The 118,655-nt window shown below is 34.1% G+C and overlaps 19 protein-coding genes across 19 annotated transcripts; 12 read left to right on the forward strand and 7 right to left on the reverse strand.

Annotated features, from left to right (window-relative positions):
* Nucleotides 1-1,854: 1,854 nt before the first annotated feature.
* Nucleotides 1,855-6,042, forward strand: TRIADDRAFT_57380 (uncharacterized protein; the record flags this gene model as incomplete). The annotated part of the gene is made up of 7 exons (XM_002113296.1): nt 1,855-1,940; nt 4,095-4,192; nt 4,648-4,755; nt 5,258-5,339; nt 5,508-5,613; nt 5,738-5,783; nt 5,858-6,042. The coding sequence occupies 7 exons, from the start codon at nt 1,855-1,857 to the stop codon at nt 6,040-6,042; spliced, it is 711 nt and encodes a 236-aa protein (XP_002113332.1).
* Nucleotides 6,043-7,734: 1,692 nt separating this feature from the next.
* TRIADDRAFT_26575 (uncharacterized protein) lies at nt 7,735-11,169 on the forward strand (the record flags this gene model as incomplete). The annotated part of the gene is made up of 11 exons (XM_002113297.1): nt 7,735-7,870; nt 8,470-8,627; nt 8,929-9,035; nt 9,207-9,280; nt 9,930-10,066; nt 10,170-10,234; nt 10,346-10,494; nt 10,559-10,653; nt 10,729-10,855; nt 10,944-11,013; nt 11,085-11,169. 11 exons carry the CDS (start codon nt 7,735-7,737, stop codon nt 11,167-11,169), a joined length of 1,203 nt encoding a protein of 400 aa, XP_002113333.1.
* Nucleotides 11,170-18,308: 7,139 nt separating this feature from the next.
* On the forward strand, nt 18,309-19,088 carry TRIADDRAFT_16057 (uncharacterized protein; the record flags this gene model as incomplete). The annotated part of the gene is made up of 1 exon (XM_002113298.1): nt 18,309-19,088. A coding segment is annotated over one exon (780 nt), but the record flags the coding sequence as incomplete, so codon positions are not given.
* A 7,664-nt stretch (nt 19,089-26,752) lies between these two features.
* On the reverse strand, nt 26,753-29,925 carry TRIADDRAFT_26233 (uncharacterized protein; the record flags this gene model as incomplete). Its single annotated transcript, XM_002113660.1, has 10 exons — nt 26,753-26,876; nt 26,953-27,063; nt 27,153-27,383; nt 27,495-27,621; nt 27,735-27,832; nt 27,910-28,061; nt 28,241-28,336; nt 28,447-28,551; nt 29,095-29,163; nt 29,743-29,925. The coding sequence occupies 10 exons, from the start codon at nt 29,923-29,925 to the stop codon at nt 26,753-26,755; spliced, it is 1,296 nt and encodes a 431-aa protein (XP_002113696.1).
* Nucleotides 29,926-31,691: 1,766 nt separating this feature from the next.
* On the forward strand, nt 31,692-34,643 carry TRIADDRAFT_57384 (uncharacterized protein; the record flags this gene model as incomplete). Its single annotated transcript, XM_002113299.1, has 10 exons — nt 31,692-31,784; nt 32,385-32,511; nt 32,749-32,869; nt 33,037-33,123; nt 33,200-33,347; nt 33,491-33,573; nt 33,689-33,773; nt 33,867-34,175; nt 34,267-34,368; nt 34,488-34,643. 10 exons carry the CDS (start codon nt 31,692-31,694, stop codon nt 34,641-34,643), a joined length of 1,311 nt encoding a protein of 436 aa, XP_002113335.1.
* Nucleotides 34,644-34,771: 128 nt separating this feature from the next.
* Nucleotides 34,772-35,825, forward strand: TRIADDRAFT_57385 (uncharacterized protein; the record flags this gene model as incomplete). The annotated part of the gene is made up of 5 exons (XM_002113300.1): nt 34,772-34,874; nt 34,962-35,041; nt 35,234-35,362; nt 35,481-35,510; nt 35,652-35,825. The coding sequence occupies 5 exons, from the start codon at nt 34,772-34,774 to the stop codon at nt 35,823-35,825; spliced, it is 516 nt and encodes a 171-aa protein (XP_002113336.1).
* A 1,237-nt stretch (nt 35,826-37,062) lies between these two features.
* Nucleotides 37,063-41,002, reverse strand: TRIADDRAFT_26472 (uncharacterized protein; the record flags this gene model as incomplete). Its single annotated transcript, XM_002113661.1, has 19 exons — nt 37,063-37,124; nt 37,190-37,336; nt 37,453-37,558; nt 37,638-37,706; nt 37,796-37,909; nt 38,037-38,114; nt 38,200-38,334; nt 38,412-38,556; nt 38,650-38,776; nt 38,861-38,975; nt 39,067-39,187; nt 39,291-39,389; nt 39,461-39,591; nt 39,683-39,918; nt 40,021-40,120; nt 40,206-40,295; nt 40,359-40,472; nt 40,565-40,660; nt 40,727-41,002. 19 exons carry the CDS (start codon nt 41,000-41,002, stop codon nt 37,063-37,065), a joined length of 2,361 nt encoding a protein of 786 aa, XP_002113697.1.
* A 9,396-nt stretch (nt 41,003-50,398) lies between these two features.
* TRIADDRAFT_57387 (uncharacterized protein) lies at nt 50,399-54,053 on the forward strand (the record flags this gene model as incomplete). Its single annotated transcript, XM_002113301.1, has 14 exons — nt 50,399-50,661; nt 50,747-50,826; nt 50,993-51,072; nt 51,151-51,225; nt 51,301-51,415; nt 51,491-51,545; nt 52,262-52,312; nt 52,441-52,482; nt 52,606-52,630; nt 52,710-52,795; nt 52,865-53,069; nt 53,211-53,400; nt 53,490-53,697; nt 53,894-54,053. The coding sequence occupies 14 exons, from the start codon at nt 50,399-50,401 to the stop codon at nt 54,051-54,053; spliced, it is 1,635 nt and encodes a 544-aa protein (XP_002113337.1).
* A 743-nt stretch (nt 54,054-54,796) lies between these two features.
* On the reverse strand, nt 54,797-56,752 carry TRIADDRAFT_57388 (uncharacterized protein; the record flags this gene model as incomplete). The annotated part of the gene is made up of 3 exons (XM_002113662.1): nt 54,797-54,886; nt 55,662-55,838; nt 56,075-56,752. The coding sequence occupies 3 exons, from the start codon at nt 56,750-56,752 to the stop codon at nt 54,797-54,799; spliced, it is 945 nt and encodes a 314-aa protein (XP_002113698.1).
* Nucleotides 56,753-62,466: 5,714 nt separating this feature from the next.
* Nucleotides 62,467-66,388, forward strand: TRIADDRAFT_57389 (uncharacterized protein; the record flags this gene model as incomplete). Its single annotated transcript, XM_002113302.1, has 13 exons — nt 62,467-62,578; nt 62,861-63,030; nt 63,270-63,375; nt 63,602-63,693; nt 63,824-64,079; nt 64,213-64,282; nt 64,479-64,662; nt 64,876-65,103; nt 65,196-65,279; nt 65,393-65,450; nt 65,558-65,772; nt 65,857-66,065; nt 66,163-66,388. 13 exons carry the CDS (start codon nt 62,467-62,469, stop codon nt 66,386-66,388), a joined length of 2,010 nt encoding a protein of 669 aa, XP_002113338.1.
* Nucleotides 66,389-67,557: 1,169 nt separating this feature from the next.
* On the reverse strand, nt 67,558-69,198 carry TRIADDRAFT_57390 (uncharacterized protein; the record flags this gene model as incomplete). The annotated part of the gene is made up of 3 exons (XM_002113663.1): nt 67,558-67,962; nt 68,147-68,307; nt 69,180-69,198. 3 exons carry the CDS (start codon nt 69,196-69,198, stop codon nt 67,558-67,560), a joined length of 585 nt encoding a protein of 194 aa, XP_002113699.1.
* Nucleotides 69,199-73,916: 4,718 nt separating this feature from the next.
* Nucleotides 73,917-78,629, forward strand: TRIADDRAFT_57391 (uncharacterized protein; the record flags this gene model as incomplete). Its single annotated transcript, XM_002113303.1, has 14 exons — nt 73,917-74,132; nt 75,479-75,580; nt 76,082-76,117; nt 76,349-76,464; nt 76,569-76,617; nt 76,757-76,832; nt 76,924-77,045; nt 77,125-77,272; nt 77,368-77,462; nt 77,711-77,841; nt 77,933-78,028; nt 78,119-78,156; nt 78,268-78,359; nt 78,468-78,629. The coding sequence occupies 14 exons, from the start codon at nt 73,917-73,919 to the stop codon at nt 78,627-78,629; spliced, it is 1,479 nt and encodes a 492-aa protein (XP_002113339.1).
* A 4,601-nt stretch (nt 78,630-83,230) lies between these two features.
* Nucleotides 83,231-85,477, reverse strand: TRIADDRAFT_57392 (uncharacterized protein; the record flags this gene model as incomplete). Its single annotated transcript, XM_002113664.1, has 3 exons — nt 83,231-83,450; nt 84,137-84,227; nt 85,396-85,477. 3 exons carry the CDS (start codon nt 85,475-85,477, stop codon nt 83,231-83,233), a joined length of 393 nt encoding a protein of 130 aa, XP_002113700.1.
* A 653-nt stretch (nt 85,478-86,130) lies between these two features.
* TRIADDRAFT_57393 (uncharacterized protein) lies at nt 86,131-88,734 on the forward strand (the record flags this gene model as incomplete). The annotated part of the gene is made up of 6 exons (XM_002113304.1): nt 86,131-86,484; nt 86,613-86,672; nt 86,843-87,241; nt 88,155-88,211; nt 88,322-88,549; nt 88,639-88,734. 6 exons carry the CDS (start codon nt 86,131-86,133, stop codon nt 88,732-88,734), a joined length of 1,194 nt encoding a protein of 397 aa, XP_002113340.1.
* A 1,676-nt stretch (nt 88,735-90,410) lies between these two features.
* TRIADDRAFT_26362 (uncharacterized protein) lies at nt 90,411-94,918 on the reverse strand (the record flags this gene model as incomplete). Its single annotated transcript, XM_002113665.1, has 22 exons — nt 90,411-90,666; nt 90,743-90,835; nt 90,954-91,168; nt 91,247-91,565; nt 91,640-91,697; nt 91,782-91,854; nt 91,920-92,063; nt 92,190-92,296; nt 92,372-92,460; nt 92,538-92,648; nt 92,716-92,815; nt 92,892-92,991; nt 93,074-93,216; nt 93,300-93,424; nt 93,546-93,613; nt 93,714-93,767; nt 93,849-93,997; nt 94,093-94,174; nt 94,278-94,322; nt 94,426-94,475; nt 94,563-94,716; nt 94,898-94,918. Coding segments are annotated over 22 exons (2,556 nt in total), but the record flags the coding sequence as incomplete, so codon positions are not given.
* A 4,319-nt stretch (nt 94,919-99,237) lies between these two features.
* On the forward strand, nt 99,238-106,179 carry TRIADDRAFT_57395 (uncharacterized protein; the record flags this gene model as incomplete). The annotated part of the gene is made up of 21 exons (XM_002113305.1): nt 99,238-99,311; nt 100,456-100,570; nt 101,104-101,139; nt 101,312-101,434; nt 101,757-101,840; nt 101,993-102,184; nt 102,274-102,345; nt 102,783-102,959; nt 103,113-103,249; nt 103,335-103,422; nt 103,538-103,627; nt 103,704-103,769; nt 103,981-104,118; nt 104,205-104,325; nt 104,462-104,587; nt 104,715-104,915; nt 105,007-105,108; nt 105,216-105,272; nt 105,356-105,410; nt 105,769-105,872; nt 106,061-106,179. 21 exons carry the CDS (start codon nt 99,238-99,240, stop codon nt 106,177-106,179), a joined length of 2,277 nt encoding a protein of 758 aa, XP_002113341.1.
* Nucleotides 106,180-109,071: 2,892 nt separating this feature from the next.
* Nucleotides 109,072-111,286, forward strand: TRIADDRAFT_50396 (uncharacterized protein; the record flags this gene model as incomplete). Its single annotated transcript, XM_002113306.1, has 2 exons — nt 109,072-109,371; nt 109,889-111,286. 2 exons carry the CDS (start codon nt 109,072-109,074, stop codon nt 111,284-111,286), a joined length of 1,698 nt encoding a protein of 565 aa, XP_002113342.1.
* A 1,264-nt stretch (nt 111,287-112,550) lies between these two features.
* Nucleotides 112,551-114,403, reverse strand: TRIADDRAFT_26843 (uncharacterized protein; the record flags this gene model as incomplete). Its single annotated transcript, XM_002113666.1, has 8 exons — nt 112,551-112,634; nt 112,722-112,781; nt 112,869-113,141; nt 113,279-113,338; nt 113,440-113,564; nt 113,656-113,735; nt 113,873-113,954; nt 114,277-114,403. The coding sequence occupies 8 exons, from the start codon at nt 114,401-114,403 to the stop codon at nt 112,551-112,553; spliced, it is 891 nt and encodes a 296-aa protein (XP_002113702.1).
* A 1,734-nt stretch (nt 114,404-116,137) lies between these two features.
* On the forward strand, nt 116,138-117,778 carry TRIADDRAFT_57398 (uncharacterized protein; the record flags this gene model as incomplete). Its single annotated transcript, XM_002113307.1, has 6 exons — nt 116,138-116,182; nt 116,303-116,354; nt 116,695-116,766; nt 117,036-117,069; nt 117,367-117,433; nt 117,662-117,778. The coding sequence occupies 6 exons, from the start codon at nt 116,138-116,140 to the stop codon at nt 117,776-117,778; spliced, it is 387 nt and encodes a 128-aa protein (XP_002113343.1).
* Nucleotides 117,779-118,655: the final 877 nt, after the last annotated feature.

Here is a 118,655-nt window from a genome sequence, read left to right on the forward strand (position 1 = left end):
CAGTCAAGAATTTCAGTACTGCATTGTGTTGTACAGTATAGTACTGTTGTGTAATACTGTACTGAACAGTGTACAGTATAATTTCGAAAGTACAGTACAGTACTGTACTGTACTGCAGAGATTTTGATTCTTGTGTAATACTGTACTGAACACTGTTGTGTAATACTGTACTGAACAGTGTACAGTATAATTTCGAAAGTACAGTACAGTACTGTACTGTACTGCAGAGATTTTGATTCTTTCCAGACCCCGTAATGGCTGCACTCGATTTAAACGTTATCCAAGTTTTATAATTTTAGCTTTGAAGCGATTATGTACAATTTTATTTCAATGACTATAAGCACGTTAAAAGGTAGTAAAATAATTGGAAAAGGTTGAAAAAGGTCTTTTAAAGACAAGGCTCATGATACTGTACTGTATTACGAGAGGACCCGTGAATGAAGGATTGACTGACTCAGTGTGGAACATTGGGTCAGTTTCATATAATTTTTTTTGTCAACACACATAGCCACAGACGTGCAAAATTGCGACAGTCCAATTTGAATATACAGTATAGTATAGATACGCGTTTCATCATGACTGGAGTACACTGTAGGTTATGCAATGAACATGAGTGGTGTTCAGAGTAACTAACCATCAGTTACCATCACTGCCAACGATTCATTAATTTACAATCGCAATAATACGATCAAAAAATTGAGACGATACCCACTGGACTTTATTATTACAGAGCAGAATCTGTACTGTGCTGCATTCTACTGTACAGCACTGTGTAGAATTTGCACGCTACAAGTGTGAACCAGTTTGAATTGTGTGAAATTCTTTTCCACAACGGTCCAGCAGTACACATTTGTTGACAATAATCACAAGATGAAATTAATATCACTGTATGTCTGTATTACTACACGATCTGCGAATGAATGATTGATTCACTGACTCAGTGCGCAACATTCGTCAGTTTCCTGCCATTTCTTTTTGCCAACACACATACCCACCGACGAGACGAGATTGGGACAATTGAATTTGAATGTACAGTACTATAGAAAGGAGTATCGACATGACTGGACAGTATGCAATACGCATGTGTGATGTTGAAATACTCTGTCCCTTTTGGCCCACCGTAGTATAATACTGTACTGTACACAGTAGTGACTTACTTCCGCATAAGACACTGATTGCGTCACAATACAATACAGTACAATACAATACAGTACAATACAGTACTGTACAGTACTGTACTGTACAGTACTGTACTGTACAGTATAGCATGCGCTCATCACTGAGAAGCTTACCGTAGGGTACAGTGTATTTCATTGACAGTACAGTACAGTACTGTACTGTACACTGTACGCCAGTGGATGGTCACATTTTGACGGCACAGTCCGTCCTATAAAACTTGTGTCTGTCCGCGGGACGCAAGCATATCGTCATGACTGGACAGTATGTAATACGCATGTGTGATGTTGAAATACTCTGTCCCTTTTGGCCCACCGTAGCACAGTACAGTACTGTACAGTGTACAGTACTGTACTGTACATAGTAGTGACTTACCGTACTGTACTTCAGCATAAGACACTGATTGCGTCACAATACAGTACAGTACAGTACAGTACAGTACAGTACAGTACAGTACTGTACAGTACAGTACATCATCGTACTGTACTGTACTGTACTGTACAGTATAGCATGCGCTCATCACTGAGAAGCTTACCGTAGAGTACAGTGTATTTCATTGACAGTACTGTACTGTACACTGTACGCCAGTGGATGGTCACATTTGGACGGCACTATCCGTCCTATAAAACTCGTGTCTGTCCGTGGGGCACAAGCATACTTGACGGAAGATCAGACATCATGGCTGACTACGAATCTATCTTAGCTGTCAAGCCGGAGGTATTTGTTTTCCAGCTTCCCCCTAGACAATCCAATAGGGGATACAGGTAAATCTGATTCTGACTACTACTATAGAAAACTCATCTCTTTCTCCAAGAATCACTGGATAGAACGATATGCAATGTCACATTGTTATTGGCCAATAACTTTCTGCTAGTACCTTGTTGACAAATGGAGACAACGCAGCAATAACATGAATAGACTGATTATTGCATGCACCAGCAGTCCATGGCTATTTGGACAAATCGGCTGCCAAGTTCAGTTTTATCCACTTATAAGTCTAGTACTCTATAGTGCTGAAAGAAGAGAAATCGATTGAACTTTTTCAGTGTATACTTGCTTCTTTTCGATCATTGCAATGTATGATGTTCATGCTATAGACAGTACAGTCAAGACTTGATGTCGACAGCATAGACAGCACTTGCTTCTTTTTGATCTATTAGTCATGGGTATCATGTTTAGGCTATATACAGTCAAAGATGTTATATCTATAGTATTAACCCTTTCAATGTACAGTTACTTCTTGCTAGAGATTGATCATTTATTAGCACAAAGTTGAAGCTCCAGTGCTTCGATTACAGTCGAGGACAGCCTTTCCTACATATTCAATTTGTATCGTTATTAGACTAGCAATGGCGCATAATACAATCAATCGTCTGAATTCTGAATGATTTTATTTACCAGTCAAATAATCCAAAACCGTATAAAATCGCATTATGTAGCTGTATCGTATGAGAGTTCAATGAATCCATTATTTGCAAAGTGCAGCTATTGCTAAAGAGCCTGAGATTACTGCCATATTTATTATGTCGTTCTACGCTCAAAGTTAGGTAGCCTCATACCGTAGTGTACAGTACAAAACACAATGAATTTTTGCCTCCAAAGATCCGCAATCAATTCTTGATTTGAATTGAAAGCTTTCAGTTAAATTACTCACTCTTATGTTAAGCTGTATTCATGTAGCTAACAAAATCTGCTGTGTAAAAGATTTTTTGCAGCTTAAGCTTTACCGGTATATTCTCTTAATGTATAGGATATCATCATTCATTTGTATAGTCATCGATAAAACTGGTATCTTTCGATATTACTTGTAAAGCAATATGATTGCTACATTTTCGAAAGACAATATAGCAAGTATGGCCTTCTACTCCAGCGCTTTATAATTAATCGGTATATATAAAGAAGTGAAATGAAGTAAAGATTTCAAATCGAAATTAGGATCCGGGAAAGCTAATATTACAGTATTCGTAATTGAAGTAAATTGAAAAGGAATTTATTTCGGCTACGCCTAGATATCATGCTATTGCTAATGCCATGCAACTCATTCTTATCGAACATAGAGCAAAACTAGATTTAACCAGATTTTACGTTCCTATTGAAATTTGAGCAAGTGTGTGATATATAGATAAAATTTGGATAAATCAGCAGAACACTTCTTCACTGTGAGAACAAGTTAAATATATATTAATATACGTATAATTATAAGTATCAATACGATACTATGGTAAAATAAATATTTTAACAGCACAGTACAGTAGTGTCCACTTATCGTCTAGCGCAAACGTGAACTTCTGCAATACTTTGATCTTCTTACAAGAGTCCCTTTTGCTACTACTGTACTATACTCGTATATCTCAAAAATTTCCCTTACTGTGGTTCTATAATCTGACAAGTTATAATCTTTTAATCATGCAAAATCTCGATGAAGTTGAAGAGGGGTTTCATTTCACATGCTTATCGTATAAATAAACGCTACAACAGTTATCACTTAACGCATCGGATAAAGTGATAATTATTAATACAAGTTTATCGACGCTTTCTTTAAAACGTACTTTATTGTGGAATAATTAGCTAATCAACAGAAACTGTGTTTTCATAAGTATAATCCGTACAAGGACTTAAATTAGACCCATTTTCTTCTACAAAATAGTAGTGCTTTAAAATTTACTGCATTCCATATGATGTGTTCAAGTTAGACTAACAGTTACGGAACTAATTCTATCATTAATACGTAGAGCCATAAAATTTAACCAATCGTAATCTCGCTGCGTTTAGTTTATGCTTTTTACAAATAAAAAGTTGAAAACTGTATTATCATAATTGTAACTATAATCCATTATTTGCTATACAGAGAAACTTTAAAAACCAATTATTTTAGATCTAATCGCCTTATATATATTTATTATCATAAACGTAATTAGAGCCGCAGACTGGAGCTTGACAAAGCCTGATTGGACTGGAAGAATGAGAATTATAGCGAAAGGGAAACAGTGTATCGTAAAGTTGGAAGATAAGTCAGGTGTGTTGATATATAAATTAGATACATTGCCCGCAACATATGCAAATTTTCCTAGATTTCTGATATGAAAAGGCATGTATTGTGAACCTCTGAATCTAGCACTAACTGACTAGTCGTTCGGCAGTATTCTATTGTCCTCGACCTATAATTTATAAATCATATAGCGCCTGACATAGAAGTGATCATAGTATGATTGTTAATCACAATGTACTATACAACAAAATATTCAATTTTTATAATCTAAGGCTTTATTACAATCAATTTATGGAGCTGCACGATCATAATTCTTCTTTATTTGAAGGACGTTACGTAGTCTAAAAAGTGTCTTGCAAGATTGTGATGAGCGATAGAAAGTTCTGCATCAATTTTACTACTCTCTGATTAATAAGCAGTGTGTCACCTTCAGCGAAATTTAAGTAATTGTCTGGCTTATTCATATATTTTCTGTTTTAAAGGAGAACTTTTTGCTGCGTGTCCAATAGACAAGTATCCTGGAGGATTATCAGTAGAATCAGTAACTGATAGTAGTCGATACTTTGTACTGAAAATAGTAAATGAAAATGGTGAGAATAAATAAGAACATATGCTTAATATTTACGTACTTAGTAGCTATTGATATGTTAATTATTTCAAAATCGGCTATTAGAATATAATGTCATGGACGCAACCGCATTGTACGACATCGTTTGATATCATGTTTCAGTCTGTAACCTTATATTATATTATACAATGCTGTATACTGTACATGATAGAAAAAATTTTCTGTACAGCTTTTTAATTAAAGGACGTATCGAAAGTGAACGCAAATAATTGTTCAATTTTCATTTCTACAATGAGTACGTACGGTGCAACTATAAAAGTAGTTATTACTTTGACTTTATTAATTAAAATCTGATTATATAATGCAACAGAAGAATTTACAATAATTTTTTAATTCGTACGACTCATTAAGCACTTAGCCCACTCGTATTTACTGTATAAATAGAATTACTCTTTACTATGGATGAAAGCAATTGATAGATACATCTATATTCATATATAAGTATTCAATTTGAATCCGTATAGGCCAACATGCGTTTATTGGTATCGGCTTTGCGGATCGCAGCGATTCTTTCGATTTTAATGTGACATTACAGGAGCATTTTAGGTAAGCAGAATTTTTTATATTCCTCCTAGCTTAACTAACTTCATGTAAATTAATCTTAGCGCGAATGATGATAGTTTTGTCTATGAATAAATCATAGTGTGAAGATAATTCTGTTACCATCATATATTTTCTTCCATTCAATAAATGCTACCAAACTTTTATTTTTAGATGGCTTAAAACTAGCGAAAGCATTGCTCAACAAAGTAATGAACCTGAGAAGCCAAAGTTGGATTTAAGCTTAAAGGAAGGGCAGACAATCCATATAAACCTGAAAGTAATACAGATAATTTAATGTATTGTGATGATGTATATTACATGAATTAACTTCTAGTAATTTAATAACTGGAAATGTACCGAAAAATTGATTAATTGGAGACTAATTTATAATAACATCATAGTCAAAAAAAGATGGAGAATCTTCTAATGCTCGTAAACCTGCAGCAGGTAAAAAACTTGATTCTTTCTCATATTATATATGATATAATAGCATTGCATTTAAACAACTTTTTATAACGAAGGTGCTGGAATGGGATTCCTTCCTCCTCCTCCAACTTCCAAGAACCAAAACCCCCAACCGGTTTCAGCCCCTGCTGCCGACTTTCAACCTGCGTCACAGCAAAGTAATCAAGGTTTAACAGATTTTAATGTTTTTTCTAATCCCTCAGGTTCAACGGGATGGAATTCTTTTCAATCGGCTGGGTAATTTTATTTCCACCTTAAATTCTATTCTCTTTAAATAAATCAGATAGTCTTATCTGTTGCAGTGATTTGAAGATCAAATAACATTGTTAAAATATTTTATTTTTGTATTTAACTCACCTGCTAGACAACAGACATCTGATCCTTCTGCAGCGAGACAGAATTGGGAAACATTCTAGAAGTAAAACACATTTGGACATTGTTGGCGTTTTGTTCCCGACATTTTTGACTGACCTTTTATGGCTATCGTATAGAGATAAACTTTAGGTTACCAGTTTCATTGCAATAGCCCATAGAACGCATTATGTATGTTTATATTGTAGTGACATATTGCAATTGTCATTCCATTTCTTGCTGATTTTAATTGTTATATATCTACTTGTATATGTTACTAGGAAATGAAAATAAATTGTCGTGTTTGATATATATTACAAGTACCTTTGAGATACTAGCGATATATTGTATGGCTCATCTGACAAGACTTTGATATTCGTGTTTAATATAATCTATCTGATGAGTTTTGTAAAATCTAATAAAGATGTAATCCATGTAAACTTATGGTGACAAATCCTATCTTTCTCGAAAATTTGTTATCGGATGATTTATTCCATCAAGATTCAAAATAGATCGCGGTGATGTTGCAAAAGACAGATCAGGTACATTAACGTTTCAGGCTAAATCGATCTTTGACTTTCTGATATTGAGCAGTAACATTAAGTTCGAGTGCGAGTACTGAGTACACTATATAGCCCAGGCTATGTACTCGTATTTCCCGTGACCGTCTTAACGTAATTATAATTATTGATAATGTTGGTATACAGTATATTGCAAGCGTATGCAGTTGTTTTGGAAGGCAGTGCGTTTCGCGAAATGCTGCTTTCTACCACCGCGTCTTCGCTAAGCGTAAATTAAAAGGAACATAATAATTTAAGGACTATCATCGATGGTCCTATCATGTCATACTTTGATTTAATTTAATTCCATTGTCTATATACTAATTCTATATTGTTTATTCTAATTCGACCTTTATTGATTTAAAAAGATTTGATTCGGACATGAAATAGAACGATTTACATGTCAGTGTTGACAGCCCAGCCCGATAGCATACATTTTGTCTTCACTTACATTTGCAAAATACGACGGATTTTACAAATGGGAATTTCCATTTACTGTACAATACTGTTAGTACGCAAACCCAATCACAGCAGCTCACAGTTAAAGTAAAGTAAGCTGAACATAGTTCTAGCCCTAATCATTTTGCATCGAAATCGAGTTGGATACAAAATGATTGGGGCGATTCAAGGACGACTAGGTCTTCTTGTAGTACTGTTACTGTAATCCATTAGTGCATGACCTTAGTCAATCGCATAGAACTGACTCAGCGGCGGCGATCATAAAGGAAGCTTACCAGAATCGGTAGCCAGAATGAGACGCATGATAGTAAAGCATATTTTATTGGACGTTTAGAGTCTAGTGACTCTAGTTTCGTCCGATCGTCCAGGCGTCCAAAGTAATATTGAATTAATTAATTATTTACTCACTGGCATACAGTACTCTACAAAAAGCTGTACCGTACTAGTCTGTACGGTAAGTGATATAGTGTACTGTATGACGGGACATGCCTATACGATCTTAAACATTTTGCTGTATTCATATGCGGTAGTTTCCATTTTTTGGCGGGAATTTTACCAGCAACATGGAAGGAAATAAAGAAAATACTTCTACGCTCTCGGTTAAATATGATCTGACGGACTTGCCGCAGCTTATGGCTGTATATTATAAACGATTATTCCCATATCAATTGTATTATAAATGGCTAAGCTACGGAAATGGTTTGTATCGCTCTCTAGCTTTTTGGATTGCTTCTAGTAGTATGTTTACTGTACTGTAGCCTCGCTATACCTGTAAGGTTTGAATGAAAGATAGAATTAAAAAAAGGAAGAATTGTTAAAACACTTTCTATCAAAATAGGCCAACCTACAGTACAATATTTAGTCGGGAACATGAACAGTTCTACTATAATATATTATTATTGCTTAGATTGGTTAAAATGACAAATACACGTATTTGCATTCAATTGATTGAAATAGAATCTATCACGATAATCTCCAATCTGTATAAAAAGATTGATTGCCATAGGTTTAGATAAATACTTAGTGGTTTTACACGCGTTGTCGTTAGTTTATAATTTAGTAAAATGTTGATCAAGTCTCCTTAAGGTAAAGATACAGGGATAAAATTGTAAGAAAAAAGTACGAGTATATACAAGAATTAAAAGAATCCCTTTTATGGATATAGATTCCTTTGATGTTAAGCCTTTTGCAAAACTGATGATGTTCAATGTTAAATCTAGTACCAGTAATGATGTACTGAAATTGTGGCTAGAATTAATAGCTAAATGTAATCATAACATTTTCTTTTATCTATACAGTTTCAAAGAACTATTTTGCAAATCGAGAATTTTCCTTTACTCTAAAGGATGATATATATGTTCGTTACTTATCATTTTCCGATAAGAACGAAATGCAAAAGGAAATTCAGAAGCGTTCGCCTTATAAAATCGACTTGGGAGCTGTTTACTCTTTTAGGGTATACTTTTAGTGATAGATTGTACATAGTTATTGCTATTAACATGACAGATATTCAGTAAAAACGTTATTTTCTGCTGCATACGCTTAACTATATCACCTGCTATTTGACATATCTACGTAGATTTAATAAATATAAGATACATAATTTGCCTAACAAACTGCTAAGTGTTCCTTCATTTAGTTTCAGTACTGTAGTTATTGTAATCCATTGTTTTAGTTAGATATCAAATTATGTTAGCAATGGTAAACATTATCCTTAGATATTCACATGGTTACTAATGAGCGATACATTTTTATAGCCTAAAGATCGAAATATGATTAAAAATAGTAGTTTTCAACCGGAAGAGAAAGAGTTAGTATTCGATATCGATATGACAGACTACGATGAAATAAGATCTTGTTGCAGGTATGTGCCTTCTGATACATAAATTCAATATATGATGCTCTGGGCGATTTTATCGTTAGTGTAGTACTGGCTAAATACAGTACATTGAATCGCTATAAATTATTTTGATTTTGACACTGAATGTAGCACTATATGTAATATTAAATGAATCCCTTTCTCTGTGCCCCTTAGTGGTGCCGAAATTTGCTCGAAGTGTTGGCCATTTATGACAGTGGCTATGAAGATCCTTGATGCTGCGCTTAGAGGTTGTATTATTGTATTCCATAACCACTTCCTTATACTATACTACCTTGTTATCTTTATTCTCCATTTTATAACTATATTGAAGTTTAATATACAGTACATATGTAGCTACGTTCATAGTAAGCGTAAGTTACAAAGCTAAATCACTTTTCGTTGTAAAATTATGTATATTACGAGATACGAATTCAGTTTATGATGACTTAGCTAATTCCTAGATATGATTTCATAGTTAATTGAACTTTCAGATCTGTAATGCTAAATTTCCGATATCGTATAGCTGACGTAGTTTAACATGACATTAAGAATCACCTATGTTAGTTGATTCTGTGGAGTCTTGATACAATTTCGAAATTTATGATGTTCTTACGTATTAGGTATACTGCGATAACATAGCATAAATCAACCGTTGGAATAAATTCTGAATTATAATGTAATAATATAAGTCTATAGGAAGTATATTTATTAATTACTACGAGAAGGGAATAATGCCTTGTTGCCCATTCCGTGGGTGTAGTAACTAAATTAAATTTTATTGCATCTAACAAAGCAAATTAGAATTCTAGATGTATTCATTACGTTATTTTTTTAGGCTATACTGCTAATTGATGTATCTAGCATTATCTAGATTTAAAACTATGATATTATTTACAGAGGATTTTGGCTTTCACCATCTTTTATGGGTATACAGTGGGAGAAGAGGAATTCATTGTTGGGTTTGCGATGCTGCAGCTAGAAAACTATCGCAGAGTGCGCGATCTGCTATTGCAGAGTACTTGACGATAATAAAGGTAGTCGACATTAGCTATTAGGATTTTATGTTGTAGTTTCTCCTTTAAGATTTTAATAGGTAAATACGCGTATTCTACTTTAACTGTCCATTATTTGTCAAAGGGTGGTGAAGGCCATGTCAAGAGAGTTCATTTCAAAAATCAGGCTTATCTGCATCCCTCTATACAGTTAGCTATGTTTTACATTCTGGGCTAGGCATCATAACTATAGTATATCTTGTGCTAACTAATGTTTGATATAGATTAATTTTTAAATTGAAATCTGCTTATCAAATTTAGGCGTGCATTGAAAACAATAGAGAGCTATTTTGAAGATTTGCTCCTTAAGAAACAAAATATCTTAGAGTCAGAAGAGAGCTCGAACAAAGTGCTTGCTTTAATTCCAGATAAAAATATCTTAAAAGATCAAATTCGATTTTACTTTTTTTGTTATTCCGCTTGTCTCGAATTATATCTGCCAAAATCCCTTAACTTCAATACATATTAGATCAGCATTAAGTGAGGAATGGAATAACTCGGGACTATCATCATTGCAAAAGTGGAGCTTATTAAAACAAAAAATTGAAAAAGATATTGTTAGTACGAAGGTAACTGAAAACCAGCACATTGTATGCCGACGTCTTTGCTTACTACTGATTAACATTCTCTCGTTAATCATATAGAATTCAGTATTAACACACTGCGTCGCAGAAATTCAATTGCAATATACTTACCCGAGGCTTGATATAAATGTCAGTAAAGGAATTAATCACTTGCTAAAGAGTCCATTTTGTATCCATCCGAAAACTGGTTAGATTTTATTATTAGCATCATTATTGTAACAATGCTGACTATGTCTTGAAAGTAATACGATTACTGTATTTGTGAATATATTTAGGTCGAGTATGTGTCCCTATTCCTGCTACCGATATTGATAACTTTGATCCTTTTTCTGTCCCTAACATTTGGTAAGCATATTTTTTATTTTCCGACTTTTAAAAAATTTTTCTAAGAATGTTTCATTTATGCTATGATGTAGCCACTTATGTAGCGAACTTGACGACAGCGATAGTAACATTGAGAAAAATAGCGAAGAAGGTGATACTAATTCTGCTAGCTGTTGAATGCGTATCGGCTCTAATACAATATTGACTGTATTAGAATTGCAATAGTGCCACTTTCCATAAATTTATAATCAAGTGCTTTTTAGAAAGTCGTAGAATTTTATGTATTTATTAATATGGAGAGCGATTAATCAGTAATTTCAATGATTCATCTAGGTTACATGCGAACCTCACTTTACAGATGTATCAAAGTGTTTAAAACTTTTGTTGAGCAAATGCAAAGCGAAAACATGAACATTAAAAATTCTCAGAAAATGCAATCAACCGGTATTTCTATCCCATATATATATGCTTTAAACTGTTATCGTTGCTGCTAAACTTGTAGCGATATTGCGATAGATTTTGAATGCAATGTGCACGCAATTGTAACCTCGTTCAATTATTACTACTTCCTACAATATCGTTATATCGCAGCTTATTTATGGGACAGCCTTATTTGAACTGTATTAATGATTAGGATCCTGATTTATGTATTTTATATTTCTAGATTGGTAAAATTCGGATCACTTCCGTACTCGTTCATGGATTTCTTTCTTGTCCTTTCCGATTTTCATATTTTATGTGGCAGGCCTAAAATATTCTTTTAAATTATGCTACTTAGTGAGATGAAACTAAAATGAAGCATATGTATTTGGGACATTCTATCATATTCCGTAAGGACATTGAAGTCTTGGTATTAGTATGACATGGCTGCTATCATCCTGTACACAATTGTTTGCGAATATTAATTGGCAGGACAAACGCTGATAAAAAATAGGGCTTAAATCGCCTTGTTACTTATTTTGGAAAATTTAATAGTACATGTTTATATACACATTCCTATAATGCCTAGACCTGTTCCTAACTTAATAAATTTTTAATTAATTCTGTCTGTAAGATATGGTTATAATTTCTAATGTTACAAATGTATAAAGTTGTTACATTATAAAAGTAAAAGTTAAATGTGCTGCATTTTTGAATTTATGTTTGTGCACCTGAAACATCAGTTTATAGGTATTCATTTGTAGACAAGATCGTACAGTGTTAACATTATAGAAATAAAATTGCAAATATCGCATAACGTCTGAGGATATACCTATTGAAGAGACGATACACATTTTCGTGAAAATCGTTAACCTTTTTTTAAACGTTTAGATGAAAGTGATTGAAAAGTCTGAAATGTCAGGAGTAAGGCGTTGACATATTAAGTTGATACTGAAGACGATATCGAAGGCATTAGTATCTATCTTTTGTTTATTTATTTTAAATACCGTCGTGCCTTATTAGACCAGTTGTAGGTTAATTGATATCTCTTGAAGCCTACAGTCTGACAAGTATCGTATTTACGTAAACCTGGCTAGCGTCTTCAGTATTATATAATATAAACGCGGTATCTACTGAAGCAATTCAAGCGCAGGAAGGAAGTACAGTATTTCATATTTATATTTAGTAAATACGCATATCATTTCGAATTAATTCATTCCAGATATTGTAGTGATAAGTTCGATAAATGTAAAGTAAAAGTGCGAATATCTACAGACTGTATAGTGTATACAGTACGCTAAGTGTTACGAGCGTGGGTTCTACTAGTGATCTAATAGTTCCTCCTATCTCGTCCATCTACTGTACAAGTGTACATATGCTATGCATACCTTAAATAGACAGCATCACTCTGTGCAGTACAGTAGTACTGTACTGTACTGCATATTGTGCTAAAAGGTGACTAATCTACAGTACATACTGTACAGTGCCATCTAAACAAATATTATTATTATTATTTTTATTTACGCTGGTACAGTACTGTATATCCGCTTTAAGTTCATGAAGACCATGACGCGATGATTAACTATTCGCTGAACAGCTTTACAACCTAATTTTTACTACAGTCCGCTTGCGAGATTTTGTGCGGTATCTATTTTTAGTCTTAATTAATTACAATATGGTGGCATTGACTTTATGGGGTATATTGCAGGAATGTAACCCTATATGCTGTACTCCTGTTTACATTTGCATAGAGTAGCTTAGCTTACTACTAGAAAGAGTTTCTTACAAGAGTCTCTACGTCCAATTAATTAGCACAAGTATACAGTACAGTACAGTAAAGCACAATTTTCATCAGGAACTGCCCCAATTTTAATGTTTTATGGTTCCTTGTGTTACGATTTTATCATATTATCATTACAATAAGATATACTATTACAATGATAGTTTTAATTTTGGGCAGCATCCTTTTTGTATCCTACACTATATTGAACAAGTATGCAAATGTCCTCGACCGTTCTTTTGTTTGTTATTTTGTTTACAGTTGACCTTCAGCATACCGAAAACAAAAATACGGTGAACAAGAGCCGTACGGTACAAGTCTTTTATAGCGAATAAAGTATGTGTAGCCATGTGGCACTGGATAGAATACCATGTATAGTAGCGTACAAATAACTTCCATGAACATAATAAGGCTAGTAGAGGAAAGACTTGACAGTAAAGACGTTGATCCGAATTTTCAAATAGACAAATAAGGGTCATTAGACAATGCGGAATAGCGAGAATGGAACATTGTACAATAAATGCCATAGAAATTGGTTTACCTATTTTTTATTACACGCCGCACTACTGTAGTCTACATTACTGACTTCAATAGGGCAATCAGTCAGTCATCGTTTCCCAAAAAAAGTTCTGTGCTACACTGTACGCTGCCCCCCACTTGCCCCGCTGTGTGTATTGTACTGTACAGTATTATACACAGTAAATTCATTGTGTCTTTAAAAAGCCTGTAATCCACGCCAGTTGTACATAACAATTTGCGGCATGTCAATTTTCCCTCCATTCGTGTTTGTTTTATTTTCGCGAGAAATCACTGAAATCGTTTCACTGCGGTACTGAGTTGCCTCTTTCCTCACATCAGCAATTATCCTTGTTGATTTTTACACACATCAATACCCATTTTATGGTCGTTTGGAATTAAATACTAAAGAACTATTCCTTTTTCAACAGTTTCCAACCGGTAAGAATTGAAACTTATACTCAGCCCCGTCATTTTGTCAAACTGTACGCATACAGTACACTAATACCGATTACTGAGAAGCATAAATACAAATACTACTGTACTAGAGAAAACTTGTTTACGATTTTCCAAGTTAAAATAATAGTCCTTTAATTAATTGCACCGAAATAGAATTGCGACTTAGCATCTTACTCCTATATTGTTTATTTCAGAAAGCATAAGGCGATCTGCCAATATCTCGTCACGAAAATTGAAAATTAGTCTTCGTTTCGATACGAAACACAGCAAGAGCAAGAACAAGAGCGTGACAAATGTAAGATACACGATACTGTTTTCGTAATTAAGATGTAAATAGATATACGTACAGTAGATTATGTGGCATAGACTTAGTTACTATGATGGGTATCGTTATGTAGGTAATATTTTCGTATGTAGCAGATCGATGTACAAAATGATGGATTAAGTTTAATTTAAAGTGGAGCACTTTCCTTTTGATATCTGCATAGTTAATAGAGTATTTAGTATAGTAGTTTAGTAGTGAATAGAAAAATCTGGGTTGCGTGCCATCATAGTAATGTCAACTACTATACACGATTGCACTGTACCGTAGGCAGTTGTACAGTGTTGTACTGTACTTCACTTTACTACAGCACTTGCACATCTACCTGCACAGTACAGTCGACTAATTTACTAGAAGTAAAAAACACCGAATGGAACCAAATATTGAACCTTAGGTACTACTCTACCGACAATATAGTTTGAACTCGTAGGGAAATTTGTTATTGTTGTTGCTGTACACTACCATGCCCGGCGACGCCAAGTGTTTATATGCAGTGGCTAGTACTATACGTAGTATTGTTTTGTAATCGTCTAGTATTTTACTACATAACAAATTTCTATTTGCACAGTGTGTTGCATTGAAAGCATAATTACAAAAGAATTAATTATAATTTACGGTAATTTTAAATTGAACAAATAGCCTGGGTTGTCTATACGAAGTAGAGTCCAGTATTAACTGACCTTTCCCAAACATTGTATTTCGCCATAATTATATCCAATCTGATCTAGTGTGTGTATTTGTACGATTATTCCTATGCTTTGAACTGTGAGTTTACAGTAAAATGTGGGCTTGGCTGGGCGTGAGATTTGCAAAAGTACATTAATTAAAGCGGTTAGGTTACGATTTGCAAATGGACCATTTTGATAAAGTATTTTACCCGTATTTACAGATCGAGCAGAGGTAGCGGTTGATTATTTCTACGCGATATCTGAATCTAAATTATTTCCTATTAAGGAAGAAGGTCTAAATTGACATACGCGTACTTGTTTTAAATGCATCAACGAGGTTAATAATAAAGAAAGTTTTACGATACTGATTATTAATTGAATGAGTACACACAACGGCGCATTCCAGGAAATGTGTACTCTATGACTTCAGTTTTCCAGTTTATGCATACAGTACACAGTGCCGGTGTCATGATAGTATGTACTGTATTGTATCGGCTGTGAACTTGCTTTGTCATTGAGGTCATACTGTACAGTACAGTAGAATCGTATAGGACAGTACTGTAGTTCCGTACTGTACTGTACTGTGTATTTGGACAAAGCACAGTAATTTATGCACAATGTACAGTACAGTACAGTGTACAGTACAAACTGTAGTACCGTACTGGATCTGTAACTAGAACACTACAGTTCTACGGTTATGATAAGCACCTTGGTAACCGCCATGGACTTTGATCCCTCTGATGGATGATGACTGGCTGTAAATCAACTTTGATCTCATATTGATTAACCTCTAATTGGCAGGAAGTTGACCTGTATTCTATTCGTATATCTTACATAGCATGTAGTAGGATAGTAACAACTGTAGATTAGACGATTGAACTATATAGGAATACTAGGCATACAGTACATTCGACATTAATTTGCATTGCAGGCTCTTTAATTCTATCAACAATAAGCAGTAATATAATAGTAATAGTTGAAACGAAATTCTGTAATTAATTAATGTAAAGATGGCTGAAATGAAAAGTTGAGAGTACATGCAGTGATTATGCAGTACTTTTGCCATGGACTAAAGACGATTACATTTAATTGTCTGCAGTACTATAGTGATATGACTGTAAGATTTCAAAGTTGTCGGCTGTTACAACTCTACACAGTACCGTAGTAAATGGCATATGAAATCAACGGTTACCTATGAACTATGGAATGAGGGCCATGAACTATGAACTGCAAAAACATATAAAAATGCAAAAGTACCAAAGGCATTTGGTTGTCTCTTAAGGCATTTTTGACTATCGTCAATGTACGCTTATTAGTAGCCCATCCAGTACATATGAAAAGGAGCTGAAACTACTTATTTCTGCACGCATTTATGCCTATCATCAATGTATGCTAATTAGTTACTCATCTAATTTATGTGAAAAGGAGCTGAAACTACTTACTGTATTTCTGTGGTTTAGAGGCTAGCAGTTATGTACGTGGTCAGTGTTATAGTAAGGTCACGTAAACTCTGTTTTTTTGTCTTCGGCTTTTCTACTATTTCGTCTCATGTACAGTACATACAATAGGCTTTACAAGGCACAATATTGTGATGGCTACCCATTGATGAATATACTATTTCCGCTAGGCACCCGCTAGTTTTCTTCCCTTATAGACACTTTGGACCCGTAAATCAAAGATTTGTTCCATATAGTTCTATGGTATAGTTTATGACGGACTTATAGCGAGACTGACACCGTCAATCTAACAGTTCTAACTGGTGTTGTAACTAACTAGAAAGACGTGAAGGCGTGATTCTTAAAATGGGGGGTGCGGCGTGAAATACATTATAAATTTAAGAATTTTCTACAGTAGTTATTTTGAAAGAAATATTGATAATATCAACCCGATTATGGTACGGCGCTGTGCAGTTACATCATACTAATTCCTTTACGACACTTACAATTGTGCAGGAAGGAAGAATGGACGAGTAAATAGATTTTTTCGAGACAACGCTCGAGTCTAGATTAGTGAACTCGTACAGTATATGTACATTGGTGCGTTATGACTGTCACGTTACTACACAATTCTCAGATATTATGCCGTAGGTCACAACAATGCAGGCATTTTTGTAGTGTATGGTTGAACTTAGTGTTTATTTATATTTTCGATCTCTGGTATGCGATGTTTAATTCTTCAATTCCGCTATTATTTACTTTAAGATACACTCCTCCGTTCATAGTTTACAGGAAATGTCATCCAAACCCACAAAACCCATATTCACAATAGTTAACGCTGTATAGTATTACAATACAGAATATATTGTCAACATTACCATAGGTTGTACTAGGTGAGACCATACAGGTAGAGGTAAGGTTCTTACCTGTATGCGTACAGTATGGTACTAGAGGTAGTGAGGTAACCATGATTGCTACTTTGAACCATTACCGCTCCAAGCTTTTACACGATAATATTTGTAAAATGATTGCGCAATATTTTTCCCCTCCCACAATGTTGCAACTCTAGTGATGAAATAGTATGTAATGCTATATAGTACTGTAATGGCATAGAAGATGCTTTTTAAGAATTGTAAACATTATGCGTTAATACAATACCGTTTGTATGTTTAACCCACGGTTTTACCCCAGCATTGGGGTATTTATGCATTGGTGCTTGCCAATTAGCTCATTTTCAAACCAAATTCAGAACCGTGTGGCCAATGCTGTCGTGCGATCTGTTACAACGTATATTTTTGTCGAAGCCCTAACAAGTGTCTAAATTTCACAATAGACTTCCCCGGTATGAACTAGAGAATGATACAGTATTTAATTAAATATACGTGGTATACTACTGTAGACTCTTATTGTAAAGCGCTGGATAAGATGTGCTAGTTTCGAGATTATCCTCAAAATTGTCGGTCTTGAGTATTAGCGATAATGTGTGATAAAACTATATTCGTATTGCGCTTACTACGATATAATTAGTGTCTACTTGATATAACACGTGTAATGATGTGCACTGCTCTCTTGATTGTAGAACTATACTTTTCTTATGCTTTTTTAAATCTGTCTCGCAAGCTGTGTTAATAATTTTATGAATTATTATCTTTGTAGAAATGACCGTCATGAATGGTTTAGATCATAATAAATCTGAAACCAGAATGGTGAATACTGATATTAGAGACGATTACATTCTTGGTGATATAATTGGTCATGGTGGATTCTCGAAAGTATATGAAGCATATAAAATGCCACGTAATGAGCGATTCGCTATTAAATGCTATGCTAAAGCTATACTTAAAGATAAAAGGCACATTGTAGAAGAGGAAATTAACATTATGAAAAAATTACAACATCCTAACATTGTGCAGTACTTTGATTATTACGAGAGTCAAAGGCATTATTACTTAGTACTGGAATATATTGATGGCGGAGAACTATTTGACCGAATCCTTTATAATGGACACTACTCGGAGAAAGATTCCAATCGTTTAACCTTACAAATTTTGAGTGCTATCGATTATTTACATTCATTGAATATTGTTCATCGTGACTTGAAACCGGAGAATTTGCTTTGCTACGGGACTGAAGATGATTCAAAAATTATGATAAGCGATTTTGGTTTGGCGGCAATTGATAGTGACTCAAATTTAACTGGCTTTTATGGATCTCCTAACTACTTGGCTCCAGAGATAGTAAAAAATGAGAAATATGGTAGGGCAGTGGACTTATGGTCTTTGGGAGTTATCGTGTTTACCCTCTTTAGTGGTGTCCTACCATTTGATGCTTCCAACAAAGATGACTTGTACAATAAGATCAAAAGAGGAGATTTCGATTTTAATTCTCCACGATGGAATACGACATCGAAAGATGCTAAAGACTTTATCCGACAGCTATTACAGGTCGACCCAAAACAAAGGATATCATGTAAGCAGGCCCTTGTACATCGATGGCATTATAAAGCTGAATCAGTAGATATTCTACCGAACCAAGAATCGATTAAAAACTCAAAATGGAAATCGGCTGTTATCGCTACTACTGCTATTTATCGAATGAGAACCTGGGGTCTTGGCAAAAAACAAACGCCTGATACTGATAAGGTGTACAACGATAGCACAAATGATGATTCTGATAGTGAGATACTTAGTCATAGTCCTTTTTCAGCTGAAACTAGCGAAGGCATTCGGAAAGTATTAAATAGGATATCAAGGCGTGATAATGACAATGGTAACAATTGCAATTCGTCAGATAAATCAAGTACCATTGATCCGGATTCACTTTCAGATTGTACTCTCAGTGATACAGAGCTGTCTACACCCGAATCAAGTGTTAGTGATGAAGAAGACGTCGATATTGCCGATGATGTCGATTTAATACGAAATCCTACTAATCTAGAAGGGGTTTACGGGCCGAGGTTACTTGCTGTCTAATTTCCTAATTTGTTAAATTTACGTTACTACGGCCTATGTATAGATGCTTACCTTGACTGATTTCGTTTTCGCGATCACTTTAGCAAATTTTATTACCAAAGAGGATTTTATAAGTTTGATTTAAGTGTTGATATACAGTACGTATGAACTCTTGACGCTACAATATGTAGAAGTAATGAAATTTATTACGCAATGACAGCAATAGCAATACCTTTATAATTTGCTATCGATACTTTGTTTATCTATTGACGATGTATATTACAAATTACTTTGCTTTCAATTGAATGTGATCTCTTTACGATTCATATTAGTAGAGATTGCTATTATCGATTTTTTAATTATTAAGTTATAATTTGCTTATAATCACTAACAATATAATTTTCGAATTAACTTATCAAATACGATTCTAAATCAATTTTATCAAGCATCTTGATTTTATACTATGATCTGTTGGGCCAATAGTCAGATAGTAACTTTGCTGGCTTCACGATTTTACTTAAGCTAGAGAATTGAATAGCGTCTCTTTAATTCTACAAGATGAGTATGTACGAATAATATCTTGATCATCCGAAGTTACGGATACGTATAGAAGAATTTGCATACTACATGACCTGTTGATACAAATGAGCAATTTTAATTTGTTTGAAATTTAATCAAACTTTTTTATCCTCCATATTAAGATATGGCAATACTTAAAGGATAACAATAAGCGATTGAGATGCATCAATTTTAAACTATTTACATCTATTTGATTCTGTATTGATATAATATTGCAATAATGCCTGATACCTTCTATGCTACAATATAATTGTATAATAATAATACTATACCGTACTTACTATACATAGACATATATACTTCATGTATCATATATATATATATGTAAAATATACGTATACATATTTTCCAAATACCTACTCTATGTAAGATTTACTACTGAAAATGATATGAAAGCTATGGGCATAATGCATATATATTTAATGATACAGCTATGATTTTGATGTTTAAAAATATGTAATATACGAGAGTTGCTAAGTACTCTTTTCTTTAAGTATACATAGTTAAGCTTAAAGTTGATTGCTAATTCTGTACCATACGTACTGTACATGATGTATGATAAATCTCAAGTTAACATAATAAAAGAAAATGCAATACACATCTAACTTTTGGTTGTATTGACTTTAGCTTACGGTTAGTAACTGGCTAGTAACATCTGCACGATAATTTCTATAATTATAATTTAAGAATATATAAGCGTAGTGAGACGCTACTGAATGAAATTTCGTTTACATGTTGGCCGAGCCTCAGACTTAATGTTGAGTAAGAAAGTATTTATTTTTTTTGTCTGTCGTTAGAAACAATGTTTTGAGGATGCAATATATACCCGGTCTAGAAGAGAATGAAGGGAAAACAAACTTGTTTATCACAACTAATAGAATATGATGGTCCAACAACTACAGTAAAAGTGGATTTCAGCTAATAATAATAATAATATTATAACAATAACAATAACATGTTATGAATCTGGTTATCGAAAATAATTCTATAACAGGCAATCTATACCAGTACAGTTTAGTATATAATAGTACTAGTACTATACTGTAAAAATGTGCGAGCATCGTTTACTTGATTACTGTACTTTCTTACTTACTTACTGTCACACACCACTAGTGACAAAGTAGTCTACACACGCCAATCCTTGCGGAGAACGCCACTTACTAACTTAAAGAGGCTAGATTAGTTATATCACCAAATAATTCAGTTCCAACGACTGAATACTATGGTATAATTATAGCGTCACAGATGATGTAGACGAGATAGTCAGAGATTTACTATCATTTATTACTGAAGGAATCTTGGCACCCAAGATTATAGTCTTTACAATTAAATATCAATTGATAAACTAGTTGACTATCCAACCGACTAACTAACTAAAAAGGAATCTTCACAGTACACTTCATCAGAGACAACAAAAAGCAAAGAAATTTAACCCACAACACCGGCATCATGGTGTGTACAGTACTGTGTACAGTACAGTACTGTACTGTATACAGTACACGTAATGCTCTCAGCGGCTCAGTCCGAAAATATCGGATCGGATTTTTACGTATTATTTCGGATATCGGATATTTTCGCAGAACCCTGCTGACTGTGAGTACTCGTACTACAAAAAGACCTGGACCGATCACACCTTGGACGGACAGACATTTTTGACCTCAACTGGTCAAAATATTGTGCCAAACACCTCGTTATGACAGTACTTTCGTATGGAGACAATCGATTTTAAATCGACTTATTTTTTCTAAACTAAGTAATATTACATTGAATCTTATTATCTGTTACTAAGTTCTTCTTGGAAACAGTGCTATAAGATCGTCGATGTTATTTAAATCAGTACCAATGATTTAGAAAACAGACACGGAAGATCCATACTAAGTAAACCATTTTTCGATATTTTGAAGGCTTCATTGAGTAACAAACGTCCGTCTGTCTGAGAGAGAGTGATCAGTCCAGGTCTGCTTGTAGGTCCATGGTTTTACGGTACAGTACAGACCATAAAGACCTCGACTGGGTTACACTACTGTACTACTAGGTACGCGTGTATGTGGTAGTGTACACTACTGTACATGTTGTTTAAGCAGAGCTTGGAAAACTAACTTCTGTCTTGTACTAGAGATACTGGAGAAACGATCAAGGGAAGCCATATTTTAATCAACAGCTAGACATTGCCAGAAGAGAATGAAGTGATGCTGGATAAATTATTAAATAAGTTATTACAAGTTCATCTCTCAGATGGACGCGTTGTTGTCGGTAATTTCATGTGTACCGATCGTGAACTGAACATTATCTTAGGACAATGCCAAGAATATTCTTCCGCACCAGGTATTGCTTGACGGTAGGATGTTGAGGTTGTCTTGATTTATTATTACTATATTACTGGACTCATTGCCAGTCAGAAGTTGCTACAGTAGTTATTCTTATTTTGAGGGTACAGTCATGGCGCTGTAAATTGCTATTAGGATGACCATGAGATAATGACCTATGAACTATATTACCCATAGCTTACGGCATATCAGAGTAAAAAATAGAATCTGATAGTCTTTATAAAATCACCTATAGTAAATGTAATACGCAATAGAGCATAACGCAAAGGACTTTTCGATAAAAAATGATTCCTCCAAAAATGGAAGAAAGAGAGAGATAGAAAATGGGCTTACAGTACAAACAATGATAGTGCATAGTACCGTATAGCATATGAAGATAATTGTTATCAATATTATTCTGTAGAATTAATATTGCATTGCCGTAATGAGTTGATGATTCTCTTTTCTTGATCATTGCCTGATGGCCGATAGATCCGGAATCAACGGAGCAACCACGAACGCTTGGGCTAGCTATGATCCCGGGAAAGCACGTTATCAAAATTCAAGTTGGTATCGATGTTGACTGAATGGAGATCGACTGTGTAAATTTGGCATTATTTCTGGCAGGATTTGATTGAGATTGAAAGGATCATGCGCGTATATGTATATTAATCATGTCCTGATTTTACAAGTGCAATATAAAGATAAGGATTGAAAATTTGCAGTGTAGAGATTATAAATTAATGATGGTAGTTGTTGTTATTCCTAAAATTTTCATTAAGAACGTTATGTCCCAGTGACTTTAAGGAAAACTTAAACGACCACTGAATTGATAATAATCATGCACTAGATTATACGCTTTTGTGGCCTTTTTATATATGTATATTCGACTGTAAAATCAGAAGCGACTGTGTACTGGTTATTATTGGAGAATCCTGCTTTTTATGCTGAAGTACTAATGAATTTTACAAATATACTGTAAATACGGATATGCTTCTACTATTGGATATCATTTTCAACAGTTAATCAATCAAAAATTATATTCAATTTGTGAATTATATATTTACAACTAATAAATGACCATTGCAATTCTTCTTATATTCATCATTCGATGAGAAGCAATTAGACCAGTTTTGTAGTAATATTTACAGTGATTATATATTATTGTAAACCTTCTTGCTAACTAGATTTAAGTGACTCAAGCGTAGTGTAAAATTAATTAGCTACTAAGATCGTCATCAATAATTTATCATAGTGCATAGCGTAGTTCAGCATGCACACCCTAAATTGTACGACAGCATAATAATGTATGCGTATATGGTATAAATGTGTGAAGCCAAGTCTACCAAGATACGATAATAGTCATAGTAGTCGGAAATTGTTGCAAACTGATTTACATTGGGTTATCGAAAAATGTTAATACTCCCCTTGTGAACCAGTCCTACAGCTTACTATCCTTTTAGCCATAAATTCGCCTGATCATATAGACATTTGTTATTGACTCGTATAGGGCACTAATTTATGGTTTCAATGGCAATCACCTTGAGATCGGGTTGTATTTATTTGATAGTTAGCACTTAAAGTGTGAACTTTACAGTTTTTATATAAATTGGCTCTAGTTGATTACCAGTTTTTGACTCAAAGTTTAACTAATCACTTAAGTATAGTACTACATTAATTTCCATATCTTTCGCTTTATATCTTTTATGCTTTCATGGAAACATTTATTTTTAATTTAATTCATAGCTATATTGATCATGAATACACTACAACTAACGTTCGATATCAATCATATACATTTTTCTTTAAACATTGTAATATATAGTAAAAAATTTACCTCCTTTGAATTTAATTCATGACTAAAATAGTACAAAAACTACCCTACCAACTGTAAATAGCGGTCTTTGTTATCGGTATTACAAGCTAAGTTGATCATTTTTCTCGTTCAAGTAATAACCATCCGTTGGCATAAACTTTAGATAAGTTGTAGATATACTAGTACATAGCAAATTTGAGTAGCACTAGCACTACCTTACTAGCGCAATCTACCTTCCCTTTTATGGAGATTAGCCTTGGATGAATAGGCTGTAATTATGGTATACACATAATCATTAATCGCATATTATATAGGTTTATTGGGACAAAGAAATTGTCACAGAATCGTATTACAGCTTATACATTGTAACAAACTTAGTGAAGACAGCGACCAATATCACAACTTCGCCTACTTTATAATACATAAATTACAGTATAAGGTTGTAAAAGGCTATTAACAATCGAAAATGTTGCCATTCTATCCTTAATTTTAAATATGTAGTCCAAGTACAAATAAGACAATTTGTTTTAAACTAACAATAAAGCATAATAAATGTGAAATTATGGCCACACATCTCTGTACACCAACAGTGCGGTTTGATGATTTTCCAAAATTTATAGACCTTTCAGATTTTTAACACTGTTATGAACGTTTAAATCATGATACATTACATTAGCTACAAGAGAGCAACACAATTGCTACCTTCTTGGATGTCCTCTACCTCGGTACGGACGATGCCTGAAATGAGGCCTTGGACCCATTCCACCTCTCATATTATCCATTTCGTCAAACCATTCTTCTTCAGGAGGTACCGGTGGTCTTTGCCAATGAGGAGGGTCATTAGGCATTTCGTTGCGACCTCCTCCTCTTCGTCTGCCCCTACCTCGACGGCGGGGTTCGTGTTCATTCCAGTTCCCGTGCTCGTTTCGAGGGTTATGCATTTTATTTGGTGCTCCTCTAAAACGACCATGTTGCCGTCGGTTTGGTATATCCTGGCGAATACTGTCCTCGTCAGGATTCATAGCACCGAATTCGTTACTATCCATAGTTTCCATATCTTGATTTTGATCTCTATTTTCACCACCATAGTTATGTAGGTCTCTCGACTCTTTAATCTCGTTCCTGAGGCGTGGATCCCTAATTTCCTGCATCGATCCTCTCAGATCTCCTCGATTCTTTCTTGAATCTCTCCTCCTGGGGGCTCGAGGTTCTGGAAAGCCTCTAGGCTCCTGGCCTTCTTCAAAACCATGCTCTCGGTCAACATCAAAAGGCATTCGTTCGCGATCTTCCTCAAATCCTGGATAGTTTGCTACATCTGGCCGCATTCTGAAATCTCTAGCTTCTTCGTGCCTTCCTTGAGCTATCATCGTTGGATCAACTTGATCATCAAACATTCTTTGATCCATCATTGCTGGTGGCATACCATATTCGCCGGGCTCGCCGTACATTTCAGGTGGCATTCTATGTTCGAAAGGCATCCTAAACATTTCATGACTTCTTGGATCTCCGGGCATCGGCTCGCCAGGCATCAGTTCGCCAGGTATTGGTTCACCAAACATCATTGGGCGGTCAATTGGAGGACCAAAAGGAAATCTTTCCTCATATGGTTCAAAATTACCAGCGATTCGCGGATCAAAGTGCATCTCGGGATCCATATCTACCATCCTGGGGTGATGAGGTTCAAAAAATTGACGATCATCTCGATATTTTTGTGGATCAGGACGAAATCTTGAATCCATTGCATTATCAAACTGATTTCCGTGATCTTCATGTTTCATCAATTGGCTATCCGGGGGTTCTTCATCGTCACCGTATTTTGAAATAGCAACACGGGGTCGATCTTTTTCTCTACGATTTCCATTCTCAGCATTTCCAAATCCGGATGGCCCGTCCGGAGCACTACCGCGCTTCCGGAATCTACTTTCACCTCTGGTGTTATGATCACGATTTCTATTTTCGTTTCTACCATCCACATCTTCAAAATTTGCTAATCTACCTCTTCCATTGTCATGGTGATCTTTTTCATCGTCAAATCTTGAAGAAGGGTTGTAATCACTAGATTTGCTAGATTTCTTGTTAGTAGATTTCTTATCATTATTTAGATCATCTCCGGCTTTATCCGTTTTCCAATCGTGCTTGGCATAATTTCGCATGAATTCTTCAGCTGCTGCCGAGTTTGATCTTAAAGTTCCGTTTTCTGTCTTCTATTGGGTTTATTGCCATTAGTAACGCGTACAGACTTAAAGACATAGTAGTATATCTACTTACAATTGATTGGCTATCGTTTTGTATGCTTGGGAATAACGGTCCATCATTGTAGTCTTTAGGAATAAATTTGTCACTGTTAATATTTTCATCTAAACCAGGTATATCTATATCTTCAGTAGTATTTGAGAGCCCGATCAGCGACTTTGATGAAAATTCATTGCCAAGATAATCCGTATCTCCTGTCAGGCAATTACGTTAATTTTTATTCTCAAGCTTTGCTTTATGTTAAATGAGTATTATCAACAAGGACATAACAGCTTACCAGCTTGATCGTTTTCATCTAAAATGTTACTACTACCTAGTGCACCCATGTTGTATTTATCTCTCATTTTATCCCCAGGTCTATTTCTAGTCCAGAATTTACTACAAGCAGGGACATATTTAAATTAGTAATATTAACTTAGATCAAAACTTAAACCAATCATTTCTTTGGTTCAACCTGGAATGATCGTTAGAACCAGAACAAAGAATATGACCCAAAGGATGCCAAGCGAGACTCCAAATCATGCCTTCATGCGCTTGTTCAATTCCACCAACTTCTTTATCGCAACTATATTGATTAGTAATTGTTACTTGTTGTAAAGTATCGCTTTAATTAAATACAACTAATTTTGTTCTATAAAAATAACGCGAATTTACCCAGCTATCCAAAAATACATAGCACCATCTGAACCACCGCTTGCAAATAGTCCTTCATGAACAGGATGCCATGCAACGGCTGTGGCTTCTTTTTTATGACCTCTAAAAGTTTGCAACTCTTTCATTGCTCTAATATCAAATATTTTTAGCAAATGATCTCTTGAAGCAGTTAACAACCAGTTTCCGTTTTTATTCCATTTGACTTCCATGACCGTGCTTTTATGTAGATGTCTATAGTTAAATATTCAGTATCAAAATTGACCCGCGTTAACTACAAGCATTAGAAAACAACTGTTGCTACTACTCTAGCAACAGCTAGAGATGAGAAAAAGTTCAACGTACAACGTCGAGATACTACTTCCAATTCTAGGATCCCATAGTTTGATAGGTTGCTGGCTATCTTTACTACCGGAAGCAATCATAGCCTTTTGTGGATGCCAGTCAACACATTTGACATCGGCTCCGTGCCCTATAAATAATTAATCGGTCAAGTTCGATTAATTGTAGAGCATAGTTTATGTATCATGATTATCTATATATTGCACCTTTTTAAGTGACGTAAATTTTTGATTGTTAACTTACCTCGAAGAGTAACTTCCTCTTCACATCGAAGAAAATCCCAAATTTTGACAGTACCGTCATCTGAACACGTGGTAAACTTAATATCGGTTGGACAAAACCTTTATTTATAAAGGAATAGTCAGTTAGAAGATAATTATCTGATGATGTCAAGCAATAATAGATAATTTGCACTTACGAAGCCTCTCTAATTGCTTCCTTATGACCTTCAAACATTTGTACATTATTCATATTAGATTGCCAATACTTTATGTAGCCTCCGGTATCAGTTGTTAACAACCAAGTGTCATTATGACTCCAGATCATAGAGCGAACAGATGTATCGTGTGCCTATATGCGATGAAGATAGATCAGGTATAATAGTGTTGATCGGTCAAGAGTAATACATGAGTACAGTTATGGTGAAACTACGAGGGTGAAAGGGGAGCCGGTTCATTCTGATATCGCTATTGCAGAGAAATACCAATTTGGATTATAATGGAAACATATGAAAATAAGATTACGCTTACTTGTAGAATAGTCTCGAAATTGAATGTTAGTCCATTCCATAATGTGAATTCGCCACTGGATGCGCCAGTTATTAATCGTCGTCCTTCCGGCGTCCACTACGTTTAATAATAGATCAATATATTTGTTCCATAAATAAAGATGTACAACACTATCATGTTTAAGGAATAATGATAATCAGATATTTTAGAAATAAAATAGGCTTTACCACTACACAAAAGATGGGGCATCTTTGCTTATTTGTCGAGGTTCTAACAAATTTTGTAGTTACAGCGTTCATAGGATTCTGCTTCATACTAGACGGTGGCAAAAGCTACAGTCGAATATCAATAGATAACAATATCAGAAGTTGTTGCATATATTTTTATGAAAACGTCAACAAACACTTATTAACGTCGAGAATCTGCACAGATACAGTCTTTAGGCCCTTATTATACTGTACTGTCTTTCTTAATATTTGATCATCAATTACTTTACTACAAGCTGCATCTTCAAAGTATTTTACTCTCATCATTACGGTATAAAAAGTTCTATAGTATTATTACAAGTTTTATTTGAAATTGATGTGAATCCTATATTGAGCTGCATAGGATTGGTATCCAGAATCGCTACGCATTATCTATAAAAAAGGTACTATCTTGAGGGTGTATATTTCATCGATCGCCTTCATATAATCGAAATGAGTGAAGACTTTGATCATCAATATCGAAGTTATAATATGCTGTTATAAAAGTATTATCATTAGTGAATCGCAGCAGAATGTTTGTAAAATGGATTTTATTCGTATAGAGCCATATCACGAATAAAAAGTTATCTCATCTAAAATTGATGTATAAAAGATACATAAATTACTAACACTATTAAAATATAAAGGATCCGGCTGTATAACAGGCTGATCACGGTAATCACTTTGCCATACGCGACTCTGCAAGGAAAGGATAAAAGAATAGATTAATGAATTTCTTGGCTAAAAGCAGTTTTTTTATTTAATATTACATCCAATAACAATGTCTAAATGTGAGCAACCCATTCTTTCTACTTCATCGATTTAAGCTACTACAGTGTATGATGACGTATTTTTATCCATTTTAGGAGGAAATCTGCCTAACTTATGATCTGGTCGGTATTGTGCACCTGATTGAATGTTTGCATAACTTTTCTGTATCCTATTTTGTGTTAATACTCGTCTTGATACTAACGATCGGTGTACCCGTTCTACGAACAATTTCAACTAGGTATTATTTGTAACACAGCCGTTAGGACTGTATACGAAAGGATGAACGCCATTGGTAGTGTAGTATTGCTTAGTACCATTTTACTTCTACTTATTCATACGGTGTAGTTATCATAAAGTTTGTGTAGCTATCTAGACTATCGATGATCGTCAGTATAGTTATTGCAGTATGGTCATGGATTTTATTCCATTTATGTTACAAGTCATCCATGAACAGTAATAGTGAACTTGAGGAAATGCTAGTAAAAGATACAATTTAAAAAGATCAACCTCTAATTGTCGAATAACTGATGCATTGTAATCAATGGTTCTTCTTTGGACGGCTTTTCGCATTCTTTTACCATCAAAGACCAAAGCACTTTGAGCCATTGGCCTGGTATAAAAACGTTGTCGATATAATGTTGGTTGTTGAGCATTTTGACCTTGTACTGGGCCTTGGTTGCTATTGGCCATGCTGTTCCCCAACTACGATTTCCCTAATCAATTCTCAAGTGATGTCCTGTAGACTGATAGCTGCGTCTACCAACAACAGCACTGCTACAATAGATAGTAGATTGCTTGACTTGAAAGCAATACCAATTAGTGATAAGAATCCCTTTAACAGCTGTAATTATAAATCAAAATCAATGGAGAAATTGCAGTCAACGCTGGACGATTTATTAGTCTTGATGAGCTCCAAACGAACGCCACCATTGCACTGTCCGCTTGCAGTCTGCGTGGTCACTGCAATCCACTCCAGTCTAGTTCAGTAGGCTGCAGTACCGTGCTGAACTGATAGGATACAGTATGTGCAGTACTACATACCGCATACACTACCCCAACTCCTCTACACTCGTCTACAGTCCAGTAGTAGAGTGTACAGTCTACAGACTACAGTACAGACGTCTCTTCTGCCCACTTTATACTGTACTATACGACAGCAAACTGGTTGAGAATGTACAAAGGGATTGAAAAGTTGATCCTCAACAATTCCAAATCATGCCAATGGACGCCGTGGAAAGCTCGACTTTTTTGCAACCTTGTGCATGCTAAATTAGCCTAGTGTACACTGTAGTGGCTCTATAGAGGTTTCTTCTTCCCTCTATGAGTGGCTCAAACAAAACGGTACTTTAACTACTACAGTAAAAGTCATCGATCGCTAGACAAGTCATGAGATTACAGTCGAGGATCCACGGGAAATACCACCTCATCCAAGTGGGATCCAAACCCAAAAAATAAGAATTCTATTGCTTTTCACGTGAGAACTCCAGCAAGAAGGCATGTAGAAAGCCAACTGGAATAGTAGTAGTGGTAGTAGTAGTCAATCAAGGCGCTACTATAGTGTCGTGATATACTGTAGATAGTAATATTCACAGTATGCTGTTTCACAACTTGAAATATACTTGAAACTACTCCAACGATGTTGTAAATGAACGCGCATAGGGTTGCTAACCATCATGAATGAATCCATTAATTCATTCTTAATCAACGTATCATGCATGAATCATGATAGACTGTAGCATTCGAACAAATACCGGTACAGGTGCTACCGGCGACTACTTAACCCTATTTACAATGCTAATTATACTGGCAATTTGTCCACTACAAGTTGTCTCCAGCATGGACTACTCGAATCCTAGTAATTCATGCAGAAATCACTACAGTAATTCTCATTCCTTTGCAACGCTGATCTACTGTCTCGTGCAGTGTAGAATATATTGAAATTACTCTGTATGCAACACAGTATAGTATGTTGTGGACTTTTTGAAATTCATACAGTACCGTGTTGGCCATTTCTACGACTACTATACCACGCAAACTACTAATCAAACCTAATACTGCACTATATATCTGCATTCCACGCCATTTTCGATCATCGTGTCGAGATTGAGGATTGAACTTTTACTGATTGTAGGCTATATAATCATCGCGCTTAAGTAGTACTTTAAAAGGAAAATCCATTTCAATTTGGTTGCAATCCTTTCCAATTTGGTTGCAATCCCTTCCAATTTGGCTGCAATCCCTTCCAATTTGGCTGCAATCCCTTCCAATTTGGTTGTAATCCTTTCCAATTTGGTTGCAATCTTTTCCAATTTGGCTGCAATCCCTTCCAATTTGGTTGCAATCCCCTCCAATTTGGTTGCTATCCCTTCTAATTAGGTTACAATCCCTTCCAATTTGGCTGCCATCCTTTTCGATTTGGTTGTAAACTATTTTAACAATCGTATTAACGATTTGAAATGGGTAAAAAGAATAGAAACAACTTGGGTAGGAGCATACAAAAGGATCGATTCGCCAAGAAGAACCAAATGATCGGTCCAGGAGACGAATGGGTGGGTAATAATCATTTTGGATGATGTTATTAATTGCACTGGATGTATCGTTACGGTAACCAGCATTCCGAGATTTTGATCATCAGGCTAATGCTACCTATCCCCAATGGACATTAAATTAGCAGTATGTAGATGTGACCCTGCTTGCATGCAGTTGTGAATTAGAGAATTAAATAGATGTAACATGAATCGATGATACAGCAGTCCTAAAATGATAAACTTAGTTAGATAGGCAGATACTGTCATTACCAATACGTACAGTATATGTTCATATACGCGTATATTCAGTACGTATATTTAATTCAATATGCTCAAGATTGCAATATCTACCCTTGATCCTGTCTTGAAAATGATGTAGATATAATAATATTCGTATACAGAAGGTCAATAGCTGAATATTTTTAGGCAGAGACTGTAATTAAGAATACGTATATATTAATAATTGAATATACGCGTATATACAGTACGTATATTTAATCCAATATGCTCAAGATTGCAATATTTACTCTTGATCTTGTCTTAAAAATGATTTAGATACAATAATATTCGTGTACAGTAGGTCAATAGCTAAATATTTTCCATCATATCATGCTTTTTTAGCTGCATTCTAGTCAAATCGACGATGATTCTGATTGGGCAAGGCTAAATTTACATTCCGTAACGGAGCAAAGCTCTTTAGATGATTTCTTAGCCACGGCACAATTAGCCGGTACAGAATTTGCTGCAGGTAAGCTACCATGCAACACCGATAGCCTACAAGCTAGTAACTTCCATACGCGTACCAGTAAATTTAAATTTGCTTCAACCGTTCATTAATCATTGTCTATAGTATTACCAATATAACATCTAATAATTCAATTTTTGAAATAATCTATAACGCCGGTCATTGATTCTACCCTTGATATCTGAAATGTCTATCTCAGGAGTGTAATACTAATCTAGTTTGGGTTATTTAATTGTGTAGAAAAATTAAATATTAAGGTCATAGACTCAGAATATGGCGAGACAACAGCTGGAGAAGATGAAAATCAAGCTAGAATTGCTGCCGAGGAAGAAAATAAAAAATTTCTGAGAATTCCTAGGAGGTCAAAACAAAATTCTTCATTACATTGAATTGATAGTACTGCGTCTGTATTGCAGACGATATATTGCCTACGAGTATACGATATACATATAGCAAGCGTGAGATTACGAAATAGTGAATGAAAATTATTTGCAATACAGTCTTGAATTGCCTTCTTGACATACGTAGGCCCGCTTGGACCACTGATATGTCCGCGGACGAGTTACAATCAAAAGAACGAGATTACTTTTTAACGTGGCGGAAACAATTATCTGAGTAAGTGAATATACAAAATCAACATGTAGCTATAGTATTGATTAATTGATATATTACACTACATTTACTTTTGCAGAGTGCAAGAAAATAATCAACTAATCATGACGCCATTTGAGAAAAATCTAGAATTGTGGAGACAACTATGGCGTGTCATCGAAAGAAGCCATATTATCGTACAAATTGTTGACGCAAGAAATCCTTTATTATTCCGTTGTGAAGATTTGGTATGTACGAGCGTATTACTACAATGTAGCATGCAGCATATACTGCAAATATATAATGTAAATGCAATAAGATGATACCGCTGTAATATATCATCAAGCAACTTGTATCTAACTATATTGTAACACTCATTAATCTATTACAGGAAGCATATGTTAAGGAAGTTGATAATAGAAAAATTAATCTACTATTATTAAGCAAAGCTGATTTATTAACATCTGCACAACGGTAATTGACCTACTTGCTAGACGCCTAGGACTACCATGCACAATTTCCATTTCTATTACTTAATTGTTGCCCTTATGCTTCATTATGACAACTGTAAATGATTCTTGATGTATAGATTATCTTGGGCAAAATATCTAAAAAGTATTCAGGTCAACTTCGCTTTTTGGTCTGCTAACATGGAGCTAGAAGCCGATATCAAGGTTTACTACCTAGAATAGCGTATAGCGTGTATTCTTTTATTAATCTATAGCGTTGCCAAATAAATACTATTTTAATTTTAATATCCTGTATAGAATGATGCCGATAGTACCAGTGATGATAATGAAGATGAAATTAATTCACGGGAAGAGGATAACTCTTCTTCGGCGAGTGATGAAGAAGCCGCAAATGAATCACGAAATCAAAATATTGCTTTAGAAAACGATATAAAGAATGAATCATGGATCCCTTCAGAAGACGGTGAACCTAGTCAACATCAGGAATCTGAAGACATCAAAATACTAAATGGAGAAGAAATAATAACACTTTTTAAAACACTGCATGGCACTATAAATAACACAGAAGATGAAGATACTGAAGCTAAAGCAGTTACTATTGGATTAGTATGTTGAGTGTATTTCATTTATCGTCATAATACATCACCTGTTGATAAATCAAAAAAATTTGTTGACCTTGTTACGATAACACTATTAGGTTGGCTATCCTAATGTCGGTAAAAGCTCAACTATTAATGCATTATTTCACAGCAAGAAAGTATCTGTATCTGCTACACCTGGTAAAACGAAACATTTTCAGGTACTTATTTGTTACCAATCATTTGTTATAGAGGAATACTAATCGTATTTTGTAAAAATTCGTGTAAGCTTTTATCAAGTAGTTAAAAAAGTTGTTATATACTCTTTTAAAAATATTAGACGCTACATCTTGATAAGGATCTATGCTTATGTGACTGTCCTGGGCTAGTTTTCCCATCCTTTGTCTCAACGAAGGCTGAAATGATAACTTGCGGTATACTTCCCATAGATCAAATGAGAGACTGGCTATCACCTGTTGCATTAATATCCTTTTAATTCATCTTGCTAATAAACTGTGGCTTTATAAATCTAAGTAAGACATTTCAATCAGTACCATCTACAGTATTTATTTTATCATAGTCTACCTTGACAACTGATTGTACGTATGCGAAAGGATACCGCGTATGATATTGGAATCGGTGTACGGAATCAGCTTACCAGCACCAGGTGAAGGAGAAAATGCGATGCGGCCTCCTACACCCCACGAGTTATTAACTGCTTATGGATGTATGATATCAAAAATGTCTTTATAATTAATTTTACGCTCTCATTATTGATAATTTTTTGTAATATTATTTTCATGTTGATCAAAAGTTATTAGAGGTTTTATGACAGTTCACGGTGAAGCTGATGTAGCCAGATCTTCTCGCTATATTCTAAAAGATTTCGTTAACGTAAGTAGATACTATTTTGTTGTCGCTCCATAGCTAAATTCAGGGTCTATTAAAACAACTTTATTAGCCCTGGCTGAATCTATTTCCCAATTGTATGAGAGCTAAATTCTACAATTATTTGGCCAACTTTTACACCCATCACATCGTAAAGGCGTTATCTGAGCTCATGTAACTACTGTATTATCACCTTAGGGTAAATTGCGATATTGTTGTCCTCCCCCCGAAGTTAATCCGGTACTATTTCAAGATCAGTTCAACGAGTACAAAATTAGAAAAATAAAATTTGAACAAAAATTAATGGAAAAAATGCACGGTAAAAAGGTTTGTATATTACTGCTTTATATCAACATTATCATGTTGCAAATAAGGGTATGCGTACCTTTTCACGTGCAATTTAAGAATAGTTAACAATAGCAGCCTCTTGACTTCTTTCTTATAGGATAATATCGATGAAGACTTTTTTGCTGAGGTATTGAATAAAATAAGATTCAAAATATGAAATTCATACCCTACGAACGATACGATTTTATATTTAATATGGCATATTCATGTATATAGCTTAAAACAACTTTTTTATCCATTAATTGGGCTTCTTTTCGGCGAATTATAGAAATTAAGTAAAGTTCACCTGAAAGGAAGAGTAGTTCCAGCCTCCGGTATGAAATTATCAAATATTGCTGATAGTGAAATTGAAGGTCAGATGAATAAAACTAGCAAGAAGCCTTGGAAACGCCATTTTAATAAACACAAGAAAGAGAAACTGCGACGTATTTACGATAAATAAGTAAATTTTCTGATTGAACTGTAAATTCTCAGATTAAAATGTAAAATGTCTTTCTATCACGAATAATAAATGTTATCATAAGTTTCACATACGTGAAGTACGCAGTCCAATTTATGTCTAAACATTACCATAAGTCAGGTAAGATCCAAATGGTATCAACTATTATAGCCCAAATTAACTGAAGTAATAAACCTCTTAAAATATGTGCATAACGCTATTCTGATCATATGCTTAATTTATATTACTATATCAATCTCAACAACTTGTACGCATCAATACATGCAATCTTCCGCCATGATTTCCATCAATTAGCTGATGATTGCGCCATAACGGCGAAAAGTCAAAGAATAAAATCTTAGATTGATAAAAAATCCTCCATTAAATGCAAGTAGGAGTATTTGCAGATTGTATCCATATACGAGTATACGTATTGCTGTACTATGTACTGTACAGTAGTACATACATTTTAGTTTAGGTTTTTATTCCATTTTCTTAAATTCAAAAATGTATACTCAGATTACTTTATTAAAAAGATCAAAATTTTTGAAGGCTTAATTGTTAGGAAGCAATGTTAACATGATCAATGCAAAAGACACCTTATCAAAATTTCGTATTAATATCAATCGCAGTGCTAACAAACAGTGTGCAAATAATTCGAAACTGACTAATACCTATACCGTCGCATTTCTTGGAAATGATACTCAAAAAGTTTTGTAAATAAAAATTAGGTTGCATTATATAATAATTTGACTAAATATGAAAAAGTTATGCAATACAGTATCACTAGATTAATTTAATACTTGATATTTCATACGACAATATTATGATATGTATAAGGACCGTTACTATAGATTAATTGTATGTTAACGAATATTTCATCGCAACTTGGGTCTAGTCATTCAATTCTATAAAAAGATATGATGAAAATATGACCAATTCTATAAACAAGAGCTTAAAGCGCGAAAGAAAGAACGTAATTTTGCATATTTTCACCTTAGTGAATATTGCCATGTATACATACATTTTCAAGCATATGCGTGTATGTATTTTATATATATTCTAAATTCACTTCAGCTTTTACATTAAAATAGTTTCATCATTCTCGAATCGAGTGTCGTACCAAGGTTAGATTTACAATGAGTTATTACAGCACATTTTGCATATCAAAATGATTGCCAAAACAAACTTTTATCATACAAGTAACATCTTCAACGATAATCGGATCTCTGAAAGAAGGCTATGTTTGTCTAAAGCGTTTGCTATGAATATACTTTTGAATGCGTTGCTTCAATTCTGGAACTAAGAAATGATCGAAAAGTTAAAAATAGGATACAAATAATAGCTATATTACAGTTAAACCGTACCAGGCTTTAACATTTCTACAGTCAGTGACTGTCGATTAAATGGATCCGTTGACGAGTTCAGTAAATGTCTATAAATTATGGAGCGGTCCATAATAACCCCACTAGGAAGTTCAACAGGTTCGGTCATTATGGTATCCATTAATGGATCTAATAACAGAAAACTAGCTTTATAGGGTGATAACGAGTCTGCACAACACAAGCTATGACTTACTATAACTTATCGTGAAGACAAACATCAAAAGCTTCAACATTACGAATATTACCTTTAAATTCATCGGGAGCATCATCTAAATCAAGTTCCATGACGGCATAGCTAGCATGCTCTTCTGCAACCCTCTCCGCAAAGCATTCAAACAATTCTATCGAGGTCTGTTAATGTTATGCGTATAATAAGCAATCAATCTTACGCAGAGTAGACTGTTTAGCTTTCCTAAAAATTTTTACTCACAGGAGGTTTTATGTTATTTTTTCTTAAGCAGCGACTGACGTCGTTAAATAATTCCCTACTATAGGATCTCTGGAAACATAAATGATAATAATTATTGTTTACATAACGACAGTTTATAATACGTCGCCTTTAGTAAATGAGAAAACCTTAGATTTTACCTGATCTGAAGCAACTGATTTTATAAAGATATCGTCATCCAAATGCAAATAGATATCAGTCAACTGATCTAGCAGGGCTTTCGGCTGAAAGTTATACTTTTCAGGACTACGCACCTGCATTAAAAAAAATAACTCTAACTATCTATATTCAACATCGAACTAAGCTGTAATCATTCCATCCATGATTAAAAATCCAATAATTCAAGTTATTAGCAACAGAACTAAAATACAGTAACTATACCTTCAAGTGACGACACTTAGGTCCACAAAGTTGCCGTAAATTAAAATTTAACATAACGGCTAGTCTGTCACGAATTTCCTAAAAAGTTAATTATAAGTTAGCATAACATACTAGCATTAATAATTTTAAACTTTTAACTAGCTATTTATGTCATAAAATTTACCTCTCGTATGAAAACTGCTTTGACTTGACCTGTTAGGTAATGAAATAACGATACTGTTTCGTTAGCAAGCATTAGATATGAGCGGCATTGACGCTCATTCATCGCTAAATTTTGCTGTCGCTGTTGCTGACTCTCCTACATAGAAAAAATAGTTCTATCTAACGTTGTTTCTTATATTACAGAATGTAACAATGCTAATATGCCTACTGTACCGATGATAGCTTTCCCCACGCAACTGTATCTTCCATTTGTTCTTGTGCATTGTGTATACTTTTCAACGTGTCCAAGGATTCATCAAGTAGAAAGGTAGTATCATTAATTAGCATATTAATAAATTGGATAAAATAGCCCTGAGATCTGTAATAGTAAAATACAATGCAACCAATATTTAAGATTATGTATATTCGCGATAAAGTAACATTCAATAATATATAACACCGATAAACATACATCCTATCTGAAAAAGAAGATTCTTGGTGTTTTATGTCCGACCACAGACATTTCAGAATTACAGAAATATGATATCTAATACTAAATTTATCATAGAATTCATTGGAACCACCGGTAGATTCCACATCTATATAAGTAAAATAAATCGGATTCATCAGGAATCAGATTATTTGCATAAGAATAGTAAAAGAAATACCACTTAATATCTTACCTATATAAAATTTCATTAAAGCCGAAGGTAAATAGGTAGAAAAAGGATTACTCCTGATCTCATCAAATATTCTGCGGGTAGAACCCTGAACAGCTGGACTAGCAGCAAATATCACCTAACAATCAGAGCTATAATTAGTTAAAACTATCACTAAATTCTACAAAGAAATGCTCATTTAATATTTTTAATCGAAGCGAACGCAATACCTCTACAAGCTTTGCGACCAAATAAGGATTAATAATATAATGAGAAGTACAAATAAAAACCACTAGTAATTCAGCAATATCCGGAAGGCTAGGATCGGACGAAATCCCACATGGGCAGTGTCTAAGTAAAAGAAATAAATTAGAGACGCGAACGTTATTTGATTTTGTAACTTATCAAAAATAATGAAATGGTACAGAAAGATGACATAAAGTAGAATACATACTGCAAATAGAACAATAGAAAATCAACAGTATCTTCAATAAAATATTCAGGTAATGCTCCAAAAACAATCGGGCAATTATTCGGTAAAGGAAGAATCACCCTATAGTAAAACAATAAATTTCGGTAAGCTAGATAGAATCGTTTTAAAAGGCTGCGTTAAAAATTACATACCCCTTTGTTTTATCAACTGCTACTAAGGACGTAAGCCATCGCGCAACCATACCACACAGCTGCATACTCTTGCTTAACACGCTGTCATCATTCAAGGCTATAGTGCTACAAACCTTCATTTGCTTCAAGTGCTATTATACATTACAATGCTTCCGTTATTAAAATAAAATCAAAGCATGACAGTAATTATTATGGTAAATGTAGCATTAGTTATCTTTCAACCTTGATTTGATCCTTCCATTTTTTTATAGCCGCTTTATTCCTCGCGGCTATAGGTAAATTCTTCCATGTACTTTCTTGTGTCTGTAATTCATCAAGCATACGGCTCATATCACGAAGAATTCTCCCTCTGCGCAGGCACTTTCTACAGCATGGTAGCAATGAAATATGAAAAGCATGTATCGCCATGAAGAAACATTCTGTATTAAAGTTAGGTTCCCTCCTTAATGATTCTTCAGCTGTAACAAGAACGTAAATAAAAACGAAAATTATATTTTTTACAAATAGCTTTAACACAGGGTGGTAATCTTGAATTGTCAAGATATAATCATGTAGCTTACGTATAACGAGATGTTCTAACTGTTCTTTAGAACAGTTTAATCTAGTTGTTTCTGTAATATCGATACGACACCGTGAAGAATGTAGATAGTAAGGGTCCACCTGTTAAATTTGTTGTAAAAAGTTAATATAGCTACCCAAATAAATAACAATTAAGCATTCAAATGTAGCATTTGAATTTACAAACCTTTTCTAGCTTAATTTTTGCACACAAAGTTTGCAAAACACTTAAAAAATTTAACATAAATCCATCACTTGAAACAAGGCTATCCTCTACCTATAAAATGAACTAGCATCAGCATCTGCTAATATAGGTAGAAAGAGTAATTTAAATGCTTACTTGCATCTGCGCACGTTTCTTATTTCTGGTTAGTACAGTCGCAATATAGCTAAGGATAAATTCTTTGCAGTCATTTGTTATCAACATTGAGTGTACAACATTGAACATACTCGTCTACGCACCAAATACAAACAAAAAAATATACGGTGGACCAATAAATATTTCTATAAATAATCTAACCATATGAAACTCTGTATTGATCATACCCTAACAAACTGAATTGCGCGTTGCAAATTTTTCTTAATCATTTTCAAATCGTACTGATTAGGAGTTTCCGCAAAGTACTTCTCGGCTAGTCTCGGCTAGAAAGAAATTATAAGTTTTTTCAATTGCGTCCTCCATTTTAGATAAAGAAAGTCAGTACTTACGCAATCATCAGCAAACAGCGACATGCCGAAAAACGGGCCTAAAACAGACAATCTCTCTAATTCACGCGCAGAACATTTAGTGATAGCAGCAGGCAGCCAAGTTGGAAGCGTTGTCAGTAAGCGACAAATAGGTCTTCGGTTCTCGAACTTTATATCACAAAGTTCAGTCATTACTTTGTATACAGCTTGATATTCGTTGTAATCAGCTAGAGTAATACTTTTGACAGCCTGCATCAAACCCATTACAACCGGTACAAATATCTGTGGTATAATCATATATTACGTTAACGTTATTATCACTGATGTAATGAATCTTCGGTTAATTACCGGGAAATTGAACATACACCGTATTACCTACACACATACTGATAAGCTACTATAATTGATATTACCTTCGATAAAGATTTCTCATCTTTGCTGGCTGCATATACCAAGTCGCATAAAAATCCATGGGGTAACTTACAATTAGGTATTAAAAATTTAAGTAGTGTCGACGACTCGACTATCGTTCTATAATGAAAAAATTCGTATATATGGTTGTTAGCAAAGTTTAATGTTGCTAAAGCTACTTACTACCGCCACATATCGCAAATATACAATTCGTGCTAATACAGCAAAGTAAAAGAGTAAATTACCTTGGTCTTGTGAATACACCTTCTAAAACAAGTCCAGCAAACGATGCGCATTGTTGACAGCTAGATAATAGTAGGTCTAACCAAATTTGAGGCGCGGGATACTAAATTAAGTAGCGATATTACAAAATGAGCAATTTCTCCTATAAAAAATATTTCAAGAGATATCTTTGCAATGATAAGTAATTACAGAAATGCGACAAACCTTTATATCACTGCGCTCCAACGACAGCCGTTCGTAACAAGAACACAAATACGACATCATTTCGTATTCTACAGTATCAATGTCTTCAAGGTCTGGCTTATTACTATATAACAAATGTCGGTAACTTTATTATTTCATATGCACATTGATACATAGTTTTTAACTACTGTATACAATAATTTCATGACGAAATACCTAGCGCCTGCAGCGCACCCAGCATTACGTTCTAGTGATGACAATCTTTCCACCAGAATTCGACCAACAAGTTCACAGTAATCTTTTAAAACAGTGATACATAACGTATTATTTATTTACAAATAGAGTATCAGATAGATTACATATAATATAGTAATACTGTAAATCAATATTGCAACTAACCGAAGTTATTTTCAGCCTGACTATCAATGGATGGCATGTAGTAGTAATCTCCTTCCATGGCATCCTTTTAACAGTCAAAGATTTAGATAAACAAAACTAAAATCAGAAAATAGTCACAAAATATATGGGTAGTAAAATTCTTCCAAAGTACCTGATTTGCTGTAACCCGAAATATTCTACATAATGCCGTCTTTATGTCAGCCTCACCAGCTGGCCGAAAATCGAACTATGTTAAATTTAATAACAGTGTGAAGATTAGAGGATAGGTACTTTGGTGTTTTAAAAGTATGTCACAAAATAATTATCTGCGAATTTGGGTGACGTTGCGTGTAGCTCTTATACAATGTTAAAATAAAGTCTTGAATACTACAATCCAAGGAAAAGTCTCACTGTATAGATGCTATCAGTATTATTGAAAGTATGATTACTTTTGAGTTGGTTTGGCTAGGCTTGGCTGGACATGCTTGATTTTGTTCTAAGCATTTACTTTTTTTTCCCGTAAATATTTCGACTGAAGGAGATTGACTAAGACATGGCGATGCTCTTTTACTACAGCAGGGTACCTGTTTGTCATCTCTATTAAACAAATTACAGAATTTATGAAATAATAATTAATAATTGCAATCAACAACACTAATACTCTTTGTAAAATCTATGTCATAGCATATTATAACAATGGTATTATGGGAAAAGTGAACACTCAATTTATGATCTTACGAATTCTAACATGATAAAAGAAATTCTGCGCACGACTTACTCAAAAGAAGAGTTAAGCGATATCTTTGGAGAAGTATTATCAGAACGATGTTGCCTGATGGCGTCTGTAGCTTTAACACCGGGGCATTCGTCAATTTCCATATTCTCCACAGTATCTTGGCTAGAGCAGATTTCCATTGGCTGATCTTGCTGAGATCTTAAAAATGTTACGTTAATATCTGCATTTAGTATTTTTAGGGTAAAACAACGCATTAAAGCACGATGATCATGCAAACATAGCTTACAGACAGTAATCACTATTGTAAACAAAAAAATTTTGATGGAGATCTGCAAGTACAGTATCTTCTGTACGCACGCTATCTACATACGCGTATAACGTCATGCACGACAATCAATGAAGACAAAATTAAAACGTACGTATATTTGAATTTATGTACGCAGTATCAGTAATAAAAGATCATGAACGGTTATCTGATATATACGTACACAACAGATGAGTTCGTAATCACTATGTCAAATCTAGTGTGAAGAATAGAATAATACCTGGTTTTGTTATCATCTAAGCCATTGATATCCATGGGTGAAGGGCTATTAGCTGATTTATTAGAACTATTGTCAACGACAGATCCGCCAGATAGTCGTGCTAATCTTCGCCGACGTATCTATAAAACAACTCTAGTTAAAATCTCTTTAAAAACGGAAAAGTACTTTATAATTAATAAGCGCATCTGTAAATGAAATTATTTTACCCTATGCAATCAAAGTCGGTGTACTAGATTACTATACTAATCTGTTAAAATAATTACCTACTACAGGAGATTATCTCTCTGTTACATCTATTCAGTAATATAACAATATTTTAAGATTTATGTAGTCAGCTTACTTGAAGTTAATTATATATAATTTATTATTAATAATATGCAGCATTATGAATAGCTCCGAGCAACTTTCGAGAAGCAACCTGTAACAGACTCGCGTCCTGATACTGAACTGGGTTCGACACTCAAATTCGAGAGACTACACCCACTAAAAATGGTACGTACTGTACCGATTCCCAGGTACCGTACCGTATTGTACTGTACAGTATATTCATTGAGCGTACGGACCGGATCCTCGGGCTAGCTTCAAGTGTCAAAAGTCGATGCTGCTTTTCCAGTGATTCAGCACTATTTACAAGCTGGCGATGATCAGCAGCCGACATGAATATAATCGACATTAACGTCGATCTGTAGATGGCATACTCTACCCTAGCGTCAAAGTAGTTCAAGAATACGAGAATCTAGCCTGCTAGCTTAATAAAACTTAAATTAAAAAGACTGAATCATTAGATGAAGCGTGTTGAATAAGCAATATAATCGTTGGCAACATCTAGTAAAGAGAGTAAAAGTCAAGTTCAATGGCGATTCTTCTATAAACTATCCAATTTTGAAAAGATTCAATACGACAAATCGTCCTGCGTTTAAGATCAGCTCAGTCATTAAAATTACTTTACAATCACCATTTCAATATATTTGAAATGAAGGCGATGCTTCAATTAAATCATTCATTGATTAACTAATGTAGCGTATATTTGGTTACGAGTTAACCAAAATAAAAGTGCGAAGATGGATGGTAATGACATCAAAGTGTTTGAAACCTCGATGTTTAATTATACTGTACAGTATGTATAGAATGACAGTACAATGACGACGAGGGTGTACAGACAGTAGAGTACGGACGGGAAACCGCTACTGGTTTACATGATTCACAGCGTCGCATACGCGCATTGCAGTAGTGGAGTTGTCCACGGTACAGTAGAGTATGTATAGTAACCAATAGCGTACAGTCCAGTACAAGTGTACAGTATATACTGAATAGTATAATAGAGCAGAGACTTTACTGTCAATGAAAAATTTTTTTCAATCTAGTCAGTGATAAGTAAGCAATGAAAATATTCCTCAAGTACTTCGCTGTTGCTGCTCAACTACACTGTACATCCATATTAGTGGGGTAAAAAAAGTTGTAGATCATTAAGCAATGCATAAAATAGATTGCGCACTACAAGCACTAAAAATGATACAGCATTTTAATCAAGACATCGTTGTCTTTCTGCCCAATCTTAACAGTCATACTGTTGCTTGTACTGGACTGTAGAATAGCGAAGATTCAACACAGGCACTCACTCGAGCGATTTTATCCGTGAAATAAAGGTTTTATAAATTAAAGTATACGCCAATCATGGTCAAAGATAACTAATGAGTTACTGTAAGCTTATACAACCAAGAATGATCAATGAATAACAGAAGAGGAAGAATCATTGCCGAAATCCGATATTATAACGCAGAGTCATCATCGACAATCACAATCGAAGCAGACTATTCAAAGTATCATCATTGGCATACTGTACAGTTTACCGCTGATAGGAGTCAATTTTACCTCTTCCGCTGTTAGTTGTTCACTCATCCTTGCAGAATTCTGTTAGTCATATGGAAGGAGCAATCAAATCAATATTTTGTTCAGGTCAGGTCGACCTTTACTCCAAAATATACGTAGTAGTAATGACCAATTTTAATTCAAGAAATGAAATAAAAGCTTCGACTTTATTGTCATTCAACTTCAGTGCACCATATGAACTGGTATGAAATACCAGTCAAGATAGCAAATTGCTGGAAGTTATATACTACAGTACTGTAGGCATAGTGAGTCTGCTGTACAGTACTGTAGGTTGTACTATACGGTACTGTACTGTACGTTTTTCTTTTTTTCCAGTACAGTACTGTACTGTACAGTACAGTATTGTACCGTAATACTGTATTCAGTGTACTGTACTGTATACAGACGTCCAGACTTTTATGTCTGGACGACTTGATCGGATTCGGTACTACTGTCCGATGCGGACAACATTTTGTTGACTCATTCTGCCTTTGCGTTTTTTATTTTATTTTATTTTATTCTAAAATAACGTCCGCTCGAGCATACTGTTTTAGTTAGTATATAATATACAAGTGTACCGTCAGATTATGCTTGTCTGATAGTTCATTAGCCTACAGCGTGTAGTACCTTCTTACAATGACCTCGTCAAGACAGACAATCAGGCCATTGAAAAAAAGCGTAAAAACACGAAATGGAGACAATACAAGGGTTTCACAAGACTTATAAATATTATACAATAAATTAATAAAACTGCGTCTTGCTTAGAACTTGATTACTGAGGACTGAAATAGATAGAGAACGATGCAGATTCGACAGCTCAATCGGACCGCTGCTGTCTTCAACCTTATCCAATTCTTGGGCACACTACAAAACTGAATGCGCTATTTTACTCGCTACTCATGATAGCAGTTTACTTGGGACACGTTAAGCTACGTTCAAAAAGATTCTTGTAAAATACGCGTACATTACAGCAATAATAAAATGGCAGTTCTACATAAAAACGAACACTAAGGCCGATGCATATTGTCTATGCCAATGCTGCGCCGTTCTACTACAATACTGTACAGTGTAGTGTATATCCATTCATCTTACGATTAGTGTTAGTATACTATACTGGATGCTGACGCCATAAGTACAGTTGATTATTATTATTACTGTATATTAAATAGCCTTTAGTTGCATAAGGAGTGTGTAAAGCCACGGACTACTCCTCGAGGGCATATTGACGATGAGAAAGCACAGTACGCGCATTGGTCAGTTTAGTGGTACTACAGGTTAGTATCACATTGTTGGATGGAGATAAAAACTCGAGTTGAGTAATCCCTGATTCTAGGCTCTAGCAACAAGAACAGCGTCCAGTACACAATCTGTTGCATAGTCGAGTTTACAGGCAACATTTCGAAATGATATCAACTATTTTTAGAGTCAGTGTGATTTCGTTCAAGTGCATGGTTAGAATGTTGATGGAGTCGCTTGAAATTTTGCTGTACTGTACTGTACACTGTACACTGTACAGTAGTGCACACTTTGCTTTGCAATCGCTTGAAACTTTGCTATACTGTACTGTAGTGTACACTTTGCTTTGCAATCGCTTGAAACTTTGCTATACTGTACTGTAGTGCAAACTTTGCTATGCAATCGCTTGAAACTTTTGCTATACAGTACTGTAGTGCAAACTTTGCTATGCAATCGCTTGAAACTTTTGCTATACTGTAGTGTACACTTTGCTTTGCAATCGCTTGAAACTACGCTATAATGTTGTATAGTACAGTATAGGTGCCATACAACGTATTTAGCTATTTCAGCGATTTCTGTACAACAATAATGTACTGTACTGTAGGTTCACACGAGCAGTGAAAACCTAGCGACCGGCGACAAGTCTTGTCATTGCAGTCAAATCCTGTACTGTACAGTGTACAGTACACTAGTGTACAGTGTACAGTATACGATTTTGTCTTCCAGTACTGTACAAGCTCTGACTGTACACTGTACTCTACAGTACAGTACAGGAGTATACAATACAATGTACACTGTGCAGTGTACTGTACATTGTACAGTAGTAACCACGGCTGCGCAGAGTGTATGAAATAAAAGGAGATCGACGAAAGCTGGAGAGGGCTATACTGTACAGTTGGACAGTATGGCATGCACCCAACAGTATATAGACAGTACAGCAGACCCCAGTGCAGAACTACACCGTAGCACTTCTTTTGTATCCAATACTGTACGTTGCTACATGTGCCCTTGGAAGTCGCTCGTTGGACCCATTTGGACCTGTCTTAATTTCAATATTTACAAATATATCGCTCATCATTAGTTGCAGCTATACCTGAGATTTCTTCTTTTTCCACCCCTTTACCTGTATCCAAACCCTATTTTGTATACAGCTAAAGGATGAGATTGGTATTGACTATAAATTTAAGTATGTAGTCTATATACAATCATCCAAAATTAACTACAGAAAGAGAAATTAACGTGCTAGGTAAGGTTGAACTAGCTTAATAATTCAACAATCGTTTCGCCTTGTTTTTATTATTTAGTCTATTTCATCGATTGGCATCTGTTAATCAGTTGGAAAGAGGCTTTTTTATTTTATCTTCTGAGCTGTTTGATCCTCAGTTATTTGTTGCTTATTTTGTGTATCCAAGCTAGAACAATAAGCCAAAAGAATAATTTTAAAAAGAAGTAGAGTACTCTACGTGACAACGATCGTTTACGATCGACCTAAGCTCTCTAATTTCACTCAATGGGATAGTCCAATTCATCATGATAAATTAATATACATGAAAAGATTGCCTAGATTGAAAATGGCCTCAAAATATCCCAGTTTATCATGAAGTATTTAGGTAATGTCAATGAATTGATCATTGCGGCTAAAAGAGAAAGCAATCAACGTAGGTGTAGAATAGTAGAAGAATATCCGCTGAAGTTTAATTCCTTTTTTTACCGTTATGAAATTAGACGGTATGCATGTAGAAGAATATCAGTAACATCGTAATGTAGGAGAAGAGGATATACTACTAATAGATGAATCCATTTACTTTATGCAGTCAGCTAACACTCAATATATTGAGAGCAGAACTAATCAAATGAAATTACCTACCGCTATATAATAAACAACGAGATACGTATAACAACATACGGGGCGTACAGTATTTGGACAACATCTTCAATAAAATAAAACTATTTTCTAGGTGCTACCGGCAAAAATGAATACTATTTTCTCTTGCAATATCATACTGGAATAAATTATTTCAATCATCTGGATGAAAAGAAAGCAATTCTATTTAAATGATATCATGCATAACAAGAAATATTACATTATCTTCGCTTTCTACATTACAACAGGGATACGATGACACTTTCTTTCCCTATCCTCCCAAAGTCATGACAAAATTAGATAACGGAAAGATAACTATTATGTTCTACTTTTCGTACTAATTTGTAATATTTAACGAGATACAAGTATCACATCCTTAAGGATAATAACGTGTTGGTGATAGGAACAATATCGATCCCTATTTGTCTGGCCTTAATATCATTATCTGATTACTGCCATTGATTAGTCAATAGCGAAATTGGCTGGTTTTACTGACATACATATTGTTTCATATCGCGATGCCTACGCGCGCTAGGCTAATGATAATTAGAAACGTTACACTTTATCCAAAGCTTTCACGGTTTTTACTGTATAATATTGATTACTGTATCTATTTACAGATCATTATTCTCACTTTAATAATAATTATAATCACGAACCGGTAAATATATCCATAGCCAAATGCCAATATGGATGTAGAAAATGTGATAGATTTAGATTAACCGCAACAAGGACTGACCAAATCACAGGACATTTACAAAAACTAGCCAATAAAACAAGCCCTTTTACACCTACGAATAATATCTTTCCCGATATTGAATACTGTTCGTAGTAGCTAATCAATTTTTACCCTGTTGCTTGCTCTTATTTTGCAATGTTCACCTTAAAATAGATTAACAAATACAGCCTGAAATAGCGATTCAGTAGAGTCATACAGTAAAATACGGTATCGATTTTAATACTGTGGCATACTGCATTTTATATAGTTATTTGCTGTAAATTCCATGGATATGAAATTTTGTGCTAATAAGTGCATCGGTATTGGTAGATAAGACGTTTTGTTCCTCTCAATTTTTCCAACGGAAAGGAGTTACTACGAAAGGAATCAAATCTATATAGTGATGTCTTAACAGAATCATCACCAAATAGATAAAATGACAGTATATTTCGTTATAATAAGTTTAAATTGATTATGGGTGGCATTGTTAGCTTTTTCATTAACATTCTTAACATCCTTCGTGCACTTGATGCAAACATCAATACTTCGACTATAGAGGATGCTTTATACTTTATGTATCATCATTCGCGCTTGAAAACATCTGATATCTATATGGAAAGTTATGCTAAATAAACTTTATATTCAATGGCCGTCCTTTACTCAAGTTACAACTGTATACCATTAGAAATTTCTTCAACTTAGAATTACAGTAACAAGTCGATGATAATTTTACCGACAGTGTAGCAAATAATGCTAGCTAGTAGATATCATCAATAACTAGTTACCTTTAGCTTTCCCATGAGCAGCTTCATTTTTTTTTCTCATGATTTTATAAATGGCAGTATATACTAACATGGATGGTATAATTTTACTTTTGCAACATTTGGCTTACATGAAATAGGTAGCGTATTCCTGTTACTAATGTACAATTGAAAAATTTTTATTAATCAGATTTTAGATAAAGTAGGCCTGCAAAAATGAATGCGCTACAGAAATTCTTTGATGATCTGAGTTAGTATTGTTTTTCGGATTAAGATTAACTATTTCACAATATAGCTAATTTTTTACTGTGCTATAAATTGATTAATAGTCACAAAATACGATAGTCCGTCAAGAAAGTTCCTCCATTATGACATTAGATCACTAAGTGAATAATCTAATTTGCAATCTACTTATGTCAATTATAGAAAGTCGAGATTACGATACTATTCGATTTGCAACTTATCGAACATGCTGTAAATTGCGCTACTTGAGGGAAAAGACAACATGTAAGTGAAATATCAACTATCAAGACAACTTTCACTAGCTATTATGATTTATTTAGATTGCTGTAGTATTTTATATATATACGCATATATGAATTCCATGCTAGTTCATATTATTATCAATTTTAATCGTGGTAAATTTTGCCTTGTCCAATATTTGTCATGGCTACGTCATCAAAAATTAGTATACAGACATACTATAACAATACATTGTAATTTGATAATTACTGTGAAGATAATGAAAGATGATTTGGTTTATAAGATCTAAGAAATTGGTTGGTGATTTCTTTGTAGTATCCAAAGTGGATATATTTTCTGTCATCGAACTTTTCAGAAGTAATGGATTAATAGGGGTTAACAATAATCAGACACTGACACTCCAACAAATGAAAGTGGTTATCCGTAATCTGCTATGGACGCTAAATAAGCGATTGCCTTTGAGAAATTCCAACAATTTTCAAAATACAGTCAAATTAATTTATGCATTCATGGCTGCTACCTATGCAAGGTATTCCTTCATATTTTAATGGAGTCTTTCACTCTTTTATTTGACATTATTTAGCTAATTCTATATTTCTTATAAAATTGGATAGGGATGACATTATTCGCATTTCATCCCTTAAAATAGCTTTGGCAATTCTTTGTAGTGGTAAATTAATGGACAGACTTAGATGTAAGTTCGAGAGCTTGAAAGTACTGGCTCTAGCCTTGTAAAATAAAAATGAAAAATGAAATGAATCATTGAGACAAAGCGTTTATTGATACAAACACAGGTCTACGTAATTTCTAATTTGATGAATTTGTTTTTTAATTGTTTTTTAATATTTTTTGAATTATAGACATTTACACTTTAATCTCCGATAGTAATGGTGCCCTAATAAAAGATAAATTCGAAAGCTTTTTAATCGACGTATTAGCTGTATGTCACTTACGTAGTACAGATACATAATTTTATTATGCACATATTATGACGTTGCTCATTATGGTTGCTATTTAGTTGCCCACGGCACTCGGTGAAGGCCTCACATTTTCTTATAAAGTAGGCATGTTGGAACAGTGTCTTAATGATGAGGTTAGGATAAATCTGCAGATTCTTATTATTACGACATTGTCAATTATATTAAAACAATTAACTATCTAAAATTAGCAATTACGCGATGGAGGAGATGTAAATGGTTTCATCGGCTGGATTACCGAACCTGACCCCTCTTCACGTTTGATCTGGTTATCAGTATTATACAAAATGAATCAAACTGAAAATGGTATTAATTGTCTATTGGTTTCAGCATCTAACTAAATTATTTTTTTCTAAGTAATGATTTTTCTTATTTTTTCAGTTCACCATATGATAAAATGTAAAACTTGCGAGAAACAAAATTTTACCGGACTTAGGTTGATTCCTATAAATTTTTATTCTATCGAATAATTCAAAAAAACGATAGTAATCGTCAATTAACGTTTTTTATTTTTTTCTCTTTTATCGTATCAACATAATTCAAATTACCCTTGGATACCATACTTGAAGATATAAATGTCTTCAGTGTTACAACTATCAACAATGCCAGGTAGTTATGATTGTGATATAATTCGTTTTTTACTTATCAACAGTGTCGTATCATTAACTTTTTTACAATGCATTAATCAACCATACGTACAACATTTAAAAGTAAATTTTTGCCTAAATTTTTCCAAGGATTGCTATTGGAGAGGCAGAATAAGTGCTCAACATGATCTTGACCATAATGTTAAAGAATTCGCCGTTTGGGTATAGAATATTTCTAATTATTTACTTGACAAACTGGATTGATTATATAGTTACCGTACCCATATTTTCACTCCATTACTATTTATTTATTCTCTGAATTAGTTGAGTCGAGGTAAATCCTTTACCAGATCTATTCGTAGATCTTTCCGATGTTTTCCTACTAAAAGTAGCCCGAAATTAATAGAATCACCCAGCCAGCATAAGAATACACTTGATCTACATTGTATAGTGTAAGACACGACCTTTGTATTTGAATGTTCTGATAAATATAATTAATTAGCAAGTATAGTATTACAATTCAATTAAATTCAATGAAATCACTAATATTTGTATTAATATTTAGGCCGACAGTCCCTGCACCTGAAGTTAATGAAACTTACGGAACGGATACATCGTAAGTAGTTCACTGCTTGGTACATGCAGAACTTTTTAATATCTGTGATTGTATCTTTTATTAGTTTTTATTTTTTATAGAAAGTAGTATCTCAGTACGTTTTATATTCAAATTTTCTTAATAAATAGCGTTAATGAAGAACACGCTCTTATAGCAAGATATGCATCTAGGTAAGCAGGTTATGTTACGTAAATATTTTTCTGCTGATCTATTAGACCTCCATTATCGCTCTACTTAAAGAAAGGGCAATAATTATATAATTTATTTTATTGTACTTTTATCAAAATATGTAGACTTGCCAGGCATGCAGAAAATGCGGTAAGAATTAAATGAATATAATTCTATTTTGATTAATCATTAACTTGTAAAATATTTAAAAAATTTTTGCTTCTATTAGCCTAGTACACCTAACGAACTGACTCTAAATATGAAAGAGACTGTAGAGAAAGAAAGATTGATTGGCACTCTTGCAGAAAGAAATATGTTCGTATATAGTCATTAAATTACTTCATGTAGAATTCAAGTTATTAACAGTTGTATTAATAAAATTAGGAAATTATTAACCGAGGTGAGAGAATGGGATGATCACAGCGATATAGTAAATTCTCAGAATGCCTCATCTACTTCATTGGTATCGAAATCGACAGTTGAGGAACTCAACTTAAGTAAATCTGGCTTAGAAGAGAAAGTATCGACACTTCTAAGCCATCGATTTCAATTGCTACAAGAACTGGAAGAAACAATGAGTGAACTAAAGGTATTAATTAATTATTTCAGTACTCGCATTACAAACACCATGCTTTCGTTAACGAAATAAGGATGTGTTTACATGCTTCAGAACTTGCTATAGTGGAATATTTAAAACACTAATTGAATCCATACAATTGCTCAAATATAGAGTTTAGAGACTCCTGATGAAAATAATCGACTTTCAGCTGCTAGTGATGAAGCGAAACTTAGAGTGTCTCGACTTGCAGAAGCTCGTAAATCTATTGCTACAATATTATCTCAGTCTGTTGATGTTCTAAATGAGGAGTCACTATACGAGAGAGATTTTTTTAACGAATTGTATATACCACATGCATTAGGTAACGTAAAAATTATTGATAGAAACATCATAAATGTTTTAGTATTTTCCTCTCAATTTAATGCTAACGTTTTATCAATATAATGATAGAAAAGAGTAGAGAAAACATCTCTGCTGACACCGACATTGTAGTAAAAGCTTCTACTGAAGCTGTCGCCAATGGTAATTGTAAAGAGGATGAATTGTCTCAAGGTCAGATTGATAAGATCGGTTCTGCCAATGCATTATATAGACAGTCAGAGATGAACAATTCGCTTAAAACAGATAACGATGAAGTTACAAAAACGATCAGTCATAGGTTCGTCTAACATAAATGAATATGTGCCATTTAAGTTTATGCTGTAGTAAGTCGATGCTATATTTGTAAAAATGAAGCTACGGGCTATGCACTAGTATATGCTTATGAACTGCTTTCACTTTTCACTCTTGAAATACTGCTTTCAAAAGAAAGTGTCGCGGTATCACCTTTAATTATTTGTTCATTCTTTTAACAGCGAAAACGTAAAAAATCCAGTAAACGGCCCAACTATAGTTCCCACGCCCTACAGGAGTCACAACCCATTAGATGATAGCGATGATGATGAAGATACTATTAACGGAGTACTTACGGAGACTTATGAGAGTGCGGGATTAACAACGGAAAACGGAAATTAGCTCATTGCCGATGTAGAATTTAAAACTAGTTAGATGAAGCAGTCGCTTTTGCTTACTACTTGATAAAATTCTGATTATTAATTCAAGGGAATTATTAATAAAGGCTTACATAGATATATATGATGTATAATGCACATATACTGTCATTACTATATTTTATTAGAATAAACTAAAAGCTAATGCTATAATATACAGCTAATTCGGTTCTGTAATTTCTCGGTTTATTAGAATTTAATATATTTATATTTTATTCGAGCTGAAATTGTCCCTACTAACTTACTTTATTTGATTTCTTTATGCTTGTAATCATAATATAGCATTTGCAGAATATTGGTCGGCATTACTATTATACATTCTTTATTGGAACGATTTATTTTTTAATTATATTGTATTGGTTAGTATACACGTATTATGTTTATGTACGTACGTGTACATGACTGTGAAGATTCCTAGACCCTTTGGTAATCATTTTGTATTCAAGGAGTATTTTGATATTAATTATTGAAACTTCTGCGGTTATTCTAAATTTTAAGATTTCTCTGATTTTATTGGCTTCCCTTAAACCCAATGTATTAGAATTTCAAGGGCTGCTCCATACGGTTTCAAATGGCTGCTTTCAATGCAAATTATGTTGTTCCATCGTGCTTTAGTAGATATGTCTCTTTGTCTTTATAACTGATACTTACTATATCACTCATTGTCTTGTTTGCTGTTATTGTAATGCTAACATAACTATTTATTTTCTAACGGGAAATCAGTAATTGTCCCATAATTTCTAGCGCTGTGAAAGTACATAAGGTCAAATAAATGATAATATTTATATAGACTTTAATCTATGCGAAGGATACAATAATATTGTATTATAAGCTATAATGTACGTATCAATTGCCGTTTGTAATACCAATGTCTGCACCATGCGCATGCATCTTATTAATAGCAAATACAATTAAATACTAACAACTGATCCAATGCATCAGCAGCTATTAAGAGCTATTTAAGACCTTGAATTGAAAGAGTATCATACCTTATGGAAGCTATCGGTATTTTAGTGCATGATTGTTAATTAACTCCGTAGGTCACGATATAGGATTAAACGTACCCCGAGGGAAAACTCTTGGATGAATTCTACTGTATTTTATTTGCATACAATAAGCCACGAGCTATGAATAAATGGTCGAGAACAAGGCAATAGAAAGCAAGGATTATAGAAAATTTCACGGATTTGCAGATAAAATAATCTAACGATCAGATAGATATTGTAGTGAATTAAATGATGATATTTTACCCGTCTAGAATTATTCACAATTTTACCAAAGTTTTAATTTTATTAAGAGTAAGACAATACAGTATATACAGAAAAAAGATGGCTACATTATTCCATGACATTGTTGATAGTGAAGTATAACGCCCGTCCCGCATATTACTACGTAAAGCTGAAGGGTAATTGTAATAAGATCTTGCAACTTCTCAACGGTAGAATGAGAAGTTACAATGAATTGTAGTAGTTATTGCTTTTAAAGAGTATCTTTCCATACTTTCGTAGTTATAATTATATCCAGCTTAGCCAGATCGCCATAACGACTAATACTAGTGTTCATTTCATCTTACTTTTATAGACAGACCATGAATAAAGGGTATACCAACGCCAACTTTGCTCATATAATCTAAATATTCTTGACCAAAAAATTGCAAAAGATAAGCTTCTTCATCTTGAATCCTTCCATTGAAGAAATTCCATGAGGCAAAAGCGTACCCAATACAGCAAATTGGGTTGCATAGGATAACCTATAAATGAATAATTCGGACTCTAATCAATCATAACATACAGTATACTGTACGTATGTGTCATATTTTGAAGTAATGGATATTACGTCAGTGATAGATAATACAGTAATATTAACAATTTCTGAAAGATAGGTTTTAAAAGAAAATGTTACAAATTACGGCATCAAACAATATCATGCGCAATAAGAAGATTCATGTAACGTTTTAGCCACTCATTAATAATAAGTCTACCTCACCTGAGTTCCTACACTCCACCAAAACCAACCAAAATAGGATGGGTGTCGGCATAACGAATAGACATCATGAGTTACTAGCTCGTGGGAAGATGCTTTCTTGGTAGCTACAACGTGACTGAAGTTTGATGCTGCAACAAACATACTACGCTTACGTATAAATTCGCCGCAAACAGCCATGATAATTCCAATGCAACTTAGCCAATGTAATGACTTGAGTTGAGGGAAAAAATAAAGCTCGATAAAGTATTCAATCCAGCTAGAAACTGCTGCAATTCCATATTCCTTGCTATGATTCAGTAAAAAAGAATCCATACTTAATTTTTCAGCATTAAATAATGCTGTTGTAGCATATTCTGACCAATGGAAAAAGGATAATGACATTAAATAAAAGCCAAGATAACGTAAGTTCGTTCCATATACGACCAGGTACAAGCCAAAGCTGAAAACTAATCCTAAAAATGTAGCTGCTACCAATATCAATCCACCAGAACGAACACGATAAATAAGATTCGAGATCTTTAAAATACCAAGAGCAGCTATCAACACAATGCCAATCAGAGTTGGTAGAGTACTAGCTATCACTATGTAAGGAAGTGGCAAGCCTAGCCCAATTAGAAAGCCCCATGTCGCAATACGTAATTCCCCCACAACCTCATATTGGCCATTTTTATTTGCCATCTTGATGAGGAACTACACAAATTATTCTTGAGGTTTTATTGCGTTTCTTCTACAGCTAGCCAAATGTTTGCAATTATGATGAAACTGCTACTCTTACAAACTCCATCGAATGCACTATATGTATGCCGATGTACGATACACTGTATACTAATTAGGCCGTGTACCCGCGACTATATTAATGCTTTCGCCGCGTTCAAATGAGCATGCGTCAAACTTTGCTTTTACCAAGGTAACCGTAGATTCTTTTCTCATAATCCAATTCAAAATGACACGGAATGCAATTGCAAGTTTAATCCCTGTTCGATTTCTAACGATAATTGCCCACCTAGCCTTAACTATATCCTTGTTTTGGACTAAGGTATGTCTACTGCGATGAAAAGGTTGACTAGGATTTTTAGAACGGTATCCAGTTATGCAAGATGCGTGTGTTATGGATAGATCATATTCGAATTTTGGAATGCCATAACTTTGTCATTCTGCTATTATTTTAACGGTTAAATCTACATATCATAACAAGTACATTTATAATAATTCAAAAATTTTTCTTATTTATTGAAAGATTTTAGATTTAGTTCAGATAACAGAAAATACAAGAAATTTGTAATTCATAGTCGACTGTTATAATTAATTAAATGTATAGGTGTCGTCAATTAATCGGCGATATTATCGAATTATCGTCTCTTACCAACTTAACTATCAATTACTATCGAAGGCACTTAAATTTTTTAAACCACTTTTACTCTATATGCGTTTTACTAAGTCAGCTAAAGCTATAGCTCTGTTTAAAATTTCAAGTATTAAATATCTCTGATATAATAGTATTAGTACAGCTTGATTATTTAATAAGTATAAAATTTAATAAAAGTAATACACAAGAATTAAATGCAACTGCGGGATTACGTGTTAATGAATAAACATATACACATTTCTCTAATAGGATGCAAATTTAAGATTGTGTTTGCCTACCGGCTATACACAAGCTCAATATACTCAAAAGGATCTACAGTAAGCTATAGACTTTAATAAAATTAAAAGACGACGTTATTAATATTGAATTTTTCGACTAGGCTAACCATAGGAGTGGCTGTAGCCTTGGGCTTAATTGCTATCGAATTGCTAAGCTTCGTCAGTGGGATATCAATATTCAACGTTTCCTGTAGTTTATTCTGTATCCTATTAATCGTACATACTTAATAAATAGAGTATTGGGAGTAGAACTATCCAATAAACTATTAGTTCGCTACATTCTCGTATGTCTATATTTATTCATAGAATTCTAACGTTAACTGATTATTATTTAACTTAACTTGCATTTAATACTTAAGCAATCGTTGCACACACTGGCGCCGCTTTCTCACTATCATTTTACATAATAAATGCCTGGAATTGCGACACTTTTTGGTATATTCTTGCCTTCTGTTGGTGAGTATTCCTAATTGATAACCAACAATTGAAATATTTTCGAGCCAATCGCTTGCAGCGTTGTACCAAAAATTGTTCAATTTGTCTTAATTATATGTGATTACATCCTAAGTTTTTCGTTGTAAATAAGCAAGGTCGTCCGCTAAAGAAAATTTCTTCTATACTCTTATAAGTCTATAACACTTTAGATTAGTTAACCTGGTACAGTCTTATAAAATGATCCTCATAATAAATATTGAGCAGTATGATAATTGATATATCAATTGTGTCTTATAGTGCTTTGCCGGCGTTTGTAGAAATCTGCGTCATCTTTGCTGTATCTGTTCTGAAGGCAAGGTAGCGACAAGATGCCTACGTTATGATTGTACATAAAGAAAAGCAGCGTGGACAAATAATATCTTACAGTATTCATATTTTATAAACGGTTACTGTAATTTGTGTATCACATAAGTCCTATTTATATCATTATCATTATACGAGCTCGTGTATATGCATATATGTGTAGATAATAAATCACTATACCTTGGAAGAATAGACGAATAATAGTAAATTAAAAGGGAGTTTTCATACTTAATTTATAAATAACTCATAATTGAATGTAACTTCTCGTGGTGTAGCAATGACTACATTCCGATAATATAATAAAAGTAAAGTACAAGAAATGACGATCAACAGGCTTCTGCATATTTGGTATAAATGGCACTTTTAAAGGTACTGGTATATCAATTTCAATCTGATTTGTGCTAGAATAGAAATAATTATTGAAAGAAAGACTGAAAATCTCCGTATAAATAGCACTGTCTGAAATTGAAACAGTCCTATTAACTGTAACTATTTTAGGATATTAGGAGGCCATGAGTAAAATAGTTAATAAATTATACTATTCAATCATGGTAGTTTTTTACGAGTTACTGTACAGTGTAGAACTGTAACCAGCCTAGTAGGAGTCGCAATTTGGAATTTTATGTAGTAAAAATTTTGAGTACTCTTAATTGCTTCATCATTGAAGTTTAAAGACCTATGATTGCCGTAATAAAATTACATTGTAATGTTAGAATTGGTCCTCTTCAACTCATAGATACCATTGCTTCATAAATTTTATTGGTATTTCGGATAATTTAAATATATATATACACATTATATTCCGATTTAATCTCTTTTAAACTTTCATCAGATTATCTTCCACTTTTCTGATGAAAAAGCAATGTGCGTCCCTTGATACTATAGTACGGTCAACGATGTAAGAGTATGCCCGTATTCTAGCGCTAGAGAGTAGTCATATTTACGATATATTATAAGTATGTTAGTATATACGATTCTACGTTTTATTCCCACAACTCTTCCATTTCAATTATAATTATTCATGAATAAAATCACTGGGTCCAAGTTCCAATGGACCGACATTGGAACGTATAATGATAATAATTATAATTCAATAGTAAAATGTATATTACGGTCTACATTGCAAAACTCCATAGTACAGTATGTACGATTCTACGTTTTATTCCCACAACTCTTGTATTTCAATGATAATTATTCATGAATGAAATCACTGGGTCCTAGTTCCAATGGACCGACATTGGAACGTATAATGATAATAATTATAATATTCAATAGTAAAATGTACATTACGGTCAAAGTTTACATTGCAAAACTCTGTAGTACAGTATGTGCGATTCTACGTTTTATTCCCACAACTCTTGTATTTCAATGATAATTATTCATGAATGAAATTACTTGGTTCAAGTTCCAATGGACCGACATTGGAGCGTTTAACCATAATAATTAATAATTAATTATAATTCAATAGTAAAATGTGCGGTCAAAGTTCACTTTGCAAAACTGTGTGGTGTATACTGTACTGTACACTGTACGGTACGGTACAGTATGTTGTTATTTGTTTCTATTGGCAATTAGCCTCGTTCTAATGAATGCCATTGAAGAGTAGAGCCATGATGGAGCAATCCGCAAATCTAAGGTTGGATACCAACAATGCAAATAAATTCCATGCATTTTCTTATCTGCCTTTTAAAGTACCGACGAGAGCATCTAGGTCGCATTAGGCCGCATGGTGTAGGCAATATGGCAGTAGAGTAACTAACTCTAATCATCATAATATGTATCGTTAAAGCGATGACTCGATAGATTAATAAAGGTGCACTATACGAATACGTTCCACACTTGAAGGATGGGTTGATTGATTGCTTTCACTGGCTACAGGAAGCTTCCATGAAAGAATTCCAAAATAATCATGCTGTCAACAGTTGCTAACGGCTAAAAATAATGAATTATTGCGTCGATTACGCTCATTGCAGTCGATCTTAGCGGATTCAGTCATTTAGAGCCCATCTTTAGCCATTAACCTAACCTTGACTATAATTTTGCAACCAATGACGTCATCATTGGTGATCTGGTAAAAAAGGATTCCACTGTCAGTGTACTGTACTGTACAGTACAGCCACATGGCACAGCACTGTACTGTATTGTACTGTACTGTACAGTGTACAGTATGACAGTACACTATAGAGTATACTGTAGTACTGTACAGTATGATAGCGTAGCCTCAATCCCTCCCTACTCGAGTCTCTCTTCGATCTCTACAGTGTAGTACTCACCGTGCGCTGCCACTTGGTATTGTAGAACTACAGTACCGTACTGTACTGAAAGGTCAAATGCGGTTTAAAAGTCCGGTACACTCGGTGAATGAAGTTACTGTATTTCCAAAGAATTTTCCCCAAATTCTTTCGAGTCCTTTCCAATTTTAAAAAGGTTCTGTATATCATAAATTAGTGAGCAGGCAAGGAAGAAAAATACTAACGTAATCGCTTGGTTATTCTACGCTTTCCATTTTGGCTGTCAGTCATCCTTGTACCAGTTCAATTTTTAAATTTCCAGACGTAATCAGACACAACATCTGCGTTGAAGAAATACCGTGTAGTTTCCTTTAATAAGGTACGTGCGTCAATGACGAAATGATAGCGTTCATGATATTGTATTCACAGTTAATTAAAGTAAAAGGAATTCGTAAGACAAGGGTCTCTACCTTATTTCCCTGTACTATATGCATGCTTTACTATGGGTAAAGTAATACAGATGTTTCACTTACTCAAACAGTGATAGGCTGGATAAGGTGGCTTAACACGTACTGTACCTTTTCACTTTTTCAGTTAAAATAATAAAATCACTTTGGAACAAAATGTTATAAAATACTCCATCGATATCCTAATCGTTCGTTCTCACTTAATACAGTAGGCAATAATACACTATCAGCAGTAGCTAATGTCCATAACTGAGACAATTAATAGATGCACACACCTGCCAAATCGTTTTCATTTCATATTACAAAGACAGTTAAGATCCCCAGCTGACTCAGCAGAATATCTTCCATTTTGAAGTGGCCGCGGAAGACTGGCGCTCTGACGTTAGCCTAACCGTACTGTATGGACCATCATACGCGTATCGTACAATACCGAAATCGCAGCCATTAGGATGTCATTCATTTATAAATGGCTATAGTTAATTAACTCTCTAGTGGCTTTGTATCAGGGACTAATAGATTTAGATTGTTTTCATATCGATTTTTATTTATCTGCTCTGTGGTCAAATGAAAAAGATAGAAACCTTTTTGGTTACAGAAATCAATCTTAGTCTTGGTAACTGGACACAGGCATTTCACTATACAATTGTCGCATAACTTTGCAATTGCTGAAGTCAGACTAGTTATTAAAAATGTTTATTGTACCCTTATCATGGATATACGAATATTGTACTGTAAATAAGAGAAATAACGTAGTCGGATATCTGTTCGTACTGTACTGTAGTTTAGGCAGTATTATCTGATCGTGCCTGTCCACTTTGATGTACTACATACCGAAATTTTCGTCTCTTGTCGGAGGACATTCTATTCACAAATTTACAATAGTTGTTTGCTTAGAACTTTAACGTCAACATCAAGTTATTTTAAAGTCGAAATTGGCTATGCGGGAGCGTCTGCATCAGTGAGCTGCTCGAAGCCCTTTCTTCATGTCTCAGCGTACTCTGTATCTAAGCCATACAAACGACTCCTTACATGCTTAGTAGTTAACCAACGTAGCCCTGTATTTTTGGGGGATGGCTTATTTTGTAGACCCCATCTGCGATATCCCCTATAATAAGCTTTCACGAAGAGCTGTAATCCACTGTTCGCATAATCATTGATTATTACCATTATTTTTCTTATATATTATTGTAGCAGTTCGCCGTACATAAGAAATATTGATCTCTAGAAACCATTCCCAGAGTACGAAAGCAAGATGAGTTTCTCATTTGAAGATGTATCATATTCTTTACAAGGCAAGCCAATCTTAAAGGACATCTCAGCTAATGTTAAAGTTGGTGAATTAGTTGCTCTGATGGGTCCCAGTGGTAAGTCGATAAGTTAATGCAACTGTAACGTTACGATGTGCTCGTACATAATCATTTGTAATTGATGTACTGTATTATGTCGCTAGTAAACGATACAGTACTGTGGAAAGATCCTGTAAATGGATGTGTAAAGTACACGTCTTGCTTTAACATGGGAAAATATATGCGTTAATTGTTCAGTAGATGAGTAGAATATGAATGCTTATAGAACTTAGATATACTTGATAATTTTATAGTAAGATATGTAGGTATCTCATTTAAGTTATTTGTTTCATTAATTAGGGGCTGGTAAAACCACACTTTTGAAATTGCTCTCACATCGTGTCAAAGCGGATAACGGCCGAATTGAAATTAATGATAGACGTTTAACTAGAAGACTTGCCCGACGAATTAGCTATGTTTTGCAGGAGGACGTCTTTTTTCAGAATAGTACCCTGAAAGAAACCTTAGAAGTACATAAGATATTGAGATTGCGCGTTATCATCTTAGAATATGTCTAAAAATTAGCGTTGACCGCTTTTGACTACTGTATGCATTTTAATTAATTACATCTTGCAGTAAACGAATTTACGCTTGCTTTGTATACTTAATTTATACCTTAACGCTATTGACATTTGTTTCATATGATGTTGATAAAAATATCTTAGTTGTAGGCATATTATTAACCAAATAATTTCTGCGTTCATTACAGTTTTCGGCTAGGCTTAGACTCCCAGATACCATGAGCGTTGACGAAAAGTTACAGAAAGTAAAACATGTAGCGAAGACATTAAATCTAGACAAATGCTTAAATACAAGTTCGTATCTTCATTTACGATACATTTACCTGTAATCGCCTTGAGGATTGTAAAGCAACCGAGCAATTTTTTTTTAATTCTTTCATTTAAATTTTCATATTATACTTATCATTACAATCAACCATTCTGCTCTGTCTAGTCATTGGAGGACCATTTCTTCATGGACTTTCTGGGGGTAACTGGGTAGATTAAGTTATAATAGCATATTGATTTACTGTTCATTTAGCAACTAAAAGCATATTAATTGGCCTAGGCGAGAAGAAAAGAGCAAGCATAGCTTGTGAATTATTGACTGATCCTATACTTCTGTTACTGGACGTAAGTACATATACGTAAATAGGCTTTTCTGTCTTACCACTTGGTGAAGTTACGCTTTATTTGGTAATCATAATTTGCCGAATTGCACAGCTAGCTGGTACAATTACTGAATACTTTTACGTTTTATTAGGAACCAACATCTGGTTTAGACTCTACCAACGCTTTAAATTTAATGAACGTACTCAGAAATATAGTTTCTACAGAAAATCGAATGGCAATAGTTTCCATTCATCAGCCATCGAGTAAAATGTTTTACATGTTTGATAAATTAATCCTTCTTGGAGGTGGCAAACTCGCCTATTTTGGTCGCCCATCAGACGTTCTGGATTTTTTTAGCAGATGTGGTTTGCGTTGTATTGGTCATTATAATCCAGCCGATTATATCCGTAAGTACAGTGTGGAGTTTTACGTCAGAGTATTACTATCAATTATTGTTTTGTTCAACTTGCCCACTGTATATTACTTAAATTTTTTCTCGTATGATTTAATCATTATGTATATTGGCTACCTAATGGTTAGTTGAAAAAGCTTGCGAAGGCGGAGACGGCTTTGACAATGTTGTGCAATGTTATAGTAAATATAGGAAGAGGTAATGTTATAAGGTAGTAAAGGTACTCGTTCACTTCTGCTTACCTCTGTGAACAATTTACCACAACAAGTGTACATCTCTATGTTGTACGGATTTAGTACTTTTGGCTTACACGTCATAAACTGGCTAGTTTTAGTAATTGATTTTAATGTTCCCTAACAATAAAATATATATTGTTCTTATTGCTTGCACTTAGTACTGTAGGCGAGGTGCACCATAGCGAGAAAGTTGAACATACACAGATGTGGCAAAGGGTAAAAAAAGAAACTGTCCTGTCAAATAAACTCATAGATGGCCAACAAGAAAGCATTGAAGTAGTTATACGCGATCACGTAAACACGAAAAACCCCACTGTTGTGGATCGTGAAAATTACAACAACGTAAATATATATGTGTTATCCGTTGCTAAATGCAATATTGTAAACGTTTCCAATTGATTGCCAAGTACTAAATTGGACGCTAACGAATTTAATATTAGCTAAGTGACGAGCGGTTCATAAGCGTTAAACAATATCTTAATTAAATTTTCTTCTCTGTGCCGCTAATACTTTCTGAGTGTAGATGTCGTTTACCGTATATTTCCACTACGTTAGGGATTTAATGGGATATCGAGTTCGAAGACAAATGGTACTAATTCCGACAATAAATCCCATGACACTGAGATTGCCAACGGCATGACGGAGGCCGATGTTGAAGTGTGTATAGATGAAAGAATGAAGCGTTCATGGCCAACGTCATTCTTAACTCAATACACAACTATCTCTAGGAGAGCATTTATCCAAATTGTTAGGTTTATTCTTACAAAGCTAAAGGCTGTACAGGTATTACATTAAGCCATTTAATTACATCTTGCTTATTATTGCTAATATGATTGCGGACAAGTTGATAAAATATACCCATGACGATACTACAGATGCTTTTAATGGTGACTGTTGTTAGTGCAGTCTGGTTTCAAATACCTCGCAGAGAAGAATTCATGCAGTCTATATTTGGATATGTAAGTATGAGATGTTGCTCCTGCATAAAATCCTTATGATACTATACTACGGGGGCTCAAAGTAATGAAACAAAACGTTTAATAACATAAAGTAATGTTTTGTCCTGAACTAGTACTTTTTCATCGTTACATTTTGGTCGTTCACTCCAATGTTTGACGCTTGTGTATCTTGTAAGTCTGTTATTATTTTTTAATATAAATATTATCTAAAATTTTATGCAAATTCATGCTTATTGAATTTGAACATCCTACTTAATCATGAACTATATCAACTGTAGTTCCGTTGGAGAGAATTGTATTCGTAAAGGAAAGATCAGCTGGGATGTTTAGGATTTCGTCATATTTCGCTGCTAAAGTGACGAGTGAAATTCCAATTTACTTTATATGGCCCACGCTATTTTTTACGGTATCCTATTGGTGCTCCGGTGTTGGCGGATTTACAACCTATATCATAACACTGATGATCCTCCTTGTTAACGTAATAACAGTGCAGGTAAAACTATTGGTGATATTTGCGAAAGTTTTACATACCATGTGCATTGTCCACTTACTCGTATTATTTGCTTGTATTCTGCAGGCAATAGGAATGTTCATAGGAGTTACTGTAAAAGACTTTCATAGATCTGTTGTAGTTGCTAGCGTTATGATGTTATCGTTCATGTTATTGGGTGGATTTTATAATCAGAGGATCCCAGTTTGGCTAACATGGTTTCGATACGTGTCTCCTGTCACGTACAGTTACTCTGCTATGTTGACTGTTAACTTTCATAATGAACCTCCTTTACGGTTAGTAGAAATATTAGTCTTTCTTAGCGGTAGATCATTATTTATAGCCCTTGTTACTGGTTTAGCGGATTAAATCATTGATGTTAAATTCCTTTAGGTGTGGTGTAGAATCATCGGTATTTCGTATCTGCCAAGGATTAAACACTACGGAACTTTTATCTACTAACGGTACACAGAATCAGTTAATTACCGCAGACATGGCTTTAAATCAATTGCAAATTCTTCTCCCTGTTGGAGAAAATCTCGCAGTACTCTTTGGTTTAGGATTATTCTTTAGAATTTTAGTTTACTATTCACTACGATATATGAATACACCGCAGTAAACAAAGCATGTACATGTTGGTAGAATTATCTCACTAATCCAGTTAATACGGTATCAAATTCTTTCCAGCTGTTCCTTGTTGAATATTAACATATTCCTTAGTATATATGGGAAGGTATCATGCGATGCAATAGAAATGCTTTCGATATTGCTGCTTAATGCTTTACCTAGTAAGTCGCCTATGCGATGCTGTAATAAAAATTTTGTAAATGTCTATACTACTTTTATCGTTACTCCTATTCTCATTATGAAAACGTAAATAAAAATTCCACTCTGAAATTTAGACTGACAAACTGGTTATGCTCATCAATCTGTACTTTGAAACGGTAACTTTATTAAAGTAGATGCTGTAAAATGCTGTACAATTATATCATAGACTACCAGAAAGCAATCCATGACGGCACCAACAGTCTCGCAGTCTAATAAGCAGTGTTGGTTAAATACTGTTAGTATATAAATTCATATGATTTAATTCTTGTAGCTAAAGGTGTCATTATAATTACTAGTAATTATAACTGTGCCTTCATCCAAGCTTAAGTAGTGATCCTCTCCATATGATGTGATATAAGTTAATAGGCTATCAAGATGGCATAATAGTTAAAGTTCTATGGACACGTTGATATGATTTAAGCTTGGACTTAAGGCAAGACAGGCTACAACGAAAAATGTCATGAAATTGATTGCAAGCTTCGGCATGATTTGACCAAAATTTTACAATTATCTTTCCCTAATTTCATATCAACAATTATACTGTAATAGGTTACTTCTACAAGGGACTTCTATGCGTATATACTATAGGTAACAATTCCTATAGCTATTTACGGCAGGTAGCGTTAAATATTATTCAAATATTAAATACAAGTATATCCTTCTATGTTCAATTGAATCGCATCTTTACGAATAGAAATCCAGTCGCCTATAAATCCTGTTCAATTTTAAGTAAAAGTTACTTCAATAAAGAAATATTTACATCTTAAATTATTGGTATGTACTGTACGCGCTGTATATTCGATATATTAAATATTGTACATAGACAGATCTGTTTAAGACACGAAACAAGGCAAAATGATTAAGAAACCAATAATGTGAATCAACGTGTAGCAATTTTTTCATTCATTAGCATTTTTCATTAAAAGCGCTAGTTAGCGTGAATGCATTTAAGAATATGATTTACAATAATGTTTGTTTTTCTCTGTCGTTTAGTAATCCCGGTATTTTTCCGTTCGCCCAATCCGACTTTAATTTTTTAACTTTGGCAAGTATTTTTAACGCAGGACCGAGCTTTAAATTTAAGATAGAAATTAAATGTTCTTCGCGTAAAAGCAGTAATGCTTCTCCATCAACTTGCTCATTAAGGAATAACTGTCCATATCTCTCACAACCATCAATAGTACATACAAAATACGCAACTTGCTGACTATTCCAAGAGTAAGGACTAGAACTAAGCCAAGTGGTATCTAACTGATCTGTATTGATGGATTCGTTTGATATCGAGCTGTGCATAACATTGACTGGAAATTTTCTGGCACGAGTATCTTCATCATTTACCGCATCAAATATGGTCATATCGGATCTCTATAGATGCAGATTCATTAAAAAATACTATTCAATAAAGTAGGCTACTTCGATATCTACAGTAAATAAGGTAAAAATCTCAGTTTCAAATTACACCACATTGTAAAATAAAACGATTATTCTAGTGTATTACAATTGAAAACATGCACGCAAACGATTATAAATTACACTGACGATATATTACCTTTGTACAAAGTTCGCGTGAAGTCTTCAATAATTTACCATTACTAGTATTACGGCGATATTTGTAAGACATTTGATTCACTGTCGAAGCTTTCGAGTGAATAGGATACTTCTTTGAAACATTCTTTACATTTTCTGTATTCGCTGTTAAATCATTACCTTCTGCAAAAATTGTACAAGTAAACAGATGCATTGTTATTATTATCACTACCATGATATAATAGAAATCACACAAATGAATTTATGCTACATGTTTACTTCCATACTCTTCTTAGCTATATACTGCACATATTAAGTATTATTTAACTGTAGGATTTATTTGCAGGAATCATGTCCCAATGGTGATTGTTCGAGTGACAATTTTAACTACTGTATGATTACCTTATTATCCTTTACTAATGAAATCTACGTTTGCACTACCAGAGGAGTTTAATAGTTCCCGACACTATGATGTGAACTTCAAGCATAATTCAATTTTATATCCATTGCAATGTAAATTATCTAGCCGTACTGGATCTTATAGGTAATACAATGTACATGTTGTCCGTACAAATTACTTATTTATAATTTTAAAGTGCCACAGACCAGGCTAAAATAAGGCTAAATTGCTTAAGATATCAGAACTAGTAACTGCAAAAATCATTGCTGTAATATTAACTGTAGTAGGTTAACATCATCATGTTAGTGCAGTATACAGTATATAACATATACAGTATTCCATGCGCACTGTAAGCGGTAAAAGTGACAGATAAGGGAGTACGTAGCACTATAAGATGGAAAGTTATAAAGTTTGAGATATGTATTGTGGCCAAATGTTACTTCATACGCACCCGTTGAATATGTCGTCGTTGAAGGCTTCTACAAAAAGACAGAATAGAACAACACCGAATAAATAACATAAAATATGCTACGTTATAGAATACATGTACATCAATAGGGCTTACAATTAACAGTCACCGTTATATCAACTATTTGATACTTGAATAAATACATTTTTAAAAATGTCCAAAATAAAAGGTATTCTGCATACGTACTTCTATAGATATGTGCCATGGTATGACAGATAAGCTGAGTGATAAGGTGAGCATGATGACGTATGCAGTAACGGCTTTTACTGACAATTAAAGTAAACTCATAACTGTAGTTTGCGAAGAATAAATCAGTATCGCAAGGTTAGGCGTATCAAGGCCAAATTAGCTAGAATATATCTATGCACTATTAGATTATGGAATGACAAGGTCACTGCTGTCGTATCAGGTTATACATTCCATCACTAATTAAAAATAATACGCATGCAATGTAGTAAGTAAGTGTTGCTTTCCTTTCAATTATTAATACTATATGTGCAATCGAATGATAAGCATGTGTCTTCTCGAGTCTTCCTTCGAGCCCTCATCCCGTTTTTACTGTCCGATTCTGACCTAAGGTTATGCTACTCGTATATAAATCAATTTTACGTTAGTGACATCATAAATGCTCAGCATCAGCTATGAGATTTTTTTCATGAATTATTGTACACTGATAGCACATCAGAATTTGTTCATGGTTGTTATAGCATTATGAGTCAAGACTAAAAGGTGATGTAATTTCAGTTTTCAAAGAGGAAGACTCGTAAATTTGTAAGCTCCTGAGTGTATTTCAAATATTGTATTGCGTATTTCTTTACCATCGATCGCACCAACTGTACATACAGTACACGCATAGCTACAAAGTAAGCAATACGTGGTCAACATTTTTCAGTAAGCAGAAATATTATTACTGATTAAAATTGAGAATCGTTCAGGTAGCTTTTTAGAAATTCAAAATTCCTTGATCATTATGTACCGAATATACCCGTACAGTACTCGCATACTATGGATGTACGTATTGTCGTCATAATACACGAATTGAGCATCAGTATCCTGCTATGTAAGGTTAAGCTGAAATAAAGTATAATTATAATGAAGCAATCCAGTACGAGGGTCGATTATCTCTTATACATAGAGCCATCAGTTCCTAGCTTGTGTTGTTGCAAAATAACTTATTCGGTCAAGTAGAAAACAACCAGTATACGTCCTTATAATACTGTTTGATCATCATAATATTAGTAGTGTACACTGATGTACTCGAAAAGTAAGTTATGAGATGAAGATTGTTTCGCCTAAGCTGCATAGAAATATTGAATCTTATAATTCATTCCTGACTGTAGTAATCGACTGACGTAGACAGCTGGATATATTTTGGTCAATCGATAGAAATTTGGAGTTCATGATCAAAATACAATGGCTGCCTACGACAGTCGAGCGTAAAAAGATTTCAACGAAATTACAATCCTTCATCAAGTTAAGAGTACACCGAGTCAAGATTTCCCTTAACTGCATGCTAGATCACAAATCAATCGAATTCAACTTACAATAAAAGGCTGATCGCTTTCCTCAATAATAAAACCGTCAATAAGATGAGTGATGATTGAAGGAGTTTTACGAGTATCATCAGTCTGGTCTAGACTCATTTCGTAGCATAGTGGCCGTAATAGATTGCAATAATTTCTTCCAATAGCAGAGTACAATTCGACGCAGCAAGCACCACTTCAAGTCGACACTAAAATTGCCAAGGAATGGCAACAATATCAATGAGTTGGGCGAGATGAAATTGAAGTACTAGTCCAATAAAGTAAGTAGACAGTGATAATGGAGAAAAAAGAGTCCAATAATTTAATCCTAAAGCCGTTTTCTAAATCTCTTGAATGGATTCTACTTTTATTGTGATTTAGAATATTAAGTCCAGATCATCCAATCCTGCTGCCTAGACTGCAGATTACAGCTATGTGATCGCATTGGATAGCTTAAAATAGTACCATGACGGTAAATTCTGTACAGTACCGTACAATACAGCATGCTATACGCGAGTTTAGAATAGACTTCCGTCACTAATGCACTTTACTACGGTATAGTACTGTAGAGTGTAGAGTGTAGAGTGTACAGTGTACAGTACTGTAATGGCTACGAATTTGAGGTTCTTCATGATCTGGTCCGGTCTGGTCCGGTCTGGTCTACGAGCGTGACCGGATATTTTTGGCAAAACAATCTTCTACACAGTGTATCTTACGAATCCAAGTACAGTACTGTACAGTACTGTATGGACTGTAGTGTACTGTAGGTAAGACAAATGTCGTAAGTTGAGACCTTGTTGGCATTACATCATATGAATGGTATGCGACATCTGTTTTGCACATTGCTAGTACTATGACTATATGTGCATCATAGACTACCCTTTCAAGTCGGAGTAGGCCTAGTATTGTCCTTGATAGTTAGGAGTCTAGGACCCATTCTACGCGACGTCCTTGATTGTATCATGGACTTATCCAAAAAAATTCTGTAAGTTGTCTCTTTCTTTAATTTTTGGAAAGCCTCCGAGTATGTGCCGTAGACTTGTTACAACAACAACGGAAGGGATCGAGATAGATATCACCAGATAGCTAAGCAAGGACTACCTTTAATTAATAGCTAAAGGCAGTCCCTTATATAGTACTATATGCTCTATCGAACCTATCCTATCTACAATACACCAACAGTGATTTGCTTGGCTTTATTGATCTTGTGTCAGTCATTCTTTCTAGTAACGAAAGGCTTGATGACGAAGTTGTAAATAAATGTACGTATGTAAGCAGTAATCCGATATCCTACATTTTATTCAGTGTGATTCCGATGTAGCAACCTTTTTAGAATATACAGGTCATATTGATTTCATTGAACTAGATAAATGCTCAGCTATCGAACTGTAGCATAAATCATTCTATTCCATGTTGAAATTAAATCGTTTTAACAGTAAAATAGATAATTTTTACTAATCAAATCAGATTAATTCTATAGAATCGGTATACGAAACAAAGTTTTCGGACTCGACTCCTGAGACTGAGAGCGAATCGAAAGGCTGCTGCATCCTCTAGTCACAGACTGTCACAAACCAAGTAAATATGCACCAGTATTCATTCACGATAGAATACAGGCCATTCTAGGCAACACATACCGAATCTCTGTAGCGCACTAGCACCAAATCAGGGACTACTCAACGATTTTTCCCCTTGAAGAATTCTTAACCATGGACTTTGAAGACTAATACGTCTTAGAAGTCCCTGATGGCCTGGCCTGGCCAAACATGACTGAGTCTACTAACGTCACTAGTAGCTGAGCTGTCATCGAAAGCCAAATTCGTTGTTGCATCGTTGGTCGTTCTTGGTTGATGAATGACGCCACTAGCAATCATACCACTGTAACATTGACACTGGGTTCAGTACCATTTTGTATACAACATCTTTCATTGAATGAATCGACACATTGTGCTACAGGATGACACTACTGACAAACGTACTGTACCACTGCTACATTCGTCTCCAGTATCTTTGTGATAAAGTGATCTTCAAAACAATAAATCAAGAACTACAGTTTCTTGCAAATTTCACTTTATTACAGAAGTTAGGTTCGTCTAACTACCAAGGACTATCCGACTATCTGACAATCTACTTATTACAGCAAAATTCACGATTTATATGCGATTAGTTACAGAATGCTTTTACTGTAACAAATCTTATCTTGCCCATTAAGTCGCAAGATCAATTGATTGAATCGACACACTGGACAGTTCACTGTAGATTCACGCCTCAACGTTGAACACAATTGCCGGCAGACTATTCGAAATTCAATGCAGGAATATAATTGACTGTGAAATCAATTTTTTTCTTTGAATTGCTGCTCCTATTGAATTTACAATAATTTACCAGAAAGAGAATACTGCAAGAATAGATTTCAATATTGGAAATGCACGCTATCACAATAATCAAGAAATCATATTTAACCTTCCTTTCTCAGCGCTGGTTATATAACATGCAAGCGACCACATGTAGAACCAATTCAGTAGTGGAAACATTGAAACTGGAGAAGAAAGTCCATTTCAATGTCAATGAAGTTTAACGTACCATAAAATGTGTTAGTAACTAGTATTACTATTTATACCTTTATTTTACTAGTTCGACTTTGCAGTTAAATTAATTATCGTCAATACGTCAAGTAGAATTAGTTATCAATTCATTTTTTATGATCTCCTTCTCTCAACTTTGAATTTCACCTTCAGAAATAATTAGATGATAGTAGCAGAATTTCAAGTAAAGTTGCTGGGATTAAGTCGGTTGCTTCATTGCACAGTAATATTCGAATGCCGGTTCTACAGTATCACAATAGTCAAATAGGAAACGAATAAAGATGCAACATGATGACCACTAGAGAGTAAAGACCCTGTACTAAAAAGATTCCAAGGCTTTTAATGAAACGAACGCGACAGACACAAATTTCTGCAGTGCTAATCGTAGTTAATCCATATATAAATTAAATTTTATAATATATGCAAGAAACTTTTGTCTGCATGTCTGTCTTGTCTGTTTCTACTATACTGTACTATAGTACAGTACTCTACTGCACACTATACTGTATATATAGATGACAATATACACTGAAGTGCACTCTTGCACTAGAAACTTATTTCATTACAATTACAATTAATTAACCGAACACATCGTGTTCTGACGACAAACCCTTAATTTTTCCTTTTACTCTTCTCACTTCTTGCTTGGCTATTGTAAATAGAACCAATCTTTTACACGGAGGCAGCAGTAGCAGTGATTGCACATTACAACTTTGAGGGAGATAGAAGGAAATTGCCCGCTTGGTCTAATTGTCGTCTACCATCATTGGTTAAAAATAATAATAATAACTCTGTAAAACTATACCCTGTCAAGAATGCAAAAAGACCAAACTAGTAACGCTCCTGGTAGTAATCATATCCAACCCTTCACACCACGTATTAACTGCATATGTTGTATTGGTGCTGGTTACGTTGGTGGACCAACCTGTGCTGTCATTGCTCTCAAATGCCCTGAAATTCAGGTCTTGATTGTCGATAAAAACCAAGACCGAATTAACGCTTGGAATGGCGAAACTTTACCAATCTACGAGGTACTGTAAGTTATTAATTAAATTGAACAATGTATTCTACATTGCAATCAATGACCTCCAATTTTTCTTAACCTTTATACGCGTTATTATAATTGGGTAGATTGATACCAGAAATTATGTGATAACCAAAAGCATGCTCATTCACATGTATAATTTATACGCTTCAAATCCAACTAAATTTATTCCCCTCTATGAAATATCGCCTCTATATGCAATATCCGATACGTTTACCAGATACCAGAATCAACAAAAATTCTACAATGTACTGTACATTCATTAAAATTATATAACCCGTCTCAGAGTCTACTAAACTAGAGGTCTGCTACAAGATATTGCATTGAAAGCTAAGAAATTACTATAAATCTTCAATAAATTACTACAGTGCTCGACATCTTGTTTAGGTATACAGTATTCGGTAAAGTTTATGTTACATGCATAGTAGTACAATACATTAAACGTGCATAACCTCGTAAAATAAGTTAGTACTTTCCAATAGATTAATGCACCGTATTCTTATTGAAAGTATACTGTATACTGTAGTTCAGCAAAATGTGTATAAACTTGAAAACTTCTCCCACTTTTCACAAATTAAACGCCGCTTTGTTGATAGAGTGTGGTACATGCTATTGGATTTGAATCATTGACATAAATACGCATTCAAAATGTTCAGTACCTTATATTTCAATGTTTACATAACGCTGTGATTCAAATTGAAATGCTGCACTGTATAGTAAATCACCAAGAAGATTCTACAATACTGTATACTATACAGTGTAGTATAGTGCATACTTTTAAAAAATCGTTATCAGTATTCTCTTTCATAAATGTAGCGAATCGAGAATACTACATAATACCGTATAGAGACTGACAAAACATATTTATACTTTGATCACTTATGGGCCTTATAAATTAAACTCTTCATCTTGACTTTGATAGATATCAATCGTAGATATTATTTTTGGTTCCTATTCGTTTGTATATTACTGCGGTTCAATTAATGATACACATACAAATAGACTTTAAAGCTCATTATCCTGCTTTATTAATAAATGATAAGATAAAAAAATAGATATTGTGGTTAATAAATAAAATTCCTTTCTTAACACTACTTAAGATGTTGAATTAGATCGTTTTAATTGCAAATAACATCTTAGCGTATATACGTATGAAATTACTGCATGATTTTAAATTTCTACCAGTATTGAATAATAACACGAATTGCTAAAAATTTCAGACAACAAGTATTGTTAACTTAATAAATTAAACGAGTAGAAATGGGCTTAAGCGCTAAACATAGTTCTTTAACTGTATATTAAGCTCTTCCTGATATTTCTTACATGTTGTAGCCTGGCTTAGATGAAATAGTAAAACATTGCCGCGGCAGAAATTTGTTTTTTTCAACTGATATCGACGCAGGTATTCGGGATGCCCAGCTGATATTTATTTCGGTAAGAAGCAATTGCAGTTGTGCCAACTGTTAGATATTGTTATTACTACTACTATATTACTGTTCTCAAAAGATGATGAGCTGAAGCATCATTTACCTACTCAATTTGTCATTTATCGTGCATACAGGAATATACGCAACATACGCTTATAAGCGATTTCAGTTTCTAGTGGCAATTAATCTGGTTTTATCATGGTGTTTATATCTTATTTTCATCATTCTGACTGCCAATACTATCAATGGGAAGACTGCTCAATGACATATAAATTAATTTCATAATAGTGCATCGTTCATACTCTCATCTACGCTTGTTAGTTATTACACATTGTTATTTTTTTACTTTGGATTCCTATGTACTTATAGGAAGACTACGTAATAATAAAATATCATATTGTATCTATCTCATGAAATCCTACTAGTTAAACCATGAAAAACGAAAATTTCGATGTTTTCTTCGCTAATAAATTTTATGCTTGCCTACATAAAATTTAATTTAATCTAGGTTAATACCCCAACAAAAACATATGGTATAGGAAAGGTAAACGAAGCACACCTATCTTAGCTGATAATTAATACATCCTTCGTATTTCTCTAGCGGCCATACGTTACGAATAGCTACTAATACCATAACATGGCAAGATTGATTTTACTGTATAAGTTGCCATAGCTTTCACATGCTAATCATGCTAATCATCTCCATCGATATTCGTATACTGTATGTAGTAGATAGTAGATATGTATGATGATGTTGATTCCTATCCACTTCTAGGGTCGCGCAACAGATTTGCAATTTGTGGAAGCTGCTGCTAGACATATAGGGCAGATTGCAACTGGTAAGAAAATTATTGTAGAGAAAAGCACTGTGCCAGTAAAAGCTGCAGAAAGGTATACCATGTAAAATTATGACGTACACTATCAATTTTTCGCTATAAAATCTCTGATATTACTGCCATTTATTTAACTGATCATTATTTATGATATCACCTTAGTATCGCGAAAATCCTGTACTCTAATATCGATGACAATGTTTCCTTCGAGGTAAGAGAAATAGTCTGATTTCTGTAAAATAATGCTATACAAGAACTTCAATATACTGTAAAAACTTTAAAACTGTTGGAACATTGTTCACTAAATGATTCAATAGTATCAATACTTACACGGCAATATTATATCATAGGTTTTATCGAATCCAGAATTTTTAGCTGAAGGCACTGCTATTAATGATCTACTGCAACCAGATCGTGTGTTAATAGGTAGATAAACTATTTTGCAAAGATTTTATGCTTGTATAAACAAACATTACTGTATTAAGTTGTAACTATTTGAGAATTGAATATAATGTAGGCGGTAGCCAAACTGATCCTGGCATTGAAGCTATAAACCAACTAGCTTGGGTATACGAACATTGGGTTCCGCCATCCAAAGTACTTAGGACAAATGTTTGGTCTTCAGAATTATCGAAACTGGTAAATTTCTCGTAAAAGTTTGACAAGTAGCTTATACCTTACAGCATATCAATAAAACTGCATCATAATTTTCCTATAGGCTTCTAATGCGTTTTTGGCCCAAAAAGTATCGAGTATAAATGCCGTAAGTGCAATTTGCGAAGCAACAGGCGCAGACATTTCAGATGTAGCACATTCTATTGGATTGGATAAACGGATTGGTTCGAAGTATCTTCAAGCTAGTATTGGTTAGTGGCACGAACGTTAATGATAAATTAGATTTTTATAGTACTTCATTTTATTCAATTTTTAGAATATTGATCATTAGCTCTATTTAATTTAGGATTCGGTGGTAGCTGTTTTCAAAAGGACGTATTGAGTCTAACTTATATTTGTGAAGCATTAAACTTAACAGAAGTTGCTGATTATTGGCATCAAGTAAGTTTGGCTCGAAATCGAATCTATAAATATATTAGAAAGTATATTTTAATGTTAAATGCACATATACAGAATATATATTATCTCTAGTTTTGCTGTAATATTGCTATTTATACGCAATAATTATGTGCAACGCTGTTACTGATTAAAATAATCATCTAGGATTAGCTGTTGTTAGCCCTTTATATATGGAAAAACTATGTTCCATTACCGTAAAGAATTTATTAGTATATACTCAATACTCGTAGGTTGTTGTCATGAATAACTATCAAAAGAAAAGATTTGCTCGGAAAATTATCCAATGTCTTTTTCATACTGTATCTAATAAAAGAATCGCAATATTTGGATTTACTTTTAAGAAAGATACTGCGGACACTAGGTATACAACTTTAGTAGCTAGAGCAAGGATGACAGTCATCATTGTAGCTATCGCAACCTTGAATTGCTTCTAAAATAATTGTATGTTGTAGAGAGTCATCAAGCATTTATGTAGGAAAATATTTAATGGATGAAGAAGCACGCCTGGTTGTTTATGATCCAAAAGCTGATAAAGGCCAAATAATTAGGTTTGTCTTCTATGTAGCGTATAGTATATAATCTATAATTGATATTATTAAGTAAATAAACCTAATACATCATTTGGAATGATTTTTTAGCGATCTCCGGGAGGTTTCTTCTCAAGATCCGCAACGTGGTATGACTATAACAATTAAATTTCTTACCCATTGCTAGAAAATATCGTTTGAAGGGTAACTTCTGATATGATAAACTCACCGAAACTATTTACGTACCAATTATTTTGTAGTAGATAGACTTGTTTCCGTTATAAACGACCCATACGATGCTGCTAAAGACGCCCATGCCATCGTTATCTGCACTGAATGGGACGAATTCAAGGTATTGGATAAATATTTTTTGAATACCGAAATAAATGTAGTATGTTAAATAAAATTAAAATATAACTACCTAGCTTATAATATCATGATCCTTATCTATAATACCTAGGCATTAGATTACGAAAAGATTTATAATTCAATGTACAAGCCAGCGTATATTTTCGATGGTAGAATTATCTTGGATCATGCAGCTTTACTTCGTATTGGCTTTCATGTAGAAGTAGTTGGAAAAGTTATGAAGAAACCAGTTAATGACCTTACACCATTTTAATTTTTATATCGAGAGTAAAGTAAACTAATTATATTAACGGACGCGACACTCTCACTGTTAAACAGAGTATACAGATCATATCGAAAGCAAATTTATAAACTTAAATTTTTTAATTTTTCCCTACAAACTGACAGTCCTATCTATACTTATGAGGTATGAAAGAATCTTATTTTTAAATGCACGTTGTGTATAAATCAATAATAGAAAATATGATATTTCAGCAATACTCATAATATTCATAAATTGTATTTTCGAAACCATATTCATTGGAGGGTTACACGACGAATGCTTAATAGCACTTTGTCTTCGATGTTAATTCCATGTACAGGATTTATTTTAACATAACAATATGCGCGTTTATATATGCGTATGAACATGTGTGTTAGGACTTAGGATATGCTGTAATAAACCCTAACATTATTTATATTTTATGAGGGGAACTATAAAGCAGCTGGCTATTTAGTATAAGTTTAAAACCGTACTACATCATTGTAGAATAACGATTAATGAAAGTGGAATACTCCCTTGTTACCTCTGCTACCTACAACGTAGATGCAGTTTTACGATTGATAATACGTGATTATTTCGATAAGACTACTAAAGCAGTATATTAATATTGAGCTTTACTAATACATCGATGAGCAATGCCATATACTCATGTACTGTATATATATACGTATAGTATGCTAGACGTTTCAAAACTGCACTTGTATTCATGGCGGCAGCAAAGGTTTTTGGTGCATCCGCTATTAAGTTTAAACTAGTACTTGTATCGCCGTCACTTTAATTTTGTATAATTTAATATCGAATATTGTAATTAATGCGGACTGCATCACAATGACTCTTGGATTTAGTATATTAATGTAAGGAAACTCTGTAAGAACACTATTACGTTATGACCAGGTGTGCATCCCTCTTAAATGACATCCGCATGAAATTTTACCGTATACAATCCCGGTGTCAGACCCGGTACTGTTTGAAAATAAAATAATACGGAGCAGAATACATCATTCCATTGTTAAAATTAATCCTATCTTTCATTTTGCGTTCTATCAATTTCTGGATCAACAACATAAGCTATCGCTTTGTCTTAATACGGTAAGAATACTCTATCATGAAAAGGAAGGAAAATGAATCGTTCCATTGCTAAATCTTATTAGGGTATAGCAGAACGTTTGACTGATTCTGTAACCAATTATACTGCAATAAAATGGGGCCGATGTTGGAGAGTTTGCTATGTCGTATTATTCCCTAATGAGCTGCACTCATACTTTTAAAACCGCCTTGATTTGACTACTGCGACAGACAAATGAATGCAAATATGAATTTACAGCTCGTTTAATTTAGATATATCATTATGGAGTACTAGTTCAAAAGAATGAGACCTACAGTATGCCTGACACTTTACATAATTTGCTAATTCTTAGTAAATAGCCCTATAAAAGAAGCCTGAAGCAGGCAAGTGAACTGGCTGTAAAAAATTCATAGACTCGTGCGGATATTCATAAATAAAATTGTTTATACATGGCTGGTTTTCATTAAATCTGTTTTATATAGTGTCATGCAAACCAAAATTATTCTTAGGCAATATATTGTAGTACAGTATTGCTCTCTAGGAGATGGATAATCGCATAGCTGGAAAGGTTGTGCATAGAATGCAACTGGGATCACTATAAAATTAAAGAGTATTTTTTTACGCAGTTTTGCAGCTTAGCTGCGAATCTTTGGTGTTGCATATTTTGATCGGGTAAGAAGATTGAAGATTAAAATTCGATCAGTAGTTCAAGACTAAAGAGCTATTCTCTTATATAATAAAATCAGATGCAAAGAAAACGTCCGCGGATAGCAATAAGTTTCTGTGACACCTTACTGGGAGTCCAATATTACGGAAGATAAGAACTAACAATTATAGAAAGATCTCGCTTTATATATATTTACTGTTATGCAACTAATAGTAAACATCTTCTATCACTTTACAACTGACAGTAAGTAGCTATAACTTTCAATATACTAACGTCAACACCCCCTATTTAAGTTAGTTAATCTTGGTAGCGTTACATATTGATGATTAAGTAGATAGGAAAAGCACAGGTTTTGCCTGAACGTATTAGTCATAAACTCTAATAATAGTTTATCATTAAACGGGTACTATTGGAAATATTTCATCCATGATTAAGCAGACAGGAAAAGTAGAGATTCAGCCTGAATACGCTAGCTAATAAATTTCAACAGTAATTTGTAGTACAACCACCGTATTAAAAACTTTCCCATTAACGCTACAGGCAAAGCGAGAAGCAGGGATTTTGTCGGAACATGTTGGTATTAAACTCTAATTGCAGTTCACTATAGTTACGCGTAACTATTAAAGATGTTTAATTACTTATTACAATAAGTTATTGAACATCTCCTATAATTATAAGTAAGCGGATAAAAAAGTAACGACTCAGACTTCATACTGTACGTTAGTTAATCAATTCCAATAGTAATTTATGATAGTGACGTGTAACTACAATGTTAGAGACATTTGTTTAATAATCAAATTAATCGTATAGGAAAACTTAATGATTCAATCTGAATATACTAACTAATGAAAGTCAACCAGTCGTTGATGACTATATGCGAATAAGTAGCAATAAGAGATATCCCATTAATGTCTGGGTGAAAAAGAAAAATGAAGATTTAATCTGAATATACTGGATTAGCGGTCAGCTCCGACAATATTTCAAGCTTGCACGCATAAATATTCCAGATATTCCATTTATGATTTGAGCGGGGCAAGTTGAGAGATCTATTTTAAGCCTGCACGCGTAAATATTCCAGATATTCCATTTATGATTTAAGCAGGGCAAGTTGAGAGATCTATACGCTTATAGTATGCTCTAGTATGCTGTAATTAATTCAGGTACTCTTTGTACCAGCCACTGATCTACGATACTAATGAATAGCAGACATGTACAAATTCGTATTCTGTATAATATACAGTGTATATTGCTCGGTGACCAAAATAAACAGTCACGCCCGTAACCTTCTTTTCTTTATAAGGCAATCGAAAAGTTCATAGTACTGTAGAACTAGCAATAAGAGGTAGACACGTATATCTTCTTCATGCCTGTGTAAACAAGAAAAGTCAAGATTTAGTCTGAATCTATCAGCTCCAACAATATTTCAAGTTTATCTATTCGTCATATTACAGATAATCCATTGATGATTTAAGCAGGACGCAATGAATTGCATTTCCGCATTTATTAATTATCAGTAGTAAAAAAAGGAATAGCAGTTTTAGTAGATGAATCCAGGTATGCTCATCCTAATCCTGTACACTTGTACAGTAATAAGGCATCATAGAAACAATTAAAGTAGCGATTAGTTTCTTTTGCACAGGATTATACCGTACTTTTAATTCACAAACTTACAACAAGTTTCTCCTCGCAGTACAGAATATCTGTTCCAATTTTTAGCAGCGGAAAGCAAGGTGTGCAAAATGAGTTGTCACCATCTTTACTGATATTCGATTAGCATTGACAGCATGAAACCATAGAAACAAGATCATTCATTTTGCACATGATCGCTTTCTAGAGTACAGTACTGGAGAACGCTGACAATAAGGACTATGTGGCTTATCAAACGCTACCTTGAATCTATATTGAAGCGATACAGTGGATAGGCATAGTCCGATCGAAAGCTAGATTGCAAATTAGTGATCCTGTTAATTATCTAACTGCAGTCATATTCCCAGTCGAGGACTCATCACCCAAATGAGAAATTAGCATCTGGTAGCAGTTAATTAATTAAAACTACTAGCAAAATCTTTACAACTAGGCAATCCTTTGGCTACAAAGCTTTCGATACTTGCTTGGTTTCAATTAATTGGATTAGCTCACTTTTAAGCGCGTATTTTCTACCAATTGACGTTATTAATCCGTCAACTAAATCTCCTGCGATAAAGTGTTGGGCAGATATTCACATCACCATGTTTTCAATCCATTTAATCGTTGGAATATGCCAATTTATTTTAGGCATTGCCAATGTTGCCTTACTTATTACTGACTGGATTCATCTCTATTATCATGTGGGCAATTCACTCTTGCTAGGCAATGGCGTTACTGCAGTATCTGTAAGTTAATATATGGCCCAATGATCGATTTGATGCTGTTTTTAATGTTAGACTGTTCTTCACCGAGTAGCACTGGATTGTTAATTTCTATTTTCACTTCAACACTTACCCTCCACAATTAAAATATAAAGACTCTAGATGAAATATCATTCCTCAAATTTTTTGCATAATCCACTCCTTTACATGCTGCCCTATAGGTCAACGAAAGGTTGCAAAACCTGGCAAAGAATGATTTATATAGAGCTTTATATTTTGATCACTAAGAATTAATTATGTCAGCTGAAAAGTAAAAATCGACCGTGGTCTACTACTGTAGACGGCCGGTACAGCCGGTCGAAAAGAAGCCCTGATAGTAGTTGAAGACTTATCATTTCATCTACAAATCATAAAATCTTATGGCTTTGTCTACCGATCTTGATTCTATTGCCTCTAGAATTAATGACAATGACGGGCAAGATATACTTTTAGGCTATTTTGATTCGCCATTCTATAACGTTTTAGCATCCTGTGTAAAGGAGGACGCTTTACCACTCAAAATGGCAAGCAGTTGGACGTAATTGATTGCAGTTAAAGCGCAGTTACATTGATCTAACATTGTCTGTGTCAATTCTTCCCATCGATCATGACCATACATTGCTGCATATACTCCGTAACTGCCCAATGTCGAGTATTCTCGAAACATAATTTTTAAAGGATGATAGTTTACTCTATTCACATCAATAAGGAAGATAAATAGATTTAAAGTAGACCCAATGACAGTATACGGAAGTACACGACTCATATGCGAACTCGTAAAATACAAGATATTGCAAGCGTACTGTCATCATCGAGACTCATCTTGATATTAAAAAGTTCTTATCGTAGTCTATTCATCACCAATTAAGATTAACAGCAGTGGCGAATGTTTTAACGTTTTTATCCTATTCTAATTTTCCAGCATACAAAACGTATTTCAGTGCTATATTTGATGAAAATGGACTACTGTAGATTAAAATTCCTCTTGCTGTACAATCCACATATTATATACAACTACCTCGCAATTATAGCCTATTCGTATGCATCTGCACCGATTGTAGCTAGAAAATGTTGCAGTTTATTAATCTACGTGATATCTCAATTAGTAATAATACTGTAGAACGGTCGATTAGATTACCTTCATACCCTATCGTTTATCTTCCACCTTCCATGATATAGATGAATAGGTTAAAAACATACAACAATTTGTATCGCTGTCGTAGACATATGAATATTGACTGAAGATGGAAATGGAAAAGTCAATGTCACCGTCGATTAGTCGAGTGGATACCGCAACTTACATCGCTATGTCGATATTGTAGATAGAAAGTAGCACACTCATGCCGTAACTGAATCTTTCAGTAATTTTCTAACTTACAGTACTACCGCAAGTGAAATGATCGGATACGTTAGAAAGCGGATAGCATGAATTATCTTTGAATCGCAGATATCGACGAGATCGATTATAGCTAGGAAGTAAAAATATCGCTGATCGACATAATATCTCAACTAGCATCAGTGCAGTCATAAACAGACACACGCGTATATCTTATTTTATCATTTTTAGTATTCTACAAAATGATATTCTACACATTCTTCCTCTACTGATAGACTAGACAGATAGATAGATTTGACCCAAAATTCCAGCTTAATTGATTCGTAATTGTAAAAGACCCATTTACAGGCAGAAATGAAAAAGCACATATCGTAGTCTGTTGATCTAGATGATATCACTTTCACAACGAGCATCAAGAATGCCTTATGCTGTATTCTACTCTACTCTTCTAATCGTATTCTACAGTATTTTTATCACTGTAAATAAAGCAGACGAATTCGTTAAAAGAACAAACAGTGTTAGTCTTATCGTAATCATGGACATTGACTATTTCATAGAGAGAAAACTAAAAATGGTAAAACCCATGTCATAATCTGTTGATCTCGATCATATTATCACTAGTATCAGAAGGATGGTAAATTGACTTTTTGTTTAATCTTCAGATAATGTTACATTACTAATTATAATAATAATGGATAGGATAAATCAAACTTGTATAACTAATATACGTAGTGTAAAATTGTTACTGTTTCATTGATGGATGGTATCATGTTAGTGCTCAATAGAATGTATTAAATGAAGGATCAAAGCTAATATCCATTAGCGTGGCTTAAACTGAAAATTAAGTTGATATTAATATTCTCCTTTCTTTCTTTATTTATTTTCAGTTATTCTCTTCTTCCATCATCGCATTATGTTATTACCGCACTAGCAACACCAAAATGGTAAGTAGATATCTAAATCTTAGATGGAGTAATTAATTAATTAACTTACCTGTTTAGTTTATTACTAAAAATTCGTAATATGCAGCTCCCAAATGCGTAATAAATTATCTTGTGTAGCCAATTTGTTTGAATTATGTCTTTCCAGTCATGGCTACCATTACATATTCGGTTTAAAAACAATAATTGCATTAAAACATTGTTCTATGCCATTTTATACCTCTAGTCTCGTCATCTATTGATATTTTGGTGTAATTGTTTTCGTTATTTATGTTAGTGAATTTCACTTAATCACCATCCATGTTGAATCCTATCTCACCGTTAAATGTTAACAAGCTGTGTACTAAATCATGGTCAAACCTGACCAAATACTTTCTGCATCGGCAGTGTTTCCGATAGCGATGCTAACTCCGAGCAAAACTTCCCTCGTAATTTTGGTCATGATTTACTTATTTAACTAAGAAATTTCTACAACAGTTTGCTCAGTATCTAAATTAAGACTGCTGCTGCACTTATACCGCATATCCTTCGAGTGTTTGTCGCTAGATAAAGGCTCAAAGCAACAATTGTAATTAAAATCATTTCAGACCAGTAGCATTCATCGTTTAAACATTATCAGCATGAAATTCTCAAGTCGACAGCATGAAATATTTGAACAAAGGAAATTGCCAATCTTTCTTTAATGATCAAAATCCTGTTCTAATGTTGAGTATTATGCATACCAATACTAACTATAAATTTGATGAAGTAATATTAATGATGCATATACTCTGGATAAATATCTAAAGTAAAATTAAGCCATTTTCGTCTTGTTAAACCTGTTGCCTTCAACATTAACATTAATTGCGATCTATGTGTATTATAACTGAGTAGTCTTTAAATTGAAAAAAGAAATACCATCCTATCAGTCTTCGATACGAAGACGAGCATAACTATATCTTAATGAGTGGATATTGTCTAGGATACATCATATTGGATCGAATGTACTATATTGATACAGATAATTATCTAATATTTACTATTTATATATCAGCATATTAATTTTATCTACAATATTACACTATTTAGCTACTAGGCGTGTTCACATTTTCCATGATGACTATTTGGTGCGCTCTTGTAGCTTTATTCCAGGTCTGCTACAGCTATATTCGAGTTAGCTACTTCTTTTTTGGAACTTCACGGGCTACAATCATCGCCTTTGCTTTTACTGTCCTTTTCCAAGTAATAAATATTTTCTCCAGTATTTTCATCGTGTTGAAGTATAAAAAATTCTTATACCATCATAATGACGAACAAAGGCGTGAATCAATCGTAACTCACCCATTGGCTAGTAAGGCAAACAGTATCAGCTGTTTACTAGGAGGAACTTGCTCATTGCTTATTGGAGTATTTACAATCATATTTTTTTATGGAATTTATGGTTCACCAAACTGCTACCTCGGCATTTGTGTAAGAAATATGATTAAATTTATTACGAAATGTTATTAATTTGATACTATCTACAGATATTAGAATTTTATATTAGACAGCAATTTGTATGCTCACAATTTATTCATGCTTTATCTATAACTTAAAAGACACTTACGGTTGGAGCGCTAGGAATGTTTGCTCAAAGATGCCATAATCTACCTGCTCTGGTGAGTTTTTATTCAGCTACTTTATAGAAGTAGTAGTATTATTTGCTACTTTCATACCTGCATTACAGTATGTAATATTAGCTATCAGGATCAATTTAAGGTACGGTACTGGTATATGGAGTGTCATTGAATTTAGTTTTAATCACTTTTTTATACTTTCTTAAATACAGGATCTTATTATCATGTTTATTTGTCGTTTTGGCATCTTAATAGCAATAACCAATATGGGTTTTGCTACGTACTACTTTCACTTCATCTTCACTTTCCATGGATTGGAATATCTCATTGTCGGCAACCTTGTCGCTTATCTTTTCACGATGGCTTTCTCAATCTTTAATTTAATTTGTACAACCCTAATGTGTTACTCAGCGAGCTCAGAGAACAGAACAGTCGGCCTATTAACGATAACATTGCGCTCACCAGCAGTAAGCACTATAGCAAAAGTTGGCTATTTCAGCGGAATAGGACAATTCATTTGCTCAGCAAGTATCTTCGCTTGTACAATTGCCGCTTGCGTTATTTGGCGTGGTGATACATTCGCCAGTTTAGCTTTGATAGCGGCAATTTTGGTAAGCTACTAATACAATAAGTTTCTGTTAGTGTTAATGATATTAACGATAAATTCAACCATTAGATACTGTAGTATGCTAATAATACTAATAATACCTACTTGCTATGGATTTGCATATATCGTATCTAATCAGATGTAATCGTTTAGTATATTCGGTAGAAGTTTATTAATATCGTTTATCTTACTGTATTCCATGAATCGCCATTTGCCAGTAATAGCCTATGCATTATGATAATATATAATAATATGCATGTGTAAAAGATATGGCTAACTATATAATTATTATCCATACAATATCAGAAAATCTTGAATCGTTTTTAATATAGAAAATGCTACTAGCATTATGTTAAATTTTAAAATCAACTTTCTTTGAAAGTCATCTCCTATGTATAATCTTTCGTGATGTTCATATATTTGTACTAAATAGTTTATCGTAACGGTTAATTTATGCACTGTATAGAAATTTTCACTAGATACATATAATTATGGCCGCCTTGTTAGTAGCTTTAAATGCACGGTTAATCGTTGTAACACGTTACTATAATATTTACTACGAAAATGACAATCATTCACTCCATAGAATACAGTAAAAGTGTCGTTTTCATTGCAGCTAATATTACAGGTCAAATCTAATTTACGACGAAAACGACAATCATTCACTCCATAAAAATATAGTGAAAATGTTATTTTCATTACAGCTGATATCACAGGCCAAATCCTGTAAATCATAGCTTTTTGGCGCACTAGCGCAAACATACATAGAAAATGATTGTATTGATATAATCTAAAGAGTCTTCGTTCTAAGAGATATTTATCGTCAATGGAGATGGCTGTCTGTTTCAAGGCTTATTTAAGCAGTTTTAGCGAATATCTATTCTTACTAAACCGCCTAATTTTCTTATTACTATCAGGTTTTACTTTCTGCACAACTTGGAAATCATCTAGCTCTGGATCAATCGGAGGACTTTGTAAGACGAATTTTTAATATTCATACTGCAACAGATGAGCTCGGATTAACACTGTAGTAATTATATAGGAAATCCTGTGTATAGTAATATGTTTTCACTTTATCTTGCAGATATTCATCTATTTTATGTCGAATATAAGTGGAAGCGTTTGCTGCGTAAACGCATTTGGATTAGCAATTTATGAAATTGTCGCTTTACAATTATCCCACTACAATCACAACGTCTTCATATTATTTATATTCATCATCTTGATACTAGCAGTAGCTATTGCTCTACATTTGAACAGCTTTGTGATAACGGGACGCGAGTTGAAAATATTCAGCGGCCGTGTATCTAATGTAAGTCCATTATTCTATTAGACTGATTAGTACTAATGCTTCAACTATAAAATATCTAATTTTGTCATCTCTGAATTATATATTAATAGTACCGTGGACAACTACTTAACAACAATGACAACGATAACGATTCCAATGAAAGTTCAGAATCTGGTTTGGCTCCTAATACGGCAGTTAACGCATGAGGAAACAGTTTTCTTCATGGAATTGTCATCAAGTAATTGATTTGAAACAAATGAAACCCTTGTAATACAGTACATAAACATTTATCGTAGTCCAGTCTGTAATATTGCATACGAGTATACCAGTACAGCATTATTTTACCTTGTACCTTCTAAGTGTTTTACACGTTATTATTATAGTACTCGAGTCATAGCTCTTCAATATAGGAAGTTTCCATTATTTTATCGACTTTAGATCAATTTATAGTTTTAACCCTTTCCCATAGAACTCCGTGTTAACTTTATACACTTTCGTAGAACTATGTTATAATTAAAGTATCATTTTAGTTTATGTAATTCTGCGTAACTTAAATTACTGTAATATTACGTGTACGTCAACTTAGTAAGCCAGTTACTTCTAAAGAACCTAGTTATTTGATAACATTACCTCTTCTAATTAATACAAATTTTACTAGACAACCTGGCACGTAAAAATACCTGTACACGTATCACAAAAGTACAGTGCAATAATTGTACCCATCTAATTAGATAAGTATTGTATCGTAATTTACTTATTTGTTATATATCATACAATAAATTATTTACCTTGTTAAGAAGTTTTTACCACTTGGCTGTGTTTCTTTTGTTCTGGCATTATGTGTATCACTAGGTCATCTTTCAGTCAATTATATTCTTAACTATATACGCCTTATTGTACAATTAAGGAAGATAAAGCTTGCTAATCTAGATGTATTCTTACACTACGTATCAATGAGAGCATGAAGATGAAAGCTATATATAGCATAAACGCGCGATTAGTATACAAGTATATAAAAGCAACTCAGCTTTCTAATCACTATTCCTATCGCTAGTGTATGTACTGTACGTACTACTTTCGGAAATAACTTCGATAATAAAATAGATCGACTATAAAAGTGCAAACGAGAAATTACCACCAACTCTAATATTTATCATCAAATTTATTTAGTTTAATTTGATGCCCAATACAAAATTATTTAGAAATACTTTTCCAGCTCGTATTAGCTCTGCTGTAAAGACAGCTGTAATAATAATATTAATTCATACTACTGGTACTGTCTGTATACTAGAGAATCAACGTAAGCATAATATTTATTGTGATCATGCAAATGAGTTTACATCGTAAATAAAAGGCCAACATAATACACAAAATTTCTAAGAGTACATATTTTTTAAACTACAGCCAAAAATCGAATATCAGATTTTTGCAGATAAAAATATCTTTCCGCCTATTTACTTGTACCAAATAGCTCCTCATCGTCAAATTCATCCAAGTTAACATCCTATAAAAAACAATCATCCAAACACGTCAGCTATCGCATTAGATGTACGCATTAGATGTACGCATTAGATTTGTATAGTACTTTACTATCTACTTACTGCTCCATCAATGTCATCGTCAATATCATTCAAGTCAATGTTGAAATCCTAATATATCAATATTATTAATTAATCATAGCATATTTATGATTTACTGCAGAAACGTAACAATGTAATTGTATTAATAACCTCGGCATTATCCAACTCTTTATCTTCACCAGATTCTTCCATAGCGACTGATGGTTCAATCCCATCTTCATCTGTATCGGTAGTGCCATTTCTACATGCATCTATTACTTCAGCAAGATTTACTTCTAGATTGCTCTGAAATAGGTAAAGATTTATAGCATTAATTCTTTCAGGTACAATAAATATTGTTTACTATTCAAATAAATGTAATATAACAGATCGATTACCTTGACTTTTGGATACTCCGATGCTGGAGATAGTAAGCCGAGTTGCGGTTTTAAGATGCTTTCAATCTCAATACCTTGTGATAAGTCTGGAAATAAATTTTCATATTTCTCTGGGTCAGCGAGAGAATTCGCTGCTTTTTCATTCATTTTTCCTAAATCTTCTTGCCATAATTTTACAACTCTGTAAAATTGAAGGAGTACGGTAGAGTATTTATTAGTTTAAGTAGTAGCACTAGAAATAACTTAATTACCATTACCGTGATACTTGGCTAGGTAGGTAAGCACGAGCGAAGAATGCAGCTTCCGGTAATCGGCCAGTAGAACATAATAATTCCAGGCAAGCGTCCAACCTTTAGACATAACAATAACACATAAATTGCAGTAGATAGCAAGTAATAACAATACGGTATCAGAAGTATTTCTATTTCGTAGTGGAACAAATCGTGAAGAATGATACTCTTTTCATACCTGCCGAGCAGGAAACAAGAGACAAATGCTATATTTGTCTTATCATTCTTTTTAGACGTGCTAGCCAATCTTGATATCATATCAGCGTTTCCAGATGATGTAGCTAACAATAACAATCCGCCAAAATCACCGGACTCTTCAAGGCATTTCTCAGCCAAATCAAAAGCACCATTTTTCATACATTGTTCTGCTAAGCGTTTAAATTTCTGAGGTGACTAAAAGGCAAGTTAAAATCATAGTTTTATTAACGTATGATAGAGTCGTAAGAATATATAAGGTTATATTGGCAATACCTCAGCGTCTTTAGCAAACTGAAACGCTAAATTCCAGTTATCAGTACTAATGGCAAGGTCAAATCGGTGATCAGGATCCGTAGATACTTGTAATGCTGTCTTTAAAAAGCCTTGTTTTTCAAGAAAGCGCGCAACTCTTGTCTTCTGATCCTCAGGTATAGTTGGTAATACCCTATCCGCAGTGTCAAAATCTTTTCGCATAATCGCTGTCTGATATTCCATAACGGATAACGGCAACGAGTAACTAACAATATTTAAATCTTTATCACCAAGGTATAACCGATTATCTTTCGGTATATAGCCAAGTAGATACATAACCCTTTAAAAATACAGTTGACATAGATTAAACTTTTTTGAAGAAAAGCATACCTAATAGAAACCAGATTAACTCACCCATCCAAATGAGCAACAGTAACTATTTCTCCTCCAACGAAGTAATTTAATCTATTAACTGTAAAAGAAATTGTATTCACTTCTAACAACTGGTTATTAAACAATAAAGTACATTAAAAATAAATCAGATTTCTTTACTAACCTGAATTTGTGAAAATAAAGCTGTCGCCTACCCATATACCGGTTTTTACCACTTCTTGTACCTCAGTTAGAACCTAAACGAATAACCACAATTACTAAGATAATAATGAATATTGATTAAAGATGTCAATTGCCATACGTCGAAGGCAGCTTCGATGCCATCTTCAGTGACGCTTTCATCATTCTCGGGTGTCTGAACTACAATTTCTTGATTGTATTTTAAAACAAAGAATGACTCCTCGGTAGCAATACAACATAATTCACCACTATCTGACCAGGAGATCTAATTTAAAACAATTTACACACATTAAAATTTAACAAGTAACACATCCTAAAAGTAATGATACAACTATCGTCCACAACGAATATTTACTCTACATAGTTACAGATAATGTATGTTATACAGTACCGTTTTCGGTACAATTTCTATTCTTCGAACTAATCTAAGTGAATCCCACTCAAAAAATGTCAAGCTCGTTGACGACTTTACTCCTAGTAAGTAACCTCCGTAAATGCCTACAATAAAATAAGTACATAAGTTAGGGAATTCAAATCTTTAAGCGCAAACGTAAAAGAAACTCTTCCTTTAACCTTCAGCTCCATAATCTGGCTTGAACGTTTGCTTTTCTTTAAAATTCTTAAAAATTTTAACCTTTGACGTGCCTTCGCGAATAGCATATCTACATATACATATGCAACAAGGTTAGAAACTACTTTTGCTTTTACTATTCTGATAGTAGAGTATTTTGAATCATACTGAGATGAATCGGCAGCCCAGACAAATTCATTTGCACTTCCGTAACTTTTACTTCTTAAAGCCATAGCAGTGTATATAATATATTCTCCATCGCCGCATATAACTACAAATCTATAAACGATACTCATAGTAAGTAATGCTATAATTAATACAGTATTAAAAAGTCAATAGGTCGAACCTGCCATTAGGGTTATGCGCGATCGTTTGTGGATACAATTCACAGCTGCCCATGTCCTTAACAGAAATAGGTAATCTCTCACCATCCTTTACGTTGATATCTGTCAAAGGAGTGCAACTTGGTCAAATAAAAAAAGTCATTTTAAACACATTAAAGCTGTAATGGGAGATGATTACCGCCAAGATTCTTAACATTTGCTTGTTGCAATTCGTTATGTTTTGCCCAAACAATTTTTCCATTACTATCCATACTTAAAGCAGGATCTTCACGTCCAAGCTAAGGTATAGGACATTAAAATTTAGCAATTGTTCCAATTAAAACTAAAGAGTACAATAATTATTAAACTTTGACTACTTACTTTAACAAGAATGCTACCTTCATCATAACCAACAGCGATATTATTGGAGCCTCGCATACAACAAATTGTCCATACCCGCTCAAGTCCATAATTTAGGGTCGTTTCTAAGCGATATGTATTGGCGTGCCATATTCGGACGGTTCCTAGTTGTGTGATTTAAGAATGAGCTATTAGGAAAAATTGTTATCTACCGGTATAACGATGGCATTATTAAAAGGCACTTAACCATCTTCAGATCCCGTTAAAATAATAGGCAATTCAGGATGAAAGGCTACAACGGAAACGTTTTGAGCATGACCATCAAGGGTCTGAACACAAGCTTTATTTTGATAATCCCAAATTTTGACAAGTCTTTTCAGGCAAAATAAAAAATAGAAGGATGTATTAAAAAAAGTTGACGATATTCACCGGCATGGATATAAATATATCTATCGGATCCACATTAGCACTGTTGTATCGTCCATTGCCTCACCTGTCATCTGCTCCTGATACCAAATACGGTTTATCTCCGCCAGTATAATAGTCGATACAGTTAACTCCCTATTACATCCCAATATCAATAAAACCATTAGATACAAATATATGATATAAGTGGATTCAATTCATCTTATATTACAATAGCATTTATCACATAAATTACCTTTTCGTGACCTTCCAAAGTATAATTTGGTGCCGATACGCCGAATTGCCATACCTAGCAGATTTCAACATAGAAAACCAAATTTTAAATATCTTCTTTGAAGAAAATACATGAAAGGAAGGAGCAAAATTGTACCTTTATCGTACGATCAAGTGATGCACTTGCAAACGTATTCGTATCTTTAGGGTTTAAAACAATTTGCATAACATAATGTGAATGGCCTTCAAACGTTTGAACTAACTGCCAACTTTTTTCCCAATCCCATAATTTAATGGTCATGTCATCTATAATTGAAAGTTTAATGTTTATAACCATGTAACACGTAGCACTATATCAATGCAATAATATCACAATCAAATTTTCGTAATTTACAACTTACCACTACTAGTTAAAACGTATGCTTGCATAGGATGGACGATAATCGATCGAATATAATCTGAATGTGCTTCGAAAGCTTTAATCTACGACAGGATATACATTACATCCATGAAGGAATTGATTTTAATTCTAAATCAATCTAATATGAGAAGTAATTTAAGCTAATAATAGTAGTGATATTCTTACCTTTTCTAAAGTATTATAATTATATACTCGCACGTTCATATCATCCTGTCAAATAGATTGTCAAATAATTAATTCAATAAGAATTTCAACAACCAGTTATCATAGAACTAAAAACTAGCCAGCTTTGTAGTCAATGGCATTAACTAACCGCTCCAGTTATTATCCAGCTTTTACGAACACAAAATTTTGCAGCTCGTACTATGAATAGTGGATTCAATGCAATTAAAAAAATGGTAGATAATCGATCGATTTATCATGTTTTGCTATTGCAAATTAATTACTTACCAGGCAGATCGGTAACCTCAAAGGTCTTGACAAGCGTTTGAGTATCGTAATTCCAGACATGAATATTTCCATTGTATAAACTTGCCAACATCCACGGCTCATGAGTATGCAAATCTACGCATTTGACACGGTCAGACCGCGCAGATAGCTTTCTCTATAAATTTATTTAAAGGGATCGATTATATACGTACATTTAAATAATATATTTAGCTTAAAATTTGCAAAGTTACTAGAAGTATTCTATAGCTAAAATATTTTTACAAACAGTAAAATATATTCTCAGGAGATGAGATGTTAATTTATAGGTATAATAAAGGCACTTGATTTGTACGCACCTTGACGTCTAACCGCAGCGGCTAGTAGATAAATAGTAAGAAAAAGATTAGCTCAGAAAATAATAAAAGACATCCTAAAGACTACAATTTCCAAGATAACGTATCCGAAAAATTAAATCTCTCCATATTATATTAATCCATGCTCAATTCCAAGGAAGCCATCAAAAATTAAAATAGGTACAACTATTACACCATGTACTTTCTGGAACAAAGTGTATACAAAATAGATATCGTGGCAAGTTATAACGTTTAAAATTTCGGTATATAAGGGATAAATACATAGGATACTGTTATTTTCTGTTACGCTATAGCGAAGTAGTTCGAATTATTGACTGAACTAGATTGATATCTCAATCATTGAATGTCCAATCCTCGATCATACTTTTTCAACTATGCTGTTCTATTGCTATCAAATGGTGTACAGATCGCGTCAACTTTAAAATTACAAGCCACCCATTACTACAAGGACAATCATTAACAATAAGGAGTAAAGAGTGCAAGACTATCAAGCTAAAACATTCGATTCGTATATCTTTTAGATGCATCATTTACCAGAAAAAGATGATCCATACCCATTTAATCGTTATTTAATGATAAACATCAGCAACTAGCTTTTTGATCAAAATTAAAACACCAGCCTAGATCTAGAATTTCTGGGTTGTAATAATGACGAAGGAATGAACAACGTTGGTCTTTAGTAGAAATTAATATCGGATTACAGTGTATACTGAACACTTGCATAGGATATTTGTACTTAGCAACAAAGGGATCTTGACATTAGAGTGGTAATGACTATGATTGACTCTCAATACAGGGAAGAATTAGAAAGTAATGTATGAAATGACTATGGATTCCAGATTTATACGGTATAACAATTGCTCGTTACCATTTAGAATGTTGCATTGCTATCTATGAACGTATTCTCTATGAAGTTGTAGTAGTATAAAATATATTAATACATCGAATAGATACATGTGCTAGAATAAAGTGTACCATCTGTAGTGTTATTGTTACATAATCATCAACATCCAGCAAGCACTATCTCTAGCGATATTGACTGGCCAAGCTGATATTGAAGGTCATTACTTTCTACTCACCAATAGCATTAGAGAAAGAATACATGTAAAAATAGTTAGGTTAAAGGATAAATAACGAGCAGGCTGTTACCACTTAAGGGTCGTCCGATATACTATTGATTTGTGCTACGTCAATTTAGTAATGTTTGTGTCGTCAGTACTTGGTCGGCAGACTGGCATTTATGATTATAGTATACTGCTGTCTTTTAACCCTTTTCCTTTGAAGTTGTATTCAACATCTTGTTGACCTTTATATAATGACTAAACAATCTTCAAAAGAGTATTAATGCTTTCATCAACATGGTTCATTCACTGTACGTACAATATAACCTTGTCTCTACTACTGCTACCAAGTCCATAAAATTGCAACACGCTGCGTATGTCGTATTCAGTCGATATAAAGTCCACCCTTCGTCACTATTCAATTTTTAATTTATATTAGGATGTTTATCGTCTACTGTACATTAATTTAATGTATCCTTCCCAAGTATAACTGGTCAAAAACAATTTTACCACGTTGTTTATCATCATGTCGTAAAATTTGCAATAGAGCCATGGGGAAAGCGACTCTAAAGCATCCTACCCGTACAGGATCGTCCATACATGTAGAATCCTATCCTTTCTTCCTACGATCCAGTAGTGTACTATTGCCTTTCATCTATTCTCACACTATAGTAATCGCTATATCGTTTAACTATGCAATTGTTAATATTTTTTAAACCTTGCATTAAAGATGAAAAACTTGTTAGCATGGATAAAGAGTACTACCATTAAGATATTGACAGGTTCAAAAATTGCTGGTACACTAAGGCATCGTATGGCCAAGTAAGTCGATTTTTTTACGACAAGGAATGAGTAAAAAAGACTTCAATTCAATATAAATTTTTCGTTTACAACGGCGAAAAGTATACATAGTCAACAAATAGAAGTCATTATATCATGTATTCAATGGCAGAGTCTAGAATTGGGACGATAATTAGGAAATTTCAACTATTTGATAGGACTTACCATCTTTCTTCACCACCTTTCCTTTGACTTCGTGGTCGCAAAGTGTTGGTAGATGTGCGCATGTCGTTGAAACGATGCCGACATGTCATGTCCTACAGTACAGTACAGTACAATAGAGATCTCTACAGTAACAAGTGAAAGGCAGTCTATAGTACTGTACACTGTACACTGTGTACTGAAACATTAGGAGTTTGCAATAGTATTGTGTGTGGAACAGTTGAGCAAACGCTATACTGTATGTCTCGTACCTTGGTGTAAATACGCTACTGTCCAGTGTACAGTAGTATTAGACTACTGTAGACTATCGGCTGACACGTTTGCACTACGCTTCACCACCTAGGGCTAAAGTATTCAACCCCAGGGGGATTTTTCCATTTTAACAGCATTTACTATGGAGAGAAATCGACCCCTGTTCACCCGCTGTAAAGTGGGCAATGGTATGTCTGTCTGTACACTACTGTCCATGCAGTTCAGGACTACTGCTAGACCTGACAGGTCTGACTACGGCATAGTAAATAAATACTTTGGCTTGAAAAAGTTAAGCGATGCCTTTCATTAAAACCGCTAAAACTGCTAAAATTAGAACTGTTCATTGATTCTTAATATCAAAAACCTCATTAAAAAAGTTGCAGATAGCCAGTACGAAATGGATTTCGTCTTACCCCATGCTTTAAGTTGTAATGGAAGTCAAAAGTAGCTAATAGTAAGCTACTACGTAGATTCGATTGTAGCAATGCTTACGGCTGTAAATTCATAGTGAAGTGAAATATCATGCAAAAGTGGCAATTAGTGTCAATACGTTTAGATCAGACAGTTGTAAAAGTACTAGTATTAAAAGTGCCTGTAAAGACGCTACACTATAGATTCGCAATCAAGGACAATCAATTCCAAAATGTCTATCTAATAATGGAATATACTGTAGGGGATTGATTGACGAATATAAAATGAACAATGTAGCATTTTCTTTTCCAAGCACTCTATGACGTACACAGAGGATATATCTTTGCCACCTATTCCGTCCTTTTGTTGATTCGAGGTCGGTGACGAGAGTTGGACGCAAAAATAATTCATTTCTTGATAGTGTATAGGCAATCAACGTTAATCTGAAAATCAACCTAGTATTGCTAAGACCTTCAAACAGTCGTAGGTAGTAATCTACAGCTGTAAATTATGCCTTGGATCATATATCACTTTCATAACACTCGATCGTTCATACTGTACTGTATACTGTACAGTATAGGGGTAGAATTCACTTTTTGATGCCGGTTCAGTTGAGCGAGCAAGTTTGCTAGGAATAGGAGTAATGATAGGGAATATGAATAGTGAAATTACTACAGTAATATGAAAAGTGAAATCTTAGTAAGCAAAAGAGATATCTCGAAACGAAAGTCATAGATCTACGTAGCCTTTACTACTCCCTCTATTATAGGTATACTTGTACAAGCTGGATATTTTTGATACAGACCTATTTTGACAACGACAGTCAATTCAAACTCAGTATGTTAACCCGCAGGTACTGTTATAAACTGAACTACGAGTGTATGATGTCAATTTCCTAAAAGTTCTAATAGTCATCAATTTGTGCTATTTCTTCAGTTCATGGATTTACTACTCCCTCTATTATCGGTATACTTGTACAAGCTGGATATTTTTGATACAGAGCTATTTTGACAACGACAGTCAACTCAAACTCAGTATGTTAATCCGCAGGTACTGTATATAAACTGAACTACGAGTGTATGATGTCAATTTCCTAAAAGTTCTAGCCATCAATTTGCGTTATTTCTTCAGTTCATGGATTAAAGCATTGTCTCACACTCTTCTTCTACAGTTCTAAAGTAGATAGCGTATACTAAAGAGAGACCGGGTGGGCATTTCCAGCTTCAAATTTCTCTCCATGAGGATTTTAAATACAGTCTAAATGAATGTCCCTAGACTGGAATATATCCGGACCAAGGTTGTCATAGTAATTTAATGTACTATCGTTCCAGTAAACTGGTATTGCACTCTACAGTAGTATTACTATATTGTACAGTACAGTGTACTGTACACTACGTAGTTGTAGTACTGTAAATATCCACGAGTCTAGAGTATACTGTACTGTACAACGAGCTGACTATAGTACTGTAGCATACGGCATACAGTCCACGGTCTTATGCAGCCAAGCTATGGAATTGCACCAATTACGCATATAGCGCCTAGCTTTAGCCTTCCAAATACTGAAGTATAACTGGCCAAAATAAACACAACCACTGCATGGTGATGACAGCCAACAAGCAAACTGATATTCATATATCAAAATATCTTCGAAATTTCCTTCCAAATCCCAGGTAATCATATCACAATCTTTAGCATCAATCCTAGATTTACCGCAAAGATTTACCTCAGGTAAATCTAGGAATGAACAGTACAATCTTTACTATCAAGCCTAGATTGACCGCAGGCAATCATATCATGAACTACTAGTACAACCTTTACTATCAATCCTCGATTTACTGTAGGTAATCATATCATCAACAGTATAATCTTTAGTATCAAGCCTAGATTGACCACAGGTAATCATATCATGAACTACTAGTACTATCTTTAGTGTCGAGCCTAGATTTAACGCAGGTAATCACATCATAAACAGTACTATCTTTACTATCAATCCTAGATTTAACACAGGTAATCATATCATAAACAGTACAACCTTTAGTATCAAGCCTAGATTTAACGCAGGTAATCATATCATAAACAGTACAATCTTTACTATCAATCCTAGATTTAACGCAGGTAATCATATCATAAACAGTGCAATCTTTACTATCAATCCTAGATTTAACGCAGGTAATCATATCATAAACAGTACAATCTTTAGTATCAAGCCTAGATTTAACGCAGGCAATCATATCATGAACTGCTAGTACAATCTTTACTATCAATCCTAGATTTACTGCAGGTAATCATATCATGAACTACTAGTACTATCTTTAGTATCAAGCCTAGATTGACCACAGGTAATCATATTATGAACTACTAGTACTATCTTTAGTATCGAGCCTAGATTTAACGCAGGTAATCATATCATAAACAGTACAATCTTTACTATCAATCCTAGATTTAACACAGGTAATCATATCATAAACAGTACAATCTTTAGTATCAAGCCTAGATTGACCACAGGTAATCATATCATGAACTACCAGTACTATCTTTACTATCGAGCCTAGATTTAACGCAGGTAATCATATCATAAACAGTACAATCTTTATTATCAATCTAGATTTAATGTAAAGTACCTCGATTAATAATATTACGTAGATCATGGATCCTTGTTGTGATAGGACTTTACACAGAGACAAAGATTATTTGTAACGCTCATCTCGATCACTTTATATCCAAATTAGATACTGCAATCGATGATGTAGGCATTATTGAGGTAGTATAGGTAATACAATTAATTCATCTCTTGCCATTGATTTCCTATTGCAGCTCTATTTCCGATACAGATGAAATCTGTGTTGTCAGCATTATTGGTAAGACACCTCTCAATTACTTGACCTGTGGTACATTAGCCGATGCAGTATCTGGTAGAAATGTCTTTCAGGTAAGGATATAAGTAGAACAAAATTGTATCAAACGAATAATTTACTATTCTGTCGTGTCAAGTGTATGTATACATCACTTAGTAGAATTCATCTCTTACGGTATGATTGATAGTATACTACTAGCTACAATCACTCACATCGAAATTATCAAGTCTAGACGTAAGATATGACTGCATATAGCAGTAAATACAAGAATAATTACAACATAGTTACAGAATACAGTGATATCTATCACCGCTATAGCATTGCTATAATGACTATTGGTAGAGTTAAACTACCTAAAGAAATCAAAATCTCTACTAAGATGCTATAAGTGGACAAAATATTGTTGATATCAGCGATCATCAAGGATGCTTGGACTTGATACGAATACGACTAAATGATAAGCTTTAGAACAATATGTGTATGTGAAATAGATACGTACGGACTGCGATAATCTTTGTGCTAAGATAACCTAACCTTGTAGCGGGCTACTAAATTCCTACATTCTAACGTATTCCTTTAACATTACTTCTTGTATTCTAAATTACAGCGTGAAACAATTGACGATAATGATCAAAAACTAGAGGTATACTGTTATAATTCGATTCTTGTATATCACAATTGCCTTAACATCAAGCAATCATGTTTCTTATCTATATGCATAAATTTAAATTTCTTTTCGCAACTTACTAATTATATTACAGTAGAACATTATAAATTGTTGGGAATAATGATCATTTCCTATTCTATTCCAATAGCACGGCTTACTATTTTACTACAACAATGAACAAAAAGTTGTTTACATAAATCAAGCATCGTTATATGATACCAAGGAATTAGCATATCTATGCCAAAAATTTAATTCAGACTTGTCTACTTGGGTAAGATACTTAAAATTCCACTATCTATAAAATTTTAACAATACTTTAGCGATATTTTATAGCAGTTAACATTGCACTTTATGATATAGCAGCCTTCTTATACGACAATATTTCATATTTAATGTAGAAATAGCAGCACTCTAGTATTAGAGTCGTTTTCTTATATTTTACAATTTTTAGGTATATACTATAGTGCAGCAGGTTAATAATTAAGCGCAATTATTAGCTGTAGGAGAAAAGAATTACATACTTTGTTTATACATAATATATTACTAACGAGTAATACTACTAAATTGATTCTTCACGCAAATCGGAATTATAGGAGCACTTTCAGAAATGGAAACGCAATGAACATAAACAGCTCCTATCACTGTTATTCATTTTCAGTATATCTCATATTATTTTGGTAAGAAATCTCTTTAACCTATTCCATGCTTGCTTTCTATTTAAAATGTAACAAAATTTAATAATAAATATAAATACTTATGGCACGAAGATGCTAACATAATCATACGCGTATAATCAAAGCTTTAATCCACTTTATTTACTTATCTCTAGATAACTCATCCGTCTCACAAATTTGATCTTAGTTACCTAAGATTATTTAGAGGTCTAAATGCGATCAGATTACACAATCAATCTGTACTTACTCATCATTTATGCAAAATAGCGAAAGCAGCAAATCTTAGTAGCCAATGGCGGCAGCGAGGGAGATGCTGTACACCTCGCTTGCTTTTTATTTTTCATCTGGTTAGAACGTAATTGTAATTACAGACTTATATGAAATTAATGATAGACCGTTTTTGTAGCTTACATTGTGTTTTAATTAATTATATCAGGATATAAACATCAATAGGAGATTCCAAGACGGTAACCGGAGCAAAAACAGGGATGTTGGACAGAAAGACCAGGTAATAAGCTACTTCATGAGCGCTTCTACAAAACTTTTAAATAGAATATTTTCGAAAGAAAAATACGAAATTTATATATTCATGGTTGCAATGTACTGTACATATTGGAATATTCTAAAATGATTAATCGTTTACTATATTAAAAGAGTCTAATCACTCAAAAGCGCCTACAAAAGAATTTAGAGAAGCAAATTTGTAACCTTTTTAAAGAAGCATCCCTTCATGGGTCTCAAAAGTAGGAACTGATATATTAATAACTGTACAACAATAATGTAGTGCCTTCTAAATATGCTTAAAACTATTCTCAACGTACAAATTATAGCCCTTTATTTACCATTCCAACGGATCAGCAGTTTGTCTTCGTTCAGACCGTGTCTACGTTATCATCATATCATCATACAAGCAACGCATTTCAGAAATTATTACCAAATGTACAGGATGCAACATCTCTCTTTTTCAATATCGGCTTAGCAACGACGCTCTTTCAGCACTTTTACGTGACGCAACATGATAAAGTTGATGATAATGATGTCTTAGAAAAAAACTTTGATGAAGAAAATAGTGACCTTAAAAATTTCTTAAAGTATCATATTAACCAAACTAAAGCTGGAAACGTATGCGAAGGTCAACTGGAATTTCTCGGAAGCAAGCGCAGTCACCACCATGCAACCGCAGTAAAGGTGCACCAAATGTTACTTTCAAATCTCTTTTCTATATCTCCCATTAGAATCTATACTGAAGGCATAACACACTTGCTATATTAACAGTTACCTACCAGTAAGACATGGTTTACGGCTGCATCATATTTACAAAAGGTCTTAATAGAGGATGCATCTGGAGTTGATTCAATTAGGTACCCGATTTCTAGTTCTTGGCTCGATATTGATAAAAAGTTTTCAGAAAGGTAAGCTGGTATTATCTTAGTCGACTCCGCGAAATCGTTATACTGGCTAGTAATATCATAATTGCCTTTATTTATACATTGATAGTACTTGTCGGAAAGCTATCTCCGTAGCTTTAGACTGCTATGAGAAGAACCTACCAGAACAGTACAATTATGCCTTTCATCAGAAGCAGGTAAAATAAAGTGTAGTTAAGATATCATAAAATCAGTTATGCCTTTGTAATTTAAAGCCCTAAGTAACAAGGCAACCTGGCTTTAGATTATCTAAAAGTTTCTTACTATATTCAGCTCGCGACTAGCATTAATACGCTTAGTCAACTTGCTCTCGGTCCTTCATTTCCATCTTACGTTCAACAATTGGAAAAAGATTGTGAAAAGGTAAATAATGAATTACAGTTCTTAGTATTACACATGCGATGCGTTCTCAGTTATCTTGTTGATAATAATTTTTTAGATCTGGAAAAATGGAAGACAAAGTTGTGAGATATTAAGCCTGACTGGAAAGCAATGCATATATCCGGTAATAATTCCTAGAATTCTTTATACAATCATTTTATTGATCTTCAATATCATCCAGATTTGTAATTCCTAATTCGAGAAATGTGTTTAAACCCTCCAAAATAGTTACATGACTCCACAGACGACAAACCAGAAACTGACGTGAGAAAAATTATACACGTTCTAAAAAACTATCCATCGTTTAACGTTCTCAACTATACATACAATTTTAGAAAGAGATAAAACAGCGAAAATTTCGCCAAAGTAAAAATCTACCTCAAAAAAGGGCACATTCTAGTAATTATTGGTATATAAGTGCTTGTAACTGTGGAGAGACAATAGCAAAACGTCCAGATCCGTTCGATATCAAGGTTTGATATTAAAGTTTCATATTTATGCAAATGACAATGATATCTTATTAAACTTTCTTATACTCGTGCTTTCTTTCTAACTACAGGTTGCTAATTGTACATTCTATCAAATGCTGGAAAAGAAATGTTGCAGCATATTCCCTCATATATCCTTTCCTGTCAACGTCGATAGTAATTCTCACGAAGAACAATCGATTGATGATCATGGTATAAGTTATATTCATTCTTAAAGAATATCTTACCTCGTTCTAATTTACAAAATTTAAGAGAGAAGTAGTAATATTCTCTAAGAACTAATTGATTACCGAGATAACAATCAAATACATTTTTTATTTCTATGCAGCTATGGAAATAGAAGAAATTAGTGCTGCCACCTCTAGTAAAAACAATGCAGACTCCTCTAATGGAGTAGCGGATGACCCTACGCTTGACGGATTAGATACTACAACTGCTATTGGACAAAATTCAGGTCCTCTTTTGATAATTTTCTCCCTGCAGTAGAAAAGTGTTACAAAATCTAACACAAACAACGATCAAAATCGTCATGAAATATTATCATTTAACGAAAATTCTGATTAAATATGCTTCACAAATAGAATTTTCTTCATCTCCATCACCTGCTCCTGCCGCCAATTTAGTTTCTATGAAAATTGAACCGGATAATTGTAAAAAGGACGGAGAGTCATCCAATTCGATCATTATGTTCACAATTAATACTCCAGCTGGGTATCTTCCTCGGTTTTCGTCTTGGTCCTTATGCCGCCTAGGCGATAATAATATATACAAAGCGAGCAAAGGTCACCATTTTAACAGGACTACGATGATATTATAAAGTATGCCTTACATTCAGACTACAGTATTAACTGTTTTCTATTTTTTCTACTGAAGGCCTCTTCCAATCTGGATTTCTACCTGGTACTAATTTTCTCTGTCCATGGATAATTTCCCGTAGCGTTTTGTTAGCTAGTGATCCTTTCGAGAGTACACATGGTAATATTGTGAGAGCAAAATATTAATGCATCAATACTTGCATATGAACAAATAAAATTTTTATGCTACTATATGTTCACTAGAATTATTTTTCTTTCGAATGATAGAACAATTTCCTACCATCGCTGAAAATAGAGGAAAATCAAGTGGAAGATACAAGAAAGGTATTTCCCGTAAATGATTTGATAAAACAACTACTCGTTATCAGATCTTTTTTACGAAAAATTTTTAACTATTTTCTAACCAGAAAACAGCGTGAAAGCCTATATAGGCATTGAATATGAATGTCCTCACGGTGACCGGTAAAGATTCTGTTATCTTTTATTCATTTTCTTATTAAATCATTTACTATAAAATTGATTCAATCTATAGCTTTTTTTACGCTGGTTCGAACAAAGTAATTAGAAGCAGCAACAATCTGAAGGTTTAGCATAATCAAATTATACATATTAATAATACTATGAGAATTTTAAAGCTGTCATTTAATTTTAATATTATGTATTTGCTACAAAGGAAATAGCTTCTAAACTTACAAGCTCAGAATTACCGCTGTATTTTCCCTGCCCTTGCGGGTCCGCTGCGTATTTAGTCATCTTTTATACTCTAATAGAGTAGGTCAACAACCTAACCACTGCAATATTTTGTTTTCTATTAAAATAGGCAAAGAAGTAGCAAAACTGTCTTTGCTCAGTGTATGCGCATTTATGTCGCATCCCCTATGGACAGCGATATCCGAGTTATTTTAAGACCATTCATTCAGCCAGGTACAGATCATCGTCTGGTATTTTATAGTGGATTTAGCCAAGGAATTAGCCTACCTCCCAATGGTTTATGGTGTTTGCGCTTGCCGTATGTCCTAATTTCATTAGTACACTTCATTTTAACATAATCCACATATTGAAATGTATCTTTAACATTGATGTCATTTATGTCAGTTTCGTTTACGGTACAGAAAATGAAACCATCTATCCGCCTACAGATCCGAAAACACCAAGTAAGGGCCGTATTTTGAAAGGCTTATTTCACATCACAGCGATTGTTTCCGATACCTCCCAAAATGGCAAAGGCTAGCTAAGTATTAATGAGAATTTAAAGGCAATTCCAACGTTAAGTGTTTGATAGACATTCCAGAATGAAAATCGAATAGGCGTCACTACTAGTTTAAACGCTAGTAAGGACATATTCGACTACAGATGAAAAATACAGCATGAAGCACTTGAAGATGATTGGTGCAATTTACTTTGTGCAATCTCCTTCCTTATCATTTCAACTCTGCTGCAACTAGCCGTATTCCATTATTATCATGTAAACATAAACGATATTATTTTGAGACCTACTAATCTTTCAATGATTGTGTATGTATCCAAATTGAAAGAAATTTGTGATTGCGATAATTTATTTATCAGGTAACAGCTACAATATAATGATTGTTTATGTTTCTATGGGAGCTTGTTGATTAAAAGGTGACAATACGGTATATCATAGTTCAAATTCAGGAATGTTTATAAAGATTGGCATTGATACCATATTATATACTTCTGTAATAATTAGAATTACTATTCATATTTTATAACCATTCTTTTGAAAATTTTCAACCAAAGCAGCTATGTAAGATGTAAAGAGCTGCTGGAGATAAAGTTTATAACGTTTCTTATAAGTAGCGGTGCAGATAGAATAAATATAGTTACGTCCACAAACTTCATGTGGTTCGCCGATATAATTGATTAATCATGAGTACATACGCATACGTCAATGCAGTTATGCATTCCCGTACCCTGAGCGTGTAAAGTTTCCAAATTTTTTTGTCCGTTCATCATCTGGTGGAAATCAACCCGACATACATCGAAACCATCAGGCACGGCGTATGGTGGTGTTTTAAACACGATTTCTTACTCTGCTTATATCTGGTATACATAAGGAGGTTTCTCTAGAAGGTACCACTAATAGCAGTATGGAAAGGTCAATGGAATGATATAAACATATTACAAAGGTGTCTAAATATACAAGTAATTACCCCTTCCATTACCGTACTAGCCAGAGATTTTTTTTCCCCAGCTAATAATACTATACTGTACTTCGAACTGGATCTTCTACTACTGTACTTATCAGCACAGTATCGCAAGATAATTTTGCAGTAGTAATAAATTTCCCCCACTTTATAGAGCCTTTATCCCGCATTCCAAATCAAACATCAATTGACAAGAAGCTACCATTAAAGTGATTCAATTTTATCTTATTATGAAAAAAGTAAAATACTGTAATAGACATCTTATTACTGTTGTAGTTTATGTTTACATTGTTTTCCTACAATAGCTATACCACGGTGTCTATCTAGGTATAGTCAATAGATATTCAATCTTATAATGTCCATTTTCTTTATACAAGTACAGTGCAGTAGATTACATTACTAGCCTAATCCTTTTGTTTGTTCGTTATACTGTACTTCGCACACCTTTTTACCGAATAGATGCATGTATCATATTGAATGGCTTAAACTGTACCTTAATTGCATGCCAAAAGCTATACAGTACAGTCAATGCCATTAGGCAAGCTCAAATTATATATATAATTATAGTAAAGGTATACCTAACAATTTTCGATCTACCGTACTGCTTGTACACTGTAAGCCGGACCAGATTAGGCCCAATCAGACTACTACCAGCTGATTTTTGTCCTTTTTTAATTTTTTCGACATTACCCCCTAAAATTAATAACTTGCCCATGGTATTTTTCAGGGTTGGGGAAAAGTACAAATTAATTAACTGGTGGCCTAGTTCTAGACTCTTCAGCACAGTACTACAAAGTGCAGTCTACTGTACAGTAAACCGTCCAATTTTACAACAGTATTGTTGTGCAAATTCTTTCGATAATTACAATTGGTAAACATGCTCAAGCAAAATTTTATCCTAGCAATTTTGATAATTGTTTACTTTCTGATGCGCGTATAATACGGAAGGCTATTTGGGGAGACATTGTACGTACATAGAAGCAAATTATCAGCTCGATTTATGTTGTCTCCAAGATCGTGTATGTATCTGGACTACAAACTCGCCTAATATTATTAGACCTTGTGAACTTCCTTAAATTAAGTTTTGCAATTTGTGTTCTACAGTAGTACAGTATAGAACTGTAGATTAATTAACTATTCATTCTACTGTCTATTTTAATGAATGCAGTACTTCGGTACACTTTGTGCAGCCGGCTATTGCTGGCATAATTTAGGTATATAGCGCTGTCAGTGATGCATATGCACTAGTTGTGAGTGGACAACATCGTTGCCATACAGCCGATGCCGGAAGCCTCCTACATTCATATTTTCAAAAATCACAAAAGAAATTTCTAACCTTTAGAGTAGTTTCCGTTAGTAGAGTTCAGTATAGGATTTGTATACTTTTCTAGCCGTTGTATTAGCCCCTTGTCAATTGGGCCAAAACAACAAAAGAAATTGTCCACTTCTCCTGCTCTTTCTCACTCATTGGCCGCTCGATGATAGAAATCGAAGCTTTTAATTGCGGAGTTTGCCATATTCCTTTATTCCAATGCCATCATAAAAGCCAAGATGCTCATTGAGTTCACTTTCATGCGGTCATGATGCTATTCCATCGTTCTATCGACTATTATTGATTAGTTGACTAGGAATAAATGCAGTAAATACAATCAATATTGTACAGTACAGTAACTATAAGATTACGCCAAAGCCGGCAATAATTTATTCAGATTCATAACAGCCATCTAAAAATCGACACTCAAGTAGAATTATTTCATCGAATGACTATGCGCCCTTCTCGTCAACGACCATCAAGTGGTAATAGTACCAGCTTGAATATCAATGATATCCATCGTAGCGATCGTAATACTGGCAGTAGTGATAATAGCGACAGCAGCCGAGATAGCAATGATACCAATAATAACAGTTTTAGCTCAGATAGCCCTGAAAATATCATCAACAAAAGCGACGAAGTAATGGATGTTTTAATTCATCATGGTATCCATCATACTAATCAAGCATTCAGTGCTATTGGCCAAATGAAGAGTCGAGATGAATTATGCGACGTTGAATTAATCGTCGATGGTAATCGTTTAAAAGCACATAAATTGATCTTGGCTTCATTTAGTCCATACTTCCATGCCATGTTTACCAGTCAATTAGCAGAAAGTCAATCCAATACTGTAACATTGCATGATATTGATTTTGAAGCTCTAAAAACTTTAGTCGATTATACTTATACTTCGGTCATCGATATCAACCAACATAACGTCCAGGTAGGTTCTACTCTGCTCAACTTATTCTTATCAATGTCGAAGATTAATACTGTGCATGCCTATCGTCTCTTGAATGAATTACTGTAAATAGTATAGCAATGAAGCTTCAGCTTTAGTTAACTGGCGATCAATTCTACTGTATAGATATTATTATTGTTTATTATGTATCTACGATACAGAACATGGAAAGTAATGGTCTAATAGAATGATCACATCAGCATATTACTACAGTACAGTATATCAAATTAATTGCTATAAATTGAAATAATATTGTGCACGTTGCAAACTCTAATTGAGGTTGATGAGTATAATCTACTATTCAAGAAGAATTTGTATACTGTACCACTCTAGTCACAAATTTTTGTACGATAAAAGTGGTAAAATACTCTTGTCAATGTATCTAATTTAATATTACAAATTATATATTAGTAACGTTTTTTCGATAAACCTTTTCCTGCTTGATACGCGTGTATCTTTAAATTAACTTGACTATTTACTATAATATTTGTTTATATAGGTATTGCTATCCACTGCTAGCATGCTGCAAATGAATTGTGTACGTGATTCCTGTTGTAAATTTTTAAAAACACAGCTCCATCCTTCAAATTGCTTAGGAATAATAGCCTTTGCTGATACTCACTCTTGTAATGAACTGCATCAGCTATCACATGAATTTGCCCTTGGACATTTTAAAGAAGTTATTCAAAGCGAAGAATATGTTTTATTATCTTATAATCAAGTTGAAAGTTTAATTAGCTCAGATGTCATGAATGTAGACAGCGAAGAATGCGTCTTTCAAGCTGTCATGTCGTGGATAGATCACGATCGAGCAAATAGGCAAAAATATGTCGTCAACTTAATACAACATGTTCGCCTACCACTTGTTTCACGTGATTTCCTGTTATTGCATGTGGAAACAAATGAACTTATTCGAAATTGCAATGAATGCAAAGATTTATTAATAGAGGCAATGAGATATCAACTATGGCCAGAAAAAAGATCTCTTTATCAAAATTTTCGAACTCAATATCGTCGATTATGTGGTACGTCAAAAGTAGCTATTAGCATTGGAGGTGGTAGCCTCTTTTCTATCCATAGCGAATGTGAAATTTATGATATTAACCGAGATAGTTGGATACCGGTAGCATCAATGGCAGAGCGCCGCGCACGTCTTGGCGTAGCTGTTATTAATAATACTGTATACGCTATCGGTGGCTATGACGGTGGTAGTGATCTTAACTCAGTCGAATGTTACTTACCCCAAACCAACACTTGGACTTTAATCCAATCGCTAGGTACTAGACGTAGTGGCTTAGGTGTAGCTGTAACATCAAACTTAATTTTCGCAATAGGTGGATATGACGGAGCTTTGTGCTTAAACAGTGTTGAAAGGTACGATCCGTTAACAAATCAATGGAGTTGTGTAGCAGACTTAAATTCTAGACGTCGCTATGTTCGTGGAGCTACCTTAAATGATTGTATCTACGCTATCGGTGGTTTTGATGGTGGTATCCACTTAGCTAGTGTAGAATGCTATGATCTGAACCTAAATCAATGGAAACAATCTGCGTCCATGCTAGCTCGACGTAGTAGTGCTGGTGTTACTGTTGTTGATAATATACTTTATGTGTGCGGCGGTAATGATGGTTCTAATTGTTTGCGAAGTTTCGAAAAATATGACCCTGAAAAGGACGAATGGATTTCATTGCCACCAATGAATAGTAAAAGGAGTACTCATGATGTGATCGCGGTCGATGGTTGGATATACGCAATTGGTGGCAACGATGGAAGTGCAAGCTTAAGTTCTGTTGAAAAGTATTCCATTGCGGCAAATAAATGGTATCCATCATCTGCTATGAATATGCGCAGGAGCAGCGTTGGTGTTGCCTTCTGTGAGGTCCTTTTACACGAATGAACTTATGGGCTAAGAACTATGATGTTCTATAATTTAGCTGTGAAATAACCCTGATATCAAGATACTCTCACCTGTATATTGTGAAATTTTGCTTCTCTATTCTAATTGTTGTACTGATTGAAAAAAACGCATCTGCTCGACGATAGATAGTAAACTATAAATACGTGTTGGACTAAAGCTAACAGACTATGTACTGCATTAACAAACTACCTTAGCAATACACAACGAATAGCTAATTAGCTCTCTAGAGTTGATTTATTTACTACGATACACGCGTTAAAGTTTATTAAGAATAACAAATTGATTCCTCGATAATAATTTATAAAATTAAAATTATTTATTGAAATATTTAAGCTTATAAATGTAGGGATAGGAAATGCCGATCATACGCGTATATCCATGTACAACGATATAATTCCTACAGTATATAAAGAAACTTCTCTACGGTCAAAAAAAAGTGTTATACACTAGCAAGGAATACCGCACCAGCGGAAAATCTCCGTTCTGTTTATCATTCACACTGATCTAATATCTACTTTGTAATTTTCCATGCAGGCTTTCAAGAACGACCAATTCGTGTGTCATTGTCATACAGTCGAAACATGTAATGACTCAGACGAACGATATCTTACAGTAATTATCATTTGATCCCATGCAATAAAATGAACTGTTCAAGACCGACAAGACTTTTCGTTATCTTTGTTACATGTATCAACAACTTCTATCGACACCAAAAAAATGTCCCTGTTGTCAATTGTAGCAACGTAAGGATGATTGCATATTTATTGATAAGAAGTCATAAATTATAACAAAATTGCAATTTTTGTATTATTACCAAGAAAAACTAGTCTACTCCGTAAATCCTTCCCTGCAGATAAGTTACTATTACATATTTGTTGTAATATCATTAACATTAACAGTTGCTACATCAATACATGAAGATAGCTAATATAAAATAAACTAAGGCAAGAATTGACAAGGTTAATCAGAATTTAACAAATTATAATCCATTAGGTTTGAGGTTAAGCAAACTTTAACATAAATCTTGGGAAAATGTAATTCTTAAATTTGCGTAAAAGATATCCATACATTTAACGCTAATAGCCCTGATATGTATAACAGAATCGATTTCATTTATTTCTTCCTGTTGGGATCGGGTGCATTCTTAGCTAAAATCTCGTCCCTGTCAACATAAAAAGAGACAGTAGTACCTTATAGCATTACGTAAACATATTACGAGATGTAATACCATAGGAACGCAAACTTACAACAAATTGAAGTCACTGTCAGATAAGTTTAGCAACAGCGAATTGGCATTCAAGTATACGCGATTTTGGGATTGTGAAATCTGTTAGAGAAGCCAAATCAATCATCTATAGCTAATTACCGTACAATATGCTCATTGATTATGAAAAGAATTACAGCTACTACATACAGTTTTAGCCACACTTTGAGCAGCCCTAATTTTTCGCAATTTAAGATAACCAGGATTTTCCTTCATCGCTTGACCGATGTGCAAAGTGTCAAGGTTTAATAATTCTTAAAGATTAATGTTACATCATCGCGCTACAAATCCATCTACAGTTAGCAAGTGGATCTTAATATAGTACAGAAAGGATATCAATTTTGCAGAAGCAGCTTCTCCTTCCGCTTGAACTACTTTTTGTTGTCTATCTTGCTTAGCTTTCTCTACAATGAATTGAGCTCTTTGAGCTTCTTGTTGAGCAACTTGTTTAGCCTCAACAGCGGCAGCGTATTCTTTACTGAAACTCAGATCAGTTATCGACACATCATCAAGAATAATGTTGAAGTCTAAAGCCCTGTCTGTCAATAATTTGTACACCAACATACTGACCTACAGTAAAACAATATTGAAATTTTTACTGAAGTTAATCGATTTATTACGACTTTAAAAGCTATAATAAAAAAATAGATGTAAGTATCTCTATCTACTTATACGTAGTAGAGACTGTATACATTATATTTACGTACTTGAGAACGCTGAGTAATAAGTTGAGATGCGTTAAATTTAGCTACGACGCTTTTCAATACCTGCAAGCATCAGCAAATATGGAGTAAATTAGGATTTTATATTAGACTTCTTAGTCACTAAGCAAATCTGTAGTACATAAATTATAAAAAATTATTCATACCTCATTGCAAATCGATGGCAATATTCTCTCATCATAGTCGACACCTAATCTCTGATACATTGCAGGTAATTTATCGGATAATGGTCTTGAAAGTACACGAAGACTGATGTTGACCATCTGCAGATCTAAATCAGCAAGAATTATCCAATGTAATATGATAATTTCAAAAGTATAGCCAGATATGCATCATGTATGTATGTATGGCACAATTATTACCTTTACTACCAGTTAAAGATGTTATTCGACGAGGCTTGGATCGAATATCGTAGATGATAGGATATTGAAACCATGGTATCCTGTTAATACGACACATATGCGTAGGTCATGTACTGTACTTAGTCCCAAGCGTCCGAGTTTACTACAGTATTACTTTTGCTTTATTGACGAGAAGAGGCTAATCAATCAATTTTAATTTCATATATTCAAACCGTACCTAAAGTGTAGACCTTCATTATAAATAGTCTCTTGGATACCGCCAATTCTGCTAAACATAATTGCTCTATGACCACCTTCCACTATTGATAAAAAGTTGAAATGAGACCATAAGATGTTGCGTAATACGAAGTAATCAAGAGGTAGAGTAGTGGCACGTTCACTTGTTGTAAACTGTAAATTACGAAGCTGTACGATTATAATCTATTTCCTATCCTAACATCTTGGTGAATACTGTACTACACGGGATTAAACTTAGTTGTCAATACAGTGGAAACGACAATCAATGCAACTATTGGAAATGCGGCATGTCCCTACGCAGCTACAGTGATGTCACGATGCATCTGAACAGACCCGTAGGTTAGCGATGATCAAGGAAAGATCATCCCTTGTAGTGAAAAGTACCTGTAAATATTGACTCCTTGACGCCATAACCTAGAATTCCTGCACCAATTAACAATCTCATGCCAGTACCGAAGCCCTTTGGCATGCTTGATAAGCGACCAGCCATATCCCTAATATTTTTAGCCATGTTGGACAGAAAAGCGAATTTGATTTGGCTTGAAAGTTCAGCACGAGTGAAGAGTAGACCAGCAAAGTGTGCAGACCGCTGCCACAGTACCTTATCCAGTACTGTACACTGTACACTGTACACTACTGTACAACACTGTACTGTACCGTACTGTACAGTATGCAGTAGTACGTACTGTACAGTACAGTATCGTACTCCATCTACTGACCCATGAAGCTGATGGAGGGGTACAGTACACACTACACTGATCCCACACCATGCAATGTACTGTACACTGTACATTGTATTTTTACTGCGTAAGCATCAACGCTACGACATCGCACATGTACGTCAGGTCTACATGCACGTCAGGTCGACTGCACTCATACGGCCAACAACCTTTTCACTGCGCAGTCACTGTACTGTACAGTGCTGTGCTGTACTGTACTGTACTGTACGTCTGATGCAATCTTCAGTGAGATTGGAGGATGAAAAGTGGCGTACTGTACTGTACAAGTGTACAGTACTGTAAAGTACTGTACTGTACTGGACGCATCTCTAGCATACTGTATACAGTACAGTACTATACACAGTACTAAGGTCACCGATGACGATTAAAACCTGTACGTACTGACTGGACAGACGAGAGTACGCCCTTGTAGGACCTTGTACTGCACTCCATTTTGGCATAGTTTTGACCTAGCTATACTCAGTGTAAAAAAAGAAAGAAAGAAAGAGAGTAGGCCTTGGCCAGGGAACTATGTACTCAAAATAAAATAATAATAAGGGGACTTAGTGTAAATGAATCATTTTACCGTACTGGACAAAAACCAGCCAAGCGGCCGATGGAACGAGATTGCGCATACCGTACTTCATCAAGGATTGCAGACCACTGCTTGACGGTACCGTAACGTATCGTTTCACGATACGGTCCAGTTGAGATGACCAGCAAAATAATGCAGTCAGCCCCACCCCCTACAGTATTTGGTATTTGGTACATGTACTGTACTGTACAGTACAGTACAGTACTGTAGATTCCTCGCTCGTCCTGCTTTGCATGCATGACGGCATGATAGAGGAAGGTGTGGAAAACTTTTTTGCAATTTTAGGCGTGATGAATCGGCCTTATGTCTACAGTAGTTTACTTTACTTATTGCTCTCTTCATAGTGTATAACAGTACCATGGTAGTGTTGAGGACTGTTAGAAGAAAAGTTTTTTTCTCGTAGTCCATGACAGCACATTGAACTTAATACTGACTGTGCTGGAGTCCCTGCCTTGGCTATAGGACTATAAAGAAGTCAGATCAACTGTATCATTTGTATATGATATAGTATAAGAAAAAACGACAGTAACTGCAATCTGCAAATTATATTAATTATATTAATTAATAATCTTCATTGAGGTACACAGTCATAGGACTGCACACTCAGTACTTACTCTATCAATAGTCAGTACATTACACAAACAACTTACCTTTTAATCAATCAATTTATTTATTGTCCATGTACTATTACAGCCCTTCTAAATATTATTTTATCATCATCGATTAATATAAGTCACGGGCAATGCTTTACGTAGTATGATAGTGATCATAGAGGAAAATACAGTAGGTCGCATCGACTAATGCCACACAATTGTCAAAGTTTACAGCTGGATTGAGCTCAATAATGCAGTAAATATCATTTGTTGTTATACTGCAATATCACAACGGCAAAGGACTGCAACAATCCAATTCTAACCCCATCAATGACACTATGGCAAATGATGAGGAAGTTGCTGATTCACTAATTTCCCAACAGGTTAGCAAGCTGCTAATCAATTTACATACTGCACCTACACTCTTGCACAGTAGCAGCATTTTTATATTCGAAAGTGTTTTTTTAATTCTTTACCTTTCAATATTATACCTCTTAATAAAGCGATTAAAGGCAGCTTTGCATTATGCAGTGGGTAAAAAATGCGAAGAAATCGGTTAGTATCAGTAATTTTCCTCTATACCGTGTAGTACTTTACGGTATAGTGTACATGATAAAAATGAAAACTGCAAAATAATTCTGCACCAATATTGTGCTTATCGGCTGAACCAGCCTCAGAAAATGAAATGTGCATACTTACTAGTAGCATGACTGCAGTTGAAATTGCATCATTTTCTGATTCGTTCACATGTAACTTCAAAAGGCACTTTATACCTAGCATTGCATTGAATTACTGTTATAACCATTGTACATTTACCGTACTGCATTCTGAACTAGTAAAATTATGCTAAAGTATCACCACACATGCTTATTCTTATTTATTATTGGTTATGCAGGGGAAGAACTTCAAGTGGAATTCTCCAAGCAAATGATATTTGCTCTAACCGAGTGTACATTTAAACAAAGTGGTAAATTAATCAATGCATCCAACCTACTGTACATAGCAAATTGTATTGAATAACATACGAGTACTTACTCTCATAGCGATAATTTCAGTAATTCGAAGTACCTACTCGTAGTTCACTAGCACACAACTCTTAGCTTCTATATGTACGACTATAACACTAATATACGTAGTTCAAAACTTGCCAACGACAGCAATGGTTATAGTAAAGTTCTAATATAAATGGTTGACACATTTACTTATTCAAATTTTTACCATCACTTCTTATTTCAGAGGTAATAGCAACCGATCTGGAAGCATTTGCAAGGTTATTTCTCTTGATGATTACGATGATGTATCTATATATTCAGTTTTTTAATTGCTGTATTGCAATACTCGTACATAGATAGTCATGAGCAATAACGTAAATACGTATAGTACATGCAGGAACTACTGACTTTTTCCCTTCAGTAATCCCTAGTCATACAATTAATGACTAATGCTCCTGGTACTTTATTTGCTTTTAATTGTTATGGTAAAAATTTTATTCAACAACGCAATGATTATTATACAATCATACACGTATTTCGTGCTTCTAACCCGTGCTATTTGTGGCTTCATGCAGGCACGCAAAAAGGACTACCATTAATGGTGATGATGTAAAGCTCCTTGTAAGGCGAAACAAGAATGTGGTAAAATTATATGGATATATATAACATATATACTGTATGTGTATGTAATTTAACCGTAAGATACTGTAGGCCCATTATTCACTTCTTGTGTAATAATGCAATCTCGATTAATATAATTAAACACGTTCTTTGAACAGTGACTATGATTGTTGAATGACTGATTTATCCGATCCTAAAGGAAAGGATGGTAGTTACTTACTGAGCTGGAGTTGCTTTCTACTATTTCAGGGTGATTGTATAAAAGATCTATCAGATAAATTGGCTAAATTACACAGTCGGCAAAAAATGAAAAACAAGAGACCGAGAAAAGATGCTGCGTCCACAGATAGCATAATGGAAACGTAGACATCGCGACATCTCGGTGCTTATAATCTCCAGTTAAATTTTATGTGTGTTAATTCATTAATTGCATTGTCGGTATGAACTTACATTTACGTGGAGCTGCCTAAAAGAACTTATTCGACTTTACTTACGTATAAAACAAGTTGGAAGTAACGTATCCGGTATCCGTTCGAAAGTAACACTTTAATGTTATTGATATAAAACTAATTTATTGAAAGGTATAACGGATTTTAAGAAAAATTTTCGTAAAATTGATCACTATACTCTTTGAAAATTTTTTAAAATAACCAATAATTAACCAAACAATTACTATTCCTAATTCGATCGTAAAGTGCATATAATACAGTATATGCATAAATTAGATCTCTTGAACAAAAATTTCTATTTGAATTATTTTGTACGATTACATGTATTTGTTAAGCAATAGCAAATTATTGCTAATGTCAACTGATAAACTGTTACAAGTATTAATAAAAATAATGCAATTATAATTCGCATTTATCGGGGAAAAAATTTCATGGGACATCGTATAATATTAATTCCTAAATACCGGATAAAGTCTAATAACGGCAGCACTTATTAGTTTGCCAGGTAAAGTAGTCATATTAAAACTTAAATAATTAATTGTAATCATCTGCATTTTTAAAAGTAAGCTTTTTTTTAAATTTGCAAATATCCTAAAGCTTATAATCATAATGAATAAGCCATAAAAGAAATACTTATTATAGCAACCTATAAATGTAATTTTACGTAGAAAACATTCTATGCAAAGCAAATACATAGTTATTTGTATATTGTATTGTACAAGTTCGATATGAGGATACTTAGATAGAATTATTATCAAAATATAATTGATACTTATAAATTGAGACTACAATCT

This window comes from Trichoplax adhaerens, genomic scaffold, assembly GCF_000150275.1.
Source record: "Trichoplax adhaerens TRIADscaffold_6 genomic scaffold, whole genome shotgun sequence".
Taxonomy (NCBI): Eukaryota; Metazoa; Placozoa; class Uniplacotomia; order Trichoplacea; family Trichoplacidae; genus Trichoplax; species Trichoplax adhaerens.